This window comes from Geotrypetes seraphini, chromosome 8, assembly GCF_902459505.1.
Source record: "Geotrypetes seraphini chromosome 8, aGeoSer1.1, whole genome shotgun sequence".
NCBI lineage: Eukaryota > Metazoa > Chordata > Amphibia > Gymnophiona > Dermophiidae > Geotrypetes > Geotrypetes seraphini.
Genome location: NC_047091.1, coordinates 73312389 through 73456567, shown reverse-complemented (window position 1 = coordinate 73456567; position 144179 = coordinate 73312389). Strand labels below are relative to the sequence as shown.

The 144179-nt window shown below is 44.0% G+C and overlaps 1 protein-coding gene across 2 annotated transcripts; it reads left to right on the top strand.

Annotated features, from left to right (window-relative positions):
• Positions 1-48852: 48852 nt before the first annotated feature.
• On the top strand, positions 48853-116144 carry PYGM (glycogen phosphorylase, muscle associated). Of its 2 annotated transcripts, none has more exons than XM_033955265.1 (20): positions 48853-49182; positions 82450-82551; positions 84560-84638; positions 87370-87473; positions 87889-88020; positions 88147-88258; positions 88449-88531; positions 88908-89051; positions 89146-89238; positions 108706-108852; positions 109237-109400; positions 109581-109695; positions 109879-109980; positions 110096-110243; positions 113489-113547; positions 113649-113790; positions 114348-114555; positions 114807-114941; positions 115033-115099; positions 115263-116144. In XM_033955265.1, exons 1-20 carry the CDS (start codon positions 48940-48942, stop codon positions 115413-115415), a joined length of 2532 nt encoding a protein of 843 aa, XP_033811156.1. In that variant the 5' UTR covers positions 48853-48939; the 3' UTR covers positions 115416-116144. The 2 variants fall into 2 exon arrangements, with proteins under 2 accessions (XP_033811156.1, XP_033811155.1); XM_033955264.1 differs by having other exon boundaries at positions 48854-49182; positions 114804-114941.
• Positions 116145-144179: the final 28035 nt, after the last annotated feature.

The following is a 144179-nucleotide window of genomic DNA, read 5'->3' as shown; positions in this document are numbered from 1 at the left end:
GCTGTGGCTCAGGCCGCCAAGCGTACCTCTTTACCCTTGGATGGAGGCATTGTCTAGGACACTCAGCTCAAGGCACCTGGTCCAAGGAGGAGGCATCTTGGTTGATCAATGTTCTGGAGCCCAGAGCCTTCCGTCTGGCGCTGTTAGCCTTCCACTCCTTCTTGACAGGCAAGTCGGTCTGGATTCTGTCGGACAATGCCATGGTGGTGGCTGATGTCAATTGTCGGGGGGCACCAAGAGCACTCAGGTGGCGCATGAGGTGGCTCTGCTCATGGTCTGGGCAGAGTCTCATCTTCAGGTCATCTCGGCCTCCTACTTAGCCAGAGTGAAGAATGTTCAAGCGGACTTCCTCAGTCGTCACATGCTAGCTCTTGGAGAGTGGTGTCTAAGCCATGTGGCCTTTCAGTTGATAGGGCAGTCTTGGGGTCAGCCCCTCATAGACCTGATGGCCACGAGTGTCAATGCTAAAAAACCCCACTTCTTCAGTCATCATAGAGACAGGCTGAGGGCCTGGATGCTCTGGCTCAACCATGGCCAATGGAGGGGCTGTTATATATATTCCCTCCGTGGCCATTAGTGGGCAGAGTTCTACTCCGCATTGTTCATCACCCAGGCCTGGTGGTTCTGGTGGCTCCTGTTATGCCCAGGGGTGACCTCAGCATATTACTGACATGTTCAGCATATTACTTACTGACATGTTCAGAATATTAATGATATGTATCCTAAAGTCTGCTTACCTGAACTCCTGACCTCCAAAGAACAGTAAAACCAGATGATCATCAGTAAAGACAGATGGGAGACTACATCACAAGGAAGAGGCCAGTAACATCAAAAGGATCTTGACCTCTTTTGACCTGGGTGTTGTCAAAACAGATATCAAAAGACCAGGACCAGCTGTCTTACTAAGAGGCCAGTATCTTGACCTCTTTTGACCTGGGTGTTGTCAAAACAGATAACAAAAGAGGCCCGTAACATCAAAAGAACTGAGATCTCCTATCTTGACCTCTTTGACCTGAATATTGTCCAAACAACTTCAAAGGGACCGACCTGGGGTGTGCCTGAATCAAAGGACGCTGTTACTGCAGGACCAGCTGTTTAACTCAGCAGCTTATAAGGACAGAATTCTGCTCCTAGAATCTAGAATCCTAGCCGGCTACAGGAACAGAAACCACGAGGCTAAAGGGTCAGTCTCCCGTGTCCACTCACCTATCAATTGTATGGATTCTCCAATTGGTAAGGGAGTGTTTGCTTGGGATACGGTGAAGGTATTTAATTCTTATCATATATATATATATGTATAATAAAGTGTTATTGTTTATGCTTTATATTGTCTGGGTGCTTTTCTGAGTGTTACTGATCATCCCACCTGTATGAAATTAGTGGCAGAACAGCTCCGGATTGGCCCCCGACTTCCATGGTATGTGGATCTGGTGCAGCTTCTGGTATAGGATCCTCTGCCTCTTTCGCCCAATCTGCTGACTCAGGGCCTCATTCCTGTGTTCGATCCAGTTCCCTTTTTTGTCTTTTACAGCTTGGGTCTTGAAAGGGAATGCCTAGGTAGGAAGGGGTATTCAGATAAAGTGATCTCTCTCTTGGGGTCCCGCAGACTTTCCACTTCACGGGCTTATGTGCGGAATTGGCGTATATTTGAGGAATGGTGTACGGCGTGGGGAGTGGTCTCTTCTCAAGCTTCCCTGCCTAACATCTTAGAGTTCTTGCAGGATGACCTGGACAGGAGCCTGGCTTGGTCTTCTCTCCAGGTTCAACTTGCAGCCCTGTCAACCTTTTGTGGGTTATTAAGGGGTCAGCATCTGACTGCCATTCCTGATGTCGTTCGCTTCTTGCAGGTGGCCAAGTTGCTCAGTCCTCCCGTGCGACCGTCTGTTCCCTCTTGGGATTTGAATCTGTTTCTGTCCAGGCTGGTGCGCCCCCCGTTTGAGCCTTAGGGTGCCTGCTCGTTGAAGGACCTTACTCTTAACGCTGTCTTCTTGGTAGCTATTACTTCTGCTAGATGTGTTTCGGAGCTGCAGGCTCTCTCTTGTAGGTCTCCCTTCCTGGAGTTTTCTAGGGAACAGGTCATGTTACGACCTGTTTCTTTCTTTCTGCCAAAGATAGTTTCTCCTTTTCATGTCACTCAGTCGGTGGTCCTCCTGGTGTTAGGTAGTCAGGAGGGTTCTTCTGAGCAGAAACAGTTGCATAAATTGGATGTTGGTCGGGTCCTTTGGGCCTGCATGCGGAGGACTCGGGAGATCAGAAAATCAGATCATCTTTTTGCCCTTCTAGTGGGTCCTCGAAAGGGGGATGGCGCTTCCAAGGCTTCCATTGTGGGTTGGATTGAGGAGACTATTGCTTCTGCTTACCTTCTTTTTTTTTTTTTTTAAAAAAAAAGCCTATTCCGAATTTCTCAAGACTCAATCCACTCGGGGTCAGGGCGCTTCTTGGGCTGTGGCTTTCTCTGCCAGTGGATATTTGTAATGCTGCTGTTTGGTCTTCCTTGCATTCCTTTGTCAGACACTACCATGTGGACATTCGGTGAGCGTTTTCTGGTGTTGGCCCTTCGGGGGTCCCACCCATGATGGGGACTGCTTTGGTATGTCCCGCTTGTAAGATTAACCTATGCTGGTCTGGAGAGTTGCTAAAGGAGAAATTGGGTTCTTACCTGCTAATTTACTTTCTTATAGCCTCTCCAGACCAGCATAGGACCGCAACCCTGTCTATTGTGTTCTTGTGTGCAGATTTTAATTTTTCGGTCGGTTTCTAGTATTTTTCTAGGGCTGAGGAGATAAGAACAGCGGCTGTGGCTTAGCTGGCGAGCTGTGGGGACCTTTACTATTTGCATTTGTTCCTTTGCATTTTCCTACAGCGTTCCTGTTTTTATTAGTTGTTACTCCTGCTAGGAGTCCTATTTGTTTTTCTGTTTATAGTTCTTAGTTCTGCTTGGCTATTTGGCAGACTGAGGTAATTAGGGGGAGAAGTCACATAGTATATACTATTCCAAAGTTTTGTCTCAGTCTCCACCTGCTGGTCATGATGAGATATAACCTGCTTGTAAGATTAACCTATGCTGGTCTGGAGAGGCTAAAAGAAAGTAAATTAGCAGGTAAGAACCTAATTTCTCCTTTTGCCTCTACAAAAGCAAGAAGTGATTTTGTTGACAGGGAGGTGAAGGAACCAGAGGGACCCCCCTCCTTAATTTCTGCCCTGGGCCCCAGAATGTCTAAAATCGGCCCTGCTGGAATCTCTCTCCTCTCCCATGTTCTGGCATCTTTCTCTCCTTCCCTCCCTCTTCCCGAGGTCTAACATCTCTCTCCTCTCATCTCCTTTCTGCAGTCTGACATCTCTCTCTCTCTCCTTCCCATTCCAGTAGTCTGACATCTCTCTTCCCTCCTTCCATCACCCATCTCCAGAATCTGACATCTCGTCCTTCTTTGAGTCATCTCTCCTCCCCATTGTAATATTTCTTCCACCCTCCTCTCCACCGCTATCATGTCCAGCGATTCTCCCTTTCTTTTAAAATGTTAAATATTTATAAAAATAAGATATAGTGACCTGATTTGGACCAATGATTGAGACATAGACCTGCAAGTACATCTAGCAGTCCACTGCCTGACATTCAGGTCTCTGAGGCCCACTCCAAATGTCAAGTAAGATTCTTTTGGGAGTATGTCACTATAGGGTGTGTTTTGGTTAGTGACTATATATTGAAGTAACTAATGCCAGTACTGGGCAGACTTGCACAGTCTGTGTCCTGTATATGGACATTCAGTTGAGGACAGGCAGGGGAGGGCTTTGATGGCTGTGATGTTAAGATGGGCTGAAGTGAGCTTTGATGGACACTCCAGTAGATAGAATCTAAGCACACTACCAGGCAGAGTTCTGGGTTTTTGGCCCAGAAATATCTAAAAAAAAGAACCATTTAAATTAAATGATTAATTTATGGAGCATGTATGGTTGGGCAGACTGGATGGACCATTCGAGGCCCAGACGGAATCCACCCTAGGGTACTAAAAGAACTAAGAAATGAGATAGCGGAAATACTCCAACGAGTTTGCAACCTATCCTTGAAAACTGGAGAGATACCGGAGGACTGGAAGATAGCAAATGTTACACCTATCTTTAAAAAGGGGTCAAGAGGAGACCCGGGAAACTATAGGCCGGTAAGTTTGACATCGGTTCCAGGCAAGATGGTAGAAGCACTGATAAAGGACAGCATCTGTGAGCACATCGAAAAAAATGGGCTGATGAAAGCGAGCCAACATGGCTTCTGCAAGGGAAGATCGTGCCAAACAAACTTACTGCACTTCGAGGGGGTAAACAGCCATTTGGACAAAGGGGAACCTGTAGACATCATCTACCTTGACTTCCAAAAGGCCTTTGAGCGGTTACTTAGGAAGCTGTGGAACCACGGGGTGGAAGGGGACGTACACAGATGGGTCAAACACTGGTTGGCAGGCAGGAGACAGAGGGTTGGAGTGAAGGGTCACTACTCGGGCTGGAGAAAAGTCACGAGTGGAGTTCCGCAGGGGTCTGTACTTGGACCGCTGCTGTTCAATGTATTTATTAATGACCTGGAAACGGGGACGAAATGTGAAGTTATAAAATTTGCGGATGACACTAAACTCTGTAGAAGGGTCAGAACTACGGAAGAGTGTGAGGCCCTACAAAGAGACCTAAGCAAACTGGAGGAGTGGGCAAATAAATGGCAGATGAAATTCAATGTAGGGAAATGCAAGGTCATGCATATAGGGAGAAAGAACCCGATGTTCAGCTACCAAATGGGGGGATTAGTATTAGAGGGAAGTAACCTTGAAAGAGATTTGGGTGTACTGGTGGATACAACAATGAAGTCAACGGCGCAATGCGCAGCAGCCGCGAAAAAGGCGAACAGAATGTTGGGTATTATTAAAAATGGTATTACGACCAGAACGAAAGAAGTCATCCTGCCGTTGTATCGGGCAATGGTGCGCTCGCACCTGGAGTACTGTGTTCAGTATTGGTCACCGCATCTTAAGAAGGATATGGCAATACTTGAGAGGGTCCAGAGGAGAGTGACACGAATGATTAAGGGCATGGAAAACCTTTCATACACTGAAAGATTGGAGAAGCTGGAGCTCTTCTCCCTGGAAAAGCGGAGACTCAGAGGAGACATGATAGAGACCTACAAGATCATGAAGGGCATAGAGAAAGTGGAGAGAGACAGATTCTTCAAACTTTCAAAACATAAAAGAACAAGAGGGCATTCGGAAAAATTAGAAGGGGATAGATTCAAAACAAATGCTAGGAAGTTTTTCTTTACTCAGCGGGTGGTGGACACCTGGAATGCGCTTCCAGAGGATGTAATAGGGCAGAGTACGGTACTGGGGTTTAAGAAAGGATTGGACAATTTCCTGTTGGAAAAGGGGATAGAGGGGTATAGATAGAGGATTATTACGCAGGTTCTGGACCTGTTGGGCCGCCGCGTGAGCGGACTGCTGGGCACGATGGACCTCAGGTCTGACCCGGCAGAGGCATTGCTTATGTGCTTATGTTATCTTCCGTCATTTACTATGTTTTACTGGTTTTTTTCATTGTAAAATTCAAATACAGTATAATCTCGTTATAACAGACTCGCTTATAACGGAATATTGTTTATAGCGGATGAGGTCCGCTGGTCCCGGCCATGCTCCTTTATGAACATGCAGAAAATCACCGCATATAGCAGACTCGCATATAACGGACAAACAATTTGGTTCCCAGAGCTGCTTTTAGCTGTAGTTTTGTGGGTTTTTTACATTATTTTATGTACTATCATAGCTAGACTGATACCAGTAACATATACTTACAGCACGAGAGAAGAAGGCATAGCTTATACATCCAGGTCAGTCTCTCCCAGGCCTTCCTGTATTGCAGATAGGTTCTCCTGTGGCCTGGAAGGACGAAATAATGTGCTCTTTGGTGAGGAAGAGCCTGGCCAACAGTCTAGAATTCTTAGTAGAGAAATTTAGCTGCCTCCTCAAAGCCATGGTTTTAGAGTACGATGTCTCCATGGTAATGATATCATAATGCCAAAACGTGCTTATGTCATAACATGCCGTAATGATGCCTATAGGATGCCATAAAACTGGTGATTCTGTAAAGGATGCCTAAATAGGAAGTTAGATGCACAAAAATCATCTGATTCTGTAACGCCTAAAAATATAGACACAATTTAATTATTTGAGTGCTTCCACAACATGCATCTATGATTTCCTGAATCGCACTGGGTGTTGTTCCTAAAGATGCCTATATTTTAGGCACCATTTATAGAATCAAGCCTTAAGAGCTTGAATCAGGTGTTGACATTGTTTAAAAATACCATCTTAGAAGCCCAATCCAGATATATTCACATGAAAAGGGTAGAAAGAAGGCCAAATGACAACTGACACAGTTAAAATGTGAGATGAAAGAGGCTATTATGGCCAAAAGAACATCTTTCAAAAATGGAAAAAAGATCCGAATGAAGAAAACAAGAAACAGCATAAGCACTGCCAAGTTAAATGCAATACATTGATTAAAAAAAGGCAAAAAGAGCATGTAAAAAAAAGCTTGCCAAAGAAGCAAAAACTCATAACAACATCTTTTTCAGGTATATTGGAAATGTAAAACCTGTGAACAAATTAGCTGGATTGTAGATCATCATGGAGTAAAAGGGGACTGTCAGGAAGGACAAGACCACAACAGACACTGAATGAAGTTATTGATTTGGTCTTTACTAAAGAAGATGTAAGGAAGCTACACATGCCAGGAATTGTATTTTAAAGGTAATGATTTAGAGGAACTGAAACAAATCTTGGTGAAGTGGAAGATGCAGTAGGCCAAATTTGACATGCCAAAGACAAGCAACAGTAGTGAAAAAAATAAAATTGCAGATCTACTATTAATAAACTGTTACTTATCATTAAAATTGTCTATGATACCTGAAGATTGTATAAAACAAATTTTTAATAAAGGATTCTGGGGTGATCCAGGAAACTACAGACTGGCAATCCTGATGTATAGCTTTGCCAAATTTTTAAGCTTTTTATTTGTTACTGGCCCTTTAAAATCACACTTTTTAATACAAATTTTCAGCAATTTGTGTTTGGCAAATTCCATTGTGATGGTCTCTTGTAATGTTTATATCTGATATTCTATTTTGGTCACCTTTGGTATATTTTTAAGTGCTGTAGTCTTGTCATCCATAATCTACTGTCCTGTCTGCAACTATCAATTTCTCATCTTTAAGTTTCAAGAAATGCAATCAGAGACCAAGAAAATGTGGCAGATAGCCACAGGCTCCATTAAAAGCAATTTCCAAGCATACCTTGTTAGGTCATCAATATATATTGAGTTGCATCTTAGAAAAGATGTTCAAATCAGAACAGAGACAGCCAGGGCTGGACGTCTCAAGTTCTACTAGCATTGTAGAACAGGATCTGCTGACATTGAGCCTGGCCTAAATTACAGAGAGAAGTGTGCATTGATATGCTGGTTATGTGTGGTATGAACATCCATTTTAGACAAATACCTCGTAAACTCCTAAAATATCAATAGGTCAAGATGGGCACATAAATGTTTGTGCTGGTACCACAAGGTTTATGTTATGGAATAGCAAGATAAATATTTATTTGCCTAGGTAGCAGGTGTAAATCCCAATGTTAATCTGTTAAGATTTTCATTCCCAATGGTATATAAGGAATAAATCTTTAGTTTTTAGTCTACCCAGACCAGGCCCTGCTTGCTATTTGCACATTCTTCAGTTTTAGATGTGGGTTTCCTAACTTTGTAAAATGAGAACATAGATGTGTATTCAAAAGTTCAAGTGCTGGTTTATATGCAGTACATTTAAAATGTGAATAGTTGTTATTATATGCGATATGTATTGTTTGAGAGACAAATCATACTCTCCATAAGAATAGCTTTACTGGGTTAGACCAATGGTCCATCAAGCCCAGTAGCCCGTTCTTAAGGTGGTCAATCCAGGTCACTAGTACCTGGCCAAAACCCAAGGCGTAGCAATATTGCATGCTACCGATCAGGGCCGGATTAAAGGGTAGACCCAGTAGGCACGTGCCTAGGGTCCAAATTGTCAGGGGGCCCCAGAGCCAGTGTTATGGGGGGAGCAAACAGGGCAGCTACCCTGGGCCCCACAGATCCAGGGGGCCCCTTGGTCCAAATTTTTCTTTATCTCCCTCACTTCCTCTCACCTTTCCGATCTTTATTAAAAAGCTAAATGTTCCTTTTCAGAGGAGCCAAGACATGGCAGCTGTTCTCATAAACTGCCAGCGGCTGCCCTGAAGCTTTCCCTCTATGGCGATCTGCCCTGTCAGAAACAGGAAGTTGCGGCAGAGGGAAACCTTTGGGGCAGCTGTCGGCAGCTTGTGAGAACGGCTGCCATGTCGGGGCCCCTCTGAAAAGGAATATTTTGGCTACTGGGTGGGGGAGAGAAGCGGTCTTCCTCGGGTGCTCCAAGGCCTGGCATCATGAACTTCGGCCAGCAGCAGCGTTTACAATTTGCTGCGGTTGCCGGCTTTTGTCTACTTCTGTTTCCGCAAAGGCAGGACCGGACAGAGAAGAAGGCCCAAAGCTGGCAACCGCAGTGAATGCTGCTGCTGCCTGAAGAAGTTCATGATGCCAGGCCTTGGAGCACCCGCTTAGGGGCTGCACTGCCGACCGGAGACAGGGTTGCAGAAGGAGGAAAGGGAGAAGAGGGGGAGAGAATTGCTGCACCCAATGGGAGGGAGAGAGAGAGAAGGAAGATGAGGAAAGGAGGGAGAGAAAGGAAGGAATGAATGAAAGGAGATGCCAGGGCATGGAGGAAGGGAGGGAGTAAGGTATGCTAGACCAAAGGAAAAGGAAGGAGATGTCAGAGCATGGAGGGGGAGGGAGAGTTACCAGGGAATCAGGGAAGGAAACAGATGCCAGACCATGGAGTGGGAAGGAAAAAATGGAGAAGAGAGATACCGGAGCATAGGGGAGGGGAGAAATGGAGAGGTGGCAGAGCTGAAATTAATCATGTACAAAGGAGAGAAGGGGCACAGGATAGACAGTTTATGGAAGGAGCATAGAAAGAGGGAAGATGCCATATGGAACCAGGAGAGGGTGGACAGTGGATGGAAGGGGCAGAGAGAGAGAGGGCAGACCTTGGATGGAAGGGGCTGATGCTGCATGGAAGACCGAGAAGACAGATGCTAGCTAGAAAGAAGAGAGTGAAGACAAGATGATTAAAGCAGAAACGACAAAAGGTAGAAAATATATTTTTTCGTTGCTTTAGAATAAAATAATATTGTAGTTGTAGTGATAAAACTTTTATAAAAAGGAAAAAAGATAATCTTTTTATTGGACTAAGTTTAATACATTTTTACTAACTTTCAGAGACCAAAACCCCCTTTCTCAGGACAGTATAATGTAACAGCAGTATACTATACTGACCTGAAGAAGGAGGCTATGGCCTCTGAAAGTTAATTGAAAAATGGATTAGTCCAACAAAATGGTATATTCTTATTTTCAATTTTTGTTTTATTTCTATTTGTTAATTTGTATAGTGGTGATTGTCAATTTTTTCAAATTTACATCTGCTATATTTATATTTTGCAGAGTATTAGGGGGATATGTGTCACTGTTTCTGTGGTGTTTCACTGTATGCAGTTTGGCTTCATGGCGGTTCAGTTTAATCTTTACATATTTCTATTTTTAGTTTGTGATTACTTATTCCATACTGGGTGAGGGTGTATCTGTGTTATATGTGCATGAAAGACATGGTTTTCTGCTATCATTGACTAGCTTTGTTTGATTACCGTAAATGCATCAGGCATGGTTCTGATTTGAATCTCCTTATTGTCTTCCGATCTTCTTTTGTTCTACGTTGGATTCTTTGGACTGCTTGCCTTGTCTGGTTACAAGTTAACATACATAGAATGGAACATACTAGAGGAGTTACAGATTTGGTTGTTTATACATACATATGGGTTACAGTTGGTCGACATAAAGTGAGGCAGTTAAGAGGCATTGCAAACTTGGTTATTAATATAGACTTATTTTGGATAGTATTACTGCTTTACAATATATTTGAACACTTTTATAAACTTATGGAAAGGGTTCAGAGTTAAAGTCCTGAGTAAGTAAGTTTGGGGGTTGCATAGAGGAAAAACTGCACTGGTATGCTAATCTTTGTGTTGAATTAAAAAAAAGAAATACAAGTGGAAATAATGAAGAAAACAGATTAATGGGGTATGGGTGGGGCTGGGGGCGGGGCCGGGGGACCTAGTGTACTTGTGTGCCTAGGGGCCCTCAAAGATTTAATCCTGCCCTGTTACCAATCCAGGGCAAGCAGTGGCTTCCTCTTTGTCTTTCTCAATAACAGACTATGGACTTTTCCTACAGGAAATTGTCTAAACCTTTATTAAAACAAGCTACGCTATCTGTTCTTACCACAACCTCTGGGAACACATTCCACAGCTTAACTAATCTCTGAATGAAAAAATACTCCTTGCTTAGGAGTGAGGTTAATTACTGTAATAGTTTATACAGAATTAACACATTTGGGGACACTGCCCCTTTTATTTTGTACAACTTTCTAAACAGATTTGATCAAAAAAGCCAATGCAGTTCTCATTGTATGTGTACTTGTTTACCCATTTTGTGTGGGGGGCAGATGCTTACTGGAAAAAGTTTGAAAATGTAATCCATGCAAGGTCTCATCTGAATGGGGGGGAATTCCATAAACGGGTGCCCAAAAAATTAGCATATTGTACTATTCTATAAAAGGTATGTACCCTTTATAAAAATTTATTTATACCCTGCCTAAAACCTAGGCAGTTTCCAAAAAGCACACAAAAGTATTAAAAGAAACAATACGTATCACATATAACAACTGCTGTTTTAACCTGCTCTACTGTCCAACTAACCTCCTTAGAGCAGATTTTCATGCCCCTCTGGGCTCCAGACTTATGCCAGCTGAAATATGGTGTAAGTCCTGGTATGCAAGTTGGGCATGGATCACCTGCCCCCTATTCTATAATGCTGTGTCAAACCTTTTAGAACACTCTGACTCGCCCATAGTTACCTTTTCTTTTGGGTTGCATGCTATGGGATTTGGATGCCAGTGCTATAGGATAACATGCAGCCAGATGAACTAAAAAATTCTAATGGTGTAAATTATTACATTACATAAATATTTTTGAATCGCTAATATACCCCAGTAGGAATTAAATGCAATTTTTATTTATTTATTTAGTTATCTAAGTACAGTATTTATAGGCCACTTATAGTCTAAGTGGTTTACATTCAGGTACTCAAGTCTTTCTCCCTATTTGTCCCGGTGGGCTCACAATCTGATTAATATACCTGGGCTTGAATCTGGAACCTCAGGGTGCTGAGGCTGCATCCCTAACCACTAGGCCAAGCCTCCACTCCCACAAGTTAAGAATAGAGGTCTGCACGGGAACGAGGATCGCGGGAATCCCGCAGGACTCCCACGGGGACCTCCCTCTGACCCACGGGGATGGAAGGGTTTGGAAGCAGGGTTCATCCATATAATATAATGGACACGTCAGCCTTAGTAAAAGAGGGGGTTTATAAGTTAATTACCTGAACAGAAAACAAAAAAAAGGTTCCACCAAAGAGATTCCACAAGGAAAACAGCAGCGCAAACACAAAAGAAACTGGAATTGATGATCCTGTCAGAAGTAATTGCTGCTTTTTATGGGGACGGGCGGGGATGGAGGTAATTCTTTGCGAGGACAGGTGGGGACAGAGAGGATCCTGGCGGGGATGGGTGGGGTCGGAGAGGATCCTGGCGGGGATGGGTGGGATTTCTGTCCGCGCGCAACTCTCTAGTTAAGAAGAGACTGGCCATATCCAAATATTACATTCTTTCATTAGGGATCAAGATATAATGACAGAGGAATAGAGAGAGAGAGTCTTGGCTGTGGCCTCCAGTTACTGCTCGTTAATGACTTGTTATCCAATTAGGTTGCGTGTACATCTTGGATAAGCGCCAAGATTTAGGTGCTATATGTAGAATCCAGGGGACTGTGAGCAAACTTTAAGCCACATAGAGAATAAAAAGTTTTCAGGTAGCTGATTAACACAAGTGAAAGGCTCTTTGCTTGTGAAAAACGATCGTATATATTTATTAGTATGTGAAAAAAATTGTCAGGCTATTGCAGTGTCTGAAGAATCTGAAATTAGAGAGACAAAATAGGTTTTACAGTATCTATCTGCTGTCACATTCGATATCTCTAGGTTAGGAATTGGATGCAAGTAGGATGAAGTTGAATACCCAATGTGGGTGTCATTAAGAGAGAGTGTTTTACTTAACCTGGATCCACTATGATGTAGCATTTCTTCTTAAATCGTTTGAAACATTAAAAACCCACATCCCATCTGCCTTCAAGTTCTCGGCTCTGAATCCACTTTGTCCATCTTCAGCAAGGCAGCCTCCTGTGACTGTCCATCAAAGCCTACTGTTTCCTTTAATAGCATAACCTTCAGAGAGGTCAAATTACCGACACCAGCCCTGCAGTGCTACTGAGATCTGCTTCTTCAGCATGTTTACCACAAGGTTCCCTGTCAAGCAAGGTATGTGGCTGTTCACCGTTCCCTCCTTCTGTGCCACTTTAGTGTATTCTGGGAAGTGTAGTCCTCTTCCATCTTCTAAAGTATTTAGGTGTAGCAAATGCTCACTCCCTGCTCCTGGAACAAATCAGAGCAAAGATTTCATGTGCTGCTACTACTAAAGCACTAAAACCCAAATCCCTGTAAAGTGCAAAGACTGGAAAGTGGCGAATGTTAAGCCGATCTTCAAGAAAGGTTCGAGGGGAGATCGGGGAAACTACAGACTAGTGAGTCTGACTTCGGTATCAGGAAAGATGGTATAGGACCACATCATTGATCACCTTGATGGACACAATCTGATGAGGACCAGCCAGCATGGCTTCAGCAAAGGAATATCTTGCTTGACAAACTTATTGCACTTCTTCAAAGGAGTAAACAGGCAGATAGACAAGGGTAACCCAGTCAACATCGTATATCTAGACTTTCAGAAGGGTTTGACAAGGTTCCGCATGAACGTCTACTTTGAAAAATTGCGAGCCATGGAATCAAGGGTGATATACTCACGTGGATTAAAAGTGGTTGGCAGATAGGAAACAGAGAGTGGGGATAAATGGACAATACTTGGACTGGAAAAGCATCACGAGTGGAGCGCCACAGGGTTAGGTGCTCGGGCCCGTGCTCTTCAACATATTTATAAACGACCTAGAAATTGGTACAACAAGTGATATGATTTAAATTTGCAGATGATACAAAGTTATTCAGAGTAGTGAGGACACAGAAGGATTGCGAAGACCTACAATGAGACATAAACGTATTTGAATGGGCCATGAAATGGCAAATGAGGTTCAATGTGGATATGTGCAAGGTGATGCATGTCGGTAACAAAAATCATATGCACGAATACAGGATGTCCAGTGCTGTACTCGGAGAGAGCCTCCAGGAAAGAGACTTGGGAGTGCTTGTAGACAAGTCAATGAAGCCGTCTGCGCAATGCGCAGCGGCAGCGAAAAGGGCGAACAAAATGCTAGGAATGATTAAGAAGGGGATCACAAACAGATCTGAGAAGATTATCATGCTGCTGTACCGGACTATGTTGTGCCCCCACCTGGAATACTGCACCTAGCACTGGTCCCTGTACATGAAAAAGGACATACTACTCAAAAGGGTCCAGAGAAGAGTGATAAAAATGGTTAAGGGTCTTGAGGAGTTGCCGTACAATGAGAGACTAGAGAAACTGGGCCTCTTCTCCCTTGAAAAGAGGAAACTGAGAGGGGATATGATTGAAACATTAAATATATTGAAGGGAATTGACTTAGTAGAGAAAGAGAGATTGTTCACCCTCTCCAAGGTGAAGAGAACAAGAGGGCACTCGCTAAAGTTAGAAGGGAAAAGATTCTGTACAAACGTAAGGAAGTTCTTCTTCACCCAGAGAGTGTTAGAAATCTGGAATGCTCTTCCAGAGGCTGTTATAGGGGAAAGCACCCTCTAGGGCAGGGGTAGGGAACTCTGGTCCTTGAGGGCTGTATTCCAGTTGGGTTTTCAGGATTTCCCCAATGAATATGCATTGAAAGCAGTGCATGCAAATAGATCTCATGCATATTCATTGGGGAAATCCTGAAAACCTGATTGGAATACGGCTCTCGAGGACTGGAAATCCTACCCCTGCTCTAGGGATTCAAGAAAGGGTTAGATAAGTTCCTGCTGAACCAGAACGTACGCAGGAGAGGCTATACTCAAATAGGACACTGGTCTTTGACATAATGGCTGCCACGTGAGCGGACTGCTGGGCAGGATGGACCACTGGTCTACCCAGCAGCGGCAATTCTTATGTTCTTATCTAATTTTCTGTGAGTACTAAATGCCTCCTTTTAAAGCAGCAGTCTTTCCTTCCAGGCCTCATGGAGTAGTTTTCAGAATATTGCTAATAAATATGCATGAAAGATTTGCACATAAGGAAGCAGCAGGCCTATACATAAATCTCATGCATATCCTGAGAGCTGTCCCTCAAAGACTGAGAGTGAAGACCAATATTCTAAAGCAGTGGTCACCCAACCTTTTTTGCACCAGGGACCGGTTTCATGTGAAACTTTTCCGCGGATCAGGGAGGAGGGGGAGGGAGGTGATTCAAGCGCATAATCAATAAAGTGCATAATATATAATCTTCACTGTACTGTACACACAATGTAATCTAATACAGTATGGTAACCACAAAATTAAACTATGCAAAGCACACACTTATTCCCCTTCCAGGGTGCATCTCTCCTACCACCTGTACTGTCACATCCAACATTTCTCCCCCTTTCATCACCCGGACCATGTGCAGCATCTTTCACCCTTGCCCACCAGCCCCATCCAACATTTCTCCTTGTATTACCTCTCTAACACCATGCCACATCTCTCCCTCCATTGCCTCCACTACCAACATTCCTCCCACCACGCTGCCTGTGGCTATCCCTGAAGCCTTCCCTCTGAGCAACTTTTTTTCCCTCCCAAAGTCTGATCCTAGTATTCTTCCCACCTTCTCCACCTCCTTTAGGCCCCTTTCCATCCGTCCCACTGTTTCCTCTCTACCACCACATCCAACATTTTTCCCTCTCCTCTCTCTTCCCCATGCATCTGTACCTCATTCATTTCCCACCACCATTTCCAATAATTCTCTCTCCCTTCCTATGCCCAACAATTCTCCTCTTTCTTCATTTCCACACATCTTTTTCCCTCTCATTCAAGACACCCATGCCCAACAATTCTCCCTTTCTATTCCCTCCCTTCCTCAACATCTTTCCTTCACTCCCTCCATTCTTCCATCCTATGTCCCAAGTTCATGCTCCCCTCCCTCCCTCCATTCTGTTCCCAAGTTTATACTCCCTCCCTCCTTTCCATCCTTTGTCCAAAGTTTGTGCTTCCTTTCTTCTTTATGTCCCAGTGCACCCCTCTTCATCCTTCCCTCTCTCTATTCTGTGTCCCAATTTTGTGCCTACCTCCCACAGGTGTTTACCTGCTCTGGCCGTCTCCCTCCTCTCAGCAGTATTTTTCTTCACAAAGCTGCGGCCACGGTTCCTACATGCAGCATTCGGCTGATCCGGAAGCCTAGAGGGAAGGCTTCCGGGTTAGCCACAGGCAGTGTGTAGCAGCCACTACTTGCAGTTTTGTGAAGAGAAGTGCGGCTGGGAAGAGGGAGCCAGAAGCTGGGGACTGCCTGTAATCTAAATAAAAATTTCTGTGCGGCCTGGTTCAGCACAGGCCACAACCAAAGGATCCTAAAGCAGGAATTTTCCACCTTATTTATTTTAGTATTTATACACTGCTTATAGCCTAACCAGTTTACATTCAGGTATTCAAATATTTCTCCCTATCTGTCCTGGTGGGCTCACAATCTGGCTATCATACCTGGGCTAATGGAGTGTTAAGTGCCTTGCCCAGTGTCACAAGGAGCAGATTCTAAAGCTACAGTCCTAACCACTAGGCCTTCCACTCATAGGCGTTGGAACGGGGGATGCTACAGGGGCCATGGCTTCCCCCCAAATTGCCAATTTTCTGTGCCACTTTTATCCCTGGTGGTCCAGAGGTGCAGTGGGCAGGAGCGAGGAAATTGTTGGGTAAGGATAAGGGGCTCTATTATCTCCCTATATTACTTGCTTTGGACATTCCCCCTGGGTACTCTTTTCATTGGATAAGTCTATCTTATCTGTACCCTTCTGCTCTACAGACAGCTCCAGAATCTGTCCCTTCTGCACCATATGCTTGGAACAAACTGTCTGACTTGGTGCATCAAGATCCATCTCTGGCAATATTGAAATCCACACTCAAAGCCCACTTCTTTTAAGATGCTTTAAATTCCAAATTCCATCCCATCTTCTAAGCACCAATCGCTTTTATCATTCCCTCTGTAATTCCCCCACCGTGTATTGATATACCTTCTTTTCCAGTTTGTCTGTGTCTTGCCTAGATTGTAAGCTCTTTTGAGCAGGGACCGTCTCGTCTATGTTTTGATGTACAGCGCTGTGTATGTCTAGTTCTGCTATAGAAATGATTAGTGGTAGTAGCAAAGCCAATTCTTCTGTTCTGTCCTGCCTGACTACTTCCTACCCAAGAACTGCTTCCTCACATAATAAAGGAAAGCAAACAAGCACACAATGGCAGAATTTATCACTGCATAGATTGAACTAAGCAATGAGCCTGCTGTAGGAAACACACAAGCTGAACCAATAGAGAGTGAACACGATGCCCACAGACCTTTCCCAGCTTCAACCTGACACCAAGGCCAAAAGGACTTGCAAGCTAACCCCAAAGGCTTTGGCAATTTATCAAACAGAACAGGAAAAACATCTGAAGATGGAAAAGACATGAGCAGTATTATAGAAGCAGAGGCAGACCGTGAAGCCCACATATCGCAACTGCAAGCCAGTCACCAGCAGAGGGCAGAAGAATACATCCAGTTCTTAAATAAAAACAATACAGAGCAGAGTATTTTGGAAAAAGAATGCCAGGAAGTTGCAGATCAGAAATGCAGAGTCACAGTAACAAAGGCCATGAGGAAGGCAGAGGATGAAAACTGTAGATCCTAACAACAGCATGTCTCAATATTCTCACTCCCCAAGGCATACAGCTAAGTCATCCAGATCTTCTAGATCAGTGGTTCCCAACCCTGTCCTGGAGGAACACCAGGCCAATTGGGTTTTCAGGCTAGCCCTAATGAATATGCATGAAGCAAATTTGCATGCCTATCACTTCCATCATATGCAAATCTCTCTCATGCATATTCATTAGGGCTAGCCTGAAAACCCGATTGGCCTGGTGTTCCTCCAGGACAGGGTTGGGAATCACTGTTCTAGATCACACAGAGTAAACCTGGCCAGGGGAAATGACAAATGCCTGTATCTTGGTGTTGTATACAGACCTCCAAGACAAAAGGATGACATAGACAAAGAATTAATCGTAGACATCGAGACCATCACGCTGCGTGAAGACACTGTACTGTTGGGGTCTTCAATATGCCTGATGCAGACTGGAACAAACTTTTTGCTACGACCAGCAGCAGCAGAAGGTTACTAACCTCCATAAGGGAAGCGCGACTCAAACAGAAGATATTGGAGCTCACTAGGGATCAGGCAATTCTGGACCTAATACTCACTAATGGAGATAGCGTCACAGAGATTTCGGTAGGTGATGCGTTGGCCTCCAGTGACCACAACATGGTGTGGTTTCACCTCAGGAAGGGTTTCACTAGGTCAAACACATCCACAAAGGTCCTTAACTTTAAGGGCACAAACTTCAAGAGCATGGGAGATTTTGTCTATGAGGCACTGCAAAACCAGGACACAACATATAGTGTGGAGGTACTGTGGTCAGCTCTGAAATCTATCCTACAGGAAGCAACCAACCTCTATATAAAAACAATGAGTAAACAACGGAGAAATAAGAAACCCCAGTGGAACTCGTAAAACAGAAGAAAAAAACATTTGTATCCTACAAGCAATCACAGCGACTGGAAGCTAAAGAAGCCTATCTGGTGAAATCTAGAACTGTTAAAAAACAGCAGTCAGAGATGCCAAACTTTGGATGGAAGAAAATTTAGCTAAGTATATTAAAAAGGGGGATAAATCCTTTTTCAGGTATGTTAGCAACAGAAAAAGGAACACAGACAGGATAGTGCGCCTGAGGAAACCCGAAGGTAACTATGTAGAATCGGACCCGGATAAAGCTGAACTACTAAATGCTCAGTCTTTACCTGTGAGACGCTGGGATCCGGTCCACAGCTGCGAACTAGGGAGAGTTCAGAAGACCAGTTCCAGAATTTTGAATTTACCACTAGCAGCATATACCAAGAACTAATAAGGCTCAAAGTGAACAAAGCCATGGGACCGGATAAACTGCACCCCAGAGTGCTTAGGGAATTGAGAGATGTCCTGGCGGAGCCGGTAGCTGCGCTCTTCAATCTTTCCCTAAGCAAGGGAAAAGTCCCATTGGACTGGAACACAAATAACGTCATTCCGCTCCATAAAAAAGGATGCAGGTCGGAGACCGCAAATTAGAGACCGGTAAGTCTTACATCAATAGTGTGTAAGCTTATGGAAAAGTTGATTAAACACAAATTAGATACGATCCTGAACGACAAGAGACTGAGCGATCCCCACCAGCAAGGATTTACAAAGGGAAGGTCCTGCCAGTCCAATCTGATCAGCTTCTTTGACTGGGTAACGAAAAAGCTAGATATGGGAGAGTCCCTGGACATCGTGTATTTGGACTTCAGTAAGGCTTTTGATAGTGTCCCACACCGTAGGTTACTGAACAAGATGAGTTCGTTGGACTAGGAGAAACACTGACTGCATGGATTAAAGACTGGCTCAATGGCAGACTTCAAAGGGTAATTGTAAATGGTACTCCCTCCGAAACATCGGAAGTGATCAGCGGAGTACTGCAGGGCTCGGTCTTGGGTCCAATCCTATTTAATATCTTTGTATGGGACCTGCCTAAGGGACTTCGAGGTAAAATTGCATTATTTGCTGATGACGGTAAACTGTGCAATGTAGTGGGCAAAGGCACCGTGCCCGACACTATGACGCAGGACCTACTTTTACTGAAACAATGGTCCACAACTTGGCAACTGAGTTTTGATGCCAAAAAGTGTAAGGTTATGCACCTTGGCAGTGGAAACCCATGCAGAACTTATACCCTGAATGGTGAGACCTTAACAAGAACTGTGGCAGAACGAGACCTAGGAGTAATCATTAGTGAAGATATGAAGACTGCCAATCAGGTGGAGAAAGCTTCATCCAAGGCTAGACAAATGCTGGGTTGCATCTGAAGAAGTTTTGTCAGCCGAAAGCCTGAAGTTGTAATGCCACTGTAAAGGTCCATGGTGAGACCTCATCTGGAGTATTGTGTTCAATTTTGGAGGCCACATTATCAAAAGGATGTGCTGAGAATGGAGTCGGTTCAGTGAATGGCCACTAGGATGGTCTCAGGACTCAAGGATCTCCCATATGAAGACCGTCTAGATAAGTTGCAGCTATACTCTCTCGAGGAACGCAGAGAGAGGGGAGACATGATAGAGACATTCAAATATGTTACTGGCCGTATTGAGGTGGAAGAAGATATCTTTTTCCTTACATGACCTAAGGCAACAAGAGGGCATCCATTAAAAATTAAGGGTGGGAGATTTCATGGTGACATTAGGAAGTATTTCTTCACCAAAAGGGTGGTTGATCGTTGGAATGATCTTCCACTTTAGGTAGTTGAGGCCAGCAATGTGCTCGATTTTAAGAAAAAATGGAATAAACATGTGGGATGTTAGGATAAACAAACCAACACACCAATATTTTTACATTGTTATTTGATACCATATTCTCCAGCCAGATCTCTAAGATCAACAGATCAGCATTTGCTGACCATCCCGTCTCTGAAAATAATAGGCACCAGAAGAGCTACAATTTTTTCAATCATAGCACCCCAGCTATGGAACAAGTTACCAGTTTATCTGCGTGGTGAACTTCTTTAGAAAAATTTAAAAGCACATTAAAAAACACCTATGCAAAGATGCATTTGAGTCATAAACAGGATAACTCTTTTATCAACAATCTCAGGCTCAAATACTTACACCTAACCAGATCTATAAATAGGTTGCAACTTCTCCCTTTCACTTTTAGATCTAGCTTTATTTGTAAAACATTTTCAATTACACTCCTGATGTTGTTTTTCCTTAAATGTTCTTCTACTTTCTTTAACAATTGTAGTTCACTCCTCTTTCCCTATGTATTACTAATTAATTGTGTAAATCGATTGTATGTTTACCTGTATAAATTGTTTTATTTTGTGCCCCCCCCCCAAAAAAACAACTTTTATTGTTATATGCACTGAAAATATTTGATATTGCGTTTATATCAAAATTTAATAAACTTGAAACTTGGGTTCACTTTGAGGAAGTGCTTAGGGGGGAGGATTCTTCGAGTGGGCAGACATGTTGGGCCAAGGGCCCTTTTCTGTCATCATATTCTATGTTTCTAACCAATCAGGGTGATCTGCGGCCAGTTGAGCTAGAGCCAAGGCAGAAGTTCTCTATAGTCAACAAGAAGCGGAGTGGCTATAGAAGCATAGAAATTAAAACTGGATCAGCACAAAACGGCAGCTGCTGATGCTGCATGCCGAAAAGCAGAATTAGAAGAGGTAGAAGCCACTACAGTAAACAAAAATGCAGAGCTGGATACCACCTTAAGAATACTCCAACAAGAGAAGGAAGCAGCCGCTAGTGAGGTCATCACTGTGATGGTGAAAACCTTCATTTGACTAGTCACCAAAGTGATACTTCTCATACACTGTGAAGAGTACAAGGATATGGACCGTTGTCCACACCAGAAACTTCTCTTTTATGTTGTTTGTCTATATTGTCAGTTTCTTGTTTCAGCCCCTGCGATACTGCAAGAGCAAAATCATCTTATCAACCAGAGAAGCCAGAAGCCATCTGACCTTCAAGTTCCAGTTATTTATGGACTTTGAACAGACTTTGCATGCTGCCAACATGTTAAGGTGTTAATAATAGTAATAGTGGTATCTACTGATATCCAGTGGGGAGTGTTTAGCCCCCAGCAGCTTCATACTAGTTTATGACATAACTAAGATATGTTTAATGTTATTCTCACTCCATAGAACTTTAACGGTGCAGTCATTTCCTGCTATGGAGTGTAAGCAAGGCATTGTGTGCAATGCAGTCTCGTGCATGCTGCAGCCACTCTTGCTTACCTGTATAAGCTTCGCTGCCAGTGGTCTTTTCTCCTAAGACCTCCTCTCTTTTCCTCTCATCCAAGCTTAAGTCCTTTGTCTCACTGCTGCTACTGTCTGGTCACCTCTACAACCTTTGCTCAAATGGGTCTGCAAAGGTATGACCTCTCTCTGCTACCTGTTGTCAAGCTTTGTCCCTATTGGTCTCTTCTCTCCTCTCCCCTAGCCTTATGTGTATTCCCTGAGGACCCTTTGTCTCAGGGGTCACACTTCTTCAATCTGAAACACATATGGCTCTAGTCCCAAACAAAAGACCAGTATTTCACCTTAAGCTATCTGACTAAATGCAAGGGTAATTCAGCATTTCATCTCTGGAACCTGGAATACCTTACTATCTAACTATTCTCTCACCTTTGTCACAAAGCTTCTGTTCTTCAAATCTTCACTTTCAGCTGCAATATTAAAAAATCTACCAACTGTGAGTATATTTACTTTATTCAATAAAGTATATTTCAGAAAATGAGGACTTCCCGTGTGTGCATTTGTGTGCTATGATTTAACTTTCTAGCCTATGTCTGCTTAGAGAGACATGGACTGCGGCACCATGCTATATGAGTCCAGAATACTGACCAAAAGTTAAAACTTCTTTTCCCTTTCCATCTCAGTGTCCTTCCTCTCCCCCTTGGTAATCCTGCTGCTGAACATTGACACTCTATACTCCTCCCATTGCACTGATGGGCCACCCCTTACATCTCATTTGAAATCTTAAGTCTCAGGGGAGAGGCACAAAACTGGTTCATACAGGGTCCTACAATCTCTAAGGCTGGCCCTGGGTGAATATTTATAGCGTGGGTGTCATTAAGAGGGAAAAGTGTTTGACATAAGCTACATCCACTATGATGTAGTACCTTTTCTTAAATTTTTTGAAACATTAAAAACTCACATCCCATCTGCCTCAAGTTCTCAGCTCTGAAACCACTTTGCCCATCTTCAACAAGCAGCCTCCTGTGACTGTCCATCAAAGCATACTGTTTCCTTTATTAGCATGACCTTCAGAGAGAGGTCAAATTACTATCACCAGTCCTGCAGTGCTGCTGAGATCTGCTTTTCAACATGTTTACCACAAGACTCCCTGTCAAGAAAGACGTGTGGCTGTTCCCCCACCCCTTCCCTGCTCCTGTAATATTGTAATGCATACTGGGAAGCGCAGTCCTCTTATCTTTCAGAATCTTTAGCTGTGGTAAATGTTTATTCCCTGCTCCAGGATGAAATCAGAGCAGAGATTTTATGAGCCATTTCTAAAGCACTAAAATCCAAAACCCTGTAGAGTGAAATCAAAGAAAAAACTTTAAGTATATCTAATTTTCCCTGTCAGCTAAATTCTTCCTTCTAAAGAAGTGGTCTTCTCTTCTAGCCTCAAAAGCCCCAACAAGGCAGGATTTCAGGATATTCCCAATGACTATGCAAGGGGAGATTTGCAGACATGCAAATCTCTCATGCATATTTATTACTATAAAAAAGACAGCGGGATTTATAATATCACTTCAATAGCCCACATAAATTAACATATAACTTACATAAATAGAAAGATCTATTCTTTAATATAAATAAATTACTATTGCCACTATCCCAAATAAAGTGTTCACAAATGTATTGCTTTCTATAAAATACCTATACAACACCTTCTCCACATACAATTCATGTCTTATAAATATATTAAAACATTCACAATCTACCCAACCACCTTGCTAAAAGTCCATTCATAAAGTACATCAAAGTCTGTATGATATACTACTATATCTTCAATACTGTGTTAATTTTCTTTTTCCAATTATCTTCTTTCTGTTATAGTCCTTCTTCATACATCATACTCTAATCTTCAAAAATCTGAACAGACACGCCCTACACAGGTTTATGTTTCGCCGTTCGGCGTCATCAGGGGCTTTAGATTGTTCCCAACTTCAGATTTAAAATATGTTCTTGTCATTCATTATATATTGTTTATAGGCCACACACTGTTGGGATAACTCCAAACCAGGACCTCTCTCTGCAATAGCGGCAATAGTAATTTATTTATATTAAAGTGTGGCTCTTTCTATTTATGTAAGTTATATGCATATTTATTACGGATATCCTGAAGGCCAACCCATTGGCAGCCCTCAAGGACTGAGAGTGAAGACCAATGTTCTAAAGCAGTAGTTCCCAACCTTGTCCTGGAGGATCACCAGCCAGTCAGGTTTTCAGGATAGCCCTAATAAATATGCATGGAGCAGATTTGCATGCCTGTCACCTCCATTACAGTGGTACGAGTGCACCAGTTTGCGAGTGTTTTGCAAGACGAGCAAAACATTTGTAAAATTGGTGCCTCGCAAACCGAGCTTGCCTCGATGTATGAGCGCCTCCCCACGTGATATGGCAACCACCCCCCCCCCGTCGATCTGGCACCCCCATGCCGCAATCCGGCACCCCCCACCCACCCAAATACTTCGTATACCCTCCATCTGGCACCCGGCACCGGCACCAACGCACAGGACATGCCAGTGCCGGTGCCCGAAGATCTGCAGTCCTTTTTGCTGGGCCTTGAGCATCTGTGCATGCTCAAGGTCTTTGAGTTCCCGTTCTCTCCGAGATTCTCGGATCTCCGAGAATCTCAGAAAGACCGGGAACTCGAAGGCCTTGAGCATGCACAGATGCTCAAGGCCCAGCAAAAAGGACTGCAGATCTTCGGGCACCGGCACTGGCATGTCCTGTGCGTTGGTGCCGGGTGCCAGATGGAGGGTATACGAAGTGTTTGGGTGGGTGGGGGGTGCCGAATCGCGGCGTGTGGGGATGCCGGATCGTGGCGAGGGGGCCTTCTTGAGCGGGGGAGCAATGCTGGTTCTCGGGGGATAGAGCAGTGCTGCTGGCCTCGGGGGGTGGGGTGGGGGGTGGGAATGAATCAAGCGAGTTTCCCTTACTTTCTATGGGGAAACTTGCTTTGATATACGAGCAATTTGGTTTATGAGCATGCTTCTGGAAGAATTATGCTCGTAAACCAAGGTTCCACTGTATATGCAAAACTCTCATGCATATACATTAGGGCTATCCCAAATATCCAACTAGCTGATGGTCTTCCAGGACAGGGTTGGGAACCATTGCTCTAGGATCCCAGAACTGGAAATTTTCCACCTACAGACATGTGAAAAAATTAGGACACCCCATGAACTATTCAGTTCTTTCTTAAGAAATGTTCATTTATCGATGTCAAATCTTTTATCATCATCTCTGGAAAAGAAAGTGATATAATTGCAGGTAAACAACAAAAATTTTCCTTGATTTACTCATGAAACAAAGATATCCACAAAACTTTTTTCACATGACTGTACAGTGGTACCTCGGTTTACGAGTGTTTTGCAAGACATGCAAAACATTCGCAAACTTGGTGCCTCGTAAACCGAGCTTGCCTCGCTGTACGAGCGCCCGCCCGTGAACCGGCACTTACTTCCAGTGTAGCCTCCGCATCGGCACCGACACCAGCATGTCCTGTGCGTTGGTGCCGGTGCCCCAAAATCTGATTCCTGTGCCGGGCCTTGAGCATGTGCGCATGCTCAAGGCCTGAGAGTTCACGTTCAACGTGAACTCTCAAGTGAACTGCTCCTGGAACGGATTATGCTCGTAATCCAAGGTACCACTGTATATCACCCATATGCCATTAGTTAATTAATTCTAGAGCATCTTATCTGGCAGATGAAATTTAATGTGGACAATGATTGAAGTCTACAAAATCCTGATCCTGAGTGGAGTAGAACGGGTACAAGTGGATCGATTTTTCACTCCATCAAAAATTACAAAGACAAGGTGACACTTGAAGTTACAGGGAAATACTTATAAAACCAATAGGAGGAAATTCTTTTTCACTCAGAGAATAGTTAAGCTCTGGAACACATTGCCAGAGATTGTGGTAAGAGCAGATAGCGTAGCTGGTTTTAAGAAAGGTTTGGAGGGGGTCACGTGATGATATGAGCGAGTGAGGACGTCTCCTCGTTCGCTCCGGGGCAGCCCTGCAAAATCGTGCCTGATTTCTTGCCCATCTGACTTCCACCGCAGCTTGTAAATTCTCCGAAGCGCATCGCCGTTGCATGGACCGGTATCTCGCCAGGTCGCCCGACTCTATGCCGCCGAAATTAACGAAAAAAGAAAAAGAACGTGCCCGACCCGTGGACCCTAAAATGGCGGCGAGCCCCGCGACGGCGGTCTCTGGCCTGACTGAATCGGCCCTGAGAGACATCAAAACGGCTCTGGAACAGGTCCTGGGGCCCCAAATGGAGACGCTGACTGCCCGGATCTCCAGCATTGAATCCTTATTAGCCACAGCTGCAGCCCGCACGACGGAGCTTGAACAGAGGGTGTCAGACCTCGAAGACTCCACTACAACACGGGACTCTGCTATGGACACGCTGCAGGCGCAGGTTAGAGCTCAGGCAGACAAACTCGATGACCTGGAAAACAGGTCTCGTCGCTCTAACCTGCGTCTGATGGGCATCCCCGAGACGCTGCCGGACCGCTCTCTGCCGGAGCGATTGGAGAGCTGGTTTAAGACAGAATTTGATCTGCGCCCTTCGATGGGTCCCCTGCACATTGAGCGGGCACATCGTTTAGGCCTTAGACCTGGCCTGGAGGCGCGCCCGCGCGTGGTGATCCTCAAACTCCTGAATTACCAACACAAGGTTGAATTGCTGCGACAATACAGACTGATGAAAGATACTCTGAAATTTGATGGAAATCCGGTCCGCATTAGCCAGGATTTTTCTGTGGCTCTGCAGGAACGGCGGAGACCCTATTACCCTTTGTGCTCCCGCCTGGTGGACTTGAAGCAGCGTTTCCAATTTACTTACCCGGCTCATCTGAAGATTCAATGTAATGGCCTTTGGAAATCCTTCCAGACCCCGGAGGCCGCAGACGACTACATCAAACAGCTAACGGTCCCGAATGAGTGACTGGCATGATGGATATGGCTGCGAGTGGTGGCTGACATGGATACTTGGGCTACATTACATTTGAAGACTGCACGCTTCAGGAAGGTTAACTTCGGGGCTGACAATTATTTGTAGGGGCTGTCCCGGGGAGGTCATTTTCTGTGACTCTAGATCTCCTAAATGGGAGGTTTTGGGTGTATTATCAGGGATGTGGGGGTTGGGATTTGTTCTGGGGCAGCAGCGGTGTGGTATATTTTTCCTTACAGTTATATTTTTTCTGTTTGCCAGGTACACATACTGACCAATAGAGGGACGGATTGGGAGTTGAGTGATGGTCCTCGGGGTGAGGCTGGGCGCCCTGGGACTTATGGTTATGGTGGGCATAGATGTTTTTCCAAGCACCCTATCATATATTATGGGTGATCGGAAATTACGCATACTTTCATGGAATGTGTCGGGGATAACTTCGCCGGTTAAGCGTACTAAAATATTGAATCAACTGAAACATCACTCTGCAGATATAGCTTGCCTACAGGAGACCAGGCTGACTGATAGTGAACACTTGAAACTTCGGAGAGGCTGGGTTGGAGAGATATTCTTTGCCTCCTCCCCGGGGAAAAAAGCTGGGGTGGCAATATTATTTCGTAAGGGCTTTTTAGGGGTAATACGGGTCCTACGACGTGACCCTCTGGGCAGGTATTTGTTAGTGAAAGTGGAGGGGCCTAGTGGGACCTTTCGATTATTGGTGGGCTATGGTCCGAATAATTATCAGCATGCATTTTTCCAGAATTTGGTGAATATATGTGTGCAGGATCAGGATGGCCCTTTACTATTGGTGGGTGATCTGAATCAAGTACATAATTCGGCTATGGATCGCTCAGGGTTCGCCGGTGGGAGGGGGGAGAGCCAGGCCAGGGGCATTCCATACCTGTGTCGAGCTCTGGGGTTGGTGGACCCCTGGAGATTGCTCCATCCGACCGAACGGGATTATACACACCAATCCAGAGCACATGGCTCCTTTTCCAGAATTGACTACATACTACTTTCAGAGGCATTGTTTCCTAAAGTCACTGAGGCCACAATAGGTCCCCTAGAAATATCGGATCATAATATGATTTGGCTTGACGTAACATTGGGGGGTCCTGCAGGTCCTGGGTCAGGTTGGCGTTTTCCCTCTTACTTGCATACTGATACACACTTCACCTCATATTTGCTGGAAAAGTGGGAGACCTACTGTACACATAATGCCCAACACATACACCAGCCAACTTTGTTTTGGGATGCGGCTAAGGCGGTATTGCGTGGCGATATTATCGCATATGTTGCGACTAGAACCCGTCGAATAGCATGTCGCATAGTACACCTAGAGAGTAAATTAACAGCGCTGAAACGAACCTTATTGCAAGACCCCTCTGACGCCAATCATGAGGAATATAGGGCGGTGCTCACGACCTTAAATGCGTTAATTCATGAACGTACTAAAAAACTCCTGTTCTACCGTAAATTTCACTTTTACAAACATGGTAATAAAGCTGGGAAGTTATTGGCCTCCATAGCCAAGAGTTGGAAGGGATCTCGTTATGTCCCCGCAATACGAGATGGTTCTGGTAAATTTTTAACTGCTCCAGGTGATATCTCGGAGGGATTCCAGAAATATTTTGAACAATTCTATGCGTCCCCTGGCCCCTACACAGGTCCTGATGTATATGACTATCTTGCAGATGCGGGGTTACCTCGCCTGACAGCTGCTCAGATAGCTAGGTTAGATCGTCCGCTACATGCACTTGAAGTGACCCAGGCCATACACAATTTAAAATCTTGTACTGCTCCAGGTCCGGATGGCTATTCCCCTGAATTTTACAAAATTTTATCCCCGGTTATACACACCTCTCTTTTAAATTATTATGTTTCTATTCAGGATAGTGGGGCTTTCCCTAGACATTGTAATGTAGCTCTGATTACATTAATTCCAAAGCCTTCTAAACCAACGGACAATATGGATTCATATCGCCCCATCTCTCTGCTGAATGTGGATGTCAAAATACTGGCTCGAATATTGGCGGACCGCCTAGCCCATATTTTGCCTTCCATTATTGTTCCTGAACAAGTGGGTTTTGTTAGAGGCCGACAATCTACGGTTAATGTTCGCCGTATACTTTTAGCTTATTCTCGTGCGCAACTGGAACAACGCCCGGGTTTGTTGGCTGGCCTTGATGCAGCTAAGGCCTTTGATAAAGTACACTGGCATTATCTGTTCCAGGTCCTTCACTATGTAGGGCTCCCTCCTGGATTTATGTCCTGCCTCCAAGCTCTCTATACTAGTCCGACGGCCTCGGTGTTGGTCAACGGGATACGTTCCTCCCCGTTTGAGATAGGTAGGGGGACCCGACAGGGATGCCCATTATCTCCCTTATTATTTTTATTATACTTAGACCCATTGTTGCGTACCATTCTCAGAGATGATGTTCTTACAGGTCTTTCGGAAGGTGAGTCCCAATTGCGAGTGCTGGCCTTCGCGGATGACCTCTTACTTGCACTGGGGGACCCGCATACTTCCTTACCACGAGCGTTGGAAATATTAGATGAATTTCACCTCTATTCGGGCCTGGAATTAAATAGGCAGAAATCTCTAGCTCTCCCTACACTATTGGAAGTACAACAGACTTGGCCGGGTGAATTTCCTTTGCAGTGGGCCTCCTCTCACCTGACATACTTAGGTGTGATTATTCCCAGGAATCTAAATAAACTATACATTGCTAATGTCTTGCCCTTACTTCGTAAATCCTCTCACACATTGCAGGGATGGCGACACCTCCCCCTTTCACTGTCTGGCCGTATAGCCCTTTATAACATGATGGTGCTACCACAATGGACATATATACTACAAATGTTACCAGTCATGCTGTCTACAAAACATTTAGCGCTCCATAGGTCTCATTTGTCACAATTCTTGTGGCAGGGTAAACGAGCGAGGATAGCCTTGACCAAACTAACGCTGCCACTCACTAAAGGGGGGTTAGGATTATTATGTGTAGCTAGACTAAATCTGGCTTGTCAGCTACGTCACATACACGATTGGTTTTGTAATACTACTGATTTCTCATTGCCTGTGATTGAATGTTTCTTTTTTCAGCCCTTCCATTTTAGCTATCTCCTCCATACATCTAGGTTGCCAGATGTGCCCCACTTGCTATCTCACCCACTTCTACCTGCAATGCGTAAAGCCTGGAAATTGTTCTGTAAGACACTTGGGACTACTTCGCACATTACACCTTATCTGCCCATAGTGGGTAATGGGGACTTTCTACCTGGTCTGGACTCTCCAGTGATTCGACGTTGGTCACGTGCCGGCCTTACTTATGTGTTTCAGGCCATTCAGCCTACTGGTTCTCCATTGTCCTTTGGCGACCTACAAGAGAAATATCACCTCTTATCCACGGATTGGTTGGCCTACCGGCAGCTTCAACATTACTTGCACGCTTTGACCCCACTGGGGCTCTGTGAGGAGATTCAGGACAATTTTCAAGAAGCGCTTTCTCTTACAACACAAGAGTCTGTGCCACTTCGTTTCTATCATAAGTGGTTACAGGGGCGTGCTGGTGAATTGGACTTTTCTTCTTTGGCACGGAAATGGACTGTAGATCTTCAACTACCTATATCGGCTGATGTACTTCGAAAGGGCTTGCGTGCAGGCAGGACTGCTACTATCTGTGCTGTTGAGAGAGATCGGAATTATAAGTTCCTCCTCCGAGCCTTTTATACACCGAAAAGGACACATACCATGGGACTTAGTGTGGGACATTGTTGTAGTAAATGCACCAGTCCTATGGCCTCGTTTGGACACATGTTTTGGTCCTGCCCCATGATATCTTCCTTTTGGATGCAAGTGGTGACTTGGGTGGCACGGCTCTGGAATTGCTCTTGGAGACTACACCCCAGTTTTCTCTTTACCCTGCAGATTCGATTTCATCCGCCCATACCAGGCTGTGCAGCTTTTATTCGGAAAACGGTGCTTCTGGGACGGAAATGTATATTACTACAATGGCTCTCGCCTCAACCCCCGACTATCTCACAATGGAGAGCCTTAATGCTACAACAAATGCTGTTGGAACGCCGTGAGATACTGGATTTGTCGTCCAAATCTGGACGTCTCTATTATCAATGCTGGCACCTATTTAGTTTGACTTTTACTGCTTATGTTCAATCTCAACTTTGGCCTGTTTGAATTCCTTAGATTCATTTGTTTTTTTGATTACACCGCTGCTGCCGGGGTGGGGGGAGGGTGGGTGGGAGGGTGGGGGGTTTGGTTGGGTGGGTGGGGATTGGATTTCTGGTATGTTTTGAAAAATGTTTTGCTGTGCCTGTTGTTCTGCAAATTCTGTTTAATAAAAATGATTCAAACATAAGAAAGGTTTGGAGAAGTTCATGGAGGAAAAGTCCATAGTCTGTTATTGAGAAAGACACGGGGGAAGCTACTGCTTGTCCTGGATCAGTAGCATGGAATATTGCTACTCCTTGGGTTTTGGCCAGGTACTGGTGACCTGGATTGGCCACCATGAGAACGGGCTACTGGGCTTGATGGACCACTGGTCTGACCCAGTAAGGCTAATTTTATATTCTTATATTCTTGTACTGTCTGTGAAGCTAACACAATGCTTTAAAACTGTTATTCCATGTTCTCACCAAGACGTTACCCCTCCTCAGTGCTGGCTAATTTAACACTGAATTACTCCATTTTTTTTTGCCTACAGGCCTTTGAATGCTCTCATATCCAAGTATTTTTCTCATAGTGGCATTAGAAGATGAGGGAAATGGATTGGAAATTTACATACCCACACACACTTCCCCTCAGAAAGGAGCTAGAAATTAAAAAAAGATTAAAACATTATTTTGTGAAGAAAACAAATGACTGACACCACCATTTGGGGAATTTTGTTAAAGGGGCCTTATTAAAATGATAGATTTTAAATCAAAACTTTCTCTTTTTTTTTTTTTTTTTGAATAAAGCTTTTATTGATATATACACACAACATAAAGTATACATAGTAGATGCAGCAGCAATAAATAAGACAAGGCACAATGTGCAACATTCTGGAAAACACTCAAAGAGCTGCAAACCAAATAACATGTGCAATCCTTATGATCAAGCAACAACACACCACAATAACCCCCCCCCCCCACCCTCCCCCCAGGGACAAAACACAATACCCACAACATTTAAAAAAGTTGAGAACCATCAAAGCCCATACACAGCAGAAAATAGAAGAGGAATAGGAATATGAAATCCCCCACATCCCCGCCTACCCAGTTCAGCCCCAAATGTAGCTCAAATCCCCAGTCCGCCCCTACCTCCAACCTCCACAGAAGCCCGAAATCTACTCCAAATGCGAGCATAGCCATGTTGTTTGCCATGCCGCAAAGCCGTTAAGTGGTAAAGAAGTTGCCATGAAAGCAAGCGCTGCTTCACCATATCCCAGGTGGGAGAGAGCGCTTGATTCCACAAGGAGGCCAAAGCCAACCTGGCAGCAGTGAATGCCAGCTTACAAAACATAGAATCTCCCCAGGCCAGATCTAATTGATGCCAATACAATAGGGCATGTCGCCAGCTCTCCGGGATCTGGATATCAAGGATCTGGGACACCCTAGAAAAAAACTCCTTCCAGAACCCACGCACCCGCCCACACTGCCACCACATATGAAGGTAGGTGCCCACCTCCCCACAACCCCGCCAACATAGTGCACTCGCACCCCCCTGCCAACGTGCCACAGCCTGAGGAGTATAGTACCAGCGAAAGAGGACTTTATAACCATTCTCAATCAGAAAAGCAGATATACCTGCCGAGGAAACTTCTGTCCAGATATTCCCCCAAGTGTCCCACGAAATAGGAGCCCCCCAATCACCTTCCCAAGCCCTCATGTAGGGATGTGGGGCCTCCCTATGATTAAGACACCTATAGATAACAGCCAGAACTCCCTTCCAGAGTACTGGACCCAACAACAACTCGAAGGGGGTCTTGCCCCCCCTCAAATCCCCCAGGAGACCCGAAGTCCGAATATAGTGAATAACTTGGAGGTAAGGAAACAGATCCCGGACCCCCCAGCCAAACCTACCCCGGAGCTCTGCAAAGGGTCAAATACGGTCCAAAATCGGATCCCATAGTTGTCCCACACATACCAAACCAGTAGCTTCCCAAGCAGCAAACACTCCCCCATCCATGCCCGGTAAAAAATCTGGATTATGTCTCAACGGGGTATACCAGGAATGGCGCCTGCCCTGCAATAAGCCCCCTCTGGTCTGATTCCAAACCCTCAGAGAAGTTCTAATTGAAGGCACCTCACCCACTAGTCGCACCCTGCCCGGCAGCCATGGCCGATGCATCAAGGGCACTCCATCATTTAAACTTTGCTCTATCTCCACCCACGGTTTCGGTACTTGCATCTGCCACTCTAGAAGGGCACGCAACTGAGCAGCCTGGTAGTATTTCACCACGTTGGGTACCCCCAGTCCCCCATCACTCCGCCCCAAATATAAGACCTTCCTGCTTACCCTGGGTCTCCTGCCCGCCCATATGAAATCAAAAAGATGCCTTTGAACCCCCTCCAACGCCCTCCTGCTCACCCATAGCGGCAACACCTGAAACAAAAACAAGAGACGGGGTAAGATCATCATCTTCACAACAGCCACCCTGCCCAACCAAGAAAAGTACTGATCTTTCCAGCCAAGCAAATCCTGGCGAATACGCCGAAAGAGCGGAGGGAAATTAAGATCATAAAGTGCCACTCCCGGCGGTCCAAAATAAACCCCCAGATAACGTAGAGAATGCTGAACCCACCGAAACGGAAATCGGTCTCTGAGATAAGACACTCGCTCTCCAGCCAAGTTAATATTGAGAAGCTCCGATTTACCCACGTTAACACGAAACCCCGACACCTGACCAAAATCTTCCAACTCCCACAATATTGCAGGCAGAGAACTCTCAGGCTCCTCCACCGTAAACAGAAGGTCATCCGCGAACAGGGTCAATTTATAATCCCCTCCCGGCACCGTAACCCCTTTGATATCCCGGTTCGTCCGCACCCGCTGAGCCAAGGGTTCTACCGTCAGGGCAAAAAGAAGCGGGGAGAGAGGACATCCCTGTCGAGTACCCCGGGCTAAAGAAAAAGTCTCCGAATACCCCCCATTAACCTTAACACAACTAAGAGGGCAAGTATAGAGGACCCGAATCCAATCTCGCATGCGCGGACCCAAACCCACAGAATCTAAGACCCGAAACAAAAAAGGCCAGGAGACCCTATCAAAAGCCTTCTCAGCATCGACAGATAGAAACACCGTGTCCCGTGCACCCCTCCTGGCCCGTTCAAACAAGTTATAGACCCGACGAGTGTTATCGCCCACCTGTCTTCCCACTACAAACCCCGACTGATCAGGATGGATCAACCGGGGAACCCAACTCATTAGTCTATCCGCCAAAATTCGCGTGAAGATCTTAGTGTCAACCCCCAGCAGTGAGATCGGCCTATAGGAAGCACATTGAAGGGGGTCCTTTCCCTCTTTAGCCAGCACCGTAACCCCCGCCAAGCGCATGAAGTAGGGGAGAACACTATCCTCTTGCAGAGAATTAAGAAAGCGTAACAAAGGAGGCAGCAAAAGATCCTGAAATCGTTTATAGTACCGAACAGTGAATCCATCCATCCTGGGCGATTTACCCAGTTTCATCGAGCGCAGCGCTCCACGAGCCTCAATCAGCGTGAGAGGACGGTCCAACCATACCACATCTTCACCAGCAATCTTGGGCAGTGCCGCCGAATTTAAATAGGCGTCCAGATCCTGCGAGGACCCGGGAGCCTCTGGAGTATAAAGATGGGAGTAAAACTCCGCGAAACGAGCCCGAATAGCATCCTCTTTCTGCAATAGCTCCCCAGAGGCCGCCCTGATCGAGAGAATCTGATTACGCGTCTGTCGCACCTTCAGACGGTGGGCAACCAGCCGACTAGCTTTATTAGAAAACTCAAAATATCTCTGTTGGAGAAGCTGCAAATTAAGATGCAGGCGCTCCAAGTCTAAAGCCTGGAGGTCGCGGTGCGCCTGAAACAACCTCCCACGTAACTCAGTATCCCAAGGGTTGCGCTTGTGTAAGTGCTCCAACCGACCTATCAGAATCAGCAGTTCCGCCGCGTCTGCCCGCCGTTTACGCTGCCTGGCTGAAGCCAAAGCAATCAATCTGCCTCGAAGGGTAGCCTTTAATCCCTCCCAAACCGCTTCCAACGATGCTCCACACTCCTCATTCACATCCAAATATTCCTGCAGTCACCCCTCTATCTGCGCTCCCACCTCCGGGTCATCAAGAAACGCCAAAATTTCTGTCCCGACCCACCCCCCTCCCCCAAGAGCCTCACTCAAACCGGTGCATGATCCGACCACGTGAATGATTCAATCCCCGCGGACTCCACCCGACGAAGCAATCCCCGCTCTATGAATACATAATCAATTCTAGAATAAGAGGAGTGTATCCCCGAAAAATAAGTATAGTCCCTAACCGTGGGATGTAACCACCGCCAACCATCCACCAAATTAAGGGTAGTCAAAGCCTTGCGCAACAATTTACGATCCTTTCTCCCATACCGATCCGCCCGCCCAGAGTTATCCAAATGAGGGGTCACGGTAAGATTGAAATCCCCACCCAAAACCAGGGCACCCCCCTTGAACCTGAGGATTCGAGGCACCAATTCTTGGAAATAGGCCCCCTGACCCTCGTTAGGGGCATAGATATTAACCAGGGAGTACAAGACCCCCTCAATCAGAGCCTCCAGCATTATATATCTACCCTGGGGATCCCGCACCACCCTATGTACCTCACAGCGAACCCCCTTACGAATAAGAATGCCCACCCCTCCCCTCTTGGAAGTACCTACTCGGGAAGCCCAAAAGGCCAGAGGAAACCTAGTGTCCTTGACCAGGGATTCATGGGACTGAAGTAGATGAGTCTCCTGGACAAAGCAAACATCAGCCTTCAAACGAAGCAGCTCTCTATAGAAAGCCCGTCTCTTATTGGGGGAATTAAGACCCCTAATATTATAAGAAACCAACCTAAACCCCTCCATAGTCTAAGTGAAGCAAAGGACGATGCAGACCCAACCTCTCCATATTCGTCCCCATACCCCCCTCTCCCACCCTCCCTCTCCCTCTCCCAAAGTGAGAGTCCACAAATCTCCCACCAACTTGCAAGAAAGTGAACCATCCCCACGACCCATTTCTCAGTCCCCACATCCAAGTACTAACTATCAAAACATCCCCCACAACAATCCCCATAGCCAACTCTCCCAACCAGCAGCCCTCCACACAATAATACTCAATCCCCCCTTCCCCACCCAACACTATACCCCCACCCATCACAGAAAAATTCCCCCACTTCCCCCTCCCACCACATCCCAAGAACAGTCCATGAACATCCCCCACACAACCCTCCCCCAAGACCCAAAACCCAAACATTCATCCTCAGGGAGAGTGACCAACACTCCTCCCACTCTGAGGGGAAGAAGGAAAATAGTAATGAAACAAACACAACCAGTCAATTTTCAGGGGGGGCCACTCGAGGTAGAAGCAGTAGCTCGAAGAGAGGGTCCGCCCCCCCGGCCTCCCCTCCCGCTCCTGGATCCACTCTCCACACGCTGCCATCGGGAGGAGGCGGGATTCCCCGCTCGGTTGGGCGCCGCTCCCCCCAGAGGAACAACCTCCTCCGGTACTTCAATACCCGCTTGTTGCAGCAAGCCACGGGCCTCCCGCACAGTGGTAACTTTGGTGTGTACTCCGTTGATAGTAATAACCACCCCAAAGGGGTAAGTCCAGTGGTAGTGCAAATTGCTGCGCTGCAGAGCTTTAGTCACTTCCCTGAATGCCCTGCGTTTCTGAAGCGTGCCCGCAGCCAAGTCCTGATAGAACTCCAATCGATGCCCCTCCCAGGTGACTGTGCCCAGCTCCCGGGCTCTACAGAAGATCTGTTCTTTAAGCACAAAGCTCTGAAGGCAGATCACAATGTCTTTAGGTAAATCTGAGGTCCGGGGTCCCAGAGCTCGATGTGCCCGCTCCAGACCCGGCTCCAGAGAGTCGTCCTGTAGAAGCCAACGGAGCAGCTTAATAGTAGTAGCCCGAACATCTTTATACTCCGGTAGATCCGGTAGGCCCCGCACCCTCAAGTTATTACGCCGGGTGCGGTTCTCCAGGTCCTCGACCTTATCCAGGAGGAGTTGGTAATCAGCAGATGCAGATTCCAGGGATCTTTGCACACCAATCACATTGTCCTCGCAACTATCCAGCCGCATCTCCACCACTTCCACCCTCGTGCCCACCTCCACCAGGTCAGTGCGCAGCTCTTGCACCGCTTCCCGGACTTGCACAGCCACAGCCGAGATTTCAGATTTTACTTCCATGATCCAGCGTTGCATATCCGTTTTCGTAAGCGGTTCCGGTGGGGCATCCTCCTGCATGGGTTCTGCCACCATATCGGCCACCGCCGCGATGGCGCCACTCAATCTCGCCGCCTCCCCACTGCTGGTCTCCGGGCCTGCCCCACCACGTGCAGCCCGACCCAGCGCCTGCTCCATCGTGCGCTGGCCGGGTTTATCGCCGAGTACTTTTTTGCGCGTTGCCATGGGGTTCACCAAACCTTCGCACACCTCACCAGCACCCGGGGGCAGAAAAATTGCGCTTTTTACACAGCAATAGATAGTTAGAACGCCGGGCCCGAACGGAGCTCTCAGATCAAGCTCCCATCCGCGGCGATGACGTCACTTCCTCTCCTAAATCAAAACTTTCTCTACAGATTTGCAGTAGAATCTTGAAGATGGTGCAGTATAATTTTCCTGCTTGGATTGAATAATTTACTGTCATGCTGCTGCAGAAAAATAGGGTCAGTGACTATAATTATTCCTCAAACAGGGGACTGAGGAGAGAGTGCAGGAAGAAGGCTGCTGATCGACAAATAATGTATATTCATAGGTCTAGTGATGACCTACAAACTCTTCCACAACTCTTCCTATATGACCTACAAACTTCCGCTATATGCCCTGAACTGACTGCTGTGCTCACAAGAAGAAAAGTGACTACATGCGCCCTCCACACCTTGAGAGTGCCAAAAAAAGATCTTAATCGCACTACATATCACGCCTCTGGAACAAACTACCCACCAGCATAAGATCATTAGAAGGTCTACTGAACTTCAGGAAAGCTATAAAAACACACCTCTTCCCCTGATCCTGCACCAATACAAATCCCCTGGTTCTTCTGATAAAGGGCCCCCAATGCTCTACTATCTTGAGTCTCACAAGCTGATGAGCTATGTATGACTACACCACATTCTATCATACAATGTTCTACACTACGTCACACTGTTCACTACTGTCCTCCTATACTACACAATGTTTGCCGTTTCATGTCCTCCATGCTATGTTTGTCATGCATGCTTGCCCCACCACTTTGCCAAATCATGTCATACTATATTAACTATGCTTTGTAAAATTGTTTGCCTTTCTCGATTGCCGAACCATACTCACTAAACTATGTCTCACTGTTTCATGTTTTCCCATGGTGTTAGCTATGTTTTCAATATAGTAAATACAAGTGGAATACAAAAATAATTTGTTGGAATATATTTGTGTGGTGAAGTTAGCTATGTTTTGCCATCTTGTCTAAGTTTACCATGCTGTTACGATACTATGTCTGAGAATGCAGCACCGTAGTTGAAGCTACAGCCTAGGCACCCTGAGGTTGTGCGTGTAGGCTCGCATTGCTCCTTGTGATCCTGGGCAGGTTACCTGCTCCCCCATTGCTCCAGGTACATTAGATAGACTGTGAGCCCATCGGAACAGACAGAGAATTATGCCCAAGTACCTGAATAAATTAATGTAAACTATTCTGATCTCCCCTGGGACAACATTATGGAATGTCAGGGAAGTTAGCTCTGCCCTAGTGTCTTAGGAGCCTTCAATTTTTCCAGTGCAATTCTGAGGGTTTTATTATTCCATAAAACATTGGTAAGTAATTTCTTTTAAGTCTTATTTATTTATTTTAGGCTTTTATATACCGCCTATCAAGATTATCTCAGCGGTTTATAATCAAGCATTTTCCCTATCTGTCACAGTGGGCTCACAATCTACTTACTACACAGAGTAACTGAAGTTTAAAATTCAAGTTTCCAACTGTTTTTAGAGTAATTAGGAAGAATCTTAGATTTGTATATTATTTTTCATAAAGTCTTAAAAACCTATTTAAAAGGAAGGAAAAAATAAAATAGAAACCCTGTTTAATAGACATGTTATCTTAGAGATAATCATCATTTTCATTGTCTACCCCACCAAGATAAATGGAGAGGTGACCATGGTGATTCGGAATCTTTGACTTTAGATATAACCTTTTCTATGTTGATTTTTGAAGAAGTGAAAATATCTCTCTTGAAATATTTTCCCAAATATTTGATTGAAATTGGTACCCACTTTAGGGAGAAACCAGACTCTCAATTAACCAGCACCCAAGGGGATTGGTAGATGCCGGATAAATGTAGTTTCTGGTTGCTTGAGAGTTACTATTAAAAACAGGCCTAACTAATACCCCATACTATGGCTTACCACAAACTGTTCCAGACAAACTAACAGACATGTGATAGGCAAAGCGTGGGCGTACTCATGTGTGGCGTGCCAAGTTTACACTTAAATTTCCGCCAGAAATTGATTTTAATTTTTATTTAAAGTATTACAGCATTCCTTTCTTTTTTGCTGGTTGCTTGAGAATTCTGGTTGCTTGAGTTCCGGTTAACAGAAAGTCTACTGTATATACAAAGGTGCACAGTGGTCATTTAAAGGCATTAGCTCTGTTTCATCCTAACTGATATATCCAGAAAAACTAGAGAAGAGAGATTAAATTAATAAACTCACATGGAGATGCTTGGGGATAGTCAAATATAGGAGTACATTGCCAGCATAAGCCAATAGTTTGGATTCAACATCATCTATTGTGATACCATGAATATTTGCATTTTGTCTAATTGCAGGCAACAGAAGTTCAAGTGCCAAATTAAATAACAAAGGAGAAAATGGCAATCTTGTTGAGTTCCCCAGTTGAATATAAATTGCTCATAAAGATCTCCATTGGCTGCAATTCTTGCAGAAGGAAATGTATATATGAATTGTATCATCTGAATGCACTTTTTAGGGAATCCAAAATGTGATAATATAGAACATAAGTAATTCCATTTTACTTGATCAAAGGCCTTCTTTGTGTCTAAAGAGACTGATAGTACTGGATGGGCCTTTGATTGAGCAAAATAGATCATACAACAACCCAGTCAAATACTATCTGAACCAAATCTGTTTTTGAGAAATCCAACTTGATCTCTATGTGAAAGAGGTTGTATAACTTTTTTCCAATCCAAAACATACTTTAGTATAGATTTTATAATCAAAGTTTAGGAGAGAAATAGGACGATAATTCTTTGTACAGTATATCGAGATATTAGGTATCGAGATATTAGGTTTCGGTTTAACCACAACATTGGCCTCCAAAAATCTGCCCCTATAATTAGGATATAATAAAAGAGCTTGATAATATTACTGAAGTTTTGGAGTTACAAAGAAGCAAAGGATTTGTAGAATTCCACTGATAGGCCCTCAGAACCTGGAGATTTTGAGGAAGTCAAAGCTTTAATGGCTAGCAAAATTTTGTCAGCTGGATGTCCTGAGTTAGAAGTTGTACATGATGGGAAAAATTTGAGGCAGGTTTAGTTTTGATAAAAAGGATGACATACTTCAGGTGAAGAGGAAGTATCACAGGCATATAAGGTTTTATAAATTTCTCAATGCTTTGAGAATGAGAGTGAAGGAGTCTGGGACTGGTTTTCCTAAGTGTTGAACTAAGTTTTCTCTTTAATAAAATGCTGAATTATGTTTAGCTGCAGACCTAACTTATCTCATGTTCTAGCCTGCCTGTACTGGGTGTTAACTTGGACATTTTAACTTCTTATGGCTATCTCAGCATAAACGACATGTAACAGAAAGACTGCAGAGTTAGATAAGTGACCTGCTAGTGTGAGCTGAGGACCAATGATTGTTAAGAAAAGTAACACGTGAAAAGTTTTTTCTAGAATTCAGTTGTATAGCCAGAAGAATGTATAAATATCTCTGTAACGTCCTGTTTTCGGCACTTCTGAAGTCAGCTTGGAGCTCGGGAGTCGCATATGTATGCTAATAAACTATCTGTGCTTTCTTCAAGTCTCTAGGTTTTTTGGCTGCCCAAAGTGACCTTTCATTTGGTGCCCGAACAGGGACTTGAAGGTCTTTTGACCGCCGGCTATTCGATTGGTCACTTGTGTCTGGTCTGAGAACTGACCTGTCTGCTAAGCCGGCTTAATTCCTCTTGGAGTTTGTAGACCTCGTGGCTCTGGCTGGCTCAACTGATTAATCGAGTCCTGGCTTAACGTACAGGTGTCTGTCTGGGATTGGCCACCAAACTGGTAAGGAACTGATCATTCCTCCTGTTTCTTTTTCCCTTGCCTTAGTAAATGACTTGATCCATCATTGAAACCGCGGGGAGGGATTCTAATAACTGTCTCTGTCTGTTTGGTAAACGAAACTGAATCTGTAGATCTGAAGTTAGACAATAGATGTAAGCTGTTTGTATTTACAGGCTCAGCATGAGCCCTGAGTCAAGATGTACTTCCGATGCATCCTGGAAAAAACCCCAAAATGGTGTAGGTTGAACATTTCAGGAGTCAGGGAATTGGTTAGAACTGGCTATATTTCTATTGTGCTGTATTTGTAAAGGAAGATGGGGGAGGGGTAATAAATATCTGTTGGATTTTTGCCTGCTAGGCTCGATAATGACTGTTATGTGTTTCTAGCTGCTCAGAGCAGGCAGTGGAATCAAGAATGTACGAGTATGTTAAAAGTATTTTAGAGAAAGTACAGAGATTGTTTTTTTGCACGGACCGTTTATCTGCATGTATGTGTGTTTTTTTTGTGTGTGTATGACATTCAAAATCCCCATCATTTGTATGTCTATTCTGGGTTCTTTATGAGTTCTGTCTGTCTAGTTTGAATTTTTGTTCTCCATGTTTGTTTTATAAAGTATTTTTAGAATTGTGTAATGCCCTGAATGTCTGATTAGGAGAATAATCAACTTTTAATTACACTGGACCTAACAAAGGTGGCAGTTAAGTGCCCATCTTTTCTGTAAATTGCAATACATGGTAATCAGGGGTTCAGGGTAATAGCCGATTTTGTTAGTACTGAGTGACAATGTGTGTGAATGTATATTTTTAAACCTAAGGAATTCTGAAAAGAACCACATTTGTAATTTGATCGCTTTGATCTTTAAGTCACTCTCTCTCCTCTGTGAAATTCTGAAGGGAAGGGGAGTAGGTCTCTCCTGCTTTCTCAGAGGGCTATGAACTTTTCAGCAGAGACCAAAGGATTTCAATATGCCTTTTTGAGTACATTTCAATACAGTATTTGTTTTTGTATTTCTTTTTATAAATCATGTAAGCTTAGTATAAGAATGTAACTTTTAGGTATAAGAATGTAATTTTTAGGAATGCTTTTGTATGGAAGTAAATATTTTTGCCTTTCAGATGATAGTAAAGGGTCTGCCGCTTTAGAGAGCACTTGTGTCAGACTACCCTGTTTAGTGGGTGGACCTGGAGCTGAATTTTAGCCTATTTTTACAAGTCAGCTCTTTGGGATAGGCACCTGATACAAAAAAGGGATTGAGAACAATTCTTATGTGCTAGTAGATAGTAGAGATAGTGGGTCTGCCTTTTAAATGTTCCTGTGGCCATATTTACATTGATTTCAAGTATGCCTTCCTCGTATCACCTACCTTGGGTTTCATATTTCCCAGGGTTCCAGGTCCCTTCCCATACCCAGGTCCAGGCCGTCTGTAGTCTCCCTGTCCCTGATAACTGCAAGGCTCTGCGCACCTTTCTCAGTATTGCAGGATACTGTCCCATCTGGATCCCTGATTTCTCTACCATTGTCCGTCCTCTGTATGATTCCACTAGGGGCGCGGACTCAGCCCCTTTTGTCTGGATCCAACTCCAGGAGTGGTCTTTCCACTGCCTCCAAAAACTTCTGACTCAGGCCCCTGCCCTCTAGCACTTCCGTCCAAGAAGCTGAGCTGTAGCCCTCACTTCTGCCCTGCGCCCTTCTGCCTCTCAGTCTTGCAACATCTACACTGACTACATCTATGCTTTCTTTACCTTGCATTCCCATAGGGCCATCTGGAAACATTGAGGTTTTGTTACAGCCTCTGGCCGCCTGATCCATCATGCTCCCCTCATTCTTGACCTTCTTGAGACCATACAACTACCCTCACGTGTTTCTGTTATGCACTGCCGTGCTCACAGATGCGTGACGGACCTCGTCTCTTGTGGCAATGCCCTTGCCGACCGCACAGCCCAAGCTGCCAGTCTCTGCCCTCTCCTTTGGCTCCTCTGTACACCATCATTCCTTTTCTGGACACCCATACACCCAAGACACTTCTCAGGAACAGACTTGGGCACGCACTATTTTGGGCCAGTCTGTCCTGAAAGGGGGGTGGATACACTGATACTTCAAACGCTAGTCATTCCTCAACACCTGGCCCTCGCAGTTGTCAAAAGATGCCATGATCTGGCGCACTCTGGAGAACCAGCTATGAAAATTACGCTCAAGAGACATTTCTTTATCAATCACCTTGATCAGCTAGTCTGGAATATGGTCTGACAGTGTGTTGTCAGTTCTAGAACAAAATCCCCAACCAGACGACTCCTACCTCCTGGACACCAACCCATTGGAACATATTCGATGCAGGTTCTGTCTGTAGACTTCACCCACATGCCGACCTCTCGTTCCGTCAGTCACCTCCTAGTCATCACTGAATGCACCAGGGACGTAACCAAACATCTCCTGAATAATTCTGTGCTTTGGTCTTCCTATTTCCATAGGCAGTGACAATGGCCCCGCTTTCATTGCTGATGCTCAGGCCCTCCAAATTATATGCTGCTTACCACCCCCAGAGCTGAAAGGATGAACAGAACCCTTAAGACCCTTCTCACGAAATGAATTGAAGAAACTAATCTACCCTGGCCTGTCCTGTTGCCTTCTGTTCTTTTCAGATCAGGTGTACCTTGTCAAAACTCACTGGACTGTCCCCGTTTCAGCTCATATTTGGCTGTCCACCACCCATTATGAACCCAGGCCCTGGTTCTTTTGCTACTCTGGGATCAGATAGCCTCCAGAGTCAGGTCCAATCCTTAGCTAAAGCCCTTCAAGAGCTCCACAAATGGGTCCTGGAAAGGGCCCCACTACCGATAGCTACACAAGTTCATGAATATGTCCCTGGAAATACAGTATGGCTAAAACTTGGAAGTCAGACCCCCCTGAAACCTAGGTGGATAGGTCCTTTTACTGTCCTAATTTCTTCTCTTACAGCTGTCAAGGTGTCTGGACACGAAACTTGGTTCCACTACAATACGGATCTTCAGCTGAAGCTTTCTAAGACCTCAAAAGTTCTGAATATTTACCACTGTACTTAGCAGGTGTTCTGAATATAATTCTTTATAAGTGTTTGAGTTTAATTGACTGCCTGTGGTTCACCACTATCTTTAGCAAGTATCTTGAGTATAACTGTTTGAAGTTTTCTAAGTTGTGCCTGAAAGAAAAATGAGCTTCTTATGTTAGCATTGTAGGCGCCTTTTGTCTTATATATATCTGATATTTGTGTTGCCCTCACTGCCTTATGCTTCTTTCTTCTGTATTTCTGTCCTATTATACTTAATAAGTGCCCCTAGCCCCTTTGCCTGATGTTTGTTTGCATGATGGAGTTAAGTACAGAAAGTGTCAAACATCAGAGGGTATTATCTGTTTCCAACCTACTGGTGATGAAGTTTAAAAGTGGGTGGAAATCTGCATTGATAATGTTGAGGATCTACTTATCAACCAGACTCTTTTTGTAGGCCCCACTCGCCCAGTGTTTGTATTTTGATACATGTGTGTTATTTGATGTTTCTCAAGGTCATGGTACTACCCCTAATACAGTTTTGAGTGGCTCCCTAAATTGACAGTGTTATTATACCAAATGTGCTAAGTATATATGTCTGTATAACCTGATGCCTTTAAGAACTGCCCCTATGAGGAAACCTTCACTAATGATGGAGCCTGTCCTTTATGAAAAAATGTCTCGTGGGCCACCTACAAGAACCCTCATAAATACCCAGCCAATACCCCCTCTGCCTCCCTTACTATAGGTCCTAGCTCCGGCCTCTTGTGTACTACAGGCCACTGTAATCCCATGGTTTTCACTATCACTGATCTACATAACTGGAATGCCAATGTCCAAGTCCAGAAGGCCAGAGACCGCATGGCATTGTATATTGATGGTAAAAGGTGAGACCCAGGTACTGATGTATATGTCCGTATTGTATCCCGCTCATGTGCTCCTGTCCATCACTCTGTGGTGTTTCCCCAGTTTTATGAAATTATGAAAGTAGATGCTGATATCCTGTAATCACTAGAAATCTGTTTATACAGTTTGCTGAAACTATAGGCCAGACTCTTAATGTTAGCAATTGTTTTGTATGAGGAGGGACTGGTATGGGAGAACAGTGGCCATGGGAGGCAAAGCAGCTGGACATGTTAAACCCTGATTTCATAGAATCTCACTTTTACGTCAGGTCCACGACCTTCACGATGGGCCTTGCGAACCTCCATTGTTGCTTCCCACTGTCTTCAGCGCCTTTCAGACACTGCTTAATGGAACTTCCTATGAATGATGGTCAGCTCCTGATAGTTGATATTGGCTCTGTAATCTGTTTGCCTACTCTTGGTTGCCTGCTAACTAGACTGGTACATGTGTACTTTGCATGATCCGTCCCAGCTTCTTCTTGTTACCGCTGGCCGATGGTGAACACCTGGGAACCCCTATATTCAATACCAGGGGTCGCCAAAAGCGGTCTACTTCCACTAATTCCCTTAAAATAAGTGAATGGGGTGATGACTATCCTGCAGAATGGATCATTGCTGTTTACGGACCTGCCACATGGGCCGAAGATGACACCTGGGGCTATCGGACCCCAATCTACATGCTGAACTGCATTATTCGTCTACAAGCTGTACTCGAACTGATAACTAATGAGACCACCCGAGCTTTGAATACCATTGGCAGAGCGAATGCTAAAATGCATACTGCTATCTATCAGAACTGCCTAGCTCTAGACAGAAGGTGGTGTCTGTGGTAAATTCAACCTCTCCAACTGCTGCCTTGAACTTGAGTAAAGTGATTGAGGACATTGTGGATCGTATCACCAAACTGGCTCATGTTCCTGTCCAGACCTGGCATGGCCTTACTTCAGACTGGATCTCTGGTACCTTCGGCTCCTGGTTGCCCTCTGGTTCAGCAATAAAGACCATCTTGCTGGTGCCGCCCTGTCTTCTCTGCTCCTTTGCTGCCTGCCTTGTGTAGTCCCCATAGCCATAAAGCTGCTCCACTGAACTGTTGACTCTGCTGTTAACCGTTCCACTGCTGCTCTGGCCCTTGCGCTTCCCAAGTATCAACCAGTCCCTACAACTGATCCTTACCTTTCTCCTTCTTGTACTTTATCAGGCTTGTCTCCTTCCTCCTTCATTCGACTAGCCTGAAAGGGGGGACTGAAGGAGTCTGGGACTGGTTTTCCTAAGTGTTGAACTAAGTTTTCTCTTTAATAAAATGCTGAATTATGTTTAGCTGCAGACCTAACTTATCTCATGTTCTAGCCTGCCTGTACTGGGTGTTAACTTGGACATTTTAACTTCTTATGGCTATCTCAGCATAAACGACATGTAACAGAAAGACTGCAGAGTTAGATAAGTGACCTGCTAGTGTGAGCTGAGGACCAATGATTGTTAAGAAAAGTAACACGTGAAAAGTTTTTTCTAGAATTCAGTTGTATAGCCAGAAGAATGTATAAATATCTCTGTAACGTCCTGTTTTCGGCACTTCTGAAGCCAGCTTGGAGCTCGGGAGTCACATATGTATGCTAATAAACTATCTGTGCTTTCTTCAAGTCTCTAGGTTTTTTGGCTGCCCAAAGTGACTTTTCAAGAGGAGTGGTGGTATATATTTCTCCAGAGCTTGATGTGGTGTTAGCGATACATTTGATTGCAATGTAACCATTCCATTATCAATGAGCTAGGAGCAGTTTTACTGGACAGGGGCCTAGTAAATTGGCCTGTTCAGTTTCAAATGGTGGGTCAAATTGTATGTCTAGCAGTTTAAGAAGGAAGGATTGCAAAAATGAAATTGATTCTTTACCTTCTGTGAGCTCTGAAAGACCAAGAAGATGTATGTTTTTCTTCATCATTCTGTTGAGTCATGTCTTCAAATTTGTTTTGAAGTAAATCAATTTTATTTAAGCACCATTGCGTGGACGTGTGTTGCTCATCTGTTTCACCCTATTCATGGTTTTATAAAAATCTAAAAAACTGTTAGTCTGGTGTAACAAAATTAACTGGGATAGGTGGAACCTTATGTATTAACCAATTCTTAATCCATAATTGTTTAAGCATTTATCATTCTCCTCTTCTCCAAGTTGGAGAGCTCTAACCTGTTTAACCTGATAAGGAAGTTTTTTATCCCATTTATCATTTATGTTGCATTATACAGAATGTACATTAAGGGCTCCTTTTACTAAGGTGCGCTAGTGGTTTTAGCGTGCGCTACAATGCTGCGCACGCTAGATGCTAACGCCGCCATAGAGCTTGCGCTAGTATTTTTCATTTAGCGCATGGTTTGCACGCGCTAATCTTCACCGCGCGCTACAACGCTAGCGCACCTTAGTAAAAGGAGCCCTAAGATACAATTAGACACAGTTACCGGTACTTCCATGAATGTGAATTTCAAAGTATCACAGGGAATGATTGAGATATTTTGCACAAACAATAGAGGGCTCCCCAAGGCTTCAGGGTCAGCTTACAAGAAAAAGAGTTGCAGTTAGAACCAGGAAAAGAGGACCACATTGAACCTCCAAGGAAGCCAGGAGAGGCGCTACCATTTAATTTGTCACAGAAGGATGGTAAATAATTCATGAGGCCAGGACAGATTAGCTGACTTTAACTGAACAGAAGGATTGATGCAGAAAGCTACTGTGGACAGAAGCACACTGTTAATGAGTGATCTATGTGGCAGCATAATGCCAACAGAGTTTCAGTGCTGAAGTTAATTCACCTGAAAGACTTTAGTACACAGCATATTAAAATGTATGTATAGTAAGGAGGCTATTAGTTAAACCATAGTAATGCAGAGAAGATTTGAAGATGTATGCTGATGTCTACAAGTGAGAGATGTATGCCAGGTCAGAGGCAGTGTAGCGGGTAAGGAGAATCCTCCAGTCTGAACCCACTGCTCTGACTTAGCTTTCTGCATTGGCCCCAGCGTTCCTGGTAGGCTAAGGCCTCATTCCCTCCCTCTACTCTCCCTCTCATCAATTTAGAAAAAAAATCCCTGATGTCTAGTAGCACCCCCTTTTGGGAAAAAAAAATTCCTTAGTGTCTAGGGGCACACTCTCCCACAGATTAAAAAAAAATTATCAGATGTTTATGACCCTTCTCCCACAATTTTTTATTTTTTTAAATCTCAGATGTCTATGAGCACCCTGGGACTCCCAGACCTCTCCCTCTTTAGCATATCTTGAGGAGGCAGAAATGATGCCCACTTGCTCTGACATCCGTGCTAGCATCTTGGAAAATGGTAGTGCTTAATTTCATATGATATATATCCTGGGATGCACCCAGTGGGCTCAGCCTGCTAAATCAGGGAGTTCTCCCGTTATTTGATGGTCTCGGTAGGCTGAACCCTCACACTGTATCCCAGAATGCACTGCACAGGATCAGAACTAGCCATAATTTTCCAAATTGGTGGCACCAATGGAATAAGTAGGCATTGCTCTTGGCTTTCCAATGTATGCCGGAGGAGCTTTTTTTTTTTTTTTTTGGGGGGGGGGGAGTTAATATTAATAATCGCTGGGGGAGGGGTGCCTCTAGACAGCAGGGAGTTTAAGTCGATGGGGAAGAGGGGGCGTGTTGCGACCCCAGGGATTTTTTTTAAGTTTAGTGCCAGGAGGTGTCATGTCAGAGGATGTGCTACTAAACAACTAGGGTTTAAATCAGTGGGGGGAAAAGGTCAGGAGGGGGGCTGTGGTGCAGCTAAAACCAGGGAATTTTTTTAGGTTGGTGAGGAGGGATCATGTCGGCAGGGGCTGCTTGACACCAGGGATTTTTTTTTAATCCAAGGGGGTTTATGTCGGGAAGGGATCGCTAGATTAGCCGGGATGTTCCGAATGCTGACTCATTTGAATAGTCGGCCGCTATTGGCCTGGGCGCTGTGGAGCTTACCCCCACCCCGACCGTTCATCGTGCTGGAGGTGACCTGCCAAAAGGAAAATGGGGCGGCTACTGGACTCTTTCAACTGCCCGTTGATTGGCTTGCGAGGTGTGGGCGTGTCCAGATCCTCTGGCTATCCGGCGATTGGTCTAAAATGCGTGGGCGTGTCCACTGCCTCGAGGTGATTGGCCATCGGAAGCTGCGGGGGCGTGTATCCCACGCTGGATTCTCCCGCGTCCCCCCGTGAGCTGCCAGTGCTGCCGCCCTAGTCGCTGCGCTCGGCCTTACGTGTCTCCCCCTCCTCCCAGCCCCAGCACCACTACCGGCAACAACATGTCTCGGCCGCTGACGGACCAGGAGAAGCGGAAGCAGATCAGCGTGCGCGGCCTGGCCGGCGTGGAGAACGTCACCGACCTGAAGAAGAACTTTAACCGCCACCTGCATTTCACGCTGGTCAAGGACCGAAATGTGTCCACTCCCCGTGACTACTACTTTGCCCTCGCGCACACTGTCCGCGACCACCTGGTGGGCAGATGGATCCGTACCCAGCAGCACTATTACGAGAAGGACCCCAAGGTCAGTGGGACGGGGAGGGCATCTTGCAGGTCCGCATCTAGCAGCGGTGCTGTGAGAAGGAGCTCGAGATCCGGGAGGTGATGGGCAGGTAGATGTGTAGCCAGAGAGAAATGATAAGTCGAGGATTCTGGAAGGAAAGAGATAATGATGGGAAAATGGCTCCCATACTCATTGCAGCATTGTCCAGCATAGGTGCCAACCTTTCCAAAATGATTTGTGTGTAAGACGCAACACATATTACTCCTCCCAAGCAAGATGAAGGGAGGCTGCCTAATACTGGGGATGCAGAGCTAGTAGATATGTTCCCCAGTAGCCCTATGTGAGGATCGCAAACTCCCTGCAGTGATCCTCGGTACTACAGCCCTATGTGAGAGTCCCACATTGCCTTTTATTTATCTCCGGTCCCACAATTCCGTCCAAATGATGATCTCATTTCTTTAGTTGTTATGTACGCCTAGGCCTCTAGCTGCTGGTGGACGCTGAAACATCCCTGTTTCTAGTTTTGATCTCTCGCCTTTCCTCTCATAAAAGGTGGTGAGAAAAATATCGTTTTGTGCGTGTCCCTGTCGTGTTTATATAGTGTGGCATACAAGTTTTTACAAACGAGAATCTGAACGGGCAGGAGAAATTGAGGGTGATGTAACTAACATTGGTGAGGAGAAGATGAGACCCCTTGTCACCTTCTGTGCTCAAGTGAGGAAAAGGAGTGACTATGATGAGCTGCTTTATATTCTCAGCTGGGAGACGAGAGAGATTTAATAGTATTAAAGCAAGCCAGCTTGCAAGTCCACTTGCTTGTATGATTTTGGAAACTATAAGCCTTTTTTATTTGGAGGAATTAATTTCCTGTAGCTTCCTGCACACAGTGCTCTAGCTCTGAGCCTGATGCATGATTAAGACGTTTGCAAATGTGCAGGGTACTCTGAAAACCTGAACAGCCGTGATCCATGCAAGGGATCTTTTGGCTAGTTCATGTGTCACTGACTGTTTTGTGTGAGAGGTTTTCCTCTTCTTCCCCAGGACTCTGCATTGTATGACATTACCTGACAGCCTGAGATACTGTGATAGAAGTGCAGGGAAGAGATATCTTAAGATAGCTATGACAACACACTGCATGCCTATGTGTGGTGGGGTAGGTTCTGTAGTGGTGCTGCAGGGCAGGAGTGAGATGCATCAGCAGAGGTGTGTGTGTGTTTGGTAGAGTAGAGTATCAATCCTGGAAGAGCAGTGGATGCTGCAGAGCAAGATAGTCTGACTCCAGTCCAGCCCTGTTTAATGCTTTGCAGTTAATGATAGATCTTGCTTGTGGAAGATATGAACATCTGACCCAGCTCTTGAGATGAGAACAGCTTCTTGAATGTATCCATCTCATTCTTATGGCAGTAGATGGTGGATCAGCCATGCTGGGTTGCTGCAGCTCCCTCCTGTGGGCCCTGTTCCTTCTTGGAGCTGGGGTTATAAATAGCACATGGCTTCTGAACATGGAATGCTGGGAGACTGATGGCGTTGCAGGGAGAAGCCATCCTGCTCAAACCTAGAAGGCAAACAGTGGGATGATTTGCTGAAACATGGCTGGAAAATAAAAGGGAGGTAGAACATTGTGTGTATGGGCGCCAGTGTGAAAATGCATAGTGTGTAGAGAAACTGTGTAGAGAAACTTATCTGAAATTCCAGAAGCCATAACCGTAGTGTGACATCCAGAAATTACCTAGCAGATGTTGGTATACCTTCTCATTTATCCAGTCGCACACTACAAGGAATAAAGACCATCCCTGGACATTTCTAACCCTGTGTCTTCGATAATGTGTTATAGGAACTAAAGACCATTTTTTTGTTTTCTTCCCTTCCCCGCTGTGTGGTACAGCAGTGGTTATAGGATGGATTTAGAATGGTGTATTCTGCTGGACTGTGATAGGTCCAGCTTTCACCATTTTTTTTTACTTAGGCCAGCTCTTTCCCACCAGGAGTTGTGTAAATTTAGCTCTAGTGACATTTTTCATGACCTCTGCCATTTTACTCTGGGTTGCTCGACAAGTGGGGGCAGGAGAGGGTCCTTCTGCGATACCAAATACGTCTACAGCTGCCTGGCCAGGACAGAGAAAGATACTGCAAATAGCACTGTCAAGCCTTAGAAAGGTCAGATGGATGACCGGAGGGCATTCCAAGCACAAGGGCCAAGGGCAAGAGAATAACTTGTGGTTGGCTTTCTGAGGAGGCACTGCATTTACCCTTGGTTGTAAGCTCTTGAGGGCAGGGAAGCAGAAGTTATGGCTATGAGCTAGGTAACAGACTAACTGTAGGGCATCACCTGGCTGCTTCTTGATATGGGAAGAAATACCATTCTAGTTTGTATGGCACTAACCATATTCTTAAAAAGTGAGAAACCTCAGCACCTGTTGATGTGATCAGTCAGGGACATCAACACCTTTGGCATTTACAAGTGTATGAGGAGGTCTAGTATGGGACACAAGGATTGCCTATATGAACTGGACATGGCAAATAAGGAGTGCTGTTTGAGGGGGGGGATCGCTCTGTAGCTACTGGTCTTTGGTGATGAGTCAAAACAATCTGATCCAGTCCTTTCTTTACGTAATGCTCTGCACAATAATATAATCTACACCAGTGGTTACCAACCCTCTCCTGGAGGACCACCAGCCAGCCAGTCAGGTTTTCAGGATAGCCCTAATGAATATACATGGCGCAGATTTTGCGTGCCTGTCACCTCCATTATATGCAAATCTCTCTCATGCATATTCATTAGGGTGGTCCTCCAGGACAGGGTTGGGAACTGCTGATCTAGACTACTTTTTCTGGAGGAAAGAAGGAGCAAAACTCGGATTGGTTTAGCCTGTTGCATCTGACCTGGAGCTATCTTGTGGCACAGTGATTGCTTAGCTCTGTGATCTCCAAACCCAGTTTTCAGGGGCTGCAATCTTCCATGTTTTACGGATTTCCACAATGAATATGCACGAGAGCTATTTGCATTCACTTCCTCCACTATATGCAAACAGCTCTTATGCATATTCATTGTGGAAATCCTGAAGGATTGCAACCTTTGCAGACTAGCTTTGGAGACCTCTGGCTTAGTCAGAATGAGGACTCATAGGATGAAGGTGAAGAGGGAAGTAAGCTAAAGAAATATTTCTTTTTGGAAAGGGTGGTGAATGCAGGAACAACCTCCAAGTAGAGTTGGTGGAGGCTGGAACCATATCTGAATTTATGAAAGCATCTAACAAACGCAGGAGCACAGCGATTGGTGGGCTCAGGTGGGGAGGGACTGATTCTCTTTGGGTTCAGGCCCCCCAGCACTAGTGAACTTTACTGTAGCTGGTGTTGATCCCCAAGTCCTGACAGCTGAAGAATTCCAGAGGCTCGCAAAACCCCTCAGTAAAACTTGGCAGTCAAAGGTGTCCCGAATATGCACAGGATGTCGGCATTGATGACTCCGGGAATTTTGGGTACTTAAGGCTATCTTCAGTTGGCAGGATATTTTAAGTTGAGCTGGGGTGGTGATGGGGGAGAAGGAAATGCATAGTGCTCCCTGTTATGTGCACCCCAAATATTGCCACTGGTACAGAGGATTTCTGAGAGAGAGGAAGGGATTGTAAAGCTTGCTAGTTGGTTTGAATGGATAGACTGGATGATCTGATTGATCTTTATGTGCCATCATCTTAAGAACATAAGAGTTGCCATACTGGGACAGAGCGAAGGTCCATCAAGCCCAGTATCCTGTTTCCAACAGTGGCCAATCCAGGTCACAAGTACTTGACAAGATCCCAAATTTTATTCTGCTTTTCCTGGGGTCAATATGTACTGTGTTTCCCTGAAAATAAGACCTACCCCAAAAATAAGCTCTAGCATGATTTTCGGGGTAGCTCATAATATAAGCCCTATCCTGAAAATAAGCCCTAGTCGTAGGCAGCTGTGCTTCGCCCCACCGCGCAGCCGAACCCCCGCTGACCTTACATTCTTCCCTACCAACTAATCCCCACTGACCGCGACTGTAAATACCTTCTGGCAGAGGAGGGTTGGGGCCTTCTGTGTGCTGCGTTACTGATGATGTCATCAGTACACAGAAGGACCCTAGCGAGAAAGCCGTGAAGCAGCCTGTGAGTGCTGCTGGCCCGACGCTCCTCTGACGGAAGGTATTTGTGGTCGCGGTCGGCGGGGATCGGTTGGGAGGGAAAGGATGGAGAGTCAGCGGGGGTTCAGCGGCGGGTGCCCAAGGGTTCTGCTGCATGAGGGATGAGAGGGAGGGAAGGATAGAAGCTGGGCAAGGGTTCTGCTGTACAGGTGGATGGAAGGGATAGAAAGATGCTGCAGAGGGAAGGCACAAGGGGATGGGTGAGAGGGGAGGAAAGATGTTGCACATGTGGGGGAAAGGAAAGAGGAAGAATTAGGGTGAAGGAGGGGAAGGGAGAGATGATCATGTACATGAAAAAAATAAGCCCTACCCGAAAATAAGACCTAGTGCCTTTTTTGGGCCCCAAATGAATATAAGACACTGTCTTATTTTCAGGGAAACACGGTAATACAATTTAATCAGCCAGAAATGGCTCTTGGCCAGTTAAATTGCCTGTTTTGGGGCTATTGGGTCATTTTTGGGCCAAACTGGCTATTTTGGGGGCGTTCCAGGGCGGAGTTGGCACTTGGCCATTTAAGGTTAATCACATAAATAGAACCACATAAGACTGTCCTATCTTTATTCAGTGACCTATAGCCGGTGAAGTGCTGAATATCAGACTTAACCAGCTATGCATTGGCTCCACAAAACCGGATATTTAGTGCTGATCCTGGGCAGGGCCTGGCATTGAATATCCAGGATTAATGCTGGCAGTGGTCAGCAAAATGCTGAGTGCCGCTGGGTGAATATCAACCCCTGTTTTTCCGAATGGAATCTTCACACTTAATAGCCTTGTCTTAACTTAAAGCTGGCTCTTTTGGTTCTCTGTATGTTCTGATTGGTCTGCCGTGAATAGACTGTGTACTCCAGAGAGCAAGGGCTGGTCATTAGCACATTTGTAGAATTACCCCCCTAACATGGTAAATATGTGCATAAATGACCAGAAAACCAGAAAATATGTGCATGCTTTACAGGTGTCTATAACCTCAGCATACACCAGACCAGTTCAGAACCTGTAGGTTTTGCCTATTGACCAGTGGAGGGAGACAGAGGAAAAAAGGAAGTCCTGTGTGCTTTGTCCAGTAAGGTCACCATGTAGCCTTAAGTAGTGGTATTTCTGTCTCCAGTGGATAGTGAAGGGTGGCAGTGGTCTAGTGGGAGTGAGTGGCATCCAGGGCAGTGGCATCCCTCTCTCGCCTTCTTCCCTGCCCCTTCCCCGTACCTTTTTATCTTTGGTGCGAACATCCACGAACTGGCTGCTTGCGTCAGTTTCAGCGCTTTCTCTCATGTCACTTCTAGGCGTGGGTCCCGGAAGTGACGTCAGAGCGCCAAAGCTGACGTGAGCAGCTAGTTTGTGGCTGCTTGTGCCGAAAGTTGAAAAGGTATTGAGGGAAAGGGGAGGAGTGGAAGGGGGGGCAGAGAGTAGGAGGGGTGCCAGCGCCCCGAGGAAGACCGCACCTGGGGCAGACCGCACCCTCCTTACTATGCCACTGATGGGTGGGTGGACCATGCAGCTCCTGGACTAGTTACTAAAGCAGCTCCTGACCCAGTTGGAGAACTTGGGTGTCGGTTGAACAGAGAGGTACTTCACTTGATGTTTAAACACAAAACAAAATAGAGAGGACACATAGTAAATTTAATTTGATCTGGAGCAGGATACTCTGGATACTCTGAGTCAAGAGTTCTCTCCTCCTTCCATGTTCGCCATTGTTTTCTTCTTTTTACCCATGAAAGAAGTTTAAATAATTGAATGGGAAATTGCTTCCTCACCTCAAGACCTTGGAAGAACTCTGGAGTGTTTATTGCAGGTTCTGCTAGTGAAGTGTCTCTCTCAAACTACTGTGCCATGGCACAGTAGTGAGCCCCAAAGAGATTCTGGGTGTGTCTTGAGAGATTCCAGAATTTTTATTTTTAAAATTCTTTATTGATTTTTATAAAACTTCAATAGTGCAATACAACAAATGTAACATGCAAAAATACAATAAAAGCACATTCAACTTATACATGTTTTTAATCAACCATTTTCCCCCACCCTCCCACCCACCCAATGATTATTCAATAAAACACAATAACATAGCTTACCATCCATTCACCCAACCCCAAATGTAAGTACCCTAGAACCAACCTAAGACAGAAATAATCCCCCTCTCCCACCATACCCTGGATATGTACCTAAGTAAAACAAAACTAATTCACATCAATAATCAATTATAAAGATGTAACATGATGTCAATGGGCCCCATATCAAATTAAATAATATTTCCATGTCCCAAATTATCAGCGTTCATCCTTTCAAGTCTATAACTGGAGCAAAGACTTGCCCACCAGAACAAAAAATTTAAATGATCAAAGTTTTTCCAGTTCCGGGTGATCATTTGGATGGCTGTCTCAGTCATTATAAGGAAAAGACGGCCTTTATATTGATCTATAGCTTAACATGTAATATTGGACCACAAATGACTGCCTCATATGTTAGAGGAATTGATGATTCCAAAATGTTATTTATTCTACCCCATATTGACCTCCAAAAGCTAAGGGGTCCTTTTACAAAGCTGCGCTTGCGGTTTTATCGCACGCACCTGGATTAGCACGCGCTAGCCGGAAATCTACCGCCTGCTCAAAAGGAGGCGGTAGTGGCTAGCGCGCGCAGCAATCTAGAGCAAGCTATTCCGCGCGTTAAGGCCCTAGCGCGGCTTTGGAAAAGGAGCCCTAAGTATCGAAGGACAGTAGAACAACAGATGATCCAGTGTCCCGATGTCTAAATGACAGTGCCAGCATCTATTAGATTTAGAATTATCTAACTTGTGCAACCTAACAGGGGTCCAAAAAGATCTGTGTAACAGAAAAAAACAAGTTTGTCTCATAGATGCTGACGCTGTACGTTTCATCCTCCAAGTCCAAATTCTTGGCCACCGAGATGCAGAAATATGCTGCCTTATCTCAATGCTCCAAATGTCACGAAGACCATTTTTTTTTTTTTTAATTCAAAAACTCAGATATTAATTTATACCACCTGGCAAGCCTGATGTCCTAACGAATCTATCTGAAAGGAAAGGATCTGCAGACTATAATAATTTTATTTTTAAAAATTCCCCTCATAAGTATACATTAGAATTGATGACATGTATGTCGCATATGCAAGAGTCTATCAATGTTATGAGCGTGTGTGTGTGTGTAAGGATATAACCACCCTGACAAGCATCATTCTTTGGTCCTTGAAAACTAATGGCGAGTTATTTTATTTTTTATGCAATAGTTATCCTAGCTTGAGCAACAAAGCAATCAAAGCTTTGTTACTATTTGGATCTTCTTATCTTTGAAAACTTGGATTTTCAGCTCTGACAGAAATTAAATTGAAAAAAAAAAAAAGAGAACGACTGCAGATGGTGGATGATGAAATGCGTGTTATCTTGTGGACTATCGAGCCATGTTTTGAGTTAATTTGAACTCAAAAACAAGTAGGGTACATCCATCACATTGATTAGCAATTCTTTTCACTTTAGTTTCACCCTTGTTACAATTATCTTTACATAACTTAAAGAACTTTTAAATAACTCTCAAATTTAATTTTTTGTTGGTTTTGCAATTTTATAATTTCAATTAGAATGTTTCGCGAAAAACATTTGCTACGTTTAGTGTGCTGGAGTGAAAAAAGTTTGAGACACACTGCATTAGTAGTTAATGAAAACAGGAGGGAGGATGCACATAAACTGCAGGGAGGGAGGGATGTTTTCCTTTCTTCAGCTAGTCCTGAAGGAGCTTGGGTTAGAGCAGACATGGGCTGGAATCCAATCAGGTTTTCAGGATTTCCCCAATGAGTATGCATGAGATCTATTTGCATGCACTGCTTTCAATGCATATTGGGGAAATCCTGAAAACCCGATTGGATTCCGGCCCTCGAGGACCGGAGTTGCCCATGTCTGGGTTAGAGGCTGAGCTTTTTTCAGCGCACTAGACTGAAGCACCAGTCCTACTCGTTTGACCAACATGCATGAGGTAATTGTCAGGGCATGCTTTAAGGTGCAGGCTCTAAGGAAGGTGATAACAGAGGAGTGTGAGTCATGCTCCCCCACTCCCAGCAGGGCCGTATTAGGTCCAGTATGCATGTGCCTAGGGTCCGAAATTGTCAGGGAGGCCAAAAAAAAAATCTTCAAACGACCCCCCCCAGGTTCCCTCACCACCACCATCGACGGCAACATGACTGGCTCTACTGCAGGAAGGTCCTCCGATGACTGCATCTGCTGGCTCTGCTCCGGAAGAAGTAGGTGATATCAGGGGGGGATGGACCGGCAGATGCAATCATCGCGGGACCTTCCTGCAGTAGAGCCAGCTGCGATGCCGTTGATGCCGGGTGACTAGTACAATTGAGTTTGCTGCAGTTGGTGGACATGCAGGTGAGTATGGAATCCAACGTTGAAATGACTATAGGGCTTGGCCAGGGCAGCCATTCCTGGAATGAAGATGACGGTTTGCTAACTCTGGAGGAATGAGTTTGCAGCTCTCCACCAAAGACAGCCTCTACCCTGATGGGCTGCACAGGAAGGAGCCCTGAAAGGGTGAATCCTAATGTGGTTGGAGAGGAAAGTAGTGGAAGAGGTGGAGAGTTTGATACAATGCAGGACTAGCCAGAGAGGAACATGACAACCACCTCCAGAGCAGTGAGTAGTAGAAGTGAAGACCTTCGGAATGAGGTAGTGAGTAACCTTGCCATTAGTATTGGGATGTGGTAGGGGGAAGATGATCTGGCTTATTCTGGGGAAGCTCAAGCATTCATAGCTCCCCTGGAGCTGGCGCACATATGATGTGGCTCTTTGGAAAAGAGTACACTCAGCAGATACAACCCCTCTTACCTGTATTTTTCGGAAATGGACTTTTGGGACTGCCGACTTTGGGCGACTAGCAACTTAGGCCCAAAACGGACTTAGACATTTCTTTTGATTATGCCCCTCTGTGTCTAGAAGTAATTAAAAAAAAAAATCCTCTATCTGGACATCCAGACCACCAGGACATCTATCTTTATACCACATTTTCGACCAGAATTTTGTCCATGTCCTAACCGCCTAGAACAAGACCATTTGGATATGGGCAGAGCCAGTTCTGTAATGCATTTAATGTCCTTTATCCTCATTCCAGAGTCTCCTTTCAAATGAAAGACTTGACTCATACACATTTATGCCTATTAGGTATTAAATATCTCTATCATATTGCCTCTCTCCTGCCTTTCCTCCAAAGTATACATATTGAGATTTTTAAGTTTGTTCCCATATGCCTTATGACCAAGATCAACCATTTTAGTAGCCTTCCTCTGGACCAATGTTTTTTTGAAGGTGCGGTCTCCAGAATACCTCCTTTTTCCTACTGGCCATACCTCTCCCTATGCACTCTAGCATCCTTCTAGCTTACGCCATTGCCTTTTCAACCTGTTTGATCACCTTAAGATCATCACATACTTTCACACCCAAGTCCCGCTCCTCTTTCGTGCACAAAAGTTCTTCACTCCCTAAACTGTACTGTTCCCTCAGGTTTTTGCAACCCAAATGCATGACTTTGCTTTTCTTAGCAGCCAAATTTCAGACCATTATTCAAGCTTTGTTAGTTCCTGCCTCAAAATTATTCACTCCATCTACTCTATTGCAGATATGATTTTGGTATCATCCACAAAGAAGCAAATCTTACCTGACAGCCCTTCAGCAATATCACTTACAAAAAATATTAAAAAGAACAGGCCCAAGAACAGAATCTTGAGGCACGCCACTGGTAACATCCCTTTACACAGAGTTGTCTCCATTGACCACTACTCTCTGTCGCCTTCCACTCAACCAGTTCCTAACCCAGTCTGTCACTTTGGTTGGGGCTCATACCGAGGGCACTCAATTTATTTATTAGACACCTTTGTGGAACACTGTCAAAGGCTTTGCTAAAATCTAAATAAACCACATCTAGCGCACTCCCTCTATCCAATTCTTTGGTCACCCAGTCAAAGAAATTGATCAGATTTGTCTGACAAGACCTACCTCTAGTGAATCCATGTTGCCTCCGGTCCTGTAATCCACAGGATTCCAGAAACTTCACCAGTCTCTGTTTTAAAAGCTTTTCCTTTAATTTACTTACCATAGAAGTCAGACTTACTGGCCTTAGTTCCCTACGTGTTTGTTTATTTATATTCCGCCTTTATCAAGGCAGAACACAAAATAACATACACAATAAAATTACATAGAAACATCTAAAAAATATAGAAATTTTACAGTACAAAAACCAAGATCCATAATATCCACAGAGCTAAATTATTACATATTAATTTCTACACTAAACAGCAATACATCAGCCACAGCATGACTTTAGAAGAAAATACAGACTCAGCCTGCATACTTCATAAGACAAAACAGGTGTCGTTTCAGTATTTTTTTTTAATTCCCCCACCCTTCCCTGCTTCTTAATATAGAGTGGAAGTTTAGTCTATTCTTAAGGGGCAGCACAGGAGAAAACAAACCCCTGTCCTGACTGTTTGCAATCTGACTTCTCTCCTTGCTGGTATCGCCAGGTCACATTGCGTCGAAGAGCGTATCTGTGGTAGGGAAATACTACTTCCTTACTTCCACTTTTTGTGGAGAGGAATCACATCTGCCCTTCTCCAGTACTCACAGCTCTAGAGAAGCATTGAAAAGGTCAACCAGTGGAGCTGCCAGAACTTCCCTAAGTTCCTTTAGTACCTTCGGTTGTACACCATCTGGCTTCATCGCTTTTTCCACCTCTGAAAATCGATCAGGGTCTATCACACCTCCATTTTGATTTGCTTTCATCTTCCGCGGTCCCACTCCCGCCACTTCAACTGTGAACACAGAACAGAAATATTTGTTAACCAATTCAGCCTTATCTCGATCAGCTGCTGTAATATTTCTCCCTTCACCTTTGAGTCACACAATGGTACTTTTGCACTACTTCCTATCACTAATATACTGTATCTAAAATATGTCTTGTCTACCCCACCCCTGTTTTACTTTGTTGGCTGTTTTTTCTTCTATTTGCATCCAGCCTCTCTTTCCAAATATTTTAGCCCGTTTTCCTCTTTCTGCGATCTTTTGTAGTTTAACCTCTTTTTCCTTTCCTTCTCAGCCACTGCTTTTGAGAACCGAAGTGGCCTTCTTTTCCTCTTACTTTTACTTACTTTCCTTACAAAATGGTTTGTTGCCCTTACAATAGCTCCTTTTAATTTTGCCCACTGTTTTCCTACTTCTTCCAGATGTTCTCATCCAGACAATTCCTTGACATAATCCCCCATGTGAACAAAGTTAGGTTTTTGTTGGTTTTTTAGTCTAGAACCACACCATTTGGTGATCACTGGATGCCAGATGATCACCCACTGAAACATCAAACACTTTCCCCACCCCATGGATAACCATCCCCATGTCATTTTCTACTGCCTGGAGTTAGATCCCTCTTGGAGGAGTGTGTGCACCCAGTGTTCATAAGGACTGGCTCCTTCACTAGTCTCATTGCTTGGGAGAGTAGAGGTTCCTTTGGTTAATTGCTATTCTTTGGGGTCCTTGAGAATAGTGCAGACTTTAAACCAGGGGTATCAATGTCCCTCCTCAAGGGCCGCAATCCAGTCAGGTTTTCAAGATTTCCCCAATGAATATGCATGAGATCTATTAGCATACAATGAAAGCAGTGCATGCAAATAGATCTCATGCATATTCATTGGGGAAATCCTGAAAACCTGATTGGATTGCGGCTCTCGAGGAGGGACTTTGACACCCCTGCTCTATACTGTGCAACATAATGTACATTTATATCATGCAAGATGTAAATTTCCCAAAACTGAGTTATTCCAACCACTACATTACAAATTAACAATTGCAAATAAAGTAAAAAATGGAAAATGGTTTCATTTTATTGGACTAAATATATTTTTCAATTAGCTTTCAGAAGCCAAAACATCTTTACTATGGTTAGGACAGTATACTGCTATTGGGGTATCCTGTCCTGACCTGAGGAAGGAGATTTTGGTCTCTAAAGTTAATCAAAAAGGTATTAAAGTTAATTCAATAAGATAGCACCTTATTTCCAGTTTCTATTTTTACTTATTAATATTTATTAACACTGTTACCACACTACTTTACCTTAAACTAAAAATAAAATTATTTTTTTCTACCGTTGTTTTCTGGCAATTTACTTTTTTCAGTTGTGTTGGTGGTTTCTGCTTTTCTCATCTTGCCAGGATTTCCTGTCCATTTGTCAGGTCTTTTTTCTCTTCCTTTTCCATTCAGCTTTCTTCAATTTCCTACCTCTGTCTAGATTTATTTATTTTTCTTACTAACCAATCTTCAATTTCCTTTTTTGTAAAAAAAAAAACAAAAAAAAACAACCAATTCTTTACCTATAGCTTGCCACCTCTTTCACTCACTCTGGCTCTCCTTTTTCACTTCCTCTTATTCTTTAACTCTATCCTCTTCTCCCCATCCAGCATATATCCCCTCTCCCTCTTTCTTCCAGTGTCTGTCTTCTCCTCTGTGCTTCTATCCAGTGTCTGACCCTCTCTCTCTCCCCCCACTTCCTTCTAGCATGTGCTTCTCTCTCTCCGCCTCACTTCCTTCCAGTATGTGCCCCTCTCTCTCCTCTCCACATCCATCCAACATGTGCTCTTCTGTCCTCTCCCATTCTATGTGACCTCTGGCTGCCTCACTTCCTTTCAGCATTTGCCATTTGTTCTACCCACTTCCATCTAGCGTCTGGCTCCTTCCTTGATTCCCCCATCCAAACCAGCTGCAGCGGCAAAACAAAATACAGTTGTTGCGAGGCCGCACTGGACCTACCCAGGCTGCTGGCTCTGCCCTAGAATAAGAAGTGACTGGAGGGGGGTGAGGCCAGCAGCTGAGGTTAGGTATAGTGCGGTCTTGCAGTCTGTGTTTTGTTTTTTTGTTGCTGCTGCTGGAGCAACAGTGGTGGCGGTGGCAGTGAGAAAGCAGAAGGAGCAGTGTCTCCAGTGGGTAGGCTGTGCGGTGCCCGAGAACAGCTGCACAGCCTCTTATCTTGAAGTGTACAGCTTAGAGGGAACATTGCTATGAGGCCTTCCCTTTTATCAGCTATTCAGGCTCTGAATTAAGCTTGTTGAACTTCTTTGTGAGGAGGCCTGCACACTATTTTTAGTACCCGAGTAAGTGGGGAACAGTTAATCTGTCTGAGATGGATGACTTAAGTTTCAGAAATTTTCATAGAGAACACCATTCTAGGGGGAAGGGGTCTCTGTCCCAGTGCATAATAGTAGTAATATTAGCTGGAATCCTTCTGGAAGCAGACTTTTTATCTCATTCCTAACTCTTTAAGTGAAGGCGTGAAGCACTAATTTTCTAATGACTTCTGGGAGCTGGATCCAGCAGGGCTCACTCACAGCACTCTTGGGATAACCTGAAGAATTAGACTTGAGTGTCTGTGTATGTTACACATGGCCTCTGAGTACTTGTGACTTTTGCAGGAGGTGAGCCACTAATAGTGTTGGCTATTCCTGCTTTACAGATTAGAAAAGGGGCCTGCACTTTTGGTTGCTGTACTCCTAGAGCTATTTTTGGAGTTCTAGTGCAGTGCAGTATAAGGTGGTGGTTTTGGTCAGTTTACATTTGAGGTGGCCACCTTGACCTATTTGGATAATATCATCTAATATCAATCTCTTGACTTAGAATGCTCTCTCTCAGGCTTAGATAGCTTAAGAAACTTGGTTTCAGTCCATAGTATCCTGATCCTGCAACTATCTGGAGCTTTCCCCAGTTTGATTTCTACTGCAGGCCTTTGACTTTCCTCTACATGGAGCACTAAGGACATCTTCTTCCCAAGTGGTCTAAGTTAAGGAGATATAAAAAAAACCATTTTCTTCTATCTGCAGGGCTTATTGCCAGAATACAAAATATTCAAGCCAAATTTTCTAGCAAACATCTCTTGATCCAGGGAATAGCTCCTGTCTTGTGGCCTTAGCACTTATAACAGTAGGTTGAGACAGTCCATTCTAGACTCCTGGTAACAAGAGCCAACAACAAGGTTCTGCACTTTTCTACTTACTGGAAATAGACTGATTCTAAAAGTGGAATCATTTCTTTAGCCTTGGCCACATGGGAAACTGGGATTTATATTCAGCCACCTCCAGTGTAAGATTCAGTGCTCCAGATGTTCCCATTCATTCACGCTGACTCTCTCTTTGCCACTTATTTATGACACCAACTAACCATTGAGATTTTAGTTAATTGATTTAATCCACCTTAAAACATTTCAGCATCCTCTGATTTCCCAGTCAGAGATTCTGCTGCAAGAAATCTGTCTCCATTTTTCTATTATGATTTGGCTCTTGAGTGGTTGTGCTTCAATCACTGTGGTTTTTGATGAGCATGTCTTTGGTATCCCTTTTTTTAGTCTCAGAACTACCTTTTCTCTTTAGCATAGAGTTTGGTGAATATTGACAAGTGGTTTACAGAAGTTGATTCTCCTATTTTTCTCTTTTGTGCATCCTGAGTTAACCATTCTAGAATCTGTTGGTTGGGCCCATCAACCAGCAGATAGTGACCAAAAACTTGTAAGCTCTGCCCTAGGTATTCAGTATTCAGCCATAGGTATTCAGTATTTGTCTGTAGCTGACTGTGCAGCTTCTGGGTTATTTGGAGGACAGCTCCTATGTTGGTTAGAAAACCCAAGTACCAGAACCAAGAGCAGGGGTAGAGAAACTTTTGGCAGAAGCCAAGGGAATAACTCAGAGGAATATTCACCCCTTCTTCTGTTGCCTTTTTGAGGGGACAAAGGGGTTAATTAAGGATCTTGTGACTTAAGATCCTCCCATATCTCCTTCTGATTCTCTCTGGGACCACTTTTCAAAGAGCAAATAGCTTGAGTTCAAGCTTATAACCTCACTTTAATCACCTCCAGAATCCACTGGTCTGACTGATGTGATTTGGGTTCATTCCCCTAGAAACAGCAACAGCCATCCATCTAGCTCTTTGCATATTCTGTTCTATTATTGGGCCTTTTGCATTTCAGACAAAGTAGCTGTGGGCATAAGCCACTCCCAGAATCTTATCGGACCTTCAGGCAGTGACACCAGTCCCACAGTAAGAATTGGATGGAGGGAGGCAGAAGGTATTCATCTATCTCACTTTCCTGAAGAAAGAAGCAGCATTTCATCCACTAAATCTCAAAGGGGTCAATTGTATTTCAAGGGTCACACACGTCAAAATGGAAACCTTAAAATCCGTGATTGTCTGTTTTGGTTTGGAGAATTCTTAGCTGGTTAGAACTCAAGGAGGCTTATTTGGAAAACATTTTTAGTTATGGATGTTGGCATTGTTGTCAGGCCAAATGGCCAGGACTTTCCAAAGCGATGGTTGTAGTGGCAGTATTTCTTTGGTAACAGGGAAGAGTTTATCCTTGTTTGAATGATGGACTCAGCGCAGAGGAAGAGATTGTAGGTTAGTGCAACCTCTAGACTGGATAATCAACCTCAGCAAGCGCAACATAATTCTCTCTCAAGATCTAGAGTATTTGGGGACATGGTTCAATATCAAGTTGGGAATGATCTTTCTCTGAAGCGTAGGTTTTGGAAGCTTCAGTCCCAGATCTATTTGCTTCTGAGCCAAAATGCTCCTTGAGTATGGGACTACATGTGCGTCCTGGAGTCGAGAGTGATTACTTTAGATCTGAGTCCAGGGGCTCGAGCCTACAAAAAACCTTAGTCTTTTCTAATAAATTATTTGCTGGTGCCTTCATTTCCTAGTAAATGACCTATGCTTGCCTTGGGTGTCTCAAACAAGAAACAGTAGTGACCTATTTGTTTTAAAAAAAATTCTATTCCATGCTATTTGCAATTCTAGGTGGAGTGCAAAAATATATATATGCATAAATAAAACACTTACAAGCATGCAGTCTGCTTGAGGTGATAATACAAGCCTCCAACTGGTTAATAATCATTTGAGCTTATTGTGACAACCTAGTGGCATAGGGCCCAGGGTTTCAGGTGGAGGCCTGTTGCTATAGCAACCATATGGAGCTTGGCGCAGTGAGGACAACACTTCGTTCTTTTACCAAAAAGCATGAGTTAAGGTGGCGAGAGGTTTCCCAGACAATGCAACAGTGGTAGCCTACATAAAAGAAAAGATCCATCAAAAATATGGCTGTACCCAGAGAAGCAAACTTTTTAATGGTATGGGTCAGTCAGGATATTTTTATTGCCTTCTTCCTTAGGTAGAATCTTATTTCCAGGTAAATTAAGTCCATGCTCTTCCTTGCATAGAGGAATGTGGAGAATTTGGATTGCTTCATTGCTGACTGTTCCATGTTCTTGGATATCTGGAGGTGTCTAATGATTTTTGTAGATTGGACAGTTCATTTCTTATTTAGAGATTTGAGGAATGGCAAAGCAGACTCCTATGGCTACTATCAACCACTGGCTTAGAGAAATGATTTCTTTAGACCAGGGGTGCCCAATAAGTTGATCGCGATCGACTGGTCGATCGGAAAGGCAACGCGAGTCGATCGCGGAGCCCATCTCGTGTTCCGTGATAGACTCATGTTGCTGTCCTGATCAACCGGCCGATCAGCCTTCCTCTCCCCGAGGTTCCCCACAGGTCATCACTTCATGCACACCCATTCTCGCTGCGCCCTTCCTTGCCCGACTGCCAGAACCCGTCTTCCCTCTCTTGCTTTCTCCCATAGACAATCTTTGATAGACTGGGGGATGATGTCACTTCCTTCGGGAGAAGGCGAGAGGGAGGTCTAGGGAAGTCACGACACTGGAGAGCTGAGCGCCGGCTTTCCCTGGCGGAATCAACAGAGCCGCCAGACTGGAGAAAGGCAGTCGGGAGCAGGAGGTGCTCTGCCCAAAAATGCAAGAACTGCTGCTGCTCTGGCATCTTGAGCCTGAAAATGGGAAGTTGAGGAGGGGGGGGGGGGGCTACGCATTTTTGTAAGTGCCATGCTGAAAGGAGACTGGAACGGCTCTCATGGAAGGATTTATAGACTGGCTTTTTCTTTTCTTCGGCCCTGGGCGTCCGGAGATTTGGGCCTGCAGAAGCCTCGCGCTGACCAGCATTCCTCTCCCCGACATCAATTCTGACATCGGAGAGGAATTTCCGGGCCAGCCAATCGCTGCCTGGCTAGCCCGGAACTTCCTCTCCCACATCAAAGTTGAAGGGGGGGCGGAACCCTGGTCAGCGCAAGGCTTCTGCAAGGAAAGCTTGGGGCGGTGGTGGCTTGGAGGCCTGTTTCCCGGTAGCGGTGGCAAACCTAGTGGCTTGGGGGAGGGCAGGGAGAAAGAAATAAAGGGGGCAGGCAGAAAAACAGAAAGAAGGGGGGACAGGGAGACAAAGAAAGAAGGGAAACAGAAAGAGGGAACAGAGAGACAGAAAGAAAGTGGGCATGGAGAGAAAGAGAAAGAAAGAACAGGAGGCAGGGAGAAAGAAAGAAAAAGTTGGGGGGAGAATGAGGTCTGGAGGAGAGAAATATAGGAGGCTGAAAGAAGGGAAGAAATATTGGATGCAGGAGTGGGCTGAAGTCAGAAGATGTCAGAAGAAGAAGTGCAGCCAGAGTGAAGTGAGAAGAAGTCAGAAGAAGAAAGTGCAACCAGAGACTCATGAAATCACCAGACAACAAAAGTAGGAAAAATGATTTTATTTTCAATTTAGTGATCAAAATGTGTCCATTTTGAGAATTTATATCTGCTGTCTATATTTTGCACTATGGCTCCCTTTTACTAAACCTCAATAGCGGTTTTTAGCGCAGGGAGCCTATGAGCATCGAGAGCAACGTGGGGCATTCAGCGCAGCTCCCTGCGCTAAAAACTGCTGTGTGGTTTAGTAAAAAGGGAAGGGGGGTATATTTGTCTATTTTTGTTTGGCTGTTATTGAGGCGACATTGCATAAAGTCATTTGCCTTGACCTCTTTTAAAATTTATTTTATTGTTGGTAGATCATTTTGACTTGGTCATTTTAAAAGTAGCTCGCAAACCCAAAAAGTGTGGGCACCCCTGTTTTAGACTATTTCAGTGGTCTTTATTGCAAGGCCTGTGAGCCAATGGCGACCTGCACTGCAGTTCAGGTTTCCATGCTCCCCCACCCTGTGGGATACAATGGTTCTCCTTCCTGGCAGCATGAGTGAGGTAAACACACCTTTTGCGGTTTGGAATCTTTCCTTCTGCTGCTGTTTCCTGTCTTCGCATAGGCAGGAAGCAGTAGCAGAGGAAAAGCTTCCAGGCTGCCAAAGGCAGTATGTTTACCTCACTCATGCTGCCGGCAGCCCAAAGAGTGTAAGAACTACCAGATCTGTGGAGGGTGGGTTACTTGAGAGATGCCGTACCGTGAGTTGGGGAAGAAAAAAGAGGGAGATGCCAGACACCCGGGAAAGAGAAGGGGAGGACAGAAATGCCAGACCTCTGGGAAAGAGAAGGAGAGAAGAGGAGATGCCAGACCTCTGGGAAAGAGAAGGAGAGAAGAGGAGATGCCAGACCTCTGGGAAAGAGAAGGAGAGAAGAGGAGATGCCAGACCTCTGGGAAAGAGAAGGAGAGAAGAGGAGATGCCAGACCTCTGGGAAAGAGAAGGCGAGAAGAGGAGATGCCAGACCTCTGGGAAAGAGAAGGCGAGAAGAGGAGATGCCAGACCTCTGGGAAAGAGAAGGCGAGAAGAGGAGATGCCAGACCTCTGGGAAAGAGAAAGCGAGAAGAGGAGATGCCAGACCTCTGGGAAAGAGAAGGAGAGAAGAGGAGATGCCAGACCTCTGGGAAAGAGAAGGAGAGAAGAGGAGATGCCAGACCTCTGGGAAAGAGAAGGAGAGAAGAGGAGATGCCAGACCTCTGGGAAAGAGAAGGAGAGAAGAGGAGATGCCAGACCTCTGGGAAAGAGAAGGAGAGAAGAGGAGATGCCAGACGTCTGGGAAAGAGAAGGAGAGAAGAGGAGATGCCAGACCTCCGGGAAAGAGAAGGAGAGACATGGAAAAGTAGATTTGAGAAGGAAGCAGAGAAAATTGAAGAAAGTTGAATATCAGAGTTAATGGCAAAGATGGATGTAGGGCAGAAAGTGAAGGAGGTTAGAAAAACAGCAAATGGATAAGAAGGCCCTGGAAATAAGGGTTAAGAGCACAGACAGAAGGAAGTACAACCAGAGACTGGGAAAAAATGATTAGAAAAATAAAATCACTAGACAACAAAAGTAGGAAAAATGATTTTATTTTCAATTTAGTGATTGAAATGTCAGTTTTGAGAATTTACATCTGCTCTCTATACATATTTTGCACTGTTGAGGAAAAAATGCATTTGTTTCTATTTCTCTGGTGGTGTACTGCATGCAAAGTCTGCGCAAAACACAGGGGAAACAAATCCACAGAAAACAGAATAGGAAAGTAAAAACAAGTGGAATTGTCCAATAGAAAAGGTGCAACAAATAAAGATGTCTTTCAACTCATCTGGACAATCAGGTTATTCTTTATTCTTCCAAAAATACTCGACCCGACATGTACATGTTTCGGCCCTACGGCCTGCGTCAGGAGTCTATAGGTAATGTATAAAATCATATAAACACATATAGAAACATATGAACACTATAATAATAATAAAATATATGGTAGTAAAAACATTAAACACATTCAAAAAATTAAAAATATTAAAAAGAAACAGCAATTTGCATATAAAAGTTTCTTTAACCAATGCAAAACAACATATACTTTAATAAACCGAACATAAAAAATTAATACATAAATACAAATGTATAATAACTAATATCATATAAATTTATCATATAAATATCATATAAATTTAAAATCAACCATAACAACAAAATATCATATAAATTTAAAATCGAACATAATTTAGATATCACAACAAAGCAATCTAGTTATTTCATATATTATTAATAGAAATCAATATATTATTACTAGGAAAATTATATATCGATAACGAATCAAAATGAAAAAAAAATAAGGTGACTAAAAAACAATCAATGTATCATCCCTAGGAGTCAATGTATTGTTATCAATAGAGCAAAAAAAAAAAATATATATATGTATTGCCGTAGGGCCGAAACATGTACATGTCGGGTCGAGTATTTTTGGAAGAATAAAGAATAACCTGATTGTCCAGATGAGTTGAAAGACATCTTTATTTGTTGCACCTTTTCTATTGGATAATTCCACTTGTTTTTACTTTCCTATTCTGCATGCAAAGTCTGCCATCTTAGGGTTTCGTTTGTGGTCCTATATTTGCATAGGGTTTATCTGTGTTCTGCATGTGTGATCGAAGCCAGGTGTTCTGGTAGGAATGAATATTGAGAAGTGTTATTGTTGGCTCTCCTTCATCTCTTTTGAACCCAAAACAACCCTTGCTTAAAAATTAGTGAAGACCAAAGGGGAAGCAGCCTCCTCGATGTTTGAGAGCAGACTTGCATGCTCTGTGTCCTGTATATGGCCATTCAGTTGAGGACGGGCTGGGGAGAGCTTTGATGGCTGGGATTGTTTAGATGGGCTGGAGTGAGCTTTGATAGAGACTCCAGTAGATAGAACCTAAGTATACTACCAGGCAGAGCTCTGGGTTTCTTGCCCAGAAATATCTAAGAAAAAGGATCATTTAAATTAAATTATTAATTTATAGAGCATGTATGGTTGGCAGACTGGATGGACCATTTGGGTCTTTATGTGCTGTCATGTACTATGTTACTATGCATGTTCTTCTAGAGTGGGGGTGGGCAACATGTTGTAGTCTGTGGGCTGAAGGTAACCTGCTATTGAATTTTATGCAGCCTCTGAGACCATGGGAAGAATACACAGAAAATACCATTAACTAGAGTTTTGGTGATTTTTAAATATTGTATTTTAAAATATTTTCAGAAAAGCTACGCAAGCAGTTTTTTTTTTTCTCAAATTGATTCTAATTAGATATTTTTATCTATCTATCTATCATAGGTAGTCTATAGAGCTGTGTGTATTTTCAGTTCTGACATTACATGGTACTGTATTATGACCCTCTAGGGATAGTATTGACATTTCATACAGGATTAGTACTGATATTCATTAGAGGTCTGCACGGGAACGGAGATCGCGGGAATCCCGCGGGCCCCACGAAGGTCCCGCGGGAATCCCCCCATAACCCATGGGACTCCCACGGGGACCCCCTCTTGCCCACGGGACTCCCACGGGGACCCCCTTCTAGCCAACGGGACTCCCACGGGGATGGAAGGCTTTGGAAACAGGGTTCGTCCATATAATATAATGGACACGTCAGCCTTAGTAAAAGAGGTGTATAAGTTAATTACCTGACAGAAAACAAAAAATGGGTTCCACCAAAGAGATTCCATGAGGAAAACAGCAGCGCAAGCACAAAAGAAACTGTGGAATTGATGATCCTGTCAGAAGTAATTGCTGCTTTTTATGGGGATGGAGGTAATTCCTTTCGAGGATCCTGACGGGGATGGGTGGGGACGGAGAGGATCCTGGTGGGGACGGGTGGGGACGGAGAGGATCCTGATTGGGACGGGCGGGGATGGGTGGGATTTCTGTCCCCGCGCAACTCTCTAATATTCATGTAGCTCTCTGTGTAAAGGTTCCCCACGCCTGGTCTAGAGGGTCTTAGCTTCTTGCGTGGAGTCATGTTCAGTGGCGCTGGTTAAAATCTCCAAGGCAGCTAGGTCTTCGACGCTTCATATGATATCAAAGCACTATAAGCTTGGTGTAAGTACAAGAGAGGAAATTGTTTTGGGAGCTGAAGTTATTGTGGCGGGAACTTCACACTCGCTGTTCTTAAGGATTTCTTTACTCTTTTTGCAGGGACTGAACTGGTCCAGTCAGGTTGCAAGGAAGAAGAAATTCTTACACGATACTCTTTCCTGTAGTCCTAACAGACCATTCCAGAGGTCTTCTTGTGATTTGTATCATTACTGTAACAATTCAGTTTCTGCTCATGTGGCATACCTTACATCTCTCATTTTGATCCTACTTCAGCCAACAACACTTTGCCATCCTTGTCCAATCCATCATCCTCTCCAAACTAGATTACTGCAACGCCATCTACTTAAATCTATCAAAAAAAAGTATTCTAAGACTCCAGCTAATCCAGAATACTGCAACCAAACTGATCTTCTCAAAACGCAAGTCTGACCATGCCTCCCCACTCCTTGCCAAACTTCATTGGCTCCCAATAATCTCCAGAATCCATTTCAAATGTTCCTGCCTGGCTTTCAAGATCATTCACGGAATCCTGCCTCCTCTTATCCCACTGTCTTTCAACTCCTCCAGTCCCGACTCCTCCAGAACTGCCCAAAGGCTTAAACTAGCCTTCCCCTCTCCACGCGGCATCCACTATTCAGGCAAACTGGGAAAATCCCTTCTCTTCAAAATCACAGGTCTTTGGAACGACCTCACCACCCCGCTGCGGAACCTGAGCTCCCTTCAGTTATTCCGCAAACAACTGAAAACCTGGCTTTTCAGCAAATTGTAGCTCTATCCTTCCCCCCTTTCTCTCCCCCCTTCTACACATAAGTTCATATAATCCTTTTTCTTCTTCTCTACCCACTATTTTAAGTTCTTGTAAACCGTGTCGAGCTCCATTCTCATGGAGATGATGTGGTATATAAACTTAAGGTTTAGATTAGATTAGATATATATATATATACTAGTATTTAAGCCCGTTACATTAACGGGTGCTAGAAAGCAGCCCCCTTTCCCTCTCCCCCTCCAGTTCCTCCCTGTCTCTCCGTAGCCCCCCTTCTGTCTTCCCCCCCTAAGCAAAATGATCTGCCCCCTCGAAGCAGCTCCCTTTTCCTCTACCCTGCCAATTCCTCCCTGACAGTGTCTCCGTGGTCCCCCTTCTGTCTCCCCTCCCAAGCAAAGCTGTCTGCCTCCCAGCACACCCCTCCCCCCCAAAGCAGACCCCTTTCCCTCTACCCCTCCAATTCCTCCCTGACTGTCTCTCCGTGGCCCCCCATTTTTTCCCCCCCAAGCAAAGCTATCTACCTCCCAGCACACCCCTCCCCCAAAGCAGACCCCTTTCCCTCTGGCCCTCCAGTTCCTCCCTGACTGTGTCTCCGTGGCCCCCCCCTTCTGTCTCCCCCCAAAGCAAAGCTGTCTGCCTCCAAGCACAGCCCTTCCCCAAAGCAGGCCCCTTTCCCTCTCCAGCTCCAGTTCCTCCCTGTCTCTCCGTGGCCCCCTTCTGTCTCCCCCCCAAGCAAAGCTGTGTGCCTCCAAGCACACCCTTACCCCAAAGCAGGCCCCTTTCCCTCTTCCTTCTTCCCAGTTCCTCCTTGTCTCTTCGTGGCCCACGCGATTTTCTCTTCTCGCGGTCTGGCCAGCTCCCCTAGTCCCTTGCCACCGCCGCCACCCCCTTCCTTTCCCGCGGTCGACAAACCTCTTGCCTCCAGCAGCCGCTGCAGCACTGTAAACACGTTGTTTCGCGGCCTCTACTGCCCCGATTTGCTCTTCCATGTCCCTGATGACGTCATCAGAGAAACGGAAGAGCAAATGAAGGCAGTAGAGTCCGCCAAGCAGCGTGTTTAAAGTGCTGCGTCGGCTGCTGGAGGCAAGAGTTTTGTCGACCGCGGGTAGGGAAGGGAAGGGGGTTGCGGCGGCGGCAAAGGACTAAGGTAGCCGGCCAGACCGCGAGAAGGGTAGGCTTAGAGGAACCCGGGACCGTGGCAGAAGTTGCTCAGTGTGAGGCTTCCTTCGCTCTTCCGGGTCTGCATTCCGACTCCTCAACGCGCCAGCCTGAGCCGGCATAGGCGGTTGAGGGTGGAAGGTTGTGGTCGGAGTTGCTAGGCTGCAGTGGATGTGTGAGTTGCGAGTGTGGGGCCTGCAGCGGCGCGAGGTGGAGACGGAGAGCAGGCTGTGGTGACGTTGTAGGCGCGCATGCGCACTCGTATTTTCGGGACATCTCAGGGAACACGTTTTTTTTAGTGCGCATGCGCGCTTAGCATTTTATTATTATAGATATATATATATATCAAGGTTGTCAAGTTTCTAGATAAAGATATGTTTTGCTACTTGTACAAGACAGATGAAGGAAAAAATACTTCATTTCTATTGTTTCATCATCTGAAATACAGAAGACCAATGGCTGCACAGTGCCCTTATAGGGCAGAGCTCAGAAGTATTTGGTCTGTCTCCATCTGTTGCTCGATGGGCAAAACCCATAGGTTTTGGACTAGTCCAATAGGATTAAAGGAAATAAAAGTTGGGTAAGATGTAATTGCTCCTTTTTTTCAGGTTGGAATCCAGGTAGAAGTAGCTTGAGAATCTTCAAGTTGCAACTTAGTCATGCTTTTCAAGATTGCGTACAAGGTTCGTGTGCGTTTTCTCCTGTTCTGAATGATTTCACTGCTTAAGGCAAGGGACTTCTGTTCTTTGAGTATCTTGGAGGAATTTCACACTTTATATAATGTGGTTTTGCACAGGGGCATGGTACACTCTGGGTTGATTGGTTAGTTGGGTTGCTTCACCTCGCCAACAACAAAACACAATTGAAACTCCCAATCTAGTCCAGATTTTCAGGTCTCTTTAAGTAGCTTGCAAAAATCACACAGTCCAAACAAACAAAGATTCTTCCAAATCTAGGTAAAAAGAATAATAAAGTTTCATAGTCTTAGGGCCAAGTATTTTGTATGTATTACACACGCAAAATATCTGTTGCATAAAATTTTTTTAAAAAAATCCCCCAACGCCCCCAACAAACATGCACCTCCCCGACACGTAGCGATTCCCCCCAAAAAACAACAGTAGGAGGGATGACCACTCTCTCCTGCCATGAAGAACCTACCCTCCCCCCCATCCCAGATAAAAACAGCAGGAGGATGCCCACTCCCTTCTGCCACCAGAGTCTCCCTGCCCAGTGCCCCGTAACTCCTACCTTAATGTTGGGAGCAGGAGGTATCAAAACACGTCCTGTTCCTCCTTTTTATGACACCACTGGGCCTTAAGCCTCTCCCCAGTGCATCATGTTAAGGTAGGAGTTACAGGGCTCGGGGGGCGGGGAGGGGGACTGGTTGCAGGAGGGAGTGAGCGCCGTTGTCTATGAACCTTAGATAGATTGTGATCCCACTGGGACAGATAGGGAAAATGCTTGCAGTACCTGTATGTAAAACGCTTTTGAGTGTGATTGTATAACTACAAAAGGGCGGTATATAAGTCCCAGTCCTAATCCCTTTTCCCCTCCCATTAAGTGTCTCACAAATCTTCCTTGCAGTAACAATTCAAAGAAAATATGCCCTTGCCTAACAAAACTTTAGGTCACATCTGTACAGTCATGCCTGTAGCCCACCACCCACCTGACAAGATTTTCTCTGGGTACCTGATAGCCACCCGCAGGGGTGTTTGAATTTCATTTGGTTACAGTTTAACAAAGCTGCAGTTCAAGTTGAAATTCACTTTGGTGTGACCTCCATTGGCTGCTTAGGGCATAGCTCCCATTGCCCCACCATGTCCATGCTTTCCTCCAACTGCTCAAAAGTAGTGCAACGAGGCCTGCCTTTGCTCTTCCCTGAAGTCACTTTCCTATAATGCATTGGGCCTCTCCACCCCACCCTTCCTTCATACTCTTTGGCTCTAATGCATACTGCTTGCTAATCCAGGGAAACTGAGCCTCCTCTGTACTCCTCCCCTTGCTTTCAGACTGGCGCTTCCCTTTGAGGGGAGGACAGATGAAAGAATATGAATATTAAAGAAAATTACCCTCCTAGGCCAGGACAGATCTTCCTTATTCCTCTGGGTTACAGTCTGATCTTGAGACAACCAGGAGTGTTCTTTGCCTAGGAAATGTTTTGTCTTCTGAGAGCCCCCTCCACTTAACCACTACTATAGTTAATCTGGTTTCTGTCTCTTCTAAGAGAATGTTGAGTTGCAAGTTTTAACATGCACAAATCCTTTCTCTAGTTTAAGCAAGTCTCTTATGTTCTTGCTTTTGCATTGATTTTCAAAGATTTTAGGTAGATCAAACCTTTCACTTTTTCTCCATGCCTATCGTGTACTTTTAGAAGCGCATTGAAATACCAACCAATTTCTAGGGTTGGGCAAATTAATATTTCTCTTTGCAAGTTTCAGGTAAAGTGAGCCAACTTCAAAAACTCATTACCTGGTAGCTGAGCTAATATGTTAGCACATATTTTAATTTCCAAAGGAAGTGACCTAAAATTTGAAAGCTTTGTCAGTTGTTTTGACCTCGTGGTTGCAATAGTGAGCAATACTTCCTATTCGTAGTTGCAGACTGGCGATATAATCGTTTATTTTCACGTTCACAAAACATTGTTGCTCTGGATAGGAATACAATTGTATGCTGCAGAAATTTTGGAGTTCACCCATCTTGGAGACTGTTTTGATACATCCTACAGGTTCTGGACTGGTCTGGAAAGGATACTAAGGAAGAAGACATTGGGTCATACCTGCTAAATTTCTTTATTTTAGTCCCAGAAGACCTGTCCAGAGACCTCCCTAATAGATTTCCAGTTATTGGACCATTTTACTATACTGTACTTTTAATGTTTTTTTTTCACTATTTATCAACAAATTCATCCTTGGTCAGTGGACACAACCCAAAGCTTCTGGACTTGTGTGGCAGGATTAAAGGAGAGAAAGTTAGCAGATAAGATCTAATTTCTCCATAAGTTATATTTGTATCTCTATGATCTTTGCCTGGTGTAAGTGTTGATGCCTAAATGCTCATGTGTGTATACCTGGTTATGTTAGTATTCTTTAAAGTGTATAGTAGGTTCCAATAAAGCACCCCTTATGGGTGGGGATGGAGGAGTGATTTTCTAAAGTTTTTGTGTTTTCACATGTGTAAAGCTGTATTTTCACATGGAAATGGGTTTTTATAATATTACACAGCCACACCAAGATTGCGCCTACTTTTACATTATCTGTGTGCAGGCATTTCTGGGGGTATAGCTTGAGCGATGTACTGTATAGGCATATTTTATGAAATATGCAGATACATGTGTAGATTTGCACCTTTTTTGGAGCATGTATGAATGTATGTATGGGTATTTGTATGCTCTTGGGCAGGGCTGCCCAAGTCCGGTCCTCGAGATCTACTGGGAGGCCAGGTTTTCTGGATATCCACAATGAATATGTGTGAGAGAGATTTGCCTGCACTGCCTTCTTGGTATGCAAATCTCTCTCATGCATGTTCATTGTGGATATCCAGAAAACCTGGCCTGCCAGTAGATCTCGAGGACCGGACTTGGGCAGCCCTGCTCTTGGGGGTTAGATATAGGCACATTTTTTTTTGAATTCTTACATAGATGGCATGTTATCAAATTCTTGGATGGTGCATTGCTAAATGTGGGCCTGGAGGGGAATTCTGTTGAAGTGATTTTGGCCTTTTTCTCGAGTGCTGCTGCAGTGGAAGAAATTGTGTTCCACTGCCTTGCAGACCTAGCTCAGAGATCCTTGCTGGGAGAGTGACGGCAATCGGCTAAGTGACTTCTCTCTTCAGCAGTGTGTTTGATTTATTTTGTACTATTTGAGACAAAATCATTTTCATATATTACTGTTTTGGGGGTAGGTTGATCCTGTTTGTTTTTCTAAACAAGAGAATTTTCCTAATTTTTATTTTTATTTTTTTTTAGGTTTTTGTGTTTTTCCTCATTTTTTTCTAGTCCAGCCCGGCCAATGATAGTGTTGCTGTACTCTATAAGAGCACCGCTGTGGCAATTTTGAGTTGGATCGGTGCTCATTGAGTCTTTGTGCTAAATGATTGTCCCCTCCCCCAATCAGTAATATTTTATTACTTCAGTGTTTGTAAGCCAGCTGTATTTTGTTTTGTATGTTAATTATTTCATTGAATCTGGTCCCTGGTATTATAGTGATTTCTTTTTATATATATATCTTTATTAATTTTCAATCTATAAACAGTGCATAAAGGAATACATATAAGTAATTTGAAAAATAGCACTTACATCCATCAATAAATATATGAGAAACCATTTTCACCCCCTCCCACCCACGCTAATTCCAATGTATTCAATAAAACCATACAACACAATATGCATGTAATTAATAAACAAATCCTAATATAATATCCCTCTCCCACCCACCCACCCCCCCCCTTCCCTGGATGTGCAAATCAATCTGGAAATAAGGGAATAAACCATTTAATTAAAATTGATAAAATTGGTTAATGGACCCCACATCAATTTAAACAACTTACTATTGCCCATTTGTTCATAATTCATTTTCTCGTATTTTTAACACAAGCATAATGAATTCCACCAAAAAGTGAAATTTAATCTGTCAAAATTCTTCCAATTTTTAGTGACCATTTGCATGGCTACCCCAGTATTATACCAAGTAATCTGCTTTTATTGGAGGTTTAGGAGATAACAATGTCCCACAGATTACCGCTTCATACGACAGCGGAACCGCAGTCTCCAGAATCAAATTAATATGTCCCCATATAGATTTCCAAAAGTTGAGTATCAAAGGTCAGTAGAACAACAAATGATCCAGTGCCCCTATTTCAAGATGACAGTGCCAACATCTATTAGATTTAGAACTATTTAACTTCTGCAAAGGAACTGGGGGTCCAAAAAATTCTATGTAACAGAAAAAAACAAATATAGTGATTTCATCAAATTTAGCCCAAGAACAAAAACAGAAACTGCAGTGATGATGTACTGGACACCAAGGCCCTGATTCTCCAAAAGTGCGTCCCGATTTTAGGCAGCTGTAGACGTCCTACAGCTGTCTAATCAGCCAATCGAGATGCACGTTTTTTTTAAAAAAAATGCTCCCCAGGCAGGCCTGAAGGCGCCTCCGGGAGCCTAGGGAGACCCGCAAGATGCCTAAGCTCGCCTACAGGCCTTAGGCGAACTTAGGCGGCCCTACGCGTCTCCCTAGTAGAGGAAGAGACGCTTAAAATGTAGGCCAGCAAAATGCTGGTCTACATTGTAAGTAGATGCGGCCGCTACACTGATCGCGGCAAGGGATCTCCCTGCTGCAATAGAGTATAGCGGCCGCGGCCCCCTGTCCCATCACCGACAGGAGGATGCCTAACTCCTCCTATCGGAACCCCGAACCCCGGAACCCCCTCCCCCCCCAACTCGTAATCGCCGACAGGAGGATGCCCAACTCCTCCTGTCGTAACCCCGGAACCCCCCCCCCCCCCCCCAAACTCGTAATCGCCGACAGGAGGATGCCCAACTCCTCCTGTCGGAACCCCCTCCCCCCCAAACTCGTAATCGCCGACAGGAGGATGCCCAACTCCTCCTGTCGGAACCCCGGAACCCCCTCCCCCCCAAACTCGTAATCGCCGACAGGAGGATGCCCAACTCCTCCTGCCGGAAAGCCCAACGACCCCCCACCCCAACTAATCTCCCTCCCCCAATTAACCTTTCAATGTTGGTCAGCTGGACGGGTCTTGCTGCTGTCCAGCCGACGGGTCTGCCTCGTGGAAATGAGACGGCACGCCCCTTCCCGGCCCATCCCCGCTAAATCTAAGGCCTGATTGGCCCAGGCTGTAGAAGCCTGGACCAATCAGGCCTTAGGCATAGCGGGTCCGCCCATCCCCACTAATCCTAAGGCCTGATTGGCCAAGGTGCCTAGCCTGGGCCAATCAGGCCTTAGATTTAGCGGGGATGGGCCGGGAAGAGGCGTGCTGTCTCATTTCCACGAGGCAGACCCGTCGGCTGGACGGCAGCAAGACCCGTCCAGCTGACCAACATTGAAAGGTTGGGGGAGGGAGATTAGTTGGGGCGGGGGGTCGTTGGGCTTTTCGGCAGGAGGAGTTGGGCATCCTCCTGTCGGCGATTACGAGTTTGGGGGGGAGGGGGTTCCGGGGTTCCGACAGGAGGAGTTGGGCATCCTCCTGTCGGCGATTACGAGTTTGGGGGGGAGGGGGGTCCGGGGTTCCTACAGGAGGAGTTGGGCATCCTCCTGTCGGTGATGGGACAGGCGGCCGCAACAACCGCGGCCGCTATACATATTGCAGCAGGGAGATCCCTTGCTGCCATAAGTATAGTGGCCGCGTCTAATTTAACCCGATTCTCTAAAGACGCCGGTTACAGAATCGGCGTTTAGTATAGGACGCCTCTCCCGGGCGGCCTGCCTGGGGAGCATTTTTTTAAAAAAAACGTGCATCCCGATTGGCTGATTAGACAGCTGTAGGACGTCTACAGCTGCCTAAAATCGGGACACACTTTTGGAGAATCAGGGCCCAAATCTTTAATAAACAATCATAAAAAATGAACTTAAAACGGTTTGTTTCCCTGCATCGCGTACGAGTACTAACGGCTATCCACTGCTGTTTCCAGTTTTTAATCAGTTGTTATCCGTCAGGTTCTCTTCTTCTGATACTTGTTAGGACCCCCCTGAGGAAGGAGTGTTTCTCTGAAACACGAACCGGGTCTGGTCTTATCAGCCCTTTTGGAAACAAACTGATTTCTGTTCATTTTTTAAATGATTTTTTTATTAAAGACTATGAGGGGCATAATCGAAAGGGACGTCTAAGTCCGTTTATATCCATTTCGCAAGTTGTCCAAAGTGAAAAAACAACTTAAGACACATTTTCAAAAGATACGTCCAACTTTTTTTTTCGTTTCGAAAATCGTCTAATTATACGTCCTGCCGATCTGATCATCCAAGCCACTAAATTGTCCATCTTTATACCATTTTCGTCCAACTTTCTGTCCAAGTCCAAAACACCTAGAACAAGCCCTGTTGGACATGGGAGGGGTCTGCAAAGTGATGGACTGCACACCCAGACATGCCACCTACATAATGGGGTACCTTACAGGGCACTGCTGTGAACTTCACAAAAAGGGTGCAATGACTTCTCCTCCCTACAGCTCCCTTATAGGTTATGGTGAGCCCCCCAAACCACCTCCAGAATCCCCTAGACACACTTATCTACCACCCCAATAGCCCTTATGGCTGCAGGAGCCACTTATATGCCAGTACAAAAGAGTTTTGGGGGTGTATAGGGCAGTGCACATGTTTAAGTATCAATGCAGTGATCACAGGGGCTTATGGGCATGGGTCCTCCTCTCTATGGGTCCCTATCCCACCCCCAAGACGACTTAAGCTGCCTCTGTGCTGGACGACTAGGCATTCCTATGTCAGGCGGCCAGGTGATGATGGTCTGGAGGCTGAATTTTAAACGTGTGATTAAACTAAACTAAACCTTAAGTTTATATACCGCGTCCTCGGGGGTCGTTGATCACGGGTAGTGTATGGGGGTCTGTTTTATGTGTTTTCAGTGCTTATCTGGTGACTTTAGGTGGGTTTTTGTGACTTAGACCATGTTTTACATGGTCTAAGTCACAACATCCAAGTTCCGTCTAAGCTCTGTTGTAAAACTTTCGGTTATACATGCTGTACAACTAAGTCTAAGCCGGCCCATGTCCTGCCCAACTCCCGCCCTCGACACTCCTCCCGAAACGCCCCGTTTAGCTTTGTCGTTCAGCGGCACTATAAAGGCCTAGGTCGTTTAGAAATACGTCCAAAACCCAGTTTTATTATCGGCACTTGGACGCTTTTGAGAAATGTTCATCCAAGTGCCGACTTAGGCCAGTTTTTGGACGTTTTTCTCTTTTGATTATGAGCCTCTTGGCGTCCAGTACATCATCACTGCAGTTTCTGTTTTTGTTCTTCGACTCGATATTGCACTAAAGTTCTGTTTGGATTCTTTGTTTGTTTTGTCTCCACCAAATTTAGCCCCCTATGTCTGTCTAGTGCAGGGGTGTCAAAGTCCCTCCTCGAGGGCCACAATCCAGTCAGGTTTTCAGCATTTCCCCAATGAATATACCTGAGATCTATATGCATGCACTGCTTTCATTTTATGCTAATAGATCTCAGGCATATTCATTGGGGAAATCCTGAAAACCCGACTGGATTGCGGCCCTCGAGAAGGAATTTTGACACCCCTGGTCTAGTACTATGTACATACTTTTTCATACGCCGATGATATTCATCTTATACACCCTCTAAATCCAGAAAATAAAGAAGAAATAATCGAGATTAAAAGAAAGTTAGTGAAGGTTAAGCAATGGCTTAATTCCAATATGTTAGCCCTAAACATTCAGAAAACAAAAGCATTACTTTTCCCATGGAAAAAAGATATAAGCCTGAGTGCCCCGTTCACCCTAGATAATATCCATTTAGAGTCGGTAACATCTTTAAAAATACTGGGTGTCATCATTGATGAAAGACTCTCTTACCATGAACATGTAAGCAACACCGTTAAATCTTGCTTTTATAGGCTACGAATGATTCGCTCAATTTCTAAGTTTCTAGAGCCAAAATCACTAAATATATTAATTCATTCTTTAATTATTGCTAAACTTGATTATTGTAATTCTTTATTAATAAATATGACACAAAAAGAAAAGAGGCGTCTTCAGATAATCCAAAATGCTGCCGTTAAAACTGATTCGTAACGGCAAAAAATATGATCATGTCACTCCCTTTCGGATCAAATCCCACTGGCTCCCAGTTAATCACCGCATTACTTTTAAAATCTTACTTTTAGTATTTAAAAACTTTGTCTACTAATGAACCTCAATTCATTAATAAATTACTTATCCCTCACAATACGTCGCGTTCCCTTCGATCCACTAATCAGAAACTTATAGCAGTCCCCTCCTTGAAAGTTATTGGAACTCGACGACATGATATGTTCTTAGTAATGGCTCCGCAACTATGGAATACCTTACCTCAACATATAAGAGAAGAAAATGATTTGAGTCGCTTTAAAAGTAACTTAAAGTGTTTTCTTTTTAAAGATGCTTTTAATCTTTAACAATGCTCAAAGTTTATTTTAGCTTTTCCTGAGTTATCACTCTCCCCTCCCTAAAGTGCTTTCCATTCATGTTCTCTTCTATATTCTAAAAAATTGGATTGTAATTCTGCCCTTTCTTACCTTATGTGTCTGTAAGTCTGTCAGTCTAACCTATTATATTTAATAATTAAATGGTATATGCTTATACTTTTTATTAAAGTTGTAATTTGCTTAGTAAATTAAATAAGCAATTCATCAAACCAAAATAAAACTTGAAACTTGCTGTGCAAATAATAAAAGCAGTTGGTAGCCACCTGCTCTCTGATCTTGGTGGAAGGATTGGATTTGGACCAGAAAGGGTGGAGGGGTTTGTAGGAAGAGGAGCATGGTTATCGCTATTTAAGCCCTTACCTTATGCTTTCTTCTCTGCAGCGTATTTACTACCTGTCCCTGGAGTTCTACATGGGACGCACCCTGCAGAACACTATGGTGAATCTCGCTCTGGAGAATGCATGCGACGAGGCTACATATCAGGTATGAGTGGGCAGAGAGCTAAGAACATAATTGCCATACTGAGACAGACCGAAGGTCCATCAAGCCCAATGTCTTGTTTCCAACAGTGGCCAACCCAGGTCCCAAGTACCTAGCTAGATCCTAGGAATAAGCAGTGGATTTCCCCAAGCCATCTCAATAATAATTATCCATACCTGGGTTTGTTTGGTTTTTTTTAAACCCTGCTAAGCTAACTGATTTCGCCACATTCTCCGGCAACGAATTCCAAAGTTTAATTACACGTTGTGTGAAGAAATATTTTCTCCAGTTAGTTTTAAATCTACTACTTAGTAGCTTCATCACTTACCCCCCTAATCCTAGTATTTTTGGAGAGAGTGAATAAGTGATTCACATCTACCCTTTCCACTCCACTCAGTATTTTTTTTTCTAATTATTTATTTATTCATTTTCCAATAAACATTATACAAGATTACACTTGTTACAGAAACATGGAAGATATTATGTTAACAAGAAGAAAAAACAAGAGAAAAACAAGAAACATTTATCTCTATATAGTCCACAAATAAGGGGAGTGAACTCGAAAATACGAAGTATCAATTCAAGAAATTAAAATAAAACACTATACATTTGCCCAATTCCAGCAATATATCTCTTAATTGACCATTTTACACTTGACTTTAAACAATCTTCTTGAGATCAATAAAAGATTTCAGCTGTTCAGGAATAAAGAAAACATAACTCAGACCACCCAAATGTATCAAGCATTTCACTCAGTATTTTATAGATCTCTATCATATCACCCAGCTGAGCCATCTCCAAGCTGAAGAGTCCCTAGCCGTTTTACCTTTTCCTCATAGGGAAGTCGTCCCAAACCTTTTATCATTCTTGTCCTTTTCTAGGAACCAAAAGGATGTAATTGATCTTGTGGCAATCCCATAGGGGGAGGGTGGAAGGGAGTTTTAAAAAAATCATATTTTATCTGAAAAGCTCACTATTCTGGGAGATTCAGCTGAAGGAGCTAGGGAGGGAAAGGGAGTGGGCTGAAATTGTTTCCTACTGCCACTCTTCTACTTTTCTTATGAAAACAGAAGCATAGCAGGAGCAATGGTTAGTGCATTAATTTATAAACTGAGTTTAGTATTCTAAGTATCATGCTAGGGAGGAAGTCATTTGCCTTTTGTTGGAGGTAGCTTGGTGCTGCCATCCATTACCTTGAGCCTCTGGCAGCCAGATCTTGCTGCAGAAGCATACCTCCACTACTAGCGGCAACAGGTTACTGTGGGTTTCCTTGACCATTTGTCTTGGCCTCCTTCCAACCTTAAGAACATAAGAATAGCCTTACTGGGTCATACCAGTAATTGGTAATACCAAAATAAAACGCTTCTTTTGAAGCGAACTCTACTTTACCCTCTTGTGTCAATCCCCTTCTCTCGCTTTCCTCCCTCTTATGATTTTTTTTTTACCTCAGTGTACTTAATCTCTTACCATTTCCCACCTTCTCCTTTTGGCTCTATTAAGTCAGCTTGTATTGACTCCCCTTCTAATTTTCCTTTTTAATTTTTATTCGTTTTTATAATATTTGAAAATTGTAAACCATATAGGTATATTTGATAAACGCTATATCAAAGATTAAATAAACTTGGAGAAACCAAAGATCCATCAAGCCCAGTAACCCGTTCTCACGGTGGCCAATCCATGTCCCTAGTACCTGGCCAAAACCCAAGGGGTGGCAACATTCCATGTTACCGATCCAGGGCCAGCAGTGGCTTCCCCCATGTCTTTCTCAATAACAGACTATGGACTTTTCCTCCTGGAAATGGTCAAAGCCCTTCTTAAAACCAGCTACGCTATCAGCTCTTACCACAACCTCTGGCAATGCGTTCCAGAGCTTAACTATTCTCTGAGTGAAAAAATATTTCCTCCTATTGTTTTTAAAAATATTTCTCTGTAACTTCATAATAGCTCCTCATGGTTTTTTTTTTTTGTTTTTTTTTTTTTGCTTTAACCCTCCCCCACACATCCCCAACAGCTTGGCCTGGACATGGAAGACCTTGAGGAGATTGAAGAAGATGCTGGACTAGGGAATGGAGGCCTGGGGCGTCTGGCAGGTGAGAGAGGAAGAATCATCTGTGCTTCCTTCCCTATTTCTTGTTTCTACAGGATTTGGGTTTGCTGCACCCCTACGAAGCTTCCAGGTTCCAGGGAGGAGATGCTTTGAACTTGTGTCTCAAAGCAGTGTGGCATTTATAGTCCCTGGACTGGTCCCAGTTTCTGGTTTCTCTAAGAAAAGTAGACAACGCAAAGAATCTACCAGGGTGGCAGTGGGTCTCTGTGCCTGTGTGTTAATGCATGGGAGACTGTAAAATTAAGCCCAACTGAGTCTGTCCCTGACAGTAAAGAGCATGAGTTTCCAAATCCAGTTTCAAAGGGCTTAAAAGCAGTTTGATTTTCAGAATTTCTGCAACTAATGTCCATAAGAGATTTTCATACATCGCCTCCATTATGCATAAATGTACCTGATGTGCATTTGTTGCAGAAGTTCTGCAAGTTGGACTGGCTTCTGACACAGGCCTTAGACCCTCTTATGGTCTTATAGCGATCACTGCAGAGGTGTAGAATGCTTTTTAACAGCTGCTTGTCACTCTGTGTGCTTTTGTTGTGAAATTCATCTGTCCTAAAGCTGCTACTTCCACTACCCATGAAGGGGAAGCCTAGGCAAGAGTACAGTGCATTACAGAAGTCTTCATACCCTTGTACACTTTTCACATGAGGAATTTAGTTCATGGATCTAAACAACATACTCTGTGTGAGGGGGTGCCGGAAAGTTCTCAGCCTATCCAACTCCCTAAATTCTGAGCATTATTTTGCCACTGTAGCCGAAAAGAGTGTTTTATTTTGCAAAGTTTCAATTGCAGAATTGTAATGCTATTTGTTAACATTGTTTTAGACAATTGATCGAACCATGTCAACGAAAAATGTGGAATTTTCAAGTGTGGAACTCCATGTAGTCATGAAGTTCCTATTCCTGCGGAAGAAAACTCCAAAGGAAATTCATGAATGATGTATGATGCAAACACTGAGTGACAAATGCCCAACATACTCCACAGTGAAGAAGTGGTGTGCAAAGCTTTAGCATGGGGATTTTGAGACCAAAGATGCAGCAAGCTCTGGGAGGCCTCAAATGGTGTCAGCTCCTGAAATTGTTGACCACGTCCATGACTTGATTTTGGCTGATCGGCAAATATCTGCGAAAACCACTGCTGAGACGCTACAGATATCCAGAGAAAGTGCTGGATCCACGAGCAGTTGAGTATGCCGAAGCTGTCAGCCAAGTACTGCCCAAATGTTTGAATGCTGATGTGAAAAGACGTCGAGCAACATTTTCAGCAAGCTGGTGCCAACATTTTGGAACGACTAGTTACTGTTGATCAAACATGATCACACCACTTGGCGGCACTCAACTTCTCCAAGACCAAGGAAATTCAAGACCCAAAAGTCATCAGGAAAGTTCATGGCCACGGTGTTTTGGGATCAGGATGGTGTTGTAATGACTGACTCTCTTCCAAGGGCCCAAACAGTTAATACAGAATACTACTGTGACTTGCTGTGCCGATTAAAGGAGGCATTGAAAGAAAAAAAAGGAGAAGCAAAACAATGAATGTTTTGATGCAGTTGGGTTTTCAGTGCATAGACCAGGGGTGTCAAAGTCCCTCCTCAAGGGCCGCAATCCAGTCGGGTTTTCAGGATTTCCCCAATGAATATGCATGAGATCTATTAGCATATAATGAAAGTAGTGCATGCAAATAGATCTCATGCATATTCATTGGGGAAATCCTGAAAACACGATTGGATTGCAGCCCTCAATGAGGGACTTTGACATCCCTGGCGTAGATCATCCACCCTACTCGCCAGATTTTGTTCCATCTGACCATTTTCTGTGTCCAAACCTTAAAAAGTGTTTAAAAGGGTGACAATTTTCAAGTGATTCTGAGGCGATTGCAGCAGCGGAGCGATATTTTAGTGATGAGACATCAGAGTGTTTTTTTGGAAAGGGCTACAGAAACTTCAGACTCAATGTGCCAAGTGTGTTGAATTTAGGGGTGAATATGTGGAATAGCTTGTAAATTTTATGGCTCCATGTCATTCCCTTCTTGAGCAGAAAACTTTTCAGCACCCACTCGAATATTTCAATGTGAAAAAATATTTATAGAAATAGTCGGAGTAAGAATAAAAATCAAAATCTTGATTTGCAGGTCTTCATGTATTGTCTGTATTTTCAACAGGAATATGTATACAAGGCTTTGAAGGCTTTAACAAGCTAGGATTGCTTTCATGATTTTTTTTTTTCTTTAAGCTCTCAGGTTAGGTTGTAATGTTTTAATGCTGAAATACAAGAGCTGATTTCCCAGTCTTTTTTTATTTTTTTGGTTTGGGACAGGTGGGTGGGGGTGGATATGTTCCTCTCCTAATGCAGTATGGGGGTTAACCTTCACCCCTCCCCCTCCTGCTGCTCTCTCTAACAGGGTCATCACATGATTGGTGTATGCAAGGTGCTGCTCATGTAACTGGGCTTTATTGCTTTGCGTTGATCAGGCTGCTTTCGCATAGGGGTGGGAGTCTCGAGAGGGAGAATCCCTTCAGGTAAGAGTTCTGGAGATCGGGTATGGTCATGGTATTTGGGATCAGGGATGGCTTGCAGCACACAGATGTTGGCCAAGTCACTGGGTGAGGGAGTGTCTCCTGTCTGACTTGTGCATGGCTCTAACTCCTGGTGGGATTTTTCTGGTTCCTTCACCTGTCCCTTCCCTAGTATCCTGTAATCTGCTTTCCTCTTCTCAGCATGCTTCTTGGACTCCATGGCCACCCTCGGCCTGGCTGCCTATGGCTATGGCATTCGTTATGAATTTGGCATCTTTAACCAGAAGATTTGCAATGGCTGGCAGGTGAGTTTCTTGTGGGTGTTTCGTCACTGTCTCTTGAATGCACTTCTGTCAGGTGGCAGAATGTGGTGTTACTATGAGCAGGAAAGAGTGATAAGGGTGGTTCTTACTGTGAGCTGTAAGGTATACTGTTCGGTATACTGCTAGTCAGGGGGATGGGGGAAATATCTCACTCCCATTCTGTCAGATAAGTGATAGAGACATTTTTTTAGTAAAGTGCTTGAATAGGGGTGGAGGGGGTGTTAACTCATGGATTACTCTGTTATTGACTTCCCGACTGGTCATGGGGAGATTTATACTTAAAACCAATGAGAGATAAATTCTAAGGGTGGGGGGCTGGAGAAATACAATTCAGGGCCAGAATTCCTTTTTGCAGTGCCCCCACCACCACTACTTTCTCTCTCTCTCTCTCACACAGGTGGAGGAAGCAGATGACTGGCTCCGATATGGCAACCCCTGGGAAAAGGCCCGACCCGAGTATATGCTGCCTGTTCATTTCTATGGCCGCGTGGATCACACTAGCGAAGGGTGCAAGTGGGTTGACACACAGGTAAAGAGGCAAGCCGAGGGTCGAACCTATGCTGCTCCTCCTCTTGGTCATTGTAGATTCTAGGCTAGGAATATCCATCCTCGTTTGGCATGCTGCTATCGGCGGTCTCCTTTCCACTTCCCATAGGTAGTCCTTGCCCTGCCCTATGACACTCCAGTGCCCGGCTACAAGAATAACACTGTGAACACCATGAGGCTGTGGTCTGCCAAAGCTCCCAACGAGTTCAATCTGAAGGACTGTGAGTGAACAAGAAGGAAGTGATGGTTTGGGGGGGAGGGGGAGCTGCCAGATGGATGGATGATCAGAGGGGGATGATAATTGATCTTTGTGTAGTGCCAGACAGAAGACAGAGCTATATGGGGCCAGATTGGGATGGGCAAGTTAAATGGTGAAAGTTTCTCACAGACGTTTCTCTCCACTAAACACAGTTAACGTCGGCGGTTATATACAGGCTGTGTTGGACAGGAATCTGGCTGAGAACATTTCCCGGGTCCTGTATCCCAATGACAATGTGAGTACCACAACATGGGTTGGGCTGGAGGGCAAAAATTGATAGTGTCAGACCCTTACCCCTCTGTGTTGTAATAGAACATTCATTGGTTATCTTTTAAGGGGCGTGAAGAGGTGGGGGCGGGATAATAACATTTTGTCAGCATGGAATGCTTGGATAGGAGGGGAAGGAGATTGCAATAATTCTCTCTTTATAATTAATCCCTTGACCTCACTTTGTTCTCATATTATATGCACTTGAGGCAAGAGGTGGATCTAGAGAGGGCTGAAAAGAATGGCAGTACGAGGGTGAGTGGGCAACGGAGCAGGAACCTAGGAGAGAAATAGAAAGTCAGTTACTCAGCTTACTATCCCCCTCCTCTGACTGTATTTTTCAGTTCTTTGAGGGGAAAGAGTTACGTCTGAAGCAGGAGTACTTTGTGGTGGCTGCCACACTTCAGGATATTATTCGGCGTTTCAAGTCCTCCAAATTTGGCTGCCGGGACCCTGTGCGCACCTCATTCGATGCTTTCCCAGAAAAGGTAAACTTAGGCAGGATAAGATGAGGATGGAGCCTCCCCTGGGCTGCTGCTAATCAACTGACCTTTGCTGTCTGTTTTGTCTCCCCTTCGGCAGGTGGCAATCCAGCTGAATGACACCCATCCTTCTCTGGCCATCCCAGAGCTTATGCGGATCCTGGTGGACATTGAGAAACTGGACTGGAACAAGGTAAAAAAGGGAAACAGATAGCTTCACCAAGTTGGGTGTCTTATCTTTCTGGGAAGGAATGTGTGTGTGTGTGGGGGGGCTTCCACTGAGAATTTGTAGCCAAGTTTGGGGGAGGTGTCAGCTCAGCTCCCAGTGTCTTGAACTTGAGATTGTTCCTACTTTTCCTACTTGGTGATGGCAACTTGGTAAATAGATTCCCCTCCCAGAGATCATAGAACATAACAGAAAAAGACCATCCAGCCTATTCAGTTTACTCATCCACACCAACTACTAATACCTACTATCCTTTACTCAGAGATCCTCCGGGGTTATCCTGTGTTTTCTTGAATTCATACTAAAGGATGACCAAAATTGGGATTCTCAGTTTTGACTGAAACTGAATCGGCAGCCAAAATTTGCCACTTGGTTTCTGCAGTAACTGAAAACAGCACCTTATCCCTGACAGAAAAAGCATCCTTATACTCCCCCCTATGTCAGAGAGAGCACATCCCCAACTGGAGGTTACTCCTGCCCATGCCAGTTTCAGTCTTAAAATGGCTGCTGGGATCTCTGTGGCAGTCTTGGTAGCCATTTTGACTGAAAAAATGGTAGGGGCAGGTGTGACTGGGGATCACTTCTACCTGAAAAGTGGCCATTGCAGTGCAAAAGGAGCATGAGTCTTGACCAGTGGGTTATTCACCTACTACCCGTGAGTTTTTGCTGAAGGAATCATCTACAGCAGTTGTATTCAACCCAGTCATCAGGGACCACCTGGCCAGTCGGGTTTTCAGGATATCCACGATGAATATGGATGACAGAGACTTTGAAAACCCGACTGGCCAGGTGGTCCCCAAGGACTAGGTTGAATACCACTGATCTACAGCTTTTCAGCTCCGCCTCCTTGTGTCAATGGACAGTCCCCCATCTCCTCAGCTTTTCCTTTTGCAAGCGAGTTCCTCAGGTTCCATATGCTTGAAAAGCATTTTCAATTCTCAGCACTTCCATTCAGCTTGGCAAAAGCACTTCACACCTTTACCAGTAGTGGCAGCAGCACAGGAATTCAGGTACACCCATATTGGATGATTGGTTAATCAGGGCTCTGTCCAAGGCTGAGAGACCGAAGTCAGGAAAACAAGTTGTCCAGCTCCTGCAAGACCTGGGATGGATTATAAAGTTCCAAAAGAGTCATTTGGAATGACCCAATCGCTGGAGTACTTGGGGATCCTCTTTAACGTGGCAGAAGGCCGTGCTTTTCTATCAGAATCATGCAAGCTGAGGCTAAAGCCCAGATTTTAAGTTCCTGACAATGCCAGCTCCTATAGCTTGAAGTAAAAAAAGTTCTGTAACATAAATGTTAAATAAATTATGCAGCACAACACCAGAAAAATCTAAATAATAAAATATTTTAGTAAAGTTTTTAAATTTGTAAATTAATAAATTTTGAGTGCAGGATTGTATAGTCAAGTGAACGAATGAACGTTCAGTACTGCAATCCGTGTGTCACCACAAACCTCACCATCATAGCGTCTTCCATGTGAGATACAAATTAGTGCAAAACTTAATAAAGTGAAAAAACACTAAAACAGTGTAAACCAAAACAGCATTGCGCTAGTATCTATAATAATAAAATGCTAGCTGCGCATGCGCACTTGCGCCACGTGTTCCCTGATCCCTGTTCTGTCGGGGTGTGCCGGCACGAGTGCGCATGCGCGCGTACTACGTCACCACAGCCTCCCTGCTCTCCATCTCGCGCCGCTGCTGTAATGGCCCCACACTCGCGAAGGTGCTGCTTCCTGGAGTTCACAGGAAGCCACAATGAAGTGGGACTGCAGCGGGGGGGGGGGGCGGGGGGAAAGGAAAAGCCACCGGTACTATGTGAGCGGAAGATGAGGGTGATCCTGCCTGCCCGCTCCCCTCCCCCCACCCCTGCGCGCTGAGGCATACAATCTCCAGCACATCCCCTACTCTCTTACAGTGTATTTGGGCCAGCAAACGCACGCAGGGTAGGGCTACCCCCCCGCCCAATTGTTCTGAAAGTCCGATAATGGGAGCTGGCCGGAGGCTCCGCGTTGCCATTTGCTGCAAAACATCTCTCCCCTCCCCCCACAGCCCATTCACTTTCCACGTGAACCCCACACGAGTAGGGCAGGCGTTGGGAGGGGGGGTGCAACTCGGGCCTAGATTCCACACCCCCCCCACTACCAGTAGGCTTGGTGAGGGGGGACTCCCTCTCCTTGACATTTCCAACCTGCACCACATTGGCCCTGCACACACAAGCCGTAGTTTCGACAACCAAAACACCGTCACATCATTTAAAGGGTTAAAGACGCGCTTTAAAGGGAGGTGGGGAGGGGGGTAGTGCTTCAATAATGAGAAGCGTCCGGGAAAGAGAACGAAGCAGGAATTCAAAATTTGTACCTCCCATCCCCCACCTCCACCACCACGGTGGCTTCACAACACCCCCAGGCTGAACGCCTCCCCCCCCCCGCGCGCAATAACCGAGGTCGGCGTGCCCGAGGCGGGGATCGAGAGAGGAGTCGAGGCATCAGCTTTGCACTAAAACATGAACTTTGATGGAAGAGCTCTCCCCAATCAGGAAAACTAGATATAAATGATAATTCACCCACGTTCCATAATGAACAAATAGAGTTAAAAATCTGTGAATCGACAACACCAGGAGCTCGGTATCTCTTACATGACGCTGAAAATTCTCTCCAGAGCTACCAGCTCAGCAACAGCGAGTACTTTACTTTGAATGTACAAACTGGAGTAGGCGCAGTGAAATATGCAGAATTAGTTCTTGAGAAATCTCTGGACTGGGAAGAACAGGCTGTTCACCATCTTATTCTGACAGCCACTGATGGAGGGGATCCTGTAAGATCTGGCACTGCACAAATTCACGTCATTGTTCTGCATGCAAATGACAATATCCTGTTTTTAATCAATCTGTATATAAAGTTTTGGAAAACGTTCCCATAGGTACTGTAGTGGTTACACTGAATGCTACTGACAGAGACGAAGGAATAAATTCTAGCACCTGTTAATGTAACGGGCTATAAGACTAGTAGTATATAAAACATGAGAAGACTGCACAATCCAAGAAACTGTAAAGAGATCAAAACTTATCTCAATGGGAGGTCCAAGGACCCACGCAGCTCCCAAACAGTTTCAGGACAGAGATCCAAATGCGTAGTTTTGTCAGTTGCTTGAAAGTAGAATAAACAAAGGTTCAACTGAACTCAGTTTCAGGTAACATCCTTCTTCAGGAACCTACAGAAAATGAAAAATTCTTCCAAGAAAATCGCTGAATAGCAGCGTGTAACAGCGTATAAAAGGCAGCGGAGAAGCAAAGCCAAATGCCCCACTTACTAAGCAGAAAACCGGAACCGGAAAGACGTTACAGCATCAGAAAAAATGAATGAATCAAATAATGGTATTCCATTCAATATTCTCGTTTAAGCCCAGCTACAGCTTGGCACTACTGGCAGGTACTGGGGTTGATGATAGCAACCATAGGCGGTGGTACCTTGGGCGAAAGCTCATTTATGCCCTCTTCAGAATGCGCTGTTATCCCACTGGTCTCTACAGACAGGTTCGCTTTGGATGCCATTGACCTGAATGGCGGAAGCACATCAAAGCTTATGTTGGTAGCTTTAGGCAGTGACACTGTCCAAGGGCTTGCCTCTCCGCATTTCCTTGTGGATTATACTAATGACAGATGCCAGTCTCTATGGCTGGGGAGGTCATTGCGAGTGTCACATGATTCAAGGCTCATGGTTGCCCTCTCAGGGACAATGGTCCACCAACATATTGGAACTGAGAACCATTTGTCTAGTGCTGTAGTCCTTCGAAAAGATCCTGGAAGGCAAAGTGGTCAGGGTCTTATGGGACAGTGCCACAGCACTTACATACATCAACAGCAATGTTCCCTTTTAAGGACAGAGTTCATGTGAGCAAAAAAAAATTTTTGTGAGCAAACATTTTCCATTACTTTACCCTGATGGTATCGCACACAGTACATTACAAATTAAGATTTACAAATATAAATAAAAAAATTGAAAATAAGATAATTTTTTTATTGAAAGGACTTAAAAACATTTTTCAGCTAGCTCTCAGAGGCCAACACCTCCTTCCCCAGGTCAAGACAGTAAGCTAAGCTGTCCTGACTTGAGAAAGGTGCACCAGTGCACATGTCACAACAGTCAAAGTCTGCCATCCAAGAATGTGGATTTCAGCAGTTGAACCATCTACCCTACAGTCCTGACCTGGCTCCCTTGGATTATTTTCTGTTCCAAGTTTTGAAGAAATCTTTCTGTGGACAGCGGTTTTCAAGTCAAGGAAGCTGTGATGTTCTGGTTTGAAGGCCAAACAGAAGAATTATTTTCAAAGGGGTTAAAGTCATTGCAGAAAAAGTGGATGAAGTGTATGGGGCTATCGGGGAACAATATTGAAAAATAAAAAATTTTTTTTAAACTCTTTTCTTTCCTACTGTGGTAAATAAATTATTGAACATCCCTCATGGTATTGCTACCTAAACCTGGAAAAGATCCAGAATTAGTAAGCTCTTACAAACCTATTTCATTCCTGAATCGGGATGTCAAATTAATGGTGATAACTCTGGCTCATATTAAATCAGACCCTACCTCAATCAGGTGGGTTTCGTGCTTGGACATTTATGATTTTATGAATCTGATGAAAGTACTGGATGCACTGCATGACCACAAAGGAAGGGGAGGTACATCTGCCATAGCAGGATTGGATATGGAAAAGGCCTTTGACAGTATTTCATGGGACTATTTATTTTGGGCACTTAAACAATATGGACTTGATGGGCCTTTCCTGGGATGGGTTCAAGTATTGTATGCTAACCCTTAGGCCCGATTGCTGGTAAATGGGAACCTACTGATAGTTTTGGCCTCCAGAGGGGCACTGGGCAGGGGTGCACTCCAGTGTTCCCGCTAAGCTGCGCTGGGGTGCGTTGGCGCACAAAATATTACCTCGCAGCGCACATGTTTCTCGTCACAGCGCACACAGTGTAGAGCACAGTTCTTCAACCGCCGGTCCGCAAACAAAATCTTGCCGGTCCGCGAAGGATTCGGTCCCCGCCGCAACGAAAGGCCGGCGTCAGCTGACTTGCAACTTCCTGTTGCAGTCGCTGTGCCGGGACTCCTGCCTTCGCCGGGACTCCTGCCTTCCACCGCGTTTGCCTCCTGCCTTGTCTCCGCACCTCCAGACCAGCAGCGGCAGCTGTGTATGCTTTTAACTTCGGCACAGAGCTGCCCCTAATCAATAGTTTAGCGCGGTTTCATAAGGCAGCCTCGGGGCCTTTGCTAGGCCGGCCCACATCGCATCATCGAAGCGGGCCGGCTATCAAAGGCCCCGAGGCTGCCTCATGAAACCGCGCTAAACTATTGATTAGGGGCAGCTCTGTGCCGAAGTTAAAAGCATACAGAGCTGCCGCTGCTGGTCTGAACTCTTGGGCCGCTGAAGGAGGGCAAAAAGCAGCTGTCCTGGAGGTTTCCCTTCCTCTCGCCTTTACAGGTTCCTTTTTTCCACCTTTTTTTTTTTCCTTCAAACGGCAACGGGCCCCAGCATCGACATCAATCAAGTAAGTTCCACTGTCAATCAAGCGGTTCTGCTCGGCCAAAGCTTCCCCTGTGACATGAGCCACCCTCAGGGGAAAGAAAGTGACCCACAAAGGTGAGGGGAAGGGGGGCAGATGATGGAAGTTGGGGGGGGGAGAGAGAGAGAGAGAGAGAGAAGGGGCAGATGATGGAATAGAGGAGATGAGAGAGAGAGAGAAGGGGACAGATGATGGAAGTGAGAAGAAGGGAGAGAGAGCAGAAGGCAGATGGATGTCAGTTGAGAAGGGAGAGCAGATGCTGAATGGAAGTGGGGAAAGAACACATACTGGATGGAAGGAGGAGATAAATAAAGGGGGAAGAAAATAGTAAGATAATGGAGGGGTGAGGGAAAGGGGTGACAAGCTGTGTGTAGACACAGTGAAAAGAGGGAAACGGGACTAAATAGTAAGAAAGAATTTAATTTAGATGGAGGCAGAAAATAGAGAAGGAAGACCAGAGAAGAAAAGGGAAGAGAGAGCAGAGAATGATCAGATCTGAGTGGAGGAAATGAGAAGAGAGATATGCTAAAAACCACAGGGGGGAGGGAAGGATAGAGATGCCAGACCATGAGGGGAACAGAAGGAAGATGATGGATGCTAGACCAAATTGGGGGGTGGGGGGGGGCAGGAGGAGAGATGGCAGGGAAAGACAGACAGTGAATGGAAGGGGCAGATGCTGGACTGAAGAGACAGAGAAGGTTATCATGCTGCTGTACCGGGCCATGGTACGCCCTCACCTGGAGTACTGCGTCCAGCACTGGTACTTTAAGAAGGACACGGTACTACTCGAAAGGATCCAGAGAAGAGCAACTAAAATGGTTAAGGGGCTGGAGGAGTTGCCGTACAGCGAAAGATTAGAGAAACTGGGCCTCTTCTCCCTTGAGCAGAGGAGATTGAGAGGGGACATGATAGAAACATTCAAGGTACTGAAGGGAATAGACTTAGTAGCTAAGGCAGGGAGAACGAGAGGGCACTCTCTAAAGTTGAAAGGGGATAGATTCCATACAAACGTAAGGAAGTTCTGTGGTAGAAAGCAACATATTTATTTGGCTCATAACTTGCTGGCGCCCGATATTTTTAGCTCACAGTGAAAAAAGTTTGCTCACAACACCCGCCCGCTTAGAGGGAACACTGCACTCTCTCTCCTCTGATGTTCCTGCTGGCTATTGAGCCCTTGGCCATTAAATTCAGGCAAACAGATTCCATAAAAGGCATAGTGGTGGGAGTGTAAAATCAGCCTTTTTGCGGACAATATTTTACTTTATCTGAGTCAAGCCCCATTCATTTTGGGAATATCAGGGTTAAAAGTCAGTTTCAGCAAATAGGAACTCCTACTGCTGGCAGGGGGCCCTCCTGAACATTGGCATGCCATTGCTACCAATTTTTTTGGCATGCATTGGTATAAAGACAATTATATAAAGACAAATACAATTTGCAGAAGTTCATTTTGACTATTACCCAATTTTTCAACCAGTTCGTTTTAGTCATTTGTTTGGCCCCTGAAGAAGGCACTTAAACAAGCTGATCCTAGTTGGGACCTTCTTATCTTCAGTACTGTACTTTGTTTTTTAAAAGAACTTTAATAAATAGTCCCATTGGTTGATCCCTTAGACATCTCGCTTCCTTTTCTGTTTGATTGGAGAGATGCACAGATTTACATGTTTTGCTACCCTAACTAAGATGATAGCCTCTAAGCCACTGTGAAATACAACCACATCACAGCGGCATACCTCGACTCACACTGACTCCCAATACAAGCAAGAATACATTTCAAATTCTACTGCCTACTATTCAAAGCCATAAATGGAGACAGCCCAGCCTACTGGAACAACTGACTAATTCAAACCACCACATTCAGACATAGGAGAACCCATGCACCATTCACTCACCCTCCAATCAAAAACGTCAAATGAAAAAAAATGTACGATGCCCTCCTAGCCACCCAAGCAGCAAAACTAGACCACCAACTCTCCAACTTACTGATCTCGACCACAGACTACAAAACCTTCAGAAAAGAAATAAAAACCCTGCTATTCAAAAACTCCATAAAGACAAACTAGCAAGATCCATCTCAAGCCCATTTACAATCCACTTCACCCTTTAGCACCTACGAAAATGTCCAGACAACTCCTAATGTACTCCTAAATGTCCTGACAACTCATATATAATCCGCCTTGAACCTCAAGGTAATGACGGAATAGAAATCACTAATGTAATGTAATTTAATTGCTTTCACCCACTGCGTTTTTTAATTCACGAACCTCACAGACCCCTGAAGAAGGCATAGTTTGCCGAACTACGGCCCATGTTAGGTCTAGGCTCCAGTGTTCGTTGATGCAGTTTGGAACTTGAAATAAAGATTTGAACTTTATACTCATTTGTCCAGGAACAGGCTCCACGTGGTGTGCTTTTTGGACATCTCTTGTTTCTTTGTGGTAGCCTGGTCTTTTGCCTCTGTTCTTGGGACCGCAGTTCGTCACAGCAGGTCCCTCCAATGGCTTTGTGGATTGTACCAATCCCACCATCGATGAAGCCCTTGCATTAATTGGGAATTTATTTACGCTACAAATATTGTCAGGCATATAAATACTATTGGAAGGCTATGCTAGGCATGGCAGCATCTTCCTTTGAGTTTGCTCGGTAAAGTGGTGCTAGTCAAAATGCTCATGGTACCTAAACTGTTGTATCCTCTCCAAACAATACCGAGCTGGTTGACACGTAGAGATGAAATGAAGGGAATGAGAAGCAATTTATTTCTGATTCCCCTTTGGGGATCTGGGCATACATTTGCAGTCAATGCATGGAGGTGGATAGCTTGAAACGGCAAGTACAACTACTGGAGGAGACAGTGACGGAACTAAAAGAACTCCTCAACTTTGAAGATAGAATCCGAGAACAAGTTTCTAGTGGAGTTTAGTCCAAACGAGGAGGTCAAGGAACTAGAAAGATTCATTGAGGAAGCTCACCAGCAACACGTGGAGATCCCAGGGCTGGAAAGCTGTACCCGAGCAACCCAGGAAGAAGGCCTGGATGAGAGGAGAGAAGACACCCCTGCAAATTCAGAAAAAACTGAAGCTGAGGTAGGGGACGACCGCACACCAGCAGGAAGAGAGAGAACGCAGGAAGACGTCCCCCCCCACTCAAAGAGCCGAAAACAATTTTAAGTGTATCGCAGGAGGAAGAAGATTGGCCCTACACCATGGACGTAAACTTACGACCCCCAAGGAACTCCCAAATAAAGACGATGGGGATCATCGTAGGTGACTCCATTATACATAATGTGGACAGCCACACCGCAGGAGGAAGAGAGGACAGAATCGTCACCTGCCTGCCTGGAGCAAGAGTGAAGGATGTGGCCAACAGGATCATTGACAGCGCAGGGGGAGAGGACACTGCTGTGCTTATCCATGTGGGAACCAACAATGTGAGCGGGCGGAAGTATGACAGGGAAGAGATGAAGGACCAGCTCAGCTTACTCAGAAGAAAACTGAAAATCAGGGAGGTGAAGGTGGCTTTCTCCGAGATCCTCCCGGTACCAAGAGCAGATGGAAAGAGACAAGGGGAATTGCAAGCGATCAATGCCTGGATGAGACGATGGTGCGAAGAGGAAGGCTTTGACTTCGTGCAAACTGGATGGTGTTCTGGGGAAAAAGCAAGAACTACAGAAAGGACGGACTACACCTCAACAAGGAAGGAGCAAGAGTATTGGCAGGCAACATGAAGAAGGCCATCGAGAAGGCTTTAAACTAAAAGACAGGGGAAAGCCGACAGTCGACCATCAGTTGATGGCCTGGGCGACAGAAGGCCCCGATGAAGGAACTACGGGCAATTACTCATACACAGGAGGGGACGACTTCACAGCAAATAAAGGAGACAAGGCAGGAAGGGACGATTCAGACACAGGAGGGGATGACCACACAGCAAACAAGGGAGACAACGCAGGAGCAGAAAAGGATACCGTGAAAGAAACAGTAATAATAATAATAATAATAATTTTATTCTTATATACCGCCATACCCAGCGAGTTCTAGGCGGTTAACATTAAATTAGATTAGGATCCGCATAGACTTGTAGATTTACAACAAATTTATAGGATTTACAACAACTGTAGCCAAAACTTGGCAGATGAAAAGGGAAATTTACAACAAGTTTAGCCAACTTCGTAGATGAAGAGGGCAGAATTACAACAAATTAATCGGATTTACAACAGATTTGGTCAGACTTGAAGGAAGTGGGAAGGAGAAGCAGGGGGAGATAGGAGCTATCGTGAAGGAGAAGAGTCGGGTAGGGGGCCTTGAGATTATCTGAAGGGTCAGTTAAGGGTTTTGTTTGCTGAAAAGGTGGGTTTTGAGTGATTTTCTGAAGTCGAGGTAGGTGGGGGCCTCGAGTATCATTTGGGCTAGCCATGGGTTCATCTTGGCTGCTTGAAAGGCGAGGGTTTTATCAAGGAATCTTTTGAGTTGACAAAGCTTTGGTGAAGGGTATGCGAACAGCTGAATTCTGCGGGATTTCTTGTTGGTGCAGTGAAGATTTAAGTGGGGAGTGATGTATCTTGGCGAAAGACCATTTATCGATTTGTAGCATATGCATGCGAATTTGAAAAGAACTCTGGATTCGAATTGCAGCCAGTGAAGTTGGTTGTAGTATGGGGAGATGTGTTCCCATTTCTTCAGGCCATAGATGAGGCGAATGGCGGTGTTTTGGATCGTTTTTAGTCTCCTGGTGGTTTTCTTTGTGGCGCTCAGATAGATAATGTTGCAGTAGTCCAGAATGCTGAGAATGGAGGATTGTACTAGTAGGCGGAAGGAGGTGTCATTGAAGAATTTTTTTATGGTACGAAGTTTCCAAAGTACCATGAAACATTTCCTGACAATGAGGTCTGTGTTGTTTTCTAAGGATAGGTTTTTGTCTAGGATGACTCCCAGTATTTTTAAGGTGGGTTCTAGGGGGAAGGTCATTCCTTTCAGATGAATTGTGGTGTTTTTGATTTTTTCCTTGGGGGTGGCTAGAAAAAATTTTGTTTTGTCCGGGTTTAGTTTCAGCCTGAACGATAACATCCAACGTTCAATCTGGTTGAAAATGTTAGTAATGTAGTCAAGTAGTTCTGGTGTGAAATTGGTAAGGGGGATGGCTATTGTGATGTCGTCTGCATATATGAAAAATTTGAGTTTGAGGGTGTGAAGGAGGTTGCCTAGGGAGGCCAGGTAGATGTTGAATAGAGTGGGGGAGAGGGGGGAGCCCTGCGGGACGCCACAGGTGTTGTCCCAGCTATGTGAGATATTGTTGTCCTTGAGTACCTTGTAGGATCTATTTTTTAGGAACCCCTGGAACCAGTTGAGGACCTGATCGGATATGCCAATGTGTGCCAGGCATTCGAGGAGTATGGTGTGGTCGACCAGGTCAAAGGCACTGCTTAGGTCTAGCTGTATGATCAAGGCACTTGATCCTAGACTGAAGAGCGTGTGAAGATAGTCGAGGAGGGAGGCAATTATGGTTTCGGTGCTGTGGTCCGTGCGAAAGCCTGATTGATTGTCGCTGAGGATGTTGAATTTTTCTAGGTAAGTGGAGAGTTCAGTCTTTACCACCCCTTCTGCTATTTTGGTGAAAAGGGGGATGTTTGCGATCGGTCTGTAATTAGATGGGAAATTTGGGGATTCTTTTGCGTTTTTTATAATTGGGGTTATCAGAATATGTCCTTGCTCTGGTGGGAAGTTTCCTGTAGATAGTAGGTGGTTGACCCATGTCATCATGTTTGCTTTGAAGTGGCATGGGGCAGTTTTCATGATATATGGTGGGCATGTGTCCAATTTGCAGAAGGAGTGGGTGTATTTATTGTAGTAGGTGTTAAAGGTTTGCCAGTCTATTGTTGAGAATTGTTTCCAGCTAAGGTCTGTTATGGATCCTGGGTTTGGGTTAGATGTATCGGGGTCTGGGAGAATGGGGAATAGTTCGAGGGGATTCATCTTGGTGGGTAAGGTTGATCTTAGTTTTTGAGTTTTGGTGATGAAGAAGTCTGCGAGGTCGTTGGCAGTTATCGTGGGTTCTTCATAGATGTTTGTGATGGTTTCGATGTTGTATAGGTCGTTAACCAATTTAAAGAGGTTACTACTGTTGGTTTTAATGTTGCCAATTTTGTGGGAGTAAAAGTTTTTTCTTTTTTCGTTGGTAAGGTTTTTGTAATTTTTTAATTTTTGTCTCCAGGCCAGTCTATGTTCTTGGGTTCCTGATTTTTGCCATAGTCTTTCTGTTTTTCTGAGCTCCTTTTTTAATAGCAGTAGTTCTGAAGAGACAGTAGTTCTTAGAGACAGCTAAGCATAGAAAGTCCAAGAAGGTAACGCAAAGAGAACTCAAATGTATGTATACGAATGCTAGAAGTCTGGGAAACAAAATGGGGGAATTGGAGACAAGAGCAAGACACGATGAACTGGAAATCATTGGCATAACAGAAACATGGTGGAATGAAGAAAACAAATGGGACACAGTACTACAGGGATACAAACTATACAGAAGAGATCGAGTAGGGCAGAAAGAAAGGTGGAGATATTTCCCTATATGTTCAGGAAGGAGTAGAATCTGTTGGAGTGGCTATGATGGAAAGAGAAGCTGGAGTCCCTCTGGATCATGATTCCTAGTCATAATGGCACAGACACAAAAATTGGCCTTTACTATCGACCCCCAGGACAGACGGAGGAAACTGACTTAGAAATGATAGAGGAAATCAAACCAGAATGCAAGACAGGCAATGTAATAATCTTGGGAGACTTCAATTTCCCGGCGATAGACTGGAACCTGGGAACCTCCAACTGCGGCAAGAAGGCCAAGTTCCTGGAGGTGCTAGCGGATTGCTTCCTGGAACAAATGGTAAGAGAGCCGACAAGAGGCAACGCCACCTTGGACTTTGTCCTAAATGGCCTCACGGGACCGACAAAAGAAGTAGAAGTCACTGTCCCGCTGGAGACGAGCGATCACAACATGATCAACTTTAAACTTGACATAGGGAAAGGGAAACATACCAAAACCTTAACCACAACCTTAAACTTTAAAAAGGGTAAATACGATCGCATGAGAGCCATGGTAGAACAACGGCTCAAGAAAAAGATGGACAAAATTAAAATGGTAGATCAGGCATGGTCCCTACTAAAAAATACTATCACAAAAGCACAAAATCTCTACATTCTGCGGATTTCCAAAGAAAGGAGAACTAAAGGCAAAGGAGAACTGGCATGGCTTACCAGACAGATGAAGGAAGCCATAAAAGAAAAGAAGGACTCTTTCAAAAAAAAAATGGAAACGCACGAAAACAACCAAAGCTTGGAACAAACATAAAGATGATCAGAAGAAATATCACAAGGCGGTGAGGGATGTCAAAAAGGACTATGAGGAAAAAATAGCGCAAGAGGCCAAAAACTTCAAGCCCTTCTTTAGATACGTAAAAGGGAAAAAACCCAAAAGAGGCGGTGGGACCGCTGGACGACCAGGGAAGAAAAGGGTACATCAAGGAAGACAAACAAATGGCAGACAGACTAAATTCCTTCTTTGCGTCCGTCTTTACGAAGGAGGACACCGCAACAATACCAGAAGCAGTGGAAGTGTTTAAAGGAGTAATAGAAGACAGCCTCACCACAGTAGAAGTGGACTTGGACCAGATATACTACCAGATCGACAAACTTAAAAGTGACAAATCCCCTGGACGGATGGAATTCACCCGAGAGTCTTAAAAGAATTGAAGGTTGAAATCGGAGAGTTATTGCAAAAACTTGCCAACCTAAAAATTAGAACTGGACAGATACCGGACGACTGGAAGATAGCGAATGTCACACCAATTTTCAAAAAAGGATCGAGAGGAGAACCAGGCAACTACAGACCTGTGAGCCTTATGTCTGTTCCTGGAAAGATGGTTGAAGTACTGATTAAAGATAGAAAAGTCCGGCACTTGGATACACACGACCTGATGAAAGCCAGTCAACATGGTTTCAGGAAAGGGAAATCATGTTTAACGAATTTACTTCAATTTTTTGAGACCGTGAACAAACAAATTGATAGTGGAGAACCGGTGGACATAATATACTTAAGACTTCCAGAAAGCATTTGACAAAGTTCCACATGAAAGACTTCTCAGGAAACTACAAAGCCATGGAATAGAGGGGGATATACAAAGATGGATAGGCAAATGGCTGGAGAACAGAAAATAGAGAGTGGGCATAAATGGGAAGTTCTCTAACTGGGAGAAAGTGACTAGTGGTGTACCCCAGGACTCGGTACTTGGGCCGATCTTATTTAATATTTATATCAATGACCTAGAAGAAGGAACATCCAGTGAGATCATCAAGTTTGCAGATGACACAAAGCTATGCCGGGCAATCAGATCACAGAAGAATAGCGAGGAACTCCAGAGCGACTTGTGTCAGTTAGAGAAATGGGCAGAGAAATGGCAGATGAAGTTTAATGTGGAGAAATGCAAAGTAATGCATTTAGGCAGTAAGAATAAGGAATACGAGTATAGAATGTCAGGTGTAACTCTAGGTAAGAGCGAACAAGAAAAGGACCTGGGTGTACTGATAGATAGGACCCTGAAACCGTCAGCACAATAGGTAGCGGCGGCAAAGAAAGCAAATAGAATGTTGGGCATGATAAAGAAGGGAATCACGAGTAGATTGGAGAGGGTCATAATGCCACTTTATAGAGCAATGGTCAGACCCCACTTGGAATACTGCGTCCAATATTGGTCTCCCAACCTAAAGAAGGATATAAAACTGCTGGAGAGGGTGCAGAGATGAGCAACGAAACTAATAAAAGGTATGGAGAAACTGGAATACGAGGATCGACTTAAGAGACTGGGATTGTTCTCCCTTGAGAAAAGAAGACTGCGAGGGAATATAATCGAGACCTTCAAAATACTGAAAGGAATCGACAAAATAGAGCAGAAAAAATTATTTACATTGTCCAATTTGACACAGACAAGAGGACACAGTATGAAGCTAAGGGGCGACAAGTTCAGGACAAATATCAGGAAGTTCTGCTTCACACAGAGAGTGGTTGACACCTGAAATGCTCTCCCAGAGGAGGTTATTGCGGAATTGACCATCCTAGGATTCAAAAGCAAACTAAATGCACATCTCTTTACAAGAGGCAAAGAAGGATATGGGTGACTAAAAATTACACCAGGTGTACACCTGGCAGGGCCTCTGCATGTGCGGATCGCCGGACTTGATGGACCGAAGGTCGGATCCGGAGATGGCGCTTCTTATATTCTTAGATCAGATATGGAATACTTTTAAGAGTATCGGTATAGAAGACTTACCGTAATACCATTATTAAAAAAAGCTTTCTTCTAAAAATTGTGCACAGGACATATATGCCCTTCATCTCTTTTTGTTTCTCTTCCAAATAATACTCTTATCATGGTTAACTGAATTTATTAATAGACTGCTAGTTGAAGGTTCTTTTCTGCAAAATATGGGTATTATTGTCATTAAACCTATAACAAAATAGCAATCTTTCTCAACCATCTTATTTTAGACCGGTAGCCAACATTCGTCTGTTGACTAAATTACTATAGTCTCTGGTAAATAAGTAGCTATCAGAATACATAGAACAATTCTCTTGTTTACATCCAACTCAATTTAGGTTTCAACCTAAACATAGCACTGAATACTTATTGTTGATGTTAACATCAAGAGTAAAATATTTGTTGAGTTTGGGTTATCAATCTATATTACTACAATTTGATATTAGTGCAGTGTTTGATTCAGTAGATCATTCGCTATTAATAAATAGATTAAGTGATTTGGGTTTGTATGGCTCAGTTATTAAATGGTTTAAAGAATTTGATATAAATTGAAGCTATTGTGTGATCAAGGATGGTGTTTTCTCTAAAAGTTGGACCCTTCCTTGACATATAAGGATCAAATCTCAAATTTATGGAAGAAAACTATGTATGTAATTAGACAGTTGAGATTGAAGAAATCTTATTTTTTTGAATATCATTTTGCATTGGTGGTTCAGATGTTAATATTATCACAACTCGATTATTGTAATTTGTATTTGAACTTAAACTCGGTATATATATATATAAAAAAAATTGCAGCCGATTCAAAATACTGCAGCGAGATTGATATATGGTCTGAAGAGATAAAGATAGTGTTTCTGTATTTTATAAGAAACTTCATCGTTTGCCTATAGAGAAACTTCTGTATTTTATAAGAAACTTCATTGTTTGCCTATTTGCCTTTTACTAAGCTGCGTTAGGGCATTAACGTGGGGAATAATACATTTTTATTGTAGTTTCCCCCTTTTAGAGGTATATATTTTAAACATCAATTTAATTCTTTTACATATGCTGCTATTGTTATTTGTAATGATTTACCTATACAAATAAGGACAGAAGTTATTGGAAATTTCATACACTGCTGAAAACATTTTTATATGATAGATTATTAAAGTTAGTACTTTTAGTTAAAGAATTGTAAGTACATCTTTTTATCCAAGGAATTGCATTTTCCCATAGAATTATGATGTCGTCTTTTTGATGTAAATCACTTTGAACTAAATGGTATTAGACCGATTCAGAAATCTTGGATTAGATTAGATTAATTTCTTGCTTTATTTGGAGATCCAAATCACCTAGAATTAGCATGACCAAACTGACCCTAGATACATCGCAAGGAGGCCTTAAGGTCCCTGATATTAGGCTGTATAATGTAGCAATTCTCATGCACTGGATTCATGAGGGTATACACAGAACAAGAGCATTTTTCTCACAAGGTTGGGAGGAAGGTTGGAGCCTCCTGTTCAAATTTATCAATATGTTACATACATATGAAAACGCTCATAAATACTGAGAGAGGTTTCATTTTTATTCCTACTGAGGAGAGTTTGGAGGTGATGGAGACAAAATAAGGGATCATTCATGAAGGATCACCCTACCTGCTGATGGAAAATGCAGTGGAACCTTGGTTTATGAGCATAATTCGTTCCAGAAGCATGCTTGTAAACCAAAATACTCGTATATCAAAGCGAGTTTCCCCATAGGAACTAAGGGAAACTCGCTTGATATGTTCCCCCCCCCCCCCCCCCGAGAACCGGCGTCGCTGCCCCCCTGAACAACTTCAAACTTACCCCCCCGTCTGGCACCGGCACACAGCCCACAGGACGCGCCGGTGCCGCTTGAAGAAGTTCCTGCCTCTGCTGGGCCTTGAGCATGCATCTGCACATGCTCAAGGCCATCTAGTTCTCCCTCTCGCCGAGATTCTTGAATCTCCAAGAATCTCAGTGAAAGGAAGAACTAGATGGCCTTGAGCATGCGCAGATGCATGCTCAAGGCCCAGCAGAGACAGGAACTTCTTCATGCGGCACCGGCACGTCCTGTGGGCTGCGTGCTGGTGCCAGACAGGGGGTAAGTTTGAAGTTGTTCAGGGCGGGGGGTGCCGGTTCACGCGGGGGGCCTGTGTGAGTGGAGGGGGAGTGATGCCGGTTATCGGGTGGGGGGGGGTGCTCACAAATCGAGTCAACACTCGGTGTGTGAGACAAGATTTGCCAGAATGTTTTGCTCGTCTTGCAAAACACTCGCAAACCGGGTTACTCGCAAACCGAGGTTTGACTGTAATTCAAATTTCTTGCCAGGATGGGGGCACTTTCTACACTTCCCCCTCCATATTCGCGGTTTCCGTATCTACGGTTTCGATTATTCACGATTTTCTGCCCAAAAAAATCATTTTCATTTTTCGGGCTATTTTAAGCCCTGTGAGCCCCCCTTTAAGCCTTACATGGTGGTCTAGCGGGTTTTCGGGCAGGAGCGATCTTCCCACGTCCTGCCCCGTGCAGATCGCTCACAAGAAATGGCTGCCTTGAGCTCCCGTCGTGGACAATCTGTTTTCTGGGACACTGGCTCCTCTAAAAAAGTTGTCCCACTGGTACAAAACGTTGAAACACTCTAATAATTTGCTTGGGATTAATAATCTGTGAGAAATTTATAGCAGAGAGATCTTGGGCAGAGTATTTCAGAAAAGCAATTCCTGAAACTTTTTAATACATTTTAGATTTTCGAAATCAGCTAATCTGCAAGAAACTGTATAGGTACCATATCACCAGACAGAAGGGGGCTCAAATGGGGTCTATGGGATAACGATTTATGTGTTAAATGCAAGCACATGCCGGGCACCTCTATATACACTCATTTCTTCAATGTCACACCTTGACTATTTGGTGGCAGGTGTTGCCCATGATTAAACATGCTAGAGAACATCCAGTATGCAGTGACATTGGGTTCTCATGCCCCATGGAAGGTACAGGTTGTATCTTTTCCACAAAACAGATTCATTTATAATATATTAATACTGATTTTAAAAAATGATATTGTCCTACTGTGTTTTGAAAGACTTTCCACCCACACAACCGTGTCTAGTGAGATTGAGAGAATTGGCTAAATTTGAGACACAGGCATATCGCGATTCAGCACTCCCTGATAAATATCACGTGGCATTGTGGGACAAAGTGTTGGAACTACACACACTTTCAGGGTGATAAGCCAGAGAGACACACATTGGTTTAGGTAGCCTGGTCCGGAAGCAGGGAGAAGGGGGATGGGTGCGACACAGGGTGCAAGAGAGAGAGGGAGGTGTGCAAGTATGTGATAGGTGATGTAGAGTAATTAAGGGGAGCCTATGTTATTGTATGATGCAGGTAGGTGAAAATATAAAATGGTGGGAGGATGAAGGTGCCTTAACCTATTCTACAAGGTTAATATTCTTCTTTTAATCTTTTCCTTGAAATGTCTTGGTTAAAATGTTGGCTTGTTCTTTACTATGGTTTTCTGTAAACTATAGGTGTGATTTGATGCCTATATTTTTTGTCATATGTGTGATGAAGCCTTGTATATATCCAACCACTGCCAGTAAAGGATATTAAAAAAAAAGGCAGAGCTGAAAAACTATAGATGATCCCTTATACAAAAACTCGCAGGTAGAGGTGAATAACTCACTGGTCAAGACTCATGTTCCTTTATACTGGAAAGAATGCTATCGAGGTAAGAATCTAATTTTCCCATAGACCACAGGGCATTTAAAAGTAGGCTTAGAGAGGGCCTTTGGGTGGTGAGGGAGGGTAAGAGGGGAGTCGGGGTAGCTGACCCAGCCCAGTGGGACCCACTCTAAAGGGGCTTGGGTGGGGGGGAGATTCGGTTTCAGCTGAAGGATGACTAACTCAGATGTTGGGCTGGTTTCAGTGCTGAAACTGAAATTCAGTTAGCTTCTGATTTATACACAGTCTTTGACTTACCACCTCCTCTGGGAAGTTATTCCATGAAGAAATATTTCCTTAGATCACTCGAGTCTAGACCCATTTTACTTTATTTATACACCACTTATACCTAAGCGGTTTACATTTAAGTAATTGATTATTTCTCCCTATCTGTCCCGGTGGGCTCACAATCTGACTAATGTACCTGGGGCAGTGGAGCATTAAGTGACTTGCTCATGGTCACAAAGATCAGTGCTGGACTTGAACCTCCAAGTGCAAACTCAGGGTGCTTAGGCTGTAGCGATAACCACTAGGCCACTCCTCCATTTGCATCCTATGCCCCTTCATTTCAGAGCTTCCTTTAGATTAGAGACCCACCTCCTATGCATTTATATCAGAAAGGTATTTAAATGTTTTTATCTCCCCCTTGCACATCTTTTTTCTATTTAACATATTTTAGATTTTTGAGTCTTGACTCTATATGGTTTGATGACCTGAGGGCCTGTAGAGCCTTCCCTTCCATATACTTCCACTCTAGACTTGAATCTGTGCGGGGTGAGAGAGGAGTGTTGATATCTCTCTTGGATTTGGGAATTAGGTTTAATGTTCTTGTTTTGCTCTCTCCACAGGCCTGGGATGTCACAGTTAAGACATGTGCCTACACCAATCACACAGTATTGCCCGAGGCATTGGAGCGCTGGCCTGTTCATTTGCTGGAGAACCTGCTCCCCCGGCATCTGCAGATTATCTACGAGATCAATCAGCGCCACATGGATGTGAGTGGGGAGAAGGAGGGGAAGAGCTAGGATTCACATGGTGAATGTGGAGGGCATTGTGCCAGAGGTGGTGCAAAAGAGGTGAGAAGGCCAGGGTTGGGTATTAGGCAGAAGACAGTCTGGAGAGGTTGGAAGCACTTGTGTTTTGTTGGTGGAGGAAGTTGTGGCTAAGAGGTGTAGGTGTGCTGAGATTGGGTCAGGAAGGGAAGGAGCTTGATATGAAAGTCAAGACAGAGATGAATAGAGCCAGGAATTGGTTTGATACATGAAAGTGAGTGAATGATAGGTTAGTAATGGATTGGAGATAGACCTTGAGGGTTAGCACATTAGTGAAAAGAGGATCACCTCAGCCTGCTTACCTCACTTCATGCCCTTTCCTCTCAGAGAGTGGCTGCCAAGTATCCGGGGGATTTTGACCGCATGCGTCGGATGTCACTGGTGGAGGAAGGAGACATGAAGCGCATTAATATGGCTCACCTTTGTATCGTGGGTTCACATGCTGTCAATGGCGTCGCTTGGATCCATTCCGAGATCCTCAAGAAGAGCGTGTGAGTGGCCCCCGTCCCTCCCTTTTTCTCTGGAGTGTGTCATGCACTTCCCTCGTCCTGCTGCAAGTAGCACCCTACCCCTTCCTACTTATACTGTTTCACCCCACCCCCCCATTGCTGAGTTTTGGCACTGATATCTCTGTTCTCATTTTCTTTGATGTAATTGTCTTCTCTATGTAGGTTCAAAGATTTCTATGAGCTGGAACCCCACAAGTTCCAGAATAAGACAAACGGAATCACCCCCCGTCGCTGGCTGGTGCTGTGCAACCCTGGACTAGCTGAGGTCATTGCTGAGGTAAGCAAGCACCAGACTTTGGTTCTTTCTCCCTAATATTTCTCTCCAGCTGCCAGGTCATTCTTTGGTGTGTTGGGATACTGCCACTGAAAGGTATAGTTCATGGTGGGACATTGAGGAGTTTGGAGTGGGTTGCTATCATGGTATATTTTTTATTAATTTCCTTTTTTACCTGTATACTAGAGAATCGGAGACGATTATATCACTAACTTGGACCATCTGAAGAAGCTTTTGGCTTTTGTAGATGATGAGGCCTTTATCCGGGATGTTGCCAAAGTCAAACAGGTGGGAATAAGGTTTTTGGGATAGGGTGTGGTATGAAATGACTAAGGATTTGTATCAGAGAAGATGATGGGGCTTTGATGTTCTTTTCTTTCTTCTTCCCCACCCCATCCTCTAGGAAAACAAGTTAAAGTTTGCTGTGTATCTGGAGAAAGAATACAAGGTAAAGATCAATCCCAACTCGATGTTTGACATACAGGTGAAGAGGATTCATGAATACAAGAGACAGCTGCTGAACTGCTTGCACATGATCACTTTATACAACCGTGAGTGTTTTGGGAGGGGGAATCTTTATAACCATATTGAGAGAGTGGAAGATGGGTTTAGGGATGGGGAAGGCTGCTTTCCCATCTTATTGCTCCATACAATATAATAATTGGTGTTCCCCCACATCGGCTCTCTTTTAGCCTGCCAACTCACCTGCATAACACTGACTCACCACATTCTTGCCATGGTGGCTGCCACCTTCAAAATAGCACCATTAAGGGGTTCAAGCTGCCTTATAAGAGAACCCCCCCTCCCTCCCCACACCTCTTCAGTCGTAGTCCTGCAAAACTGTGGCTAGGGCTCATCAGCACTATTATATGAAGAAGGCTCTAGAATCGGTGGGCAACCATGCTTCTTGAGGACCACAAACCAGTCTAGGGGAAAACACCCTCCAGGGATTCAAGACAAAGTTAGACAAATTTCTGCTGAACCAGAACATATGCAGGTAGGGCTAGTCTCAGGGCGCTGGTCTTTGACCAGAGGGCTGCTGCGTGAGTGGACTGCTGGGCACAATGGACCACTGGTCTGACCCAGCAGCGGCAATTCTTATGTTCTTAACCAGTCTAGTTTTCAAGATTTCCACAATGATTATGCATGAGATCTTATTTGCATACAATGCAAGTACACTTCTCCCTCCGAATCTGCAGCTTCAGCATCTGCGGATTCAGTTATTCGTGATTTTTTTTTTTTTTTGGGGGGGGGGGGGGTGAGTTTAATTTTTGGGCTATTTTTAAGCCTTACCTGGTAGTCTAGCAGGCTTTTGGGGTAGGAACGATCTTTCTACGCTCCTGCCCCATGTAGATCATTCATAGGAAATGGCTCTGTACCTAACCCCCGTGGATACGGAGGGAGAAGTGTAGTACATACAAATCAAGTTCATGGACTTCAGTTTTGACTGTTTTGATTTTATTTTCAATTCTTTTTAGTTTATGATATATTTTAATCTCACTTATTGTTTTACCACTTATTTTGTTTTATTTTATCATTCAAATTTCATTTAAATTTCCCCAGAATTCTATTGCTTCAACGGTTCTCCCTCTGCATCTATTCTTATCTCCCCTCTTTTTTCAACCTTTCAAAGTCCTTTAGATCATTGTAATCTTATTAGAATGTTTATTTTCTTATTTTTCTCATCTATTCTCTTTTATTTCTTCATTACTCTACTAATTGTCATTTTTCCAGGTACTTTAGTTAGATTGTGAGCCTTCGGGACAGTAAGGGAATTTCTAAGTGCCTATTTTACTTATAATTTTAATGCACCCTATTGTCTATTTTTCTGTAAACCGCTTAGAATCCTAACGGAGTTTAGCGGTATATAAGAAATAAATAACATTACATTACATTACATATTCACTGTAGAAATTGTGAAAGCCCAACTGGGTTGTGGCCCTTGGACAGTGGTTGTCTATCCCTACTCTAGAACAGTGGTTCCCAACCCTGTCCTTGAGGACTACCAGGCCAGTCGGGTTTTTGGGAGAGCCCTGATGAATATGCATGAGAGAGATTTGCATATAATGGAGGAGACAGGCATGAAAATCTGCTCCATGCATATTCATTAGAGCTATCCCAAAAACCCGATTGGCCTAGTGGTCCTCCAGGACAGGGTTGGGAACCACTGCTCTAGAATATCAATACACCTACTTGAAAACAAGTCAGATTACTTAAACATTCCTGCATTGACTGTTGCAGGTGTCTGAATAATTGGAACTGTGTGCTGTGGCTTTCTTCAGTTTCCCTCTTTGTACCTAAAGAAAGCCACAGAATGATGGCTGAAACAACAGTTCTACTAAGACATAAGACCCAGATAACTGCAACAATAATGACGACAGCCATGGAAGCCTAAAGAAACATCTGTACATATAATTTCCGTGCTAAGAGAATATCTGGTCTCAGACACATGCTTAAACCATTATAGAGTATAGAATAAGTGACCACAGATTTAAAATAGAAATTAAACGGAACCTGCAAGAAACCACACTGTGCAAAATATAAAATTAGCAGGTTTAAATTCTAAAAATCAACATATCGCCAAGTTGAAAACTTCTAATCACATTGGTTTCGGTCTCTAGTTTCTGCTGTTCTCCGTTTTCTCTTAACTCTCCTTCCAGGTTCTCCAGTCTGTATTTCTTCTCTCCCCATCTTGGACATCGATCTCTGCTTCTCAGCATGCTTTCATTTTATTTTCTCTGTATCCCAAAAAAATTTCACTCCTCCTCCTTACCATCCACTTCTCATTCCCTCTTTTTACTGCATCTACCTACAGCTTTTCATCTTTTTCCTAATCCTAGACACCATTCTCCATCTCCATTTTCCTCAGCTTTTCATTAACTTCCTCCTCCTATATGTCCAGCATCTTTTTCCCTCTGTCCAAAATCTCTCTCTCTCTCTCTCTCTCTCTCTCTCTCTCTCAATACAGTGGGAAAAAACCTGGAGCTGTTATAATGCCTTCTCACTTCAATTCAGACTGTGTCCAGCCAGCCCGACATAGCACCACGTTTCGCTATTACAGCATCTTCAGGAATTCAAACTGTGGCAGGTTTTTAACTTCTACAACATAATTACTTAAATTATTACAGGATCCATTTCCTCTACTAAACATATACCTATCATCATTAATCCAGCAAAATTAATACCATAAGTAATTATGTTGTAGAAGTTGAAAACCTGCCACAGTTTCAATTCCTGAAGATGCTTATAATAGCGAAACGTGGTGCTATGTCTGAATTGGTGGCCAGACTTGCACAGTTTGTGTCCTGAATATTGAGATTTTGTGTAGATGGGCTGGGGAGGGCCTTGATGGGAACTCCAGTAACCTGAAATATGAGGATGTTGCTGGGCAGACTTTACGGTATGTATTCCTCAAATGAGATGATTGGATTGGCTGAAGTGAGTTTCGACAGCAGCTCCAATACTTGGAACCTAAAGACTGTACTGGGTGGATCATTCAGGTCTTTAGCTGCTGTCATTTACTATGTTATGTCCAGTTAAACCAGGATTATCTATTTGTATGTTCAGTAATTCTGTTCTTTGGGGAATTTTTCCCCAAACCATATAACTTTTTGAAGATTTTTGGAAGAAGAGTAAGTATATGCATTTGAAAAAAAGGGGTAGAGTTAGTGATTTCTCTTCCCCCCCCATTTGCTTTAAGTATGCAGGGAGGGATGCCACCAAGGGCAGTGATAGGATCTGATGGTTTTTGTTTTTGTTTTTAAATCCTTATCTCCCCTTCCCCCCTCCGAAAAAGGCATTAAGCGTGACCCCAACAAACATTTTGTACCTCGTACGGTGATGATTGGAGGAAAGGTAAGGATGAAGGGAAGGACTGGGATTAGAAGAGGGGTACTCTCATTTAACACATGACCTCTAACCTCCTGATTCTGTTCTCTCTGCCCTCAACTCTTCAGGCCGCCCCAGGGTACCACACAGCCAAAATGATCATCAGACTAGTGACAGCTATAGGGGATGTGGTGAATAACGACCCAGTGGTGGGTGACCGGCTGAAGGTCATTTTCCTAGAGAACTATCGTGTGTCCCTGGCTGAGAAAGGTAAGTGAGTCTGACTCTTCCTCTGCTCCAGATGAGCACAGAGTAGACTTAGGGCAGGGGTAGGGAACTCTGGTCCTCGAGAGCTGTATTCCAGTCGGGTTTTCAGGATTTCCCCAATGAATATGCATGAGATCTATGTGCATGTTCTGCTTTCAATGCATATTCATTGGGAAATCCTGAAAACCCGACTGGAATATGGCTCTCAAGGACCAGAGTTCCCTACCTCTGACTTAGGGTCTGTCTTTTGCAGTTTTTTTGTTTGTCTGTTAGGCTCTTGCTGAGGATACATCATAGCTACTTCATATCACAGTGGTCTGGTGCTCATCAGGAAACTATCCCATTTTGGCTCCTTTTCATTGCTGTTTGGAATCTCTAGTGCTTGTCCTTCCCTATACCACAACTCTCTCCAGTTTTCATTATGGAACCATCTGTTGCCACCTGTTTTACTCTTTCCCAGAGCCTGCTTTGACTTAACCTCCACTGCTTCAACTCCCATTTGCTATGTATCGCCTCCCTTCTTGGTGCGCTGTGTCACTTTTCCTATCCCTCCCTCATAGTGGTACCGGCTGCAGACCTCTCAGAGCAGATTTCCACAGCTGGTACTGAAGCCTCAGGCACTGGTAACATGAAGTTTATGCTGAATGGGGCCTTGACCATTGGCACTATGGATGGAGCCAACGTAGAAATGGCAGAAGAAGCAGGTGAAGATAACCTTTTCATCTTTGGCATGCGGGTGGAGGATGTGGACGAGATGGACAAGAAGGGGTGAGTATTTTTCAGGAAGGGTAGGGGAGCAGAAAAGGGACTGCTTGCACACATGGGGGGGGGGGGGGGAGAGAAGAGGGTATTGGCTGTGGGTTAGGTAAATTTCACTCCATTAGTATACAAGAAACCAAATCTATCCATCCGGTTCCACCTCTTAAATTTCTACATGTCCACACCATAAGTCATCTGCCTGTCCTTTCTCCTCGCTGTCTTCACGCTTGATCTCGCTCTTCTCTCCTTGTCTCCAGCAGCTATAATGCTAAGGATTACTATGACCGTATCCCTGAGCTCCGGCATGTGATTGATCAACTCAATGGTGGCTTCTTCTCTCCTAAGCAGCCTGATCTGTTCAAGGACATTGTCAACTTACTGATGCATCATGACAGGTGATTGGGGAGGGGACTGTGCAGAGGGGGAGGGGAGTAAAGTGTGCCCAGAACATCTCCCATGCTTACTGTTGTCATCTCCTGGTTTCAGATTCAAAGTATTCGCAGACTATGAGGAGTATATGAAGTGTCAGGATAAAGTCAGTGCCCTCTACAAGGTAAAACGGCTGTCTTTAGGGAAACTGATATAAGGGGATACGGTGCTGGGGGAAAGCATATGCAAGTAGAGGGTGGAAGGGCAAAGCCAGAGGGGAAGATGCACAGCCCTGCTGTCCAGATTTCTTTCCCACTACATCTGACCTCTTTTCTCTGTGCCCTCAGAACACCAAAGAGTGGACGAAGAAAGTGATCAAGAACATCGCTGGCTCGGGGAAATTCTCCAGTGACCGCACGATTGCTCAGTATGCCCGAGAGATCTGGGGTGTGGAACCAAGCACCCACAAAATTCCCCCTCCCAGTGAACCCCTGCAGTAAAAGGGAAGCACAACCTTGCAGCAGATTTGGACCTCCACCGGCATGGCTGTCTATACCCCACCCTCTCTAGGAGAGAGCCTGCTATCCTTCCCCCCCCCCCCAAAAAAAAAAAAATCTGGCCTTTTATAGAAATTCTCTTCTCTCTTTTATTTATTTCTTGGTATGATGGACAATGCACTGTAAAAAGGGGAGTGAGAGAATCGATGCTTCCCAAAGGTTATCCTGACTCCCCCTTCCCCTTCCCACCCCTCCAAGCCCTTTTATGTGGCCTCTTTTTTGTTATTCTTGTTTTGGTTCTGGGCGTTCTTGTCTCATACAAGTATTTGCCATGAAAGGGGGTGTCACGATGCCCAATTGTTCATGTGCAGCCAAAGAAGTGAGGGGTGGGGGGCTGCAGCCTGCATGTAGCACCTAAAATTAAAGTTGGTGTTCCACTCGGTGGGCAGAGTCCTCCTTTTGAGCAGCACATTTTCCTGATGCCCCTGTTCTTCAGGAACCCTGCTCCTGCTTCCTAAAGTGGCTGGAGATTTGGGGGAGCAGAAAGGGGCCGGCAATAGTCTAAATTTGTAGCATTTAACTGGGTGTTGAGGGAATGCGGTATGGAGGGAAATTTGCTTCATGGAAGGAGACGTTATATCTCCCTTGTCCTGTCCTTTAACCCCTACCTTTCTCATTCAGCTGCTACAATTTCCTGAACAGTATTTAAGAAATAAAATACCACAAGCTGAACTCTGTGCTGAGTTGATGTGTAGTGTGTGAGTCGGGGAGGGCTGGTTTTCTGGGTGGCCTATGTCTGGGAGAAGCAGGTATGGGTAGATATTCTTGACAGAGCTGTGTGTGTAGCTGACAAATCTTTAGGGGGTGGGACTTCAGGAGGTTGGGAGATGTCTATATGAATGTGAGTAGCTGGGCTGGGCTACATGAGCAAACCTTTTGTGTAGATGTTGGAATGTGTGAGCGGGGCTCTACAGTTTGGTCTGAAAGTATTTGGAATATGGGTCTCAGGGAGGAGCTAGGGCCACGTTTGTATTATGTCTGCCACCACTGTGCATGGATTTTCCTGGGATGAGGTTACTCCTGGTAAATACTCTTGCAGCTCCGCTGGATATGACCCAAACAGTAACTTGTGCAGTAACATCTGAACAAGTTATAAAATCCACTGAAGGCAAACTCTTGGTCCTTAAAACCCACTGTACTGATAAGATTTAAGTAGTATAGTACTTGGGGCAACACCTCTTCCACACACATCCCTTGGCTATGTCCAGGCCAGTTATCAAATTCAGTCACTGTTCAGGCAAAGTATTTTTGAATCATGTCTTATCTATCTAGTTGGGCTTCAGATGTTCAAATAAAGCACAAATGCCTTCCCCCTAACTAATAAAAAAATTATCCAGAACAGTTTCTTTTTCTCTCTAAGCTGAGGCTTCTTTAAATGCAGATCCTTTATGGAGTGAGAGAGATGCAAACTACCATTGCGAAATTTCCCCAGCATTTTCAGTCCTGAGCAGGGTTTGCTAGCCTAGAACAGCCTGTCACTCTGTAAGATTTGCAGATGATACCAGCAGCTGATTAGGGCTAGATGCACTAAAGTCAACGATCCTCTCTAAACCTGTTCTCACAGTTTTAGTGACAATCACTTTTACCGACCCGATGCACAAAACGACCCACCGTGTGTTTTTATTTCCCTCGATTGCCCACTTTCTGATCCTGCCATGCAAATTGGTTAAAACCACATGCAAAGTAGCCAAGTGATTGATGCACTAACATCTCTTGGCTATTCCCCCCCCCAAAAAAAAAAGGGGGGGGGAGTTAGCAATTGGAAAAACCAACTGGTCTAGACAGTTACTGACAGGTCTGCCTGGGGAGGTGGGAGGGGTTCATTTTTTTTTTCAGTGGCACAGATATTTTGTGTGTGTTACACATGCAAAATATCTATTCCATAAAAAAATGATAAAGTCCCCAACCACTGATAATGGCCCTCCTGATGATCCCCGACAAACGCGGCACAGGAGAAAATTGGCAGGAGGCTGCCCACTCCCTCATGTCATGCAAAATACCCCTGCACCATGCCTCCCCATTACAGGCACACCCAAGCCACTGCGCACCCCCCCCCCGAACCCTCCCAAAAATGGCTGGATGGATGCCCACTCCCTCCTACCACTGGACACTGCCCCCCTCAAACCTCCCCCATACCTTTTTAAAAAGTTGGAAACAGGAAGCCCACTCTGAGGCTCCTTCTCTGGGTCTGCCAGTCCTAAATCACAGGCCTTCCCCTCTCCTGTGCATTATGTGATGCACGGGAAAGGGCTAAAGGCCCTGATTGGTTCAGGTACCTAAGGCCCCTCCCCTTCTGATCAGTCAGGGCCTTAGGCACCTCCCTCTCTATTCAGGATACTGAGGAAAGGCCTAAAGCCCTGATTGGTCAAGCTAATCAGGGCTTTATGCTCTTCCCTCATTATCCTTGGGAGGGGCCTTATGTGTCTGAATCAGTCAGGGCATGTTGCACCGGGGAAGGGAAGTCCCATCATTTAGGACTGGTGGGATCAAGAATAGAATGCAATAGTATTTTTTCAAAGAAAACACCTGCTTTATTAAAAGCTAAGTTTATTTGTTCATAAGGTACCTCTTGCTCAGAGCCTTGCTGAGAATAGGAAAGCCATTCCATGTTTTTCTCTGTACTGGCCTCTAACCCTGTAAAGAAAGGATGCAGAAAGCTCCACCACCATGGTAAAAAAAATATATATAGTGTGGGAGTGATGATTTTTTTTTTTTTAAATAGCGATGCTCAGCACAATAGCATGCAAATTTGTGTGGAACATAACCAGTAAAAGGGGTAGGAACTTTGCCTAGCCCTTGCTCAGAAGAGCAATCGCAAGCACAACTTCTTGTGCCTGCCTGCTCAAACTGCCAAAATAAAAATCAGCCCCTTCTCTCCTTGCCTGTTGGCTCAGCTGATCGGGGCATGGGCATCTCCAATCAGCTGAGCTGGCAGGACTCTGAAGCCTGCGCCGATCAGCTGAACCAGCAGGAAGGGAGAGCAGGAGCTGCTTTTTTTAATGGGCATAGCTGTTTGTACATGTGTGTATGAGCACAATAGCTGCACCCAATAAAAAAAAGTTGGCTGAGCCTGAGCCCCCTCCTCAACAATTCCTTAACCCCTCTTAAAGTTGAAGATTAGACATGACGGATGCCTTGTCTCTCCTGCCACAGGGTCAAGCCCTCCCCACGCCGGGACCCCCCCTCCCTTAAAATTGAAACCAGCAGGAGGGATGCCCACTCCTTCCTGTTGGCAGGCCCACCTCCTCAAAATGATGGGCCTTCCCCTTCCTGGTGCATCCTGGGGAGGGGCCTAAGGCTCTGATTGGCTCAGGTGCCTGAGGACTGGGTTGAGAATTACTGCTCTATTGGAATTGGTTGGTGTAATTAAACATGTGAATAAGAGCAAGCATATCTGAAATATAAAGCAAAGTCCTACTGTTGGTTACTGGTTGAAAGACAGGAAACAGGTTTGTATTCAAAGTCCTGTGTCCAAGTATCTTCAAGAATTTTCTGGACAAAGCATAAGGTTTAAATTTCCAGCCCTACCAATAACAACTTTTTGTCTGTCTGTTTTTTATTTCTGACAAACCATTTAATGCAGTTAAGTATGGAGGGAATGAAAGGTGTATTGTTGTGTCTTAAGGTTAATTATATCCCTCTGCTTGAACACTGTCCTATTGCTTCCTGTAAGCAAATTGGACTGTGTAAAACGTAGTGAACAGTGTGACATAATTGCATTAGTTATCTGAGTCATCACTTTCAGATAACAATCATGGCCTACTGAATCTTGGTTACCTACAATAATACAAGAGGGTCGATTTTCTCAGTAAGGAGAGGGGAACAGTGGAATGCCCCAGGGGTCTCTACCAGGGCAGGGGCTTTCTAACATTTATAAAAGATCTTAGAAAGAGGGTGACAGGCTAATACAGTTGCCGATGATTCAAAGCGGAGGACCTAGGAATCTGGACAAGTGCAAAATAATACACGTTAGCACTCAATGCTGGGTGTTGCATGAAGAGTCACTGCCCAGGAAAAGGATCTTGGTCACTATTGATAATGCATTCAAATCCTCAAGGGAGTGTATAGCACTGATCAAAAGGAGAATAAATAGAATGTTAAAATGGAGAGTATCATGTTTCTGTATTGACTAGGGGTGTTGCTGTATGCAGTGGCATAGTAAGGGATGAATGGCCCACCCGCATGCTGTTTTCGGGGGGGGGGGGGAATGTTGGCACCTCTCCACCACTCTACATACCTCTTTATGTTTAAACTATTTTTAAAGAGATTCAAGAGACAACAATAATAATAATGGAATGTCTCGAATCTAATTTCTTAGTCAACACACTCAAATGGTCACACAAAAATATTCTATTGCTGAGAGTTTTGTAGAACAATAAGTCTCTTAAGTAGCAGCCTATACCCTTTCTCCCTACACACCCACCCCCTTTACTATGAATATGTAGAAAGATTTATGGTCCACTAACATAAACAAATACGTGCCTGTTAGTTTCTAGGGAAGACCATAATATCTCATCCAGGTTCAGCTTTCTTTGCCTACTTACAAGACACCAGACCCAGGCTAATGAGAAATACTTTTATTATGAAAATAGAAAAATATAATTCACAAGCCAGCCGCAATAACTAATTAATGTTCACAAAATATCCGATTACATATATGAAACTCAGTACATAATTATTACAACACACTTGCTAGATAAATAAGTAAAACTAATTCTTACACTATAATTCCTTATAATAATAATAATTCCTGATTAGCAGCAACTATTATAGGTTATCACTAAGAGTAGCTTCACTTCTTCTTATCCCGAACCACAATAGGATTCATTTATCTAACCCCAGCTGATAAGATAATAGAATTCCATATTCTCACCATCCAATTAGGCCTTGGCACAAAAGGGAAGTTGTCCTCTACTCGGCACTGAAGATAAGAATTCTTTTGGTACTGGAACAAGAGTTCGTCAGCCACTGGAGAGGCTGTAACTTATGTTGGCAGCAAAGGTTTCCTTTATGTGATATGAAAACCAGGTCTGGATAAAAGTCCTGTTCCTTCACTCCCTGGATGAGAGCTAATCACAAGAGGTAACTTTTCAGGTCTTAATTATTATAAAAGAAGTGCATGGAGAACACCTATGATAAGATGTGAGTTCACCCACATCCTAACACAGACTAAATTATAATTAGCACATTTTCACTTGGATCTAGTCAGATGACTTCTCTGGACCAATCCAGAAACAGAACTTAAATGAATAGCCTTTCTGTATAGAGTCTCATACAATCTGAAACAGAGGCGCCTTCATTAGATAAGACCAACATAGGAGCAATTCCTCCCCGAAGATTCACACAGGCTAAGCATGAAGACATAGATGGATGTCCTTGACTAGAATACAATTCTGGTACATATCCAGAATATATCAGGCAGAAACAGCAAAGATGTATTCTTTCTCTTCTTGCTAGGTTCAGGCTGGAATGATTTCTTGTAAATAATGGTTCAGGCTTGATGATGTCAGAGAGGCCTAACCTTCAGGTGTGAATAAGGAAATACCCCTACAAGTATCCTCCACTCCGACTCTTCCTCCCCGTGGTGGTTCTCCTCAGTACTTCATAGCTCTTAACAAGTGTAATTGATTCAAATAGATCCCCCCCACCACCTTTTTATGTAGTGCATTCTGCTTCCATGTCCCTTGTCTCCCAGCTAGCCAATATGGAGGTGCCTCCTCTGATGTCCATTTTTTTTGCAATATACATTTTCGTGCCACCAGACTCATCTTGTGGCATTGCGAACGAGTGCCTGCTGCCATGGACTCAAATGTCCGTGAGATATCTAAGACCAACTGGGCCGCTGTGCCAGGCAAGGGATGGCAAAACAGCCTATGCATGTAACTCGCAATTCTTGCCCAATACATACACATTTTGGGACAGAACCAAAATGTTTTTCCACAAGTGTTTTCTGCATTTCTGGCATTGGGCTGTATCGTAAGAACATAAGAATTGCCATCTCCGGATCAGACCCTGGGTCCATCAATTCTGGTGATCCGCACACGCAGAGACCTCGCCAGGTGGACCCTGGCATAGTTTTAGTCCCCATATCACTGTATGCTTCTCAAGGGAGATGTGCAGCTAATTTACCCTTACCCGTATCACTCTATGCCAGATCCCAAATAGATTATGTTGCAGTAATCAAGAATACACAAGATTAATGCCTGAACTAGTAATTTGAATGAAGTTGGATCGAAATATTTTTTAATAGTCCTCAATTTCCTCCATTATAATATAACTGCTTTTATGTAAAATATGACCTCATTAATACCCTATAATAGCATTCTCGTAGCCATGCACACTGTGTTAGTGCTGGGATACTGCCAAGCTTGTTATATATATTCCAATGTTCCATATCTAATTATAAATCTTCCCCCCTGGACAAACACAAATGTAACTCCTTGCACAGCTGCATATTACCCAAACTTTTGTATAATCTTGACACAGTAAAAACCTCCCCTTCAGGTGTAAAAAAATTTCTCGGCTTGGTTCCCATACTTTTGCTTAATTGTGTTTTATCCAGGGATGGTCAATAATGTTGCAACTGACTACAGTATATGCAAACTTACTACCCCAGTGAATGCCCACTTTGTGTTGTACCTCAAAATCTTGTAAGGTGCCCCCCTCCCTCGCCTGTGCTTTGTTCTAACTTCAACACCTTCTCTCTCCCATGTTATAAACACCGTATTCTCCTGCCTGCCGTATGGGCAGCAAATCCATCATGGCAGGATCCCCTGCCAATGCTCCCTGTAACGCAGGGGTATCAAAGTCCCTCCTTGAGGGCCGTAATCCAGTTGGGATGTCAGGATTTCCCCAATGAATATGCATGAGATCTGTTTGCATGCACTGCTTTCATTGTATTCTAATAGATCTCATGCATATTCATTGGGGAAATCCTGAAAACCCCGACTGGATTGTGGCCCTCGAGGAGGGACTTTGACACCCCTGCTGTAACGGGTGTGACAAAAAGTTATCCATAAGCCATGAAGGTAATTGCAATCTTACATGTAATAGTGAATATATGAGCACGGTAAGGTATGTAAAATGTCTCTGCTCCCTTCTGACGTCGGTTCCTGGTTGCGGGACCAGCGTGAGCAGAAGGTGGAAGATGATGCTTGTGCCAGTGATTATTTGAAAAGGTATTAAGGGGGGGGGGCATAGCATGGCAATGCTATGCGCCAATCTCCCTCATTACTCAAATTTCAATTTATTTAAAATTTGATAAAAACGCTTATAAAAATTTCTAAGCAAAGTACATAATAAAATTAGGGGAATCCAGACAATAAAGATACGAATAAAACAAACTAAAACAGATATACAAACAGAAATATGATGCAAAAGGGGTAGAACTACAACAGTTTAAGGAAAGATAACAATGATGGTAAAAATAAAAGGGTCGGGGGCACAGCAGGTGCAAAATATTTTGAGAGTAATAGAGGAGGATTGAGGAATAAACATTGTTCTGTTAGCTAAGCTTAGACTAATGATTTTAAGTTTCAAACGCGTCCTTAGAGAGGTTTTCTAATCTATTTGTGTGTTGCACATACCTATTCAGGCTCTAGGCGACATTCAGAGAGGGGTTGAAAGGTGATCAGGAGGAGGGAATAAAAGGGGGCCTTGAAAAGGGGTAGGCAATTCCAGTTCTCAAACGCTGGAGCCAGGTCAGGTTTTCAGGATCTCCACCATGAATATGTATGAGATGGATTTGCATGCACTGCCTCCTTGAGATGCAAATCTATCTCATGCATATTTATTGTGGATATCCTGAAAACCTAACCTGGCTCTGGCTCTCGAGGACCTACCCCTGATCTAGAGAAAGGAGGAGGAAAGATTCATTTCTGAGAAGGCAAGTAACTGTTAAAGAGGAAGGTTTTCAGTTTTTTTCCGGAATGTTGTATGTTTCGTTTTCTGATCATTTCTGGCAGGTTATTCCAGGTTTTTACTCCTATGAAAGTAAGCATGGAGTAGAACAAGCGCCTGTAATGGAGATTTTTTTGTGGAAGGTAGATTTAACTGTATTCTGTTTGTCTCCTAGAGGTAGACCAGACCGTTGAGAATTATTGGGTGAGAGGAGTGGTTGAGTTTCCGTGGATTATGTGGTGTAGGATGCATGATATTTAAGGAGCTCTTGAATCTCTAGTAAGGATTCTTCTTTAAGATGAGCTGGGAGTGAGTTCCATAATTGGGGCACTAGCCAATGATTTTTAATGAGGGCCCTGAGAGAAGGTTTTGGTTATTTGAACGTAAGACTCTTGGAAGGGAGTGGGGTATTAATAGTCTGTCTAAAAAATTGTTAAAGTATGAATACTTGGATACTAAGAACTGTGGCCCTGGTCAATGGTGGAAATTCCGGGCGGTTTGGGCTCCCGTTTGGGGCAGTTTGTCCCATGGTGCCCAAAGTGCTATCTTGAATTTCTGACACTGGAGTGCTTGGAGGGGGGGTAGGGGGGTTCTGGGGGGGGGTTCTTGGGGGTGGGTTGAATTTGGTTTTCATGGTGGGTATCTTTTGTCTCCACACAGACACCACACGGTAGACCCTTTTGTCATGTGCTTTGGTTAGTTTCTGGTTGTTTCTGTTTCCAGATTGTGGTATACTTCTTTGTATTTTTAATCTCATAATAAATCTTTGAAAAAAAAAAATAGTCTGTCTAAAAAAAATAGGGCAGTTTGTTGCATCTTGAATGATAACAGTGCAATTTTATAAGAAATGCAATGAGAAATAGGCAACCAGTGAGCATGTCTCAGGAACAGTGTTACATGGTCATATTTCTTAGAATTTATTATAATTTTTATTGCAGTGTTTTGAGTTAATTGTAGTCGCCTTAATTGTTTCTGAGTAACGCTTGATGATCCAGTCTCTGAAAAGTTACAGCAGAACTGGAATAGGTTCAGAGACAGGCAAAATGATAAGAGATGAAACAGCTTTTGTAAGAAGAAGGGCTACAGTGGTTAGTGCTCTTCAGCTTGGAGAAGAGAGAACAGGGGGCACGATTGTGACTCACGATTGTGAGCTGGATGAAACAGGTAAATAGGGTTTATTTTGTTTCTTCAAAATATAATTCAAAAAGAATAGGAGATGCTGCCTGAAACTCCCAGGTAGCAAATTTTAAATAAATTGTAGCACATAAAGTGAAAAATATGTGCAATGGAGCTGTGGAATTTACCAGAGGAGGTAGTGAAAGTGATTAACGAAGTTGGGTTTAAAGAGGGTTTGGACAAGTTCCTGGAGAAAAAGTCCATAATTAGCCAGGAAGGCTTGGAAAAAAGGCCTCACGTATTACTGGGTCCAACAGCAAGGAAAGAATCTACTCTTTGGTGATATGCTGACTTCCTAATCTAATCTAATCTTTGGTTTATATACCGGGTCATCTCCCAGTGGAGCTTGACTCGGTTCACATATTAAGACTAGAGTACATAGAAGGAAGAACTAATTAAAAACTAAAGTACAGAAGAAAAGCATAAGAAAAATAACTATAATATTATCATTTCGTTGAGGCTGTAGTTAAACCATTTAAAAATTGCGAGAACAACAAAGTTTTCAGGAATTCATGAAATAATTGCAGCTGGCCTAAAAGCCTAATGGAGTCAGGAAGTTCACTCCAGATCTCTACAAACTTGAAAACAAAAGATCGACTTCCTATTGTAGCTTTGCCCTACAAAGGTTCATTTGGGTTTTTTCATTCAAGTTTTCATGGGATCTTGCGGAACACAGCCATTAAACATAATCAGTGACATTCAATCACAGACGCAACAATTTACTGAGAAAACCCTCTCAACAACAACCCCTTATGATCTGGAAATTTGTTTTTCCACCACAAACAATAAACATACTAAGAAATAACTCGTAAACATCCCCTTTTCCCCTCCCGTGACTCTGTGTTTTCTGCATTCGTATGTTTGTACAATTTCTTCATATGTCCTCTGTCCAGGCCCAAAAAGATCCTCATGTTCATTTGCGGTGGTCTAACTTTTGCTGCCTAGTAGTTGTTGAAGGCTCATCTTTGACAACTATGCCAAAGCTTCTATCCTGCCACTCCGGTAGTCATGGCTTTCTCCAATACACTGCTGGCTGACCTCTGGTGACTGCTCTACATGGTGCAATACACTTTCCTGGTGTGACAGTCTGTCTCCTGCACCCTGGTGACGCAAAAACAGTTTAAGGTCCATAATGAGTTTACACTGACTTTGTTTCTGTCTCGGTAAACCTGAACCACTGGGCACTTGTACCAGTTCCTGCTATATATATTACTCATATTGGTAAATTAATATCCTTTGTAAACTATCTGGAGAAAAATAGAAACAGTGCATGCTTCTTGTATCTTGTTCTATTAGGATAGCAGGGATGGAGATCTTGGAAACGCACAAAAACAGAGTGGAATTGTCCTAATCAGAATGATGCACACAAATAAAGTGTCCTTCAACTTATCTGATAGTTCAAATGCTCTTATTCTTCCAAAAACTCATTAATTCATCCAATGACTCAATGACTTAACATGTACATGTTTTGGCCAAACTGGCCTGCCTCAGGAGTCTATAAATATATATATGGGCATATAAATTAATTAAAAACATACATACATAATGCATCAGGTCACAAATAAAACCTTATAAAATACATATAAGAAATTTAATAAATAATGACAACAGCAAAAACAAAAACAAAACATTAACGTATGAAAACATACAATGCCAAATATAAATCACAGTATGCTATGGGCTGTATATTTAAAATATATTACATGCAACTAAAAGAATGGAGAAACAAAGTCAATTAAACACAAATACACAGAAGAAATTTATGTAACCATTGAATCCCAACTGGTTAAATATACAAATGGATCAAATGGCCAACATTAATATATATAAAACAAAAATAATCAATATTAAAACAATGTGATGTAAAAAATGCAAAAACACTGTTACACTAACTATATGGAGGAGATACAGGTAATTAAGTCTTTAAAAACCATATAAATGTATACAAAAATATAAAAACATGGGTAAAAATGTGAATGATCAAGACCATACAAAAATCATTATGGGAAAAGACTGATATAGCTCAAGTATGCTGAAAAAGATGTATGTATGTAGGAGATATATCAGAGTCTTTTCCCATACTGATTTTTGCATGGTCTTGATCATTCACATTTTTACCCATGTTTTTATATACACTTATATGGTTTACCTCCTTTGCTTCCTCCCCAAATTTGTGCGCCACATTTTTCTTCCACACTCTTAACGTGATGCGGTTTCCGGGTAAGAGGAGAATTAAGATAACCTTGTTTTCTTATGCCTATCAAACAGAACTTCAAAAGTTATTCTATCTTCCCTGAGGTCCTATAGAATGTTTCTGTGGGAACAGCAAGACGATGAGATTAAGGCAGCTTTATTCACTTCTCTTGCTCCAGGTTGTTAAAAACAGATGCCCGACATGGCCATGTTTCACCTAGGGTTGCTTCAGGGGCATTATAAAATAAGAACATAAGAATAGCCTTACTGGGTCAGACCAATGGTCCATCAAGCCCAGTAGCTCATTCTCATGGTGGCTAATCCAGGTCCCTAGTAACTGACCAAAACCCAAGGAGTAGCGACATTCCATGCTACCGATCCAGGGCAAGCAGGGGCTTCCCCCATGAGTGAAAAAAAATTTCCTCCTATTGGTTTTAAAAGTATTTCCCTGTAACTTCAAGTGTCCCCTAGTCTTTGTAATTTTTGACGGAGTGAAAAATCGATCCACTTCTACCCATTCTACTTCATTCGGGATTTTGTAGACTTCAATCATATCTCCCCTCAGCTGTATCTTTTCCAAGCTGAAGAGCCCTAACCTTTTTAGTCTTTCCTCATATGAGAGGAGTTCCATCCCCTTTATCATCTTCATCGCTCTTCTTTGAAACTTTGAAACTAGTGCCACCATATCTTTCTTGAGATAAGGAGACCAGAATTGAATGCAATACTCTAGGTGGAGCGATACAGGGGCATTATAACATTATTAGTCTTGTTAACCATCCTGTTAGCTTTTGTTGGCCATCACTGCACATTGGGTGGAAGGTTTCATTGTATTGTCTATGATGACACCCAGATCCTTTTCTTGGGCGCTAACCCCCAAGGTGCACCCTAGCATCCGGTAACATGTGATTTGGGTTATTCTTCCCAATGGTGCTAAAGTCCAAGTCTGACCAGCTGGTAAAATTAGCCTCTCCAACCCTAGGCGAAACATGGCCATGTTGGCATCTGTTTTTAACACACTGGAACAAGAAAAATGAATAAAGCTAGGTTTTAATCTCATCAGCTTGCTGTTCTTATTTTTCTCCGAGTTGGCTCTTGTTAGCACATTGCCTTGTTTTCTGGAATGTTTTTATGGGACAGACAACATCGTGCCTGCACTAAGGATAGGTAATGCTTGTTTGGGATCTTATGTACATCTGAATTTTATCAAACAATCCTATGGTGTCTCCTGTAACTTACTGTTGCTAGCTCTCAAAAGCCCCTTAGAGGACACCAACTAGAATTTCATATTAAACTTAATAGAGACTTTAGTTTTGTTGGCTAAGCAACTTAGGCTGATATAATTGTCCCATAATGCAACAGAAAATGTAGTATAGGTGTTGGTCAGGCCAAGACTATCTTGAAGGTATAGAGCAGTGTCTCAAACTGTGTGCCCTAAAGAGATTCCAGGTGTGCCATGAGAAATCCTAGAATTTTACTTTATTTTAAAAAATTCCCTTCATAAGTATACACTAGAATATGTTGCGTACACAAGAGTCTGTCAATGTTATGAGCATCTGTGTGTGTAAGGATACAGCTGTCCAGACAAGCATCATTCTTTGACATGATTGGTTCTTGAAAACTAATGACAAGTAATTTTATTTTTTATGCAGTAAGGGGCTCATAATCGAAACTTAAACACATCTAACCCCCCCCCCCCCCTAAGTTGGCTCATGGATGTCCTAAAAGACAGGTCTTCCAAGTGCTGACTTGGGAGGGTTTTTATACGTGTTTAAGTTTCAATAATCAAACCAACTTTCTGGATGTATTCAGGGACCTTTTAGGCCTCCAAAACCCGCTGTGCACCCAGAGCTAAAAGGGGTGTATCTGTAGGAGTGCTTAGGACTCTATTTGGGTGGGATGTGGGCCGACCTAGACTTAGTCGTCCTCCAGGGATATTCGAATGTTTCACGAGACTTCCTGGACGAAACTTATACGTTGTGAATTAGACAATGTAAAAACAGGTATAAGTGCCAAAAGATTATCCAAAGTGATCAGATAACCACTGCAGAGACAATGTAAAGACCCTCACACACTCCCCCAGTGATCACTGACCCCCTCACACTGCCACAAATATTAGAATAAAAACTAAAATATCTGTCTCCAGAACATCAGAACCTATTAAAGAAAAGCCTAGTAGAGCTGCATACAGGTGTCATAAGGAGCTTGGGGGGTGGGGGTGGGGGGGGGGGGACTAGTGAATCATAGAGAGGAGGACCCAGGCCCATAAGCCATTATAACCACTTCATTCATGGTGGAAAATGTGAGCCCTCAAAAAAAACCCAAACCCTACTGGCCATATAGGTGGCACCTGCAACCATAAGGGCTATTGGGGTTGTAAACAACTAACAAAGTAACATAGTAGATGACAGCAGATAATGACCCGAATGGTCCATCTAGTCTGCCCAACCTGATTCAATCTAAAAATTTGTTGGGTTTTACTTTTTTCTTCTCCTTAGCTATTGCTGGGCAAGAATCTAAAGCTCTGCCCGGTACTGTTCTTAGGTGGGTATAGTGTGTTGTTGTTGTTTTTTTGGGGGGAGGGGTGCTCACCATATTCTATAAGGGAGTTCTGGTGAGATGTTTATGTGGCACCCTTTCTGTGAAGTTCACAGCAGTGCCCTGTAAGGTGCCCCACTTCTCTTTTGCCATGTCTGGGTGGCCAGTCCATCACAATGCTGGCCCCTCCCATGTCCAAATGGTTTTGTTCTGGGCATGTGTGGCATAAAGATAGATGTACTGGTGATCTGGACGATCAATGGCCTAGACGTCAGATAGACGATTTTCAGGAAAAAAAAAATTCTAGATGTATTTTTCTAGAATGGACATTTTTCCACTGGCGACTTACATCCGAATCGGACTTAGACGTTTCTTTTGATTATGCTCCTCTAGTTATCCGAACATGAGCAACAAAGCAATCAAGACTTTGTTACTGTTTGGATCTTCTTATCTTTGCGAACTTGGATTTTCAGCTCTGACAAATTAAATTTAAAAAAAGAATGACTGCAAATGGTTGATGATGAAATGCATGTATGCTTGTTGACTATCGAGCCGCGTTTTGAGTTAATTTGCACTCAAAAATGAGCACATCCATCGCATTGATTAGCAAGTCTATATACTTTAGTTTCACCGTTTTACCAATACTTTGCTTAAAGAAATTTAAATAACTCTCAAATTTAATTTTTTGTTGGCCTTACAATTTTATAATTTCAATTATAATGTGCCGTGAAAAACATTTGCTCTGTTTAGTGTGCCAGAGCTAAAAAAGTTTGAGAGACACTGATGTAAAGATTTAGGTAATCACCAGACTTTTTTTCTATTTGTGCTCATTGCTTCAAGTTTGGAATCTTTTTCCAAACTTTTCCTTATTGGATCGCCATATGATCTCAGTAATATAAGTGGTATCATGGGGATTAATTTTGTTTGTATTGATCGTCTGACTATAGCGTATTGCATTGCTGTTCAAATTGTTTGATATGATGTGAACATTTAAACATTTCAGTACATTTTCAGGGCTCCTGAGTTTGGGAGGATTTTGATTAAGATTATTGAGAGCTTCTATACCGCTACTAATGAATCGGGAGTCAATTCAGAGCGGTCTATATGAGCCTCTGCAAAGACGCTACACTACATTAGCTTCTGTAGAGAGATTACCTTAAGGAGTTGTGAGGTGTTACAATGCATGGGCTCTATACAGAGCTCTGTGGTGGTGTTACAGAGTTATTAATACTGGCATGGTTATGCCAATAATTCATCATCCTACTTATATGCACATGTATATATCAAATCAGTTGTTCTATGTATGTACACACGTAATACTAGGTTTACGATTGCCGCTAAATACACTATACACTTTTACATACATCTTAAGGAGGTTGGCCATTTCAACTAAATATAATCTTTTCACATTCATCCCTGAAAGACATGGTTTATTCTCTCTGTCAACTTCATAGTTTCAGCTGAAGTAGTTTGACCAATAAAAGAGAACCACGAAGTCTAAACCGCAATCTTTTCTTCCCTTTTATAAATATAAACATAAAAATCAACTTCTAGACCGCATAACCTTACAGCGATCTATGCAGTTTACAAAAGATTATATCAACTTACAACCGAGCGATCATCATGGAATTTAATTACTCAAAAATCTAGGCAATAAGTAAGTTTTCAAACATTTTCTAAATTCCAAATATGAGACAGACGTAAGAAATAGTTGTTTGAATTCTTTATGCCAACTGAAGCAATATGCTTAATTATTGTACATGTTTTTCACATAGTTTTAATAAGCAAAAAAAAAATCTCATTTTGTGCTGTTGAACATTATCAATTACACACTTTCAGAAAGGTACTTCACACAGCAAAATATATTTTGGTTTTGCAAAGTATAATTTTATATAGTGAGATTTACTGACATTAAACATTTTTGGAGTCTAGAGGCCATGAATCACTTTGCTGCCTATATTAATTATTGAATGAAATGCTAAATTTCAGTTAGAAGTTAGTGAAAATGAAATTGTCAATTTTTTTTTTTTTACTATAGAAACAAAGAATCTTGATGGCAGATAGAGGCCAAATGGTCCATCCAGTCCGCCCATCCGCAATCTCCTCTCCATAAGAGATCCCATGTGCCTGTCCCATTCTTTCTTGAACTCGGACACAGTCTTTGTCTCCACCACCTCTGCTGGGAGACTATTCCACATATTTACTACCCTTTCTGTAAAAAAACCCTCCTGCGTCTAAAGCCTCTTAACCTCTTTCTATACCCTCTCACTCTGGAGTTGCCTTTCAATTGAAAGAGGCTCGCCTCATACAGAGTGAAAGTGTGGTTTCCAGAATTATCCACAATATTCTAAATGAGGTTTCACTAGAGTCTTACACAGGGGCATCAATACCTCCTTTTTCCTACGGTCCATTCCTTTGCACCCTAGCATCCTTCTAGCTTTCACCATCACCTTTTCAACCTGTATGGCCACCTGAAATCTGTGGTCTGTAGAGCCCTGGTTAGGAACTCCTGTACTAGTTTCTGCAAGTGCTGATATGCAGGTGTCTCTAGGGCAGGAGGAGAGGTGGAGTATGGTATGTGGGTTTTTGTGTCTGACATTGTCATGTACTGACCACTAGATGGCACCAGTGCCTTTTCAGTTTTGAGAGTTGCCCTGAATCTGGATTTAGTTTGCACCGGATTTCTCATTACCACAAAGCAAATTATATTCAGGGACAGTAGGCATTTTTCTGTCCCTGAGTGCTTACAATTTAATTTTCTATGTTATATTTTACGTTGTCTTCCTGGGACACATCATGGTATGCATAACAATATCGTATGATGGAAAAGAAGTTGGACAAGGATAAAATTTTGCCCTTTTTTACTAGTGGATCTGTTCCAAATGTTATGCTGGCAAACTATGTCCTCCGACTTGGACAGTTACCTTGCGAAAGCTCACTCTGTAGTATACTCAAGAGTTAAGCATTTTAAAATGAATGTGCTAGAAGCAGGAACATCTGTGGTGCCCCCCCCCCCGTGATTTATGCTTGTCAGCCAAGCCCCTCTTATCTGTACCCTTCTCTTCCACTGTCAACTCCAGACTCCGTCCCTTCTTTCTTGCAGTGCTGTATGCCTGGAACAGGCTTTCTGAATCAATACGCTGTGCTCCGTCCCTGGCAGTGTTCAAATCCAAGCTAATGGCCCATGTTTTTGAAACTGCTTTCAACTCTTAACTCCCCCTCACTGCTGTCAGATACCCATACCCACTATAACCTCCCCAGCCCTGAAATTAGATTGTAAGCTCTTCTGAGTAGGGACTGTCTATTGTGTGTTAGAATGTACAGTGCTGCGTATGCTTTTCAGCGCTATAGAAATAATAAATAGTAGTAAACTGTTGTCATGGCTAATGCTGGAAGTGACAGGTGCTGTAAAGTGCCTACGTAGGTGCGAGTCAAATGCTGGAAACGTAGGCCTGGAAAACCCTGGCCTACATTTCTGGTGTCTCTCTTTCCTGGAGGTGCGTTTCTGTATATGGCGTGATTGATCGGCAGCTGCTTTTTAGGTGGCCACTGAAATTGGCACCCTATAGAGAATCTGGGCTGACTTCCGGTGACGTCATTGGTGAGATGGCAGCGTGAGCTCCTCTTCTCTGAGCCATAATCCGCTTCCATTTCGAGCATTGGGGGACTTCGGTTTTATATCGGGCAAGCCCTATTGATACTTACTTGTCCTATGGCAGCTGTACATAAAAATCTGAAACCGGATTTGCGCACGTTTGCGTTTAAAGCCATGCATGCAAGCCAAGCATGCGGGTGCAGCCTCAATATCGTGCAGCATGAGCGAGCCTCCGGTGGAGTTGGCTGAAGGCAAAGAACTAGCGGAGAGGGACCTGCATCCCATAAGAAGCTGCAAGGCTGGGTTGCAGATATAGAGAATCTGGGCCTTAGTGAAGAGTTGCTATAGCCAAGGCAACACAGCAGTACTTTATAACCTTAACCCCCCCCCCCCTTTCACAAAAGCGTAGCGTGATTTTTAGTGTCAGTCGCAGCAGTAACAGCTTCGATGCTCATAGAATTCCTATGAGCATTGGAGCTATTACTGCCATGGCTGACACTAAAAACTGTATTATGCTTTTGTAAATAGGGGGATCAGTGGGGCAATCTAGGCTCTATCAGATGAAGCTTTTTCAGTCTAGTTAGTTCTGTTACTTCAGCTAACTCCTTAGTTCTGTATTTCACAGACAAAATAGAAAAAAAATTAATCAGTTTTTTCCAGATGAGGAGATTACTTTTGCTTCTACAATATAGTGTGAAAAATGTTGCCTTGAGATTCTGACAGATTTTGTTAACAATTTTTCCCCATAAGCGACAAAGATGTGTCATCTTTGGTTTCCAAAGTCATCGATTTCATCTTGTCCTTATACATAGCTGCCCTTCCTACTTTTTCCTCAGTCCTACCCTCAAGTAATTGAATGGCTTACTTTTTTTTATTAATAAATTGTTAAATGCGTGGGGGGGGGGAGGGCAGGGGTGTTGCCCTGCAAGTTCAGGTAATACCATTCTGACCCTGATCCAAGAAAATAAGGCCTCGATTTACGTGAACCAGCTAGCTTACGACCCCTTTGCAAGTACACCTCTGTCCGGCAAAGCTGTCAGAAGCAATAGGGGCTAAACAACTGAGATTACCTTTGTGATAATAATTGCTTACATCATATGTAATTCAGTTTCAGACTATGGCAGTGTACAGAATCATTATTAGCTACACTGGGTTCTGATGACAAGAATTTGTTAGCCAAAGGTACTGATGGACTGCTCCTGCAGTTTGATGTAGTCAATCATGATCTATTGTTACTCAGATGCATATTCATTGGGGAAATCCTGAAAACCCAACTGGCTTGCGGCCCTCAAGGAGGGACTTTGACACCCATGGATTAAGGCAGGGGTGTCCAATGTCGGTCCTCGAGGGCCGCAGTCCAGTCGGGTTTTCAGGATTTCCCCAATGAATATGCATTGAAAGCAGTGCATGCAAATAGATCTCATGCATATTCATTGGAGAAATCCTGAAAACCTGACTGGACTGCGGCCCTCGAGGACTGACATTGGACACCCCTGGATTAAGGGGTCCTTTAACTAAGCTGCGATAAGACATGACCTTTGCATTGGTCTTTCCCACATGCTAAGGTCATTTTTTACTACAACTGTAAAGATGCCTTTTTTTCAATTTTTTTCATTAATGGCCATGGGTTAGTTGTCATTAGTGTGCAGCCATTTTCCAAAATTACCACATGAGCTCTTATCGTCGCCTATTTTGTGGGCAGTAAAGGCCCATGTGCTAACCATACGCTAACCTATTACTGTGTGGCAGTGGTGTGGTAAGGGAGGGACGAGGGGGCGGACCGCTCCGGGCACCCTCTCGATGGGGGTGCTGGCACCTCTCCACCCCCCACACCATGCTCGTGCTCTCCCTTCCTCACCCCACCCTGTACCTCTTTAAAATCTTCACCATCACAAGCAACTACTCTAGTCTGTTCCTCGTGCAGGTCTTGCTCCCTTTGAAATCACTTCCAGGGTCAGGAAGTGACATCAGAGGGAAAGCCAGCGCAAGCAGCAGGTGGAGAAGCTGCTCGCACTGGAGAAGAGTTAGAGGCATGGGGGTGGGAAGGGATAACGTGAGTATGGCATGGGAGCATGGAAGGTGCAGGGGGGGGTTTGGCGCAGAAGGAGCAGGGGGTGGTAATGTAGATGCACTAACGGGGAGATTCTATACATGGCGCCTAAATTGGTAAGCGCCTCGGGGGAAAAAAAACGATACCTCATATTAATCTCGCTTAGGCGCCATTTACAGAATCACACCTAATGCTGCTTATCTCTGTCTCCACTCCCAAGCACGCCCATTTAGGTGTTAAGCGTCATTAGGCACCATGTGATAGGCGCCTACCTTTTATAGAATTGGGTAGGCACCTATCGACCAATTAATTTTTTTTCCCGTTTAGATAATTAATATAAGTGCGGATTTAAGTATCCTTGTAGAATTTGGCTCTAACTGGTTAGTGTAGGAATGCTGCATTCCGCTCCTCACCCACTCTTTCAAAAAAGAAACCCAACAACAAAATTTAGCATATGATTAGTACATGCATACTAATGTGGAATGCTATAACGCATCTCCATTAGGCCAGTTTTGCTGCATTAGATGTGCGTTAGCACCTAATCCAGCTTAGTAAAAGGCCCCTAAGTATGTTGGATATATCGGGGATTGTTTTGAACAGGTTCAGGGCATTTTTGGAGACTAGATAATATAGTGATAGAATAAACATTTCAGTTTCACTCAGCTGGAGTCAGTGGTGTACCTAGCTTATGTGACACCTGGGGCCCATCATTTTTTGGCACCCCCCCCCCCCCATCTGTACGAAAAACATGATTTTTAGTAATGTTTGTTGATATCCTCTCATTTCCCAATATTCACGTGGAGAGGCATAATCAAAAGGGATGTCTAAGTCCATTTACGTCCATCTCGCAAGTCGTCCAAAGTAAAAAAAAACAGCTTAAGACACATTTTCGAAAAATACGTCCAATTTTTTTTTCGTTTTGAAAATCATCTAATTATATGTCCTGCCGATCTGATCGTCCAAGCCGTTAAATCGTCCATCTTTATACCACATTTTCGTCCAACTTTCCGTCCAAGTCCAAAACGCCTAGAACAAGCCCTGTTGGACGTGGGAGGGGTCTGCAAAGTGATGGAATGCACACCCAGACATGCCACCTACATAATGGGGTACCTTACAGGGCACTGCTGTGAACTTCACAAAAAGGGTGCCATGGCTTCTCCTCACTACAGCTTCCTTCTAGGTCATGGTGAGCCCCACAAACCACCTCCAGAATCCCCTAGACCCACTTATCTACCACCCTAATAGCCCTTATGGCTGCAGGAGCCACTTATATGCCAGTACAAAAGGGTTTTGGGGTGTATAGGAGAGTGCACATGTTTAAGTATCAATGCAGTGATTACAGGGGCTTATGGGCATGGGTCCTCCTCTCTATGGGTCCCTAACCCACCCCCCAGATGACTTAAGCTGCCTCTGTGCTGGATGACTAGGCTTTCCTATGCCAGGCGGCCAGGTGATGATGGTCTGGAGGCTGAATTTTAAAGGTGTGATTAATATTTTTATGGGGGTGGGGGTGGGTCGGTGATCACTGGGGTAGTGTTTGGGAGTCTGTATTATGTGTTTTCAGTGCTTATCTGGTGAGTTTAGGTGAGTTTTTGTGACTTAGACCATGTTTTACATGGTCTAAGTCACAACATCCAAGTCGATCGTCGGGTGTATAACTTTCGGTTATACATGCTGTACGACTAAGTCTAAGCCAGCCCATGTCCTGCCCAACTCCCGCCCTCAACACTCCTCCTGAAACGCCCCGTTTAGCTTTGGTCGTTCAGCTTTGGTTGTTCAGCGGCACTATGAAGGCCTAGGTCGTTCAGAAATATGTCCAAAACCCGTTTTTAGTATTGGCACTTGGACGTATTTGAGAAATGTTCATCCAAGTGCTGACTTAGGCCAGTTTTTGGACGTATTTCTCTTTCGATTATTGTGGATGCTTTTTATGTTCAATTTTTTACTCGCTTGGATCCTTGTTGGGATATTTTATCTATATAATAAAATTTGTACTGTTGGTTTGGACATCACACTTGCCTTTTTTCTGCAAGATGTATATTTTGCCATAACCCCCTTATAATTTATGCCAAGCCCTCCAAAACCTACTCAACCCACTTGTGTACCATCCTAATAGTTCTTATGGCTGCAAGTGGCACCTATTTGGCAGTTTAGTAGGATTTGGGTGGGTTTGATGGGCTCATACTTAATACTATAGATGTTGTGGTTAGAGTGGCTTATGGGCCTGGTCCTCCTCTCTATGGTTCACTAGCCCAGGGGTAGGCAATTCCGGTCTTCAAGAGCCAGAGCCAGAGCCAGGTCAGATTTTCAGGATATCCACAATGAATATGTATGAGATGGATTTGCATACACTGCCTCGAGATGCAAATCTATCTCATGCATATTTACTGTGGATATCCTGAAAACCTGACCTGGCTCCAGCTCTCGCAAACCGGAATTGCCTACCTCTGCACTAGCCCATTCACCAGGTAATTCTACACACCTGATGCTCTACTAGGCTTCCCCATACCAGATGCTGCTGTTCTAGAGCCAGATACGGAAAGGGAAAGGGATTGGGACTTATATACCACCTTTTTGTTCATTTACAATCGCACTCAAAGTGGTTTATATCCAGGTACTTTAAGCATCTTCCCTATCTGTCCTGGTGGGTTCACAATCTATCTAATGTACCTGGGACAGTGGAGGATTAAGTGAGTTGTCCAGGGTCACAAGGAGCAGTGCAGGGTTTGAACCTACAACCTCAGACTGGTGAGGCTGTAGCTCTAACCACACCATCCCAATCTCCTCCTTTTTGTTCTCAGTTTTGTGTGGTGGAAGGGGGGGGGGGTCAGTGAGCACTGGGGGAGGGTGCGGGTATCTTACCTTGATGCAGTGGTCATCTGATTAGATTAGGCACCTATGTGGCTCTTAGACGCTTCTAAAACAGGTCTAGCTCCGAACATCTAAGTTTCTTCCAGGATATCTTGCAAAACGTTTGATTATTGCTGCAAGACATCCAAGTCTAATCCATCCTTATGCACACCCAAAGCCCATCCACCCACAATACGCCTCCACCATTCCCATCTCGAGCTGTGGACACACAGAGGCTGGGACACCTCACTAGACGTCCAGTTTTGATTATCGGCACTTGAATATCCTGGCGATTAGGATGTCCAAGTGCCATTTTAAGATGCTTTCTGGACATTTATATGTTTTGATTGAGCCCCAATGTATATACATTCTCTTTTAGTTTGAATGTTGCTGTGTGTGGTTCTAGATCTTATTTTTTGTGGCATTCTTTTTTTTATGATTATTTATATGCTTGTCTATCGCTGTGAAATGTAAGCTGTAGCGGTATATCAAATTTTAATAAACATAGATAGGAGAGAGAAAGAGACAGAACCCCAACACAGCAGACCCACCAGTTGCCACCCTGCGAATCCCTAACCTGTCTCCAGAACATATGAGAGAGAGATTAGCGCATGAAGGTATCTGAAAAAAAAAATAAAAAATGATATGCCTTTAGACCTGTTTTGAATCTCTCAAAGGATCATCTAAAGACAAGTGAGTGGATAGGGTATTCCATAGTGAAGGGCCCACTAAATTAAAAATGTGTGTTTTTGACAGTCATAGCAGATTAGTTGGCATGATGGAACTGCAGGAAAATTGGATTAGGAATATTTCAGGGCTCTAGATTGAGAGTAAGGATTTAATAGCTGGGAGAGTCCGAGTAGTAGACCTAGAGTACAAGTGACAGGATTTTGAAATCCTGTGGATTAGCAACAGTGTTTTTTCCGTAAAAAGGGGTCACAAGGCCATTTTTTTGTACTGTACAGCTCGCATTAACAAATAAACACAGGATGTGTCCTGGTATCAGCTCAGGCTGTGGTGGAGGAGGAAGGAAATACAGAATTGTAGAGCAGATTTTCTCTAAGGCAGCTGTTCTCAACCTTTCTTCTGTTGTAACACACCTGACACAAATTATGTGTGTGACACACTGAACCCTAAAATTCACAGCTGAGCAAAGCGTGCCTAAATATTTAATTGTTTAACTGAAAGTTTAGTATGAATTTGCCTAACCCATTTTTTCCGCCACTCTGCTCGTACTCACTGTTTTTTGGAGAGTCGTTCATTGTTTATAGTCTACAATTATTTTTTGAGACCGTAGCTTCCAACTGGACCCCCTGAGGAAGGCGTGTTTGCCAAAACACGGACTGTGTAGGGTCTGGTAGGACTACACAGGTGGACTATTATATTTGTATTTATTTGTGTTTTTTTGGAAGAAGAAATAAATAAATCATCTTTTTAGAACATCATCATCCACAGTCTTCTGTTTTTATCGTTTGGATTGTTTTCTCTGTGGAACATTGGGTCTTCCATTTTTTGTTTCTCGCCCCAAAACTGTATGCAACACATCAATCCCAGATCCTTCACTTGTCATACAACAAAAGAAATATATATAGGGTTGCCAAATTTTACAATTGTAAAATCCAGACACCCTAAACTCGCCCCAGGCTTGCCCCTCTCTGACCCAGGCCCATCCTAGCGCCGCCCCTCCACTGCCAAAGTGCCGGGTTTTGAAAAGGTGTCCGGACCCTTGGACATGTCCTTAAGAGGAAATGTCTGGGGAAATCTGGATGTCTGGTGTTTAAGCCCATTACATTAACGGGTACTAGAATATATGTCTGTCTGTCTTTTTTTCTTTCTTTCTGTCTGTCTCTCTCCCCGCCCGTGTCTCTTTCTTCCTTTCTTTCTTTCTGTCTCTTTCCCTCCCGCTGTCTATCTTTCTTTCTTTTTTTTATTTTTCTCTCTCTCCCTGCCCTCATCTATCTTTTTTTCTTTTTCTCTCTCTCCCTGCCCTCATCTATTTTTTTTTCTCTCTCTCTCCCTGCCCTCGTATATCTTTTTTTAAAAATTTATTTCTGTCTCCCTGCCCCATCTATCTTTTTTTCTTTCTTTCTGTCTCTCTCCCTGGCCCCGTTTGTCTTTCTTTCTCCCTGGCCCCCTGTTTATCTGTCTTTCTTTCTGTCTCTCTCCCTGGCCCCTTTCTGTCTCTCTCCCTAGCCCCCTGTCTGTCTTTCTTTCTTTTTGTCTCTCTCCCTGGCCCCCTGTTTGTTTGTCTGTCTTTCTTTCTTTCTGTCTCTCTCCCTGGCCCCCTGTTTGTCTGTCTTTCTTTCTTTCTTTCTATCTCTCTCCCTGGCCCCCTGTTTGTCTGTCTTTGTTTCTGTCTCTCTCCCTGGCCCCCTGTCTGTCTTTCTTTCTGTCTCTCTCCCTGGCCCCCTGTCTGTCTTTATTTCTTTCTGTCTCTCTCCCTGACCTCCAGTCTGTCTGTCTTTTTTTCTTTTTCTCTCTCTCCCTGCCCCATCTATCTTTTTTTTTTCTTTCTTTCTGTCTCTCTCCCTGGCCCCCTGTTTGTCTGTCTTTCTTTCTTTCCGTCTCTCTCCCTGACCCTCTGTCTTTCTTTCTCCCTGGCCCCATGTCTGTCTGTCTTTCTTTCTGTCTCTCTCCTGACCCTCTGTCTGTCTTTCTTTCTTTCTCTCTCCCTGCCCGCTGTCTTTCTTTCTGTCTCCCTCCCTGCCCCCTGTCTTTATGTGTGTCTGTCTTTCTTTCTCGTGCGCTGAGACGCTTCAGCTCCAGCCCCCTTCTCCCACCTACCCTTAAATCACTCCTTTTGCCTCCTGCTAGTCGTTTCCACCGTCACCAGCCTGAACAACCGCCAACCACAGTCCGGATGCTGAGCGTCGATATGCCTGCTTCCCTATTGTTTTTGTGCTCTCCTTGGTCCTATTAGACAGAGTGAGGGCAGGAGGGGGGAGTCGCCGCTGTGGTGGTCGCCTCCATGCTTCCGTATGCGCAGTAGAAGGAGCCACCATCACCGAGTGAAGGCAATGAGGAAACCACCGCTGGCTCCTTCTACTGCGCGGGCACGGACACATGGAGATTGAAGTGCGCATGCGCGCTAAGGGTTTTATTTTAGCGGATACTATATATTTCGATTCTAGTGTCACCTCAGTAATAGCAACACTTAATCCCTCCACTGCCCTACAGATATGCTACTTAGAACCAATGGACAGCAGACCTGCAATATTTTTAGTTGGGGATGGAGGCAGCATTTATTATTGGGAGTAGTGGGGAAGCAGAAGTAGGGACCAGTTATGGGGATTTCATAAAGCTGATTCTCAAGGTTGTAGGACTGCCCAGCTTTCAGGCACTGATGTTTGTCATGAAAATACAGGCTTGCTCCCCACTTCTAGGGGACACACTGGTTAACCACTATTCTAAGCAGTTTGGGTACTACATCCCCCAGCATGCAACAGGGTAAAGCTAGGCTAGGCACATATACAGAAGGAGGCTTCTGGCACTGTCAAAAGACCTTTTCTTAAAGCTGGATCCCATATTAATCTCACAAAAATTAAGAATGCCAGGAGGAAGATTTTTAGCAAGTCCTGGATTTCTGTCGTTAGCAATTGGCAAGTGTGTCCAAGTACAGATTGATATGGAACCTCAGATAAATTATGTTATATAAACACCTTTGATAGTTATTTTTAATATGTTCTTTATTTTTTGAAGAGCATTTAGCCCTGATTCTTTGTCTCCTTAATTATTGTAATAGTTTATATTCAGACAGGTATCACTAAACATTTGAGGCTGAAGATATAAACCTTGTCAAATGTAGCAGCAAAACTGATTTTTTATTGTCATAAATTTGATAGGGCTGTCCATGTTTTGGGGAGAGGGAGGAGGATTCTGGGGACGATGATGATTTAGCTACATTGATGGCAAATTTCAGCAAGATTCCAAGTAGTGAAACAAATTTTATGCTGCTTATCCTAAGAATAAGCAGTGGATTTCCCCAAGCTTTCTCAAAAATGGCCTATGGACTTCTCTTTTATGAAATTATTCAAACCTTTTTTAAACCCCGCTAAGCTAATTGATTTCACCACATTCTCTGGCAACGAATTCCAGAGTTTAATATTTTAAACGCTACGTGAAGGCTCTAAACATAACAGCAATGCAAAAATATAGCATTGCAATGTTTGAAACAAATCATATTTAAATTTTATGCATGGTTAAACTGCGCCATTAACCAGAAACCTTATGGAGGGAGGTGGGAGAGGAATGTACTGATACATGCACACATAGGTTTTGTGGTAAGCACGGGCGCATGTCCAGACAAAAATGGAAACTTCAGCACGCATCAGCACTTTATCTTCAACACCTAAATAGGAACCTCACAAATATTACTAGCCCATGTAATTTTTTGCTCATTTTCAGGTGCAGAAGAACAGGCTTGGTTTTGCTCAGACAAGTGCGTGTGTTTGCTACTTCCCATCTGTCTTTAAAACATGCAGGAGCCGTCACCTGCTTGTAAAAGAAGATGAAACTGGTAATTCAGTGTGAAAATGTAACAAGAAATCCTCAAAACCTTTTACACTACTCCTGACAAGGTGAAAGATTTTATAGGCCTCATTTCTTTCTAAGCATTGCAGTGCTTCTGTCTGTGCATTTGTGAAGGAATACCTACTGGCCTCATTAGCATCCATTTTCAGTGTTGTTTGAAGCACTAGGTCAAAGTACTGAAGTAAAGGGAAATGCATATTTTGATATTTAAGTAAAAATAAAAAATATAATGAAAAACAAACATTTACTCAAATAAAAGTAAAGATGTGCCTAAAATAATACTTTTTCAGTAAAAAGTAAAAGTACCACAACTTCAACGTCTGTCCAGAGCTTAACTATTCTCTAAGTGAAAAAAAAAATACCTGTAGTTTTTGGCTTATGGAGAAAAATAAAGCCAAATTACATCGGTGGATATTAGAAGATGGGGATATTGCTTTAAGATGTGGGGAAACTACAAGTCCCAGATGGCAGTGAAGCTTCACTACTGTCTGGGACTTGTAGTTTCCCCACTTCCCAATGACTGCTGTTGCTGTCAAAAGCCACTCCAAAACATCCTAATCTGTTACAGACCATAAAAGTCTGTCCAGCATTGGCCTCACTTCCTAACTGTTGGGGTTCATACAGAAAATCTGAGTATGCTTCCATGGTGCAAGCAGTCGCTAGTAGTGGAATCCTTCTTAAAGAAAGTACACAGCTCCAGAACCTATGCTAAGTGCTCCCCCGGGCACAGAGGGCAGTACCTTAGATAAATTTGGTCACAGGGTCTTCCAGGGCTCCATGCTCATGAGCAAAATACTAAATCACACCTTCTATATGTTCTTTTACATGAAGCCCCTTGTCCAGAGGATGTCCACTTATGACAGGGATCTCAAAGTCCCTCCTTGAGGGCCGCAATCCAGTCGGGTTTTCAGGATTCCCCCAATGAATATGCATTGAAAGCAGTGCATGCACATAGATCTCCTGCATATTCATTGGGGAAATCCTGAAAACCCAACCGGATTGCGGCCCTCAAGGAGGGACTTTGAGACCCCTGACTTATGACAAGTACATACATTGGACTGCAAACATGCTCTAGCTTCCGGAGGTTGTGATAGGGCAGAGTACATTAAGGGGGTTCAAAGAAGGATTGGATAAATTCCTGAAGGATTCGGGGATTGAGGGATACAGATAGGGGTAGGGGTAGGTTATGAAAGGGTATAGAAAGAAGGATAAAGGGGGACTAAAGGGTTGAGACAAGGATCACCTTACAGGTCATGGACCTGATGGGCTGCCTTGGGAGTGGACTGCTGGGCGCAATGGACCTTCGGGTCTGACCCAGCAGAGGCAACTTCTTATGTTCTTGCTGCTTGGATAGAACCAAGCTTCACAGAACTTCTACTCAGCTGTTCCTATCATTTGACCCAAACAAGCTCAGAACCTCTGTAACCAAGAAAACAATCTCCACATGGATTGCAAACTGTATCTCATTCTGCTATGCTCAGACTGGCCTGACTCTAAAGCAGTGGTTCCCAACCCTGTCCTGGAGGACCAGCAGGCCAATCGGGTTTTCAGGCTAACCCTGAATATGCATAGAGCAGATTTGCAAGCCTGTCACTTCCATTATATGCAAATCTCTCTTATGCATATTCATTAGGGCTAGCCTGAAAACCCGATTGGCCTGGTGTGGAAACCACTGCTCTAGAGGGTCATGTTAATGCACACAAGATATAAATACTCTCCTTCTCAGCAATCAGTATGTGTGATTTCTTTTTCTAATCAGGCCCATCAGGTGGCTGATGTCATCAGGAGACATTGGCATGTTTTGGACTGCCATTCTATTTTTAAGGACTCTCCACGGATTGCATTTTCGAGACCCAAGAATTTGAGGAACCTTTTAACT

Coding starts and splice junctions, on each gene's coding strand:
- PYGM (XM_033955264.1), top strand. CDS start 48,940: ATGTCTCGGCCGCTGACGGACCAGGAGAAGCGGAAGCAGATCAGCGTG. Junction 89,052..89,145: donor TCGATGCTTTCCCAGAAAAG/GTAAACTTAGGC, acceptor CCCCTTCGGCAG/GTGGCAATCCAGCTGAATGA. Junction 115,100..115,262: donor AAGTCAGTGCCCTCTACAAG/GTAAAACGGCTG, acceptor CTGTGCCCTCAG/AACACCAAAGAGTGGACGAA.